The sequence below is a fragment of the Dermacentor albipictus genome, chromosome 1, assembly GCF_038994185.2.
Source record: "Dermacentor albipictus isolate Rhodes 1998 colony chromosome 1, USDA_Dalb.pri_finalv2, whole genome shotgun sequence".
Lineage (NCBI taxonomy): Eukaryota > Metazoa > Arthropoda > Arachnida > Ixodida > Ixodidae > Dermacentor > Dermacentor albipictus.
The window spans coordinates 185,255,514-185,399,692 of record NC_091821.1 but is presented as its reverse complement, the minus strand read 5'-3'; the positions used below and the strand labels follow the sequence as shown (position 1 = coordinate 185,399,692).

Below are 144,179 nucleotides of genomic sequence, written 5' to 3'. Positions count from 1 at the left end.
CCAGAAAACTCAAAATTCAGCGTCGCATGGACAAACTTGCATCGCAAAGATGGAAGTCATTCTGCGAGTCTTTGGATCCACGAAAACCTTTGTCACACATATGGAGAACTGATCGTGGTCTCCGTGGAACCCTTCAGCAGTGCTACCCTTTTAAGTCTTTGGCCCTTCACCAAAAATGCAACGAGATTGACGACGCTGAAGCTTTCTGCAGGAAGATCGCTGTCGAAACTAGTTCCGCTGGAACATCGACGCTCCACCACTCACCGATTTTACGCGACCACCTCATGAACAGTCCTTTCTCCATGGATGAACTCGAAGCTGTACTGGCCTTGTGCAAGCGTTCATTTTCAGCAGGACCCGACGGTATAACCTACCGTGCCCTATGTAATCTTGGCGAAGAGGCTCGGAAAGTGGTCCTGCTCTTGTACAACAACTCCTGGCAGACAGGTACGGTTCCCCATGAATGGAAGACCAGTCGCCTAATTCCACTGCTCAAGCCTGGCAAGTCGTTTGTAGACGTTGCATCATACCGACCAATTGCGCTTGCCAGTTGCATCGGAAAACTAATGGAGAGGATACCAATGGCGATCACTCCGAAAAAACGTGGCGGCTAATGTAGAACAAGGCAGGTACAAAGTGCTTGCATAAGTGCATATAAAGTGCTTGCCGATGCCTGATTAACCAAAACGTGCAACCAGGCACCCGGGTGTTTACAATATGGCCGACGAGCAGAGTGGCGGCGGCGCGGTGGTATGGGCGGCGGCCAGACGTTGCTGAGCTAGAAAGTAACAACATTTTGCGACAGCCTGCCGTAAAGATTTTCTCTTTAAAGTAACAAGTCCATTAAAACACTCAAAAGTTATTGTTTCTTTACGAGTACGGCTTTCAATTTGCAAACGCGCTGTCCTGTTTTGCTCTGTTTCAGGGGTTGAGAGTACACATTCTCTGAGAGTGCGAAGCCGCATGAGTTTCTCGAACTCATTCGATTGCGGAAGTCATTCAGTGCTAATGGCATTAAATATCGCTGTGTAGCAGCCGAATAATGTAATTCGATGATTAAAACGCCCAGTGTGACAGGGGTATTAGACACCGCGAAGTCAAAGTTCTTAATTGGCTACCTTGTCAGTGTGGCCGGTATACATCCTGATCCTGATAATACTCACACAATCAAGAATTTTCCTGTACCCTGCTCAGCAAACGATGCGCGCAGCTTCGTGGACTTATGCTCTTATTTTCGTCGGTTGGTTAAAAATTTTGCAGATATCGCCCGGCCACTGACTGACCTTCTCAAGAAGGACACTGCGTTCTTTCGGGGCCGTGAACAAGCCAACGCCTTCTACACCCTCATCCGCTTGTTGACAACGCCTTCGATATTAGGCCACTTTGGTCTATCTGCACCAACGCAAGTTCGCACAGACGCCAGCGGCCATGGAATAGGTGCTGTCCTCGCCCAATAGCAAAATGGAGTCGAGCGCGGCATTGCCCACGCCAGTGGCCTCTTGTTTCCTTCAGAGCGCAATTTTTCTATCACCGAGCGCGAGTGCCTCGCTCTGGTGTGGGTAGTGGCTAAATTTCGCCCTTACTTGTTTGGCCGCCCATTTTCTGTCGTCACGGACAACCATGCCCTGTGCAGGCCATAGTCACTGAAAGACCCGATTGGCCGCCTTGGTCGCTGGGCACTCAGACTTCAGGAATAGTCTTTCGTTGTGATGTACAAGTCCAGTCGCTTACATCTGGACACTGACTGCTTGTATCGTCATCCCGTCGATCCTCCTGACAACGAGGAACAGGATGCCGACACTTGCCTCATGGCCATTTCCGACTTTTTTACTGAGTAGCGAAATGACGACCCTCTCCGGTCGATCATTGAGCGCTTGACTTCTGGACAATCAGATCGCTCAACCAGAATGTTTGTGCTCCATGACATTCTTTATCGACGGAACATCAGTTCTGATGGACCATATTTACTACTAGTCGTCCGTGGTCATCTCCGTTCTACTGTTCCTGCTGAGCTCCACGACGCACCCAATGCCGGACACCTCAGGATAGGATAGGATAGGAATAAACTTTATTTGTCCAGCAGTTGATGTTGGTGCCCGGGGCTAGGCTGCCAGTGGACCATCGCCCGAGGAAGATCTTTCGAGATCCTCGGCAACGGCCCTGGCCCGCTGGACGGCCCACTCCTGGTCTTCGGGTGCCTCGCTGAGGAGGGCGGCTTGCCATCTCTTAGCGAGGCGCCCCGCTTCAGAGGGTTCCGCTGTTGTATTCCCCCTGCCTCTTTGTCCTTGTTCCACGTGGCGTTGGCATTCCCAAAGCACATGGGCCATATCAGCCCGTTCGTGCTCGCACCACGGGCAGCCGGGCGACGGGTGCAGCGCGGGCCACAGGCGGTGCAGGTGGTAGGGGTTGGTGAAAGTGCCCGTCTGCAACCGTCTCAGGTCGACCGCCTGGGACCTGTCTAGACGCCCGTGGGGTTCTGGATATTTTCTTCTTTCTTTCCGATAGTGACCAATCACCTCTCTGTACGTTGCCGGAAACTCCCTGACATCGCAGTCGGCGTCCGCGTGATCCCCAGCTCCGTCCGCCGCGATTTGTGTTGTATTGGTAACAACAGCGGCCGCGGCAGACGGGGTGGCAGCCGCCGTCGCCGTCACTCCTCCGCTGGGGTCCCGCACAACAACGGCAGCGGCTGCCCTCTGGGTGACCACGTCGCGGCGGGTAAGCTGCCTCGCGACGAGGTGGGCGCGCTCGTTGTGGTTGGGTGGAGTGTCGTTGCGTCTTCGGCCGTTAGCAATGTTGGTGTCATAGTTGCTGTTACTGCCAAGCTCCCCGACGTGCGCAGGGAACCACTTGAGGGACTTGTTTGTAATGGTGCCGGATCCGAAGTCCCCGGCCCGGGCGTTGAGCATACGCGCCACATCCGCGGACACCCAACCTTTGATGTAATTCCGAATCGCTGATTTGGAGTCGCTGATAATCAGGCTATCCTCTGCACCTCCGTGGAGTACCGCGAGGGCTATGGCCATCTCTTCCGCTGCTTCGGCCGACGGCAGCCTCGCTGATGCCGTGACTCGGATCGTTCCCTTTGTATCTATGACGGCCATGGAAAAGGCGGGCGCCGCCGCCGTCGGTCGGCCGTGTTGATGTTGCCGTTGTTGCTGCTGCCGTTGTTGTCGTAGTAAGAGTAAGGGTGGTGGTGCTGGTAACTGCGGCTCGCCTCGCACGTTCCCTTGTAGCGGCGGTGGTGGTCGACTTTCCTCGTCGCCATCAGAGTCACCGACTGGCCGCGGGTACCTCGCTGCATCGACGAAGAGGACGCCTTCTTGTCTTCCATGCTTCTCGAGGATTGCTACCGCCCTGCGTATACGTCTTTGCACGTCATGCACCGGGTGCATATTCTTCGGCATGTTTTCCGTCTGTATGGCGTCCCTGACTTCCGGTAGCAGTGATTCTTTCAGTCCACGCGCCTCGTGATATCCAATCCCGAGCAAGTCCAGGATTCGTCTTCCCGTTACGGTGCTCGACAGCCTCTCCAGCTGCGCGATTCTCTGCGCCTCGGCGATCTCCTCGAGCGTGTTGTGTACGCCCAACTCGAGGAGCCTGTGGGTTGGCGTGTACTGGGGTACTCCCAGGGCGGTCTTGAACGCCCTGCGGATCGCCACGTTCAGCTTGTCGGTTTCGCTCCTGTTCCAGTCGGCGTATGCGGCGACGTACGCTATGTGGCTTAGCGCGTACGCCTGTATCAGCCTCGTAACGTTTTGTTCCTTCATTCCTTTTTTCTTGTTCGCGACCCGCCGCACGAGGTGTGTGGCGGCGGCCATTTTCTTCTGCAGTCGGGCAACCAGCTCGCGGTTGGCACCGTTCTCTTCCAGCCACAGGCCGAGCACTCGCAACTTGGACACCGTCGGTATTTGGGTCCCCTCCCTCGTCGTGACGCGGACGCCCAAACGACGAGCGTCTAGCACGGCCTGTGGAAGGGGTCCTTTCTTGCGCGGCCTGTGGAGCAGGATCTCCGACTTGTCGGGTGAGCAGACGAGTCCCGTGTCTTCGAGGTGCCGCTCCACCTCCCGGACGGCCCGCTGCAGTCGGTCTTGCATTTCGCCGACGCTCGTGTTCTCCGTGGTCCACACCGTCACGTCATCTGCGTATATGGTATGATTGATGCCCTCGATCGCCTCAAGACGCTCCGGCAGGCCGATCATGACGAGGTTGAAAAGCATGGGGGAGAGTACGGAGCCCTGCGGCGTTCCCGCACCACCCATTCGGACCGTTCGTGGTGAAGCCCCGTCGATCTTGACTGTCGCCTCGCGCCCATTCAAGAAGCTGCTGACATATTGGTGGAACCTCGCCCCGAGATCGAGTCGGCTGATCTTGTCCAGTATGGCCATGTGCTTCACAGTGTCGAAGGCGCTCTTGAGGTCTAGCCCGAGTAGGGCGCGCACGTGCGTGCTCGGAGCGTTCACGACCTGTTCCTTGATCTGCAGCATGGCGTCCTGCGTTGAAAGGCCCTTCCGGAAACCGATGATGTGGGTGCCGAAGGCGTCCTGTTTCTCGAGCAGCGTCGTCACCCTGTTAAGGCAGGCATGCTCCATCACTTTCCCGACACAGGACGTGAGGGAGATCGGCCTCATGTTTCGGACCTCCAGCGGTTTGCCCGGCTTTGGTATCAGTATAACGTCCGCGGTCTTCCACTCTTGCGGAATTCGGCCCTCCTTCCAGCACGCGTTGATGTACTCGCAGAGCTTCTCGATGGCGTCGTCATTCAGGTTCCTCAGGATCTTGTTGGTGATCCTGTCAGGACCGAGCGCCGAGTTGGTCTTCAGAAGCTGGAGGACCGGGCGCCGAGTTGGTCTTCAGAAACTGGAGGACCTCAGTACCTTCCGCACTTACGACAGGGTTCGACCTCGCTTTTTCTGGCCAGGCCTTTACCACTCTGTGCGACGTTACGTTGCGGCTTGGTACCCCTGTCAGCGTTGAAAGAGGCCATGATCATGGCTCGAGCGCAACCTGCTGGCCACCTTCATCCAATCGATGTTCCCACGGAGCCTTTCTTCCGTTTCGGCATTGACCTTGTTGGCCTCTTCCCCACATCCATAAAATGGAGCAAATGAATAGCCGTTGCCACAGACTAATCGACGCGCTAGGCCATTGCATGTGCCCTGCCCACCAGCTGTGCTACAGATGTAGCAGACTTTTGACTTCAAGACGTGACTCTTCACCATGGCACGCAAAGGCAGCCGCTGACATATCGCGGCCACTATTTCCTGTCCCAAGTTGTCGAATACATACTTCGTTCCTTTTCAACCGAACACAAGCTCGCAACCGCATATCACCCACAAAAGAACGAACTGACTGAACGACTGAATCGCACCCTTACAGAGATGTTGTCTACGTACGTTTCAGCAGACCATCGCGATTGGACCAGCACTTTGCCCTACGTGACATTTGCGTACAATTCGTCACGTTATGATACCACCGGTTTGTCGCCTTTCTACCTTTTGTTTGGTCGCCATCCCACTCTGCCTTTTGACACCTTGCTACCTTCGGTGCTGCGACATACCACAAAATACGCCCATGACGCCGTGGTCGGGTTCGTATGACTCGCCAGATTGCCTGTGATCGACTTACAGCGGCTCAGGCGTCACAAAAGACTCGCTCCGACAGTCGCCACCGGAATCTTCAGTTCTCTTCCGGGAATCTCGTTCTTCTGTGGACTCCAAGTCGCCACGTCCGAAAAACTACTGTCACGCTATACCAGGCCCTACCGGACGATTAGGTCACTTAAGTTACGAAATCGCCCCTGTTGAAGACACGCCGTCCTCGGCCCAGCTACGAACTAACGTTGTCCGCGTGTCCCGTTTAAAACCGTACTACTCATCTAGTTCGCTATCAATCTAACAAGCGCCGGGACGGCGCTCCAGCCCCCGGAAGTTATGTTACGGTGCATTTGGACAGGACCGTGCGTGCAAAAAGGAGACGAAGAGGAAGCCGTATACTGTCTCCTGGAGATGTGGCCTTTGTACCAGCCTGCGCGATTACCACAAACTTTCCCCCATGTAAACAGTTGTACATATATTTGTGCATTGGGCTTCAGGCCTTTTCGTAACAATATCATGAAAAAAATTCCACTCGGAGGCAAATATTTTTTTTCTCATCAGCGGAATTTTTGATGACAAACCGACATAAGTCCTAAGCAAAGACCAAGCTAATGGTCTCAAATAGCTCTCGCCAGTAGTTACTGCATTTCTGGCTAGTCCCACGTTTCCAAGGCACACATCCTCACTGTCAGCTCATTCCAACGGCAGATGCTAAGCCACTACTGAAGGTCACAGGAAAAGGTAAAACGGCGAGGAGACATGCCCGCGCAAAGCACCACGAGAACCAAACATAAGCAGCAAATGCGCGAGGGCAACGACCGCTCTGTTTCTTTCTGCGTCCTCGTTCAGTCGCGCTTAGACATTCTATCAAGGACCGCTCAACCACATTGGCAATATAGTGTACGTGGGTTTATCTGTGGGACAGCAAGAGCAACAGTCAATGTTCACGACGGCATGGACAAATGTATGTGTCCCAGCTAACGTTATCCACGCTTTTCAACAAAAAAAAAATGCTTAAAGAAACACGGTTCAACATACGATCTTCGACCCTTCGGTGTTCGGTCGTCACACCTCTGACAACGGCACACCGTAGGTTTTATTATATCTAGCACCGTCATTTTAAACTTTTTTTCATTTGTCGGAGCAGCTTGGCTAACGTTAGCTGGGGCACACGGTAGACGAAACCAAGCGGGGAGGCTAACTAGATATTATGCCTTTATCCCCAGCTCTTCGGCAGAACTGCATGCCATCCCAGGCTTGCTAAACATAGCAGATCTGTTGCTCGCGAATTGGCAAGAGATAAAAATAACACCACTATAGAGTGTTCACAGACTCACAAGGCAGTTTTCATGCCTGTCAAGATATTTGCACAACTACCACTGTGGCAGTTAAAGAACACCAGCTCCACGTGCATCGCCTGCGTGGCCAAGGGCACCATCTTCGCTTACACTGGATTCCGGGTCACACGAGCGTACCAGGAAATGAACGGGCCCGTCACCGACGTAGCTCTTTTCTCACTAGCTCCAACCCCCGAATATCGCCCCCCCCACTTTGCTCCAAGGCTCCTACTCGCCGGCATCAGGCTTTACTCAAGAATGTGCAGCCTAGAACCCTTCTTACGCCCTTGTGCACGTGTTTTCAAAGAATGCAAGGCTCGCATGGTCTGTATCGCTCACATAGGGTTACTTCTGCAGCACACGGGTGGATCTGGAACACCGAATCATAGGCATGCCCACTATACTCTGGCCTCAGACGTCGGACCCTGGCTTGGTTTTCGATAGAACCGCAACCGACCTCCATTTAGACATTGGCCATATGCAGTGGCGTAGCCAGAACTTTCTTCTGGGGGGGGGGGGGGGCAAGTTGACCGTGGACGGAAAGGGTTAGGGAATTAGTAGGGGGGCTGTGCAGGCCCCATAGAAACACACAGAAATTTAGGGTGGGAGGTGGGGGAAGGGTGCGCCTGCCCGGTCTGCCACCCCCTGGCTACGCCACTGGCCATATGGGAATCTGCACAGCACTTCTGCGGCAGCCAACGAGCTATGGCTATGTCAGCGCGAATCGCCTTCGGGCTCCGACCACTGGCACCAAGCATATGCAGCTCTGGCGTACCTTCCCACGCATCGATTCCCACGATGAAATGGTCAACAGCTCTCCCACATTCCTATATTCTTCCTTTCCTTTTCATCTATCCTATCCAAAACCCATTCACCGCATCCCTTTAAGGCTGAAGAAGTTAATAAACGTTCCAACAGTAACAACCACCTCGTAATGGCACTGTTATACAGCTAGGCGGCAGTCGATGCGGTATACCGACAAGGCATTTGGTTTCGCACACGTTTGCAAGTTTCTGCATGTCGGCATCGGTGGCAATTCCGCACCTGTAAAGTGTAACACGGCATGGCGGTAAGAGAGAGCGAGATAAAACTTCATCTTGATCGGACATGGGAAGTGGTAGATCCCCGTGGTGGGTGGAGCCCTCGGTCCATGGCCTAAAGTTGGAGTCTTGATGCAAACGAAAATCATGGCGCCAATAATGGTTTCTCGAACGGCCGTACTGCTCACGAAAGTAACATAATAACGATCTCAGTTCTTGTGGTCGATGCCAACACACGTGGGGAGCCGTGCCAATATCTTGTTGAGTATTTCCGCTATAGATCGTTCGTTTGGGGGCAAGCGGTGGCTTTGCAGTGACGTACTATCGCGCCCACTCGTCTCCACGATGTCTTGCTTAGCTAAGCATGTGAAAAGTGGTTCAATCTCAGAACAGCATGCAAAGACAGGACGTGAAGAAAGAAAAGACAACGCAGCGCCGCTGTCCCGTCTTTTAGTGCAGTTCTGAGCATGAACCAAGACCAACTCGGCCAACTTTCAATACTGTGAAAACTGTCCTGCGGTCAGTTATGATTACTGCCGGAGCACCGTGCCGGAGCACGATGCCGTCGAAATAAAGGGCCAATTTCGCTAGCAGTACCTCGTTGAAGGACTTCAGTTTTGCAACAGTACGTGAAATAGTTGATGGTAACCACGATCCAGTGGTTGCGACTAAGAAATTATGGAAAGGCGAAAAAAAAAAAAAAACACGCCAATGCGTTCAAGCGGCGTACTTGTGTGGATCGAGAGCCACCGGAAACTATATTATAGTATAGGTTCTTGGTATAGGTGCTTGAATGTTTCGGCACGTTTTGACGTAATGCTTGATGCCTTACGTTAGCTTACGGGTTCTCCCGGATCCAGCATGATCGGGATTGAAGCGACTGGAAGAAGGCTCGTAGTTTACAGGCGGGTCGAACTTTGTCCATATCACTGAGAGTGCTACAAAATGGGACGGTCGCTCAAGGACAGAAGTTGTGTACACGGCGCTGTTTCGGAGGCACGCGAACGTCCGTGAGAGCACCAACTGTGACTTTCAAGATAGCCGTTAAATGGTCATAACTGGCATAAATAATTGATTTTGGATGTTATTGGGGCAAGAGCCAGGTGTGGCCAAAGAGCGCCAAGGCTATGGCAATGAGCTGTCAATGGCGCATGAACTGTGACTTCCGAAAGGTAGATGTAAAACGGCTGTATAGAGACTTAATGAGATGTAAAGTGCGTGAAATATATATGTATTAAATCTATGATAAAGACACGTGAGGTGTGAGATGTGCTATGGTCATAAAAGGTATGCGACGAGGGGATGGCGTAATTGATCGCACAAAGGAAAATGACAGTTGTGGTCGGGGTCATTTGATGCAATTGCATCTGGAGCGCGCGAAAGTCAAAAAGCATTTACGCTTGAGGCGTCACTTGTACACGATGGTTGCGCCGCGAGTGCTTATGGCGAGACGTTCTCAAAGGTCCTTTATTTTTAGCTAACAACAGAAGCTCGCTGAATACATTGCATTGCTCAAGCATGGTCCAGAAGAAAAGGCGATTTCATCCTTTGTTAAACGAATAACGGGCTCTGGTATCTTGGAAACGTTGATCGAAAGGCGCCTGTGCTATGTCCATAGTCCCAGAAATCGGCGTGCGCCACCTTTGTGGGTATGTCGTGTGTCCCAGCTAACGTTAGACAAGCTGTTTAAGGGAAAAAAATACATAAAAAAAAGACAGTGCAAGAAACAATTATAAGGCATACGGTGCTCGGCCGTTAGAGGTGCGAGTACCGAACCACTGTCGGCCTCAAATTCATATCTTTCACCGCATTCTTTAAATATATATATATATATATATTTTGCTGTTACCAGCTTGGCTAACGTTAACTGAGGCACCCTATAGACTGTGAATGCTTAAACACCGTGTGTGTGTGTGTGTAGGGGGGGGGGGTGCTGTCTGCATGGTATAAAAACTTCCGCTCGTGGTCTTGGTCACTAACCCGGCTTCCGACACAGACTTCTCCCTTTGCTCCTATCATCGATATAGCGCGCACGGTGCAAGGGCGAGATTTGCCCAATTACGAGATTAAACGCGATCGTGCTTCGAAATCAGGCGATAATAGGGGTAAAATAGATTTAAGTCACGCATCGCATTAATTAGTATTTCTGACAAATATTTGAAATATTCATTCATTCAAATAACTTTACTGATCGAGTGCCCTGCGATTTACTGGGGTAGACCTGGACCCTGCCTAGGTTTCGGACGACGGTTGTTGGTCCTTGGCGGCTTCCTTGGCTCGCTGGACGGCCCAGAGTTGTTGCTGCAGTTCCGAGCTGAGCAACGCAGAGTCCCAGCGCGCCGAGGCTGTCGCTGTTTGAGGCTGCATCACCGTTATTGTGCATTATACCCGTACATTCCCATAGGATATGCTCTAGGGTGGCTCTAGAGTCGCAACGTCTGTACTTGTCAGTCGTGTATAAATCTGGGTGCATTAGGTACATGATAGCTGGACTCGGATAGGATTTGGTTTGCAACTGCCGCCATTCGACAGACCGATTTCTGCTTAATTCTGGGGGCGGCGGCGGGAATGTACGCCTCTGCAATCTACAGTGTTGCGTAATTTCGTGAAATGTGGTCATTCGATCTTCCCACTCGACGGTTGAAATATATTGAGCTATCGTTGCTCTTTTATAGTACTCGCTGCTAAAATTCGTAACCGAAAGCTCAGTCACCTTTCTGTTCAGTTCAATAACACCTCAGATGACGTACGCTTGGCGGGGCAGACGTATCGACTTTGGCAGAGTGCTGACACGGTCTAAATGGAGAAAGAGCACAGCGGGGGGACAAACGGAAGGTACAGTCATTAGCGTTTCGTCTGTGCCTTCCGTGTGCCCCGTCCCCCGACGTTTCTCTGTATAGCTATAGCACCGATTCCGCTGCCTTCAGCAGCACCGACACTGCTATGATTGCGGTCGCTCCCCAGATTCGGGGCGGCAGTGCCCGAGTGATCGAAAAAACACCACGCCGTCTTGCGCGAATGGCTCCCTCTTAATTATAGCGGCAGGCTACCGGAAAATGTCACGGTCAGCTACAGAATATCGATGACAAACCCTATATACACATGAAAAGATCTTCACCACCAGGATGGCTTTCCGGGAGCACTAACTCGGGTAAAACTATGAAATTAGCGCACTATAGTACACCATATACTGAAGAGACTCATGAAGCATCAACCGGCCATCTATGCACACAAATAAAGTGTGCAGGCCTTCGTGTCATACCGTATATGAGCTGCAAACGACAGCGAAGTAAGACTGGTGGTGGATCGTCCAGTCGCCGCAACGTGATGACCAACTACTGCCCTAGCAAATGCCACGGTATCGCGACTTTCAGAAGCTCGGCTACCAGTTACGAACTATAGTAACACTATTGGTGCCGGTGCCCACGAAGACAGTGACCATGTAGAACATAGTTTCCTACAATAGTTACTACAGAGAACTCTGGCGCTGCGATCGTTCAGCCACCATGGCAATGAAGGTTAGGACAAGTGATTTTAGTGCTTGTGGCTTCAGACGTTTTTGTGCCTTTTTTTTTATTAAACTTCATACCTTCATTGATCGGCCTTTCAAAATAATCTATACTTCTCTAAATGCAGAAGGCAGCAAGTCTGTGAAAACGGATAATCGCTACTAATTCCAGCAGTTCGCCCTGTCAAGGTGGCCAAATACAACATGCCAAGCGTTTCAACCACCGGTTCGCCCGCGAGAAATATTTAAAGGCGTTCTACGACACTTACCGACGCATGCGTCCGTGGCGTATAGTGGTTTCAATGTCGTGCTTCTGTGCTAGAGGTTCTGTGTTCAAACCCTGCCGTCGAACAATTTTTTAATGTTTATTTATTATTTGAATCAATTCTGGCGTTTTCCGTGCCAAAACCACCATTTGATTATGAGGCACGCTGTCGTGGGGGACTATGGATTAATTTTGACCACTACAAACGAATACCTATCCGAATCCGTCGCTCTTACATAAAATCTATCCGGATACTTACACCAACGCTACCTGCCACGATTGTGGAGATATAGCCACGTTAGACCATATGCTCTGGCGGTGTGCCCGGTCACGCTCTATCATCGCTGACAGCTCGGCCAGATGGGAGGCGGTTCTCCGCAGCCCTCTTCTGGCTGACCAACTCTGCGCTGTCCAGCAGGCCCACGATGCGGCCGAGGGGCTCGGCCTTCCGGCTCCCACGTGGGAGCGGCCCGCTTTGTGAAGACTCACGATCTGCAGGACTTCACCATACCATACCATACCATACCATACCATACCATACCATACCATACCATACCATACCATACCATACCATACCATACCATACCATGGGATTGCAGAAGAGTACGCATTTGGGCTGGTTGGTTCATGATCACGAGCAGAAAACAGCGCTAAAGAGGACGAAGAGAGGGATATAGACCACAGCGCTGACTAACAACCAATTGTCATTTGATGCAATTGCATCAAATGACCCCGACTACAACTGTCATTTCCTTGCGCGATCAGTTACGCCGTCGCCTCGTTGCATACCTTTTATGACCGTAGCACAGCTCACACCTCACGTGTCTTTATCATAGTTTTAACACACATATATTTCACGCACTTTATTTCTCTTTAAGCCTCTATACAGCCGTGTTACATCTAACCTTCGGAAGTCACAGTTCATGCGCCATTGACATCTCATTGCCATAGCCTTGGCGCTCTTTAACAATGAGCTCTCAATGGCGCATGTCAGTCAGCATATATATTACTATACCGCTCTCTCAAAGCACAAAAGCAACAGAAAATTCAGAATGCGCAGGGGCAATAAATTGCTATCAATGAGATAGGAAGGCTAGCTCCTTCGGAAGGAGAGAAATGGAGGCTTACACATGCTTCGCCGCTATTATGAATGTGAAAGGCTCCGGAAATAAGACGTGCGCGGTCATCGCGGTATATTGACAAATAGGTCACATCTTTAGAAGACGGCTTGCAGCCACATTCATTGCAATGCTGCGATAATTGACTGCCTCTAGCTTGTTTTTGAACCTTGTTTGAGTGTTCGCGCATGCGGTCATTGATGCACCGCCCCGTTTGACCGGTACAGAAACGCTTGCATGAAAAGAGAAATCTTATAAACCACACATTCACAACAGTCCACAACAAACCTCGGCCTGTGCTGCTTTTTGCAACTTTTCTTGTCCTCGGTCACCCGATCGACTTGGTGGCACAGGCTACCGAACTTATTTCTGGCAGTGAACCTAACGCCTGCCCTGCTGATAACGTTTTTGAGATTATTCGCAACCTGGCGCACATATGGGATAACCGCAATGATTTCAGTGATTCTCAGATTGAGCGGCTGCCGATTGCTTTCTTTAAAGGCTTGTTGCGAGTCTTTCGGCGATGCTATAGTTAAAAGCAGTAACGAGAAACCTGCGAGCTTCAGCCTGGCTACTTGCAATTCGAAGCTTGCATCTACTTGGTAGTCGCAAGACCTGATGAGGGGCGCCTTCATGCAAGATCTTGCAATACCGCGCTTAACTATCTTTGAGTGCGCGGAGGAAAAGGGAAGAACATAACCCACACATACATGGTTGCTTGAGAACGAGAACTCCAAGTCAAGAAACGCAGCTTATTGTCTGACGGATTCTCCATGGTCAATTCAAAGGAACCTAAAACTGTGCGGAACACGTCATATATAGCAGCAGCATGGCTGCGCGTTAGTGTTAGTATTACAAACATCAAAAAGTCATCAACGTGTCGCATCACTTTTACAGTGCTCGTCTGGCTGAGCTTTGCTTTAAGATAACGGTCATAGCTGACCAACGAAATGTCACTTAGAACAAGGGCAATACATGAACCGATGCACACACACCTGTCTTGTATATCAAGCTCATCCCCCATGCTGGTAAAAGTGGAAAGCATGCAAAAATTTAAGAGCTCCAAAAACCTGTCGACATTGATACCACATGCATTCTAAAACTTGAGAACACCGTATTTGTCAATGCAATGGCCAACTTCGATGCATACATCTTCTTGAGGCAAAGAGTAATACAAGTCTTTGATGTCCACGGAAAAGGCTCGGACAGTCTTTGGAGATTCTTCGCAGAGAAAGGTGGAGACAGTACCTGGCGTCTTTAAGAGGAAGGGGTCATCGGTGTCGAGGAGGCACAAAAACTTTTGCAGGAACACTCCCACTTGTCGTTGACAGGTTCCGCGCTCAGAAACAATGGCGCGAAAAGGGCACAGTTCCTTGCGAGTCTTGGCGCTGAGAAACAGAAAAACTGGCTCCTTTGCAGGCCTTTATGGAGCAGGCTTGCTTGGAGAGTCCGGCCTTTTCGCAAAGCTGAACAGCCTTTGTTTTCACCTTCGCAGAAGCCACTCCTTGCACTTCCTTGAAGTTGCCTAGAATGGCCGAATCTGCCTTGCTCTTGTACAAACCACCAGGCATAACGACAAATCCACCTTCTCTGTCAGATAGGAGAAGCTTGAGCCTGGCTTCTCGAAGGACGGTCACTGCTGTGCGGAGCCGAACTGTGTTGCCTTTTTTGACCAGCTGGGGCAGGCAGCCAACACCTTCTCGATAAAACTACCAGCTTCATCTGTTCTTGCTCTACCAGCAGCTGTCCTGACGAGTCTGAGCAGTTCAGCGAAAACCATTGTGGCGCGCTACAGTGACGCCAAGGAATGACAGGCAGTGGCACAAGTACTTTGGCGTACCACTTTGAGTCTCTGGTTACTTGCTTCGGCCATTCAGAAGGCTTGTACACAGGTCACGGCAACATTAAACGAGACGGGGCCTCATGCTTCACCTTGGCATTTCGCATATCGTGATAGTCACCACGTGTGCATTGTCGAGGTCCCGCGTCACTGGTGGAAGTACGTCACTCACCATTTTTACTGCGGCATCTCTATCCATGGGACATATATACACATGATCAACAATGGGCAAGCAAGGGAAGCCTCGGACAAGCCCCGTTGCCTAAATGTTGACCGATCAGCGCCTTGCAGAGGATGGAAATAGCGAACGGCAAGGTCACCATTTCAAGCGTCATGCAAAATGAATTGTATTGCACTGCTGGTTGTTTTCGTGCCGGCTGTCCTATAATCTGTGTAGTGTTTCAATCGCTATTTAGTGTTACATTATAAAGAAAATTACAGTGTTACATACAGTATTAAAGAGTATCGAGTAATGGTGAATTGTACGCGTACTAAATGAGAAGCAATTGTGCGCAATAAGGCCATCCAAGGGATCCCCGAGCCTGTCCTCGCCGCGCGCTGTAGGCTGTGGTCAATGCCACACACTCTCGTCCCTCCCGACCCTGCGGCTTCTCCCATATTTTTCACGGCTCCATGTAGACGGCCAGGCATCTGCAAATGACAACCTGTCAGCCCCTAGGGCACCAGCCATCACTGAGTACTCGTATGCCATAGCGACTATATGGATAACTAGACCACGTTGCCGGGGCACGATACAGCTGTCCAGCTTGTCCTCGTTTTCTTCAGCGGGCGACTGGAATTGTAGGGCCTGCACATCCAACGGACCATCCTCACGCTCCCCCACCTTCGAGTCCTATAGGATCCAGTGCCGTCTGATCCCTCCCTTGAAAGTATAGTTCATGAGGCGGCAGTGAACATTCATCCAACAGACTCAAACAAGATGCTAACTCTTGCGCGACGCGATGCCATGCGCGGGGCCTGCTCCGGAGAGCGCATACTGTGCACGGCGCTCAACCTGTCGAACGGCCCTTTCCTGTTGCGTCCCCTCTCTCCTTCTATTCCTCGACACTCATCCTCCTGTAGGTCTACCTGCGTCCAGGGGGGGGGGGGGGGGGGCTCTACAGAGTGGCCAGCGGAGGCAGACGGCATTTTATCCTGCCCCCTCATCACCCCCCTCTAGCATCATGGAAATAATGAAGTGCCCTCCTGCACCCTCATCGAAAATGAAGAATCATGTTCTGCTTCCCAACACGAAAATCCTCGCGCCGTCTGTTAGGTATGGCCGGACGCCGAGGGCCCCGTGGGTCCTACGTCATCCCCTTCCCCTCTCATGGTCGGGGCCCGTGGGTGCTGCGTCAACCCCACGCTACCGAGGAGAGGTCACTCACCTGACGCTCTCCCCGGATTCGTGGAAGAGAGACGCACTCACCCGACGCACTCCCCGGATTCGTCGAAGAGAGGTCATTCACCCGACTCTCTCCCTGGATCCGTCGAAAAGAGGATCGACATCCCCTTCACCAGTCTCTTCGGGGCCCGTGGGTGCTGCGTCATCCCCACGCTACCGGAGAGGTCACTCACCCGACGCTCTCCCCGGATTCGTCGAAAAGAGGATCGACTTCTCCTTCCCGTGCCTGGTATTGCAGGAGGAGGGGCCTTCTCTCTGTGCCTGTCACGTGTCATCGACGAAAGCAAGATCCCGCCCACACGATTGTAGAGAGCCTGTTTAAGGAGCTCTGAACTGTATACAGTGAAAGCTCGTTAATTCGAACTTCAATAATTCGAATTTATGGATAATTCGAACTGTACGATTTGGTCCGGCCAAGCTCCATAGAAGTCTATGTATAAAAAAGTCCGTTAATTCGAACGCGAGAAGGTTCCCTCACGGATAATTCGAACTACGCTCGCCTGGCACACGGCCAGAGAAACGCGCCTACTGCTTACACACAAGGCTGTATTGCCTCCGAAACGGAGAGAACGGCGAGAGAAGGCAAAGTCGGACAAAAATCTAACCGACGCGGGGTCAGCCAGAAGGCAGCGGCGGCTGCCGCCTCTCCGTTCTACGTAACCTCCGAGACTTCTTGCCCGTTGCGAATCTCGGAGGCTTTGCAAATCTTGTACAGCTGCTAATGTGTGGAGATGGCACGGCAAGCTCCAAAACACAGCGAATCAAGTACGTCGCAGCTGCGCTTGCAATCAAGAACCAATGCATCAGGGCCTTCGCCACCTTCACATGTTCAGCGTCTTTGTCTCGGCAGTCTTCATCGGTTGTGCACTTCTGTTTTCAGCTTAAAAGGTATCGGCCGTCGCGATTCATTGTGATGGTGTTAAGACTCGGCTAACGTTCGTTTCGGTGGACATCGGTGGTGTGGCACAGTCGGACCCAGAGCTTCGACTTGAAGATGGCGTGTGCCCGCGGCACACGCCAAATTTCTGACATGCCCTACTGCTTCCAAATCACAGTGTACTGTTGCCCTCCTTCACTTTCGTTAGTTCGAACTTTCGTTAATTCGAACTGAAGCGGCTTCCCCTTGCGGTTCGAATTAACGAGCTTTTACTGTACTTCAGACTTGATACTTTATTCTCTTCTTATTTTTCTTTCAACTACCTTTGAATAAACAGTGCAAGTTTCGCACTAGCAAAACGTCGTCTCGCCCTTGCTCGGTCGTCATGGTCTACCGGAGGCCTGCAGCTCGCCGACAACGCCACGCTACCCAATAAGTAATGTCGGTGGAGCTTCGTGAGACAGGTCGCTAGCAGTGGGATCGCCTACAAATGCAACAAACTGGTTGCTAACGTAGGGATCGTCCTGAGGTGCAACAAACTGGTGGCAGCGGTGGGATTCGAACCCACGCCCCCGAAGAGACTGGTGAAGGGGATGTCGATCCTCTTTTCGACGGATCCAGGGAGAGTCGGGTGAATGACCTCTCTTCGACGAATCTGGGGAGAGAGTCGGGTGAGTGACCTCTCCTCGGTAGCGTGGGGATGACGCAGCACCCACGGGCCCCGACCATGAGAGGGAGGGGATGAGGGGAAGGGCTATATGGTGTTGTGATATTAAAAGCACGCAGTCGCGGGATGCAATACCGGCCGCGGCGGCCGCATTTCGATGGGGGCGAAATGCAAAATTGCCCGTGTCCCGTGCATTGGGGGCACGTTAAAGATGTCCCCTGGTGGCCAGAATTAATCCCGTGCCCCCCACTACGGCGTGCCTCATAATCAAATCGTGGTTTTGGCACGTAATATTTCAGACTTCAAGTACTCTGTGCTACTCGCCAAGTTTACTGAATTTCTTCTCGGGCACCGCTGGACAAGCCCCCAAAGTAAACCGTAACGCGCGATAGTAGAGTTTTAGAATAGGGGCCCCAAAGAAATAGCGTCGAAGCCACTGCGCATGCGCGAGGCGCCAACTGCGTTTGGGTTTCACGTTGGGAACGCTATTTCACCGATTTAGCCGGAACCCAAATAGCGGCCCCAAAAGATTTGCCTCAGCAAACATGGCGGCACCCATCGAAGCGACGGCTCTAACCTAGCACTAAACTGGGTTAGATTCGTGGTAACGCGCGAAGTTTGCAAGCTAGAAGTGACTGCGGTTATCGCTTCCTCGCGACTAGCGTGTGTTATGAAGATTAATTCATTAGACGCCGCAACTAATTGTTTGCTGCTTACAGAATAACCTCTAAATTGTAATTAAACGCGAATACACGCAAGTCAAAATTACTATTCCTATCATAAAATGGTATATTTTATTTAATTATTTCTAATAGCTTTTCTTTCACGCCGTAGTGGCGCTGTCAACGCAAGACGCTATCCGCAAACGTAAAACCGTATTCTAAATCTCTTCACTCCTGCGTGCCCCAACGCTAACACCAGCAAAGCTCTTTGGGGCCCCAACTATTGGGGCCCCCATTCCAAAACTCTCTATTGTCACTAAAGACCCACCCATGCACTGCCACCCGCGCCGGCTAGGCATCGACGAGCTCCGGCTTGCTCGCCACATGTTTGAGCGATCCCAACACGGATGTCGCTCGCAATTCACATCCATGATCGCCAACGGTGTGCACCAAAGCAGAAGGAGATCTTAAAATCAGTCTTAGCGAGCTGCCCACACTTCGTATCAGTTATGTGCTTCTAGCCTTTCTCGCGGGCCGATACGCGACTAGCGGAGGACGTAGAAAGACACACAGAGTTTAAAGCACTGTCTTTGTGTGTCTGCTTCTTTCTACGTCCTTGTTCAGTCGCGCTTACACATTCTATCATGGATTCAAACCAACTAGCCCGTCAACATGTTTTAACTAAATTAACCAGCACGGTGTCACGCGCGCACAGGTAAACATGAACACGTCTCGCTCGATGACAGCGGAAACTGTCTGTGAAAACGCTGAAGTTAGGAATCGCGGCAGCAGCCACGAGCCGATTGACCTACGTACATCTGTCGCTTCAACGCCAACGAAGCATTGAAAGCACAGCGCATATATACAAAGCTACCGGCACTATGCGCACTCTGCAAACATCGCAGATCGCTTTGAACACGGGGCCCGCACGGGCGCGCGCTTTGGCCACGTCGCAGATAGCTTTCAAGACACACGAGCGCCGGCAACGCGGCGTTCGCGCTTCGCGTGGCCAACGCCATAGTAGACGCTGCGGTTGTTCCCACACTACGCAGCGGCGGGCGACGACGTCGAGGCACCCTAGCAGCTAGGGGGCGCAAAGTACCAACGTGCTCTCTTCGCGCTCTGCATTTTCATGATTTTTCAGTGGTTTTTCGCTTGAAAACGCCCGGAAAGCTTTACCACCAGCTTCACGAAGTTCCTAGGAACACCTGAACGTCACCCAAGTGGGCCTATGACTTCTTGGAAGGACAGGGGGATTCCAGACAGCTCGCCACCACGTGAACGCTAACGCAACGCCGACGCGGTGAGCCGACGGCAGCTTTCCCGACGCCGGAGATTCCCGCGTCGGAGGTGTGGAGTGTCGAATGTCAGAGGCGTGAAAGCCGAGAGTCATGGCTCTCGACGCGGCAACCGAGCGAGAATACCGCCACCTACAACAGGATGGGATAGCGGACGACCACATGGACCAAGCTCAAGACTACTATGACTCGGTGAATCAAGACGCTAACTCTCACTCCCGTGAAGAAGAGAACGCTAACTGGCAGGCAGTGAAATCCGCCAGACAACGTAAACAAGACGCGACGACGCAGGGCCCCAAAACCAATTTCAGACGAGCACGTCAACCTATAAAAAATTGCCTAAATTACCGCCATTGCCGAGGGACGATTACAAAATCGTCATTCGCCCGAACCAGGGCTTTCCTCTAAGGAACATTCTCACTCCCACGCTTGCACAAGCAATCATAGAGGCATGCCAAGCAAGCTTCAAGGATGACCAATTCATCCTTAGAATTAATCCTGGATCAAACATAGCGATCCTATCGACCAAACACGAGGAAAATGCGGACAAAACACGCCTCGTACGCAAGCTCGTACTGAATGGCAGGGCCCACGCCGTGCGCGCCTACGCTGCACACGGAGACGTCACTCTTAAGAGGCGGCATTCACGGTGTACCGATTAACACCTCGACAGACACTCTCATGGCCCATCTCCGAGTGAGAACGCAAGGGGTAGAGATCATCACAGCCTGAATGATCAGCACAACCAAAAGCGCAGCCATCACCTTTTTCGGTCCCACGCTACCTCGAACAGTCTTATTATGGAGGGGAGCTCCGTTGCTACCCATTCAGGCCCACAATTCAAGTTTGCAAGGTCTGCCGAAAGAAAGGACACCGCACGGACGTCTGCCCAAATCCGGACCGCCCTATTTGCTGGCTGTGTGGACTGACAGATCCAACAGATGGACACCCACGTGCTGTTAGTTGCGCCTCGTGTGGGGAGGCCCATCCCACAGGGGGCCCAAAGAGACTTAAGCCACTGAAACCTCGACAGCCACAACAGGAGGCCAACCATGCCCATAAGACCCCCCGGGACAACAACCACCACCCACAGAGGACGAAGAACATGCGCTGGTTCTGCTCTGAAGAGAAAGAAGAAGCCTACAAGTCGGGCGACGACAAGCGCCGCTCCCGGTCGCGCTCGCGGTCCCCGCGCCGACGACCCCGAACGCCACCAAGGAACAAGGCACAAACACCCAACTCAGCAGAAGAACCACCCACAACAATTCGCCAGCAGCAGATGGCAAAAGCATCGGCGGGAGCCATGGACACACCCAACAGACACCATCAGTCACGGTAAGCTGGGCGGAGGTTGTGGCTCCCAAACCTGCATATACTACACCCATTACACAAAACGTAGACTATACGAAACGTAGAAAACAAACAACTTAAACGCCTAGACAGATATGGGAGAAAAATAGCCTACCTCAAAATGACAGCTGGCCCAGCTTATGGGAACCACAAGACCCATAGTACAGGCTAACCAACAGCAAACCCAAACGAAAAACCACCAGACAACGGGCACACGCAACCACAACCTACACCACCTGGAGATACTGTAGTTCACACAGGGACACAACAACCAGAAGCAAACCTCACGGTACAACAACTACAACAAATTCAACAACAAGTGCAGCAGTTCTTGGCGGAATTTCAGGAACTAAAGTGATACGTTCATGAAACCCGTAACAAAGAATCGGAGCGTAAACGCAAGCACATGAAACAGCGTTCCCAGGAGTCCTTTGACAAAAGCATGCTAACCTCGGACGCTGAAGGCACAACCACCACCTCTCATCATGGCAAATAGGCGGCCTCGAACAAAAGAGAATCTCACAATATGGTCCTGGAACTATCGTTCCTTGCACAACAAACACGCTTCACTCACACTATACATACAGGCGGCGCTGATTCTTCCAGACATAATCTGCCTGCAAGACGTGGGAGCTAGGCCCAAGGCGATTACGGGCTACAGATTACACATAGAGCCAAACCACCCGAAGGTAGCGACACTCGGCCAGAAGGAATTGGCAGCAACACTTACAACGGTACCACACGAACACACCACACCACATCGTCACGATCTGGCCAGCTAAAAAAATGGCTGTGGCTTAGGTAAGGTTAAGCCCAGGATGCGAAGCATACTAGCCTTTATTTTAGTTGTTGAACCACTGTTTAGCCTGGTGAACTGCTGCTGCTTGGCTATATTTGGCTCGGCTAGACGAAGAAACAACTCATGCATTACTGCTTCGCCTTCAAGAGTGGAACGCGACAGCGTTCCCGTCGACCCGCCACGTCCAACATCTGAACACCGTGCTTCAACCACGCGACCGCTTATCACAGGGGATTTCAACGCATGGCACACGACATGGGGATATGCAAGAAAGACCGAAAGGTACGAGACTCCTAGAGGCGATACAGCAATGCGACTACATACTCCTCACGACACCGGGCAGACCGACCCGTATGGGAAACAGCGTAAACAGGGATACCACACCCTACCTTACAATCACCAACAATGCCATAGCCATGCACTGGAATGTGTTAGACGACACCCTGGGAAGCGATCACAATATAGTGGAAATAACCTGCGAAACAGCTCAACTACGACGCCCGCTCGGAAAAGCCAAACTCACTAACTGGACTAAGTATCGAGAGCAACAGCAAGTAGGAAATGGGCCCAAACCAGAAACAATAACTGAATGGACTCACTATATCAAGGGAATCTATGAGGAAAACACTAAAATATATCAGACTACGCCAGACACCTCCGCCATTGACAACCACTTGACACACCTTTGGGAAGCTTGTCGGGGCCTCGCCAAGCGGTGGCGCCGACAGAAGCTAAACAGAAAACTAAGAATCCGAATAGCGGAAATCACAGAGGAAGCAAACGCATACGCCCAAGAAATCTACCACAATTGGCGTACATTCGGCGACTCCTTAAGAGGTACATTAAGCACGAAAAAGACATGGAACATCCTACGGAGTTTTTTGGACCCCTCTACCACAAGAACTTAAACGCTACCCTCCAACGATTAGCAGGGGAATTTAAAGGGCAACAGGATCAGTTAATACAAGAACTGAAACAACGGTACACGGGAGAAAGCAAGCGAGGCGCAAATCCGATACCAAGTCAAGAATACAAAGGAGCACCCAACCACGAGCTGGACGCACCCATCACCTTTGCGGAGGTGTATGCAGTGGCACAAAGCTTCAAAAGGAACACTGCACCCGGAGTGGACGGTATTACAAACGCCATGATACGGAACCTTGGCACTGACACATTACAAGCCATCACGGACCACTTCAATCAGGAAATCTGGACACCGGGTGGAAAACTACCCACAGAATGGACACTGGCGCAGATTGTACTCATACCCAAACCAGAAAAGCGGAGAAGCCTTGATCAGCTACGACAAATCTCACTGACATCATGCATGGGCAAAATCTTTTGAAAAAGTTATACTCGCCCGTCTCGAACAATACAAAGAGGTAGGGGGGCTCCTACCAACATCTATGTACGGATTCAGGCCAGGGATGTCTGCCCAGGACATATTATTGCTCAAAGAATAGGTGCTCAACCCACCTCCAGGTAGCCTCAACTTACTCCTTGCGCTCGACATCGAAAAAGCCTTCGACAACATCGCGCTTTCTACCATACTAGACGGTCTCACAGCCACGCGGGGAGCGCATATTCCACTATGTTTCTGCATTCCTTGACAATCGCAAGGCACAGATTGACATGACCGGCACAAACTCACCACCATACGACCTCTCACCGAAGGGCACGCCCCAGGGTTCCATCCTGTCCCCATTTCTCGTTAAAATCGGCCTCCGAAAACTAGTCCTACAACTAGAGGATATACCGAACCTAGGCTGTGCCTTTTACGCGGACGACATTACACTATGGGCAACCAAGGCCTCCTATGGAGAACGGCAAGATATACTGCAAACCGCTATAGACAAGATTCAAAGCTACCTTCAGGCAGCAGGTATGACCTGCGCCCCCAACAAATCAGAATACCTGCAAATAAGACCACTGCACACCCAGTCCAACCTTCACCTGACGATTGCCGGACAGCGCATCAACAGGACCCCGGCAGCGCGATTCCTGGGCATGCACGTACAAATAACGTAAAGACGGCAATAGACAAACTCAAACATACTGTCAAGAGGATTACAACCCTCATAGCTAGAGTAGCAAGAAGATGGAATGACAGAAGTCGAGACACTACGCTTGGGTTATACCTCAGATGCACACTTCCCAGGTGCGTCACTGATATCCTGGGCCCCGGATTGACTGAGGACCATGCCATCGCCTGATGCCCGGGGCACACGGGCCTGGGGGGGCAACGAGGAGGCGAACTGCGTAGCTCGAGGACTTGCTGGCCGAGCTGCAGAACCCTCCTCGGGTCCCCTTCAGATTACCATGAGGAAACCATCACTAGCAGGCAGATTTTGGAGTACCAACGCCTCACCAGACGGAAGTGCGCTCCTCCCCATCCTAACTTAAGCAGCCAACAAGCCAGGGACCGGCGCCGCCTTCAAACACATACCCGCACATATCGAGACTGCACGCAATCTTTTCAGAGGTATACACAACAGGGATATGTCCCTGGTGTAACGACCACACACGCACACATTACTTACGAGTGTATGGAGCGCCCAGCCCAGGCAGTATCCAGGCTGGTGAGCTCATCACTAACGCTCACGACGTGGTCTCGGGAGGCATGGTTTTCCAAGCTGGCACTGGGAAGCCAACTGACGACCCTGGGCCAGGCCCGGCGAGCCGCTACGGCCAGTGGGGCTCTACAAGAAGGCTCCACCCGAGATTAACCCCACGGAGTTCCTTCGTACAATAAAATGTATTATCTCTCGCTCGCGCACGCGAAATTGAACCGCGTTCGCTGGCTCACCCTCACACGGAACCTCACGGCGTCGCCGATGGCAGAAAGGCGCCTGGAGTGTCCATGTAATTGATATTGCAATAAATGTTAAGCGGTGAGGCGCTCCTCCTATACCACTCACGCGAGAGGTGACATGATAAAGAGTGCTGTGCGCCGAGACTCTGCCCCATTGTCAACCCCAACTCACACGGGCATACACATTGTTTGATCGACCGTCAACTAAGTTCGAAATCACCTGTACACTTTTTGGCTTCTAGCGCGAAGTGAAACACGGACACAGAAAGGAGCAGACAGGACGAGCGCTAGACTAAAAGAACACAAACATTCACTAAACAACCCTAACGCATCACATTTAGCCGCACATTGTTTCGATTGTGGATGCAAGCCTTTCTTTAAAGACACAAAAATTCTTTCTAGACACAGATGCCAAACCACGAGGGAAATTATCGAGGCTTTCCACATAAAAAGATTAGGAGACACTTGTGTCAGTCATGCTTCGTTGTCTCTGTTAGATTGCGAATTCCAGTACCTTCGCAATACGTGTACTAATCTGAAATAATTTTTTTTTGTTCTTTGACTTCCTTACCCACTGACATGTTTAACTGATGCTTTTACATTGTCATGTTCTGATGCTACGGTTTTTGCAATCACCTATATATATGTTCTTCGTTTCAATAAAAATTTAGTTGAGAGTTAGCGCTCGTCCTGTCTGCTCCTTTCTGTGTCCGTGTTTCACTTCGCGCTAGAAGCCAATATCATGTTACCGTACCAACTCGCCCAGCTGTCTATCCTTTTGTACACTTTTTCACCAGTGATAGCCCAACAATAGGGCGCGTCTGTCATCTGTTCATACCAGCCACAATGCACCAATGCAGCCCGCCTGGCGGATTAAAGACACACACAAAAGGCGCAAGGGGAATCTTAAGATACTGTTTATTTGTTTCATTTGTACAAAAACAACAAAGCAAATTTTTTACAGGTCTGGGAAGCTGACAGCAAGTAAAGATCGGTCACTTTGAAGCACATTTCTCTCGAGTCGCCTACCACACGACACGCGGTCGCGGCACCGAGTATAAATAGTGGACGAGTTACACGTGGCTATAAATAGCGAGACGCACACATACACACACACACACACATAGACGTAAAAAAAAAAAAAGTTCGAACGTCGCGAATACCAGAGAAGCAAAGCAGAATTCTTTGGCCACCTGAAACAAGTCTCTTTCTCAACACATATTTACTATATTTATAATTTGTATATATATATAGTATGTGCAAATCGAAGAAAAAGCCGCGGGTGTACAGGTCGCGGCGCTCTGTCACGTTTGCCGCTGCCTCGAAGCAGGGCTCGGGCGGCGGATTGGAAGAGCGCCGCTCTCCTGCGGAAGGGAATGTTGTGTGGCTGTTCCTCCGACAGGTGCGAACACACCGCAAGCCTATGGCACACGCTCTCTCCCCTCCCTGGCAGTTTCCGCGTCCGGCGGGGAAAAAGAAACGCAGCCGATTAAAAACAGGCGCCGACACAAAAGCGCGCAACGACACACAAGCTTGAGCTGATTTCGGCCACCGCCTCCCCCTCGATACACCTCCTCCTCCTGTGACCGTTGTTCACTATCATTCTACACCCATCTTGGGGATGTCACTTTCTCCACGCAATAATAATCACAATTTTTATGGGCTCGACACGGCAAACCACACCAGGTCTTTTCAACAGCTCACGCTGCGCGGTGACCACGTTGCGATCGCAGGCCACTGCGCATTTTCATCGGTAACGGCGTGGTTCACATTACAGCCGGGAAAACAACGCTACCATTGGACATTCAGCCCTCTCGCCCCATCAGAAAAATCGGGCATGCGTAGCCCGCGGTTACCCCTTTAGATACCATTAGCATTGCTGGTAAGTACCAAGCACACATCGTTGGAATATAGGAAGTGCACCCCGAAAAGTGCACACATTTATGAGCATCGAGTGAAGTACGTGTACAGTGTGCGAGGGCGGCGCCGCGCTGCGACGAACTGGCGCAACGGCCCGAAAGTCGCACGGCTGTCCGGAGACAGCACGCAGCAGCAACACCGCCTGTGCCAGATAAGGTCACAACCGTCTGGAGGAAGTCTGTCATACAGCGTCGAGCATCGACGCTCTCCCTACCTACACAGCGTCCGAACTGTAAACCACGCGCACTCGCAGAAAAGGCGCACTGCACGTCCGTCGTGCGTCAAGTTGAACGGGCCGCGACGAACGTCAACGTAGAACTACGTAAAGCAGACGAGCTAGAAAACAGACAGCGCATCCTGAGGTGAAGAGCAAATCTGAGGCGCGCTTGAGCGAGAACAGCGTCCAGCAGTGGGGCGCTGCCTGAGCAGCGAGGCGCGTCGCGTGCTCGGCTCGCCACCTTTGAACCGCACATGGCCTAGGAGATCTGAACACAGCAGCGTGCGAACCCGGCTCTTGTTTTATATGGAGGAAGGAGCATAAACCGGCGAACGGCGTTGGCACACAATGACGTCGTTGAATTCTGCGCTGAAGAAACTCGCGCAAGCAAATGCACCCCCCTAACCCCCACCCCCCTGCTTGCCACACACGTACCGACCTCCACGTGTAGAAACAAAAAAAGCGAAGGCTTTTCTTGTTTTCAGTTACAGTTACAGAAACAATTCCATGTGCTGCACAGTTCATTTGCTTTACCAATGCCCACATGCACGACCTTTCGCCGAAAGCTGTGCGCATGTTCTCACATTTGAACTGACGGCGAATGATCGCACAAAGCAGCTTATCTGGCGTGCGTTAGGACTGCTATCCACTAATTCCTCCCGACGCCTTTGCCATTTGAGAGTGCACCATTCACGCAAGCGTGCGCATACGGTGGAGATAGACAGAAATATTAAATAAAAATAAAGATCCCGCCGCCTTGGTCAAGCGCTTCCCAGGGCTGAAGGAACCCGGTGTGCAGACAGAAAAAAAAAAAGAGAAAAGCTGATGCAATGGAAACGTTGGGTCCCTTTCGGCTGGCGGTTCCTTCCCACGGTCGAGCAGGCTCCCTCCAGGCGTCTAAAAGAGGCCTTTCTTTTTTTCCTTACGCTTCTCCTTCCCGTCGAGTTGTCTGCGAAAACACAAGCAGGGAGGGAAGGGAAACAGGGGTGCTTCAAGTCAGTAACACTTCAGAGGCCCATCTTTGTCGTCGCGAGCCACCTACGCAGCGACCAGGAAACAAGCTGCCTTTTCTCACTTTCAATCTTACAGCAACTAACAATTTTGCACTAGCTCAATTCTAGCATTCCACTATGATTTTTTGTGCTTGACAGCATCCTTAACAAATTTCCAATCCTACAGCACAAGCCAATTAACTCGCCCTTCAACCTTCACCTGCTGGCTCACCATGTTTTTTAAAATAAGACTGACAATCACACACAATGCACTACAGTCTTTCTGGGAATGCCACGAGCTGAATGCAATATTTGTCAAATAAAAGAAAACAGGGCTGCCTAATAGTACTGAAATAAACAACGAAAACTGCCTAACATTTTAAACTTTGGAACTTGCAAACTTGAGTCTGTAGCGTTTTCCACATGGCCTGGCACCGCCAACACAATTGTGGCTACTCTCGCAGTAAGCAAGTTCAGGCTCACAGGTTATTACTTCAAGCAAGAATGGTAAAGTGGCACATGTCCAAGCTCTCCCTGCTTATACCGGGTGTTTCAGAGAACACTTTCGAAAATTCTTAAAAATTGCCTGTGGCAAATAGCGCAATTCTAGTACTTGAGCTGGTCTACTTGAAGAGGCAGACATTATTTGCACGATAAATGGAAATGCATAATAGACTAATTAACAAATATGCATGAATTAGGTTTTTAACTAGTTACCTTATGGCACATATTGCAATTTACAAATTCTATCTGTGGAGTTCACAAGGCGGATCCAATTTAAATTTCAACCAATTTCAATATATTAATTCCCAAACTTTGTGATGAAATACATTGGCAGTAGTTACTTTTGCGCTTCAATGCATAAAATGACATTCTGTTAAGAAGTTAGTGGAACAACGTGCACCTTTACCGCAAGTTAGATGGTGCATATCTTGAAGATAGCGTCATCCACACAGTTCTTTTCAAGTGGATATGCCCTGCAGTTTCACTGGCTACAATTTCTGAATTGAAATATGTGCCATAAGGCAATTAGATAAAAACTTAATTAGTGCATTTTCGTTAATTAGGCATTAATGCATTTCAATTTATCGTGCAAGTAATGTTTGCCTTATTGAGTAGACCAGCTCAAGGACTGCAATTGTACTATCTGTCACAGGCAATTTTTATGAATTTTTGGAAGTGTTCGCTGAAACACCCGGTATGTACTTGCAGTGCGAGTGTCATTGTCTTATTCATGCACTCACAGCCATGTTAAGCTTGCCTGCAGGTTTTCACAAAGGGCCTTCCGTGGCAGTGGGATATCTCGGCAGAAGCATTAAGATATATTGTTTCTTACCATGGCTTTCGAAAGCCACAAAATGTTGGGAGCTATGATGCATTTGATTTAATGTTACCACAATTCTCTTTAAATATATGTACGTGAAGTACACAAAAAATAAATTGCAACTTTTGGTATCATTCCAGAGAAAACTGAAAGCCTTAATCAAAACTCAGACCATCAGTACCAAGAATTGAAATTCAGCTGTGGCAATAACCATAATAGTGGCTGCCAAATAAAAGCAGAGTTCAAAAGGAAGTTCTGGTTTCCATCACTAAAGACGCACATAATATACAGCAAGGTTATTATGCGAAGGTTGTACAAAAACTGATCAACCTTCCTCCTGCACCAGGATGTTCTAGTGACTAATTGGAACAGACTAATATTTCTGCTAGCGTCCCAAATTTATTAAAGGAAAAACAAAATTCACATTTGAAATTTCTGCTTTACATTACCAAATCAATTTATTTTTCAAGGCATATACATTTTGGCAATGGGTACCTGGGTAAAAAGCTCGTCATCTTACTTTAAATAAAGCAAGGCAAACTGAAACAAAATGTTTCCAACAGCATTCAAATGAGCAAAACTTAATATTTCAATGTGATCTTTCAATGACTATATGCAATGGTGAAATGCAAGAGCAAAATATAAATATGTTTATTTTTAAGACTTCCAGTGGCAACTTCAATGCCTAGACTAAACCAGTCACTTAACTTTCATTCCCTCCTTTTAATTGCAATACATGATTGCTCACCACTGCTTATGCATGCATTGGATAGCAAAACAATGCCCGAGGCATACTCACAAAATAGTCATTACAATATGAAAAAAATCTGCATGATAATGATGCAACAAGCCCAACATGACAGCTGGCTATTATTTTAGACCACGAACAAGAACCATAGGATCTATGACAAATTAATTTGTTGCTTTTTGCCTCTAAGGCATGAGCCATGTGTGACCTTTGCCAAGTTTATGTTGAGAGATGTGAAATTCAGGCCCAGGGAGCTACAATTTATTCATGACAACATGATATAACACTACTTAAGACACGAGTTTCTACCCAGGTCTGACATGAAAATAACAGTGCCTATGGTAATGTTATTTAACAGTGTTGTGAATAAATAAGCCCCTGAGGCATGAGCCAAGTGTGACCTTCACCAGGGTTTTATCATTAGTGGTGAATTTCAGGCCAGGGCAGCTACAATTTATTCACCAAATCATGAAATAACAGCACCCTTGAATGATGCAGGTATGAAGTAGTTGAGGATACAGGTTTCCTTTGGCCACACTCCTCATTTATGGATTTAAGCAAAACCTTTAATTTGCTCATGCCAGTAGATATTCAGAAAGCTGGTCATACTTGAGAACACTTCAAGATTGGCTGGTACTTTCATAGCTGGCTATCATCACTGATTGGCGAATTAATGCTGAGTGATTGTGAGCCTGTTTCACATCAAAATTGTTTTGTTAGCCCTTTCTATACCACTAATGAGTATAGTCATGAGGCCAAGCTCTTGGAAATCGCTGAAAAATTGGGTATACTTTGGTCTTTTCCTCTGGTATAGAAAGGGTGATGTGGCCCACAATGCGAATGGGTGACAGATTGCAGAATATAATCAGATTTGAAACCATAAGGACACATGTGCATACACAAGTGCAACTGATTGAAATGCGTGGCTATTCTTTCTCTATGCTTTCTCATCTTTTAACAGAATAGAAAACTATCAAACTGAGAATGTGCGCATTTTTTGGTAGGATTACTTAGTTTTCTTTTCTTACACCCTTAAATGGCCCAAACAATTTCGTGAATACTCATTCATTAGTTTTTTAACCTCAAGTTTTTCCTTCCTGAGAAACTTCAAACTTCTGATTATCAATCACAGGCTCTGTGTGCTCTCCATAAAGATATGAACTCCCAGACTTTGCTAGTCCTGATTAAAAATTCAGTACTGTCCTTCAACTTCAGCTAATGGAAAGGCGACACACACACACACACACGCACACGCACACACTTAGTGAAAGCAACTGCAACCCTGTATGCTATGCAAATGATTTCAACGGGTTATTGGTAACTTAAAATAATTAGGTGGTTCAAGCTGAAAAGCATAGCAATTCATGATGCTACAGCACTAATGAAGCCAACAGTAAGTGCTTTTCTTAATATGACACCAAGAACTAGGCAGAGAGGATATAGAAACTGTATCACTCACACAATCATTTATTCGACAATACCCCCAGAGTGCCAAACTTAGTGCTATAAATAAAATTTGATTACCTCCCTGTTATCTAAACTTAGTGGATGTGTATGTCACATAAAATTTATCATAGCTCTGTGTAGCTTTATCTTGACAACAATTGGAAATGGAAAGGTAGGAGCACAGCACGCTTCAAGTGAAACTTTCTATCTGAGCCTCTAGCTAAACACGTAGTCAATTATCTATACTGACAGTATTAACTAGGCCGTGGAAGAAAATAAATGTGCAGACTATTTGTGGAGTGGTCAAGGTCTCTGAAAACAGGTTTATGCCATGAACTACTGACATGAAGGCAGTGTCCATTACGAAGTAAACAGAAGAGGAGCTGTAGGTAAACCTTGATGCAAGTCAAAATAATGGCTGCCTAGGGGCTAGAATTAGAATATAATGCAAATAGTCAAAATGGAAACAAATGCACATTTGTAATTTTTGGGAGCACAGGATATACAGCCAAGAATATGAGCATCAAAACTGAAGGAGAGCATGCACAGAGGAAGCATCACTTGCTGCCTAGTAAGAATACCATGAGAAAAGATGCAAACATGCAGCCGATATTTCAAGCTGTAGCATGCTGAACTTCCCTCGTAATGAACCACAGGACCCCACATTACTCGAGCTTGAGCACTTTGGTGCATGTATTTAAATTCAGTGGTGACACACATTACAATTTCTTCTAACACAAGACCCTGTCATTACATTTTAAGATTGTTTTTGTTCTGACAGAACATAAACTATAAAACGAAACATAACATAATCAACAAAATAAAAATATAACTTTTTGGTATTTGAAAGCCCACCAAAAGGTTGTAATGGCAATGCAAAGAATGATGAAACACATTATCAGGAACATATTACACTTCATACCAATATGTGCGCAAGGCTGAAGCAATGGGTGACATCTGCAAAAAAGGTAACGCCCCCTTTCTTTGTTAGAAAATAAAACTTCACACAACACACTGATATCAATGTGCTAGTTTGTTTTGCTAAACACAACTTATTGTCAAGGTGAAGCTTGAAGTTCTTACTCCTACAGACTGCAGTCAAGATTATTGGCGACAGCATACTAGCAGTCACCACTTCAAACTATTAAAACGACCAAGCGAAAGGCCACCAGTGTAAGGCCACTTAATGAGATCAGGCACTTGCTTCAACTGTACATTAGTTTGCAGAAGCAAATATGTGTGCGTAATCTTAGGCATGTTTGTTGATGACCACTGGCGTATATAAGTTGTGCTGGTGGTTGTGCTGAATCTCACTTCGTGGATGAGAGAATTCAGATTATGTGGTAGACTGAAAGTGTTACATGGTGCAATCTAAAGGCACATGTGCAAGATGAGAAGGTATTGGCTTTCCCGACATCTTCAATCTCTAGTGTGTATTCTGCTGCTCACAAATCCGTTCTAATGTAACAGTACAAAATGTCAAGTTCAAGGAACAGCTCATTCTCTAGAGTGAGCTGCTATCTTTCAGTGGAATGCACAGACTATACTCTAGTTCCCCATATCACATACTACTTGTCACAGCTATAACAAACAGCCCATACAGTTCTTGTGCTTATTACTTAGTTAAGAAAGTAGACTTTGGAAATATACAGATAATCATCAGGTCACACATTACCTATCTCATTTCTCTTTTCCAACACTGACAAAACAAACTAACTTGTAACTGAAATGCTGGTTCAGAACTAATAGGTGTTGGACTAGGAAGAAACAATTTGCTACTTGGTTATCACAAGATCATGCCCCAATTATTGTTATGTACAATAAAGGTATAAATATGTTAAGCTACAACAAAAGCAGAGAAAAGGAGTGAAAGTTACTAGCATTTCTTCTGGAGGAAAGGAAATAAGTTCAAGCTGCAACACAGTACCCAAGGCATAAAGTGCTTGAGAACAAGGAAGTCACTAACATGCACATATACTGGGCTGATAAACAAGATACACAAAACTTGAACATACTATATAAACAACAGTAATGGCAATAAAATATGTAACAATGCAACAAAGGATGAAAACAAAAATAAAAGTAACAACAATGTGTGAAGCATATGTGCACTTAAAAACAGTTGTGACCAGATCATTTAGCTCAAAATGACAAGGATGTGCTGCTACTGAAATAAGGGCTACAGTGTTATTTACAATGCAGACTTAAATAACTAGAGCTCAACTGTAACACGTAATGAAGACTCCAACATGGGGGAAATGTCCAACCTTGACATAATGCCACCGAAAGTGCAAAGAAAATAAAACATGCAAGAAGTTCTTGTCATAAATATCATGTGCATGATGCTCAGTGGAATAGCACTGCAAGTTATGCAGGCATGTTTTTTCCCCCTTATCTTTTGGCTGGCATGGAGGGCTGTGGCACAGAACAGGCAAGAAAATGCAGAATTGTGAAAAGTGTCACGAGTTTCATGATGAAATGACGAAAGTACAATCAAAGAAGTGCCTTTCAAGAGATGCAAGAGATGTAAAAAATAGAAATTAATATTGTGGACAAGAGTGAGTGAACCTGCATGCCTGGGAGAGTCTGCAAACAGTGGTTCTATAGGGTGTCTGAAGGAAAACCAAAAGGGGCCAACACAATCAGAAGCAGTAATCTTGCACATGTCATTAGGCATTCACACACCTTTGAAAAATCATCACAGAAGTGAAGAACTCAAGTAAAACATGTAACACTGACAGAAAAATGATAACTTGATAGTGTGCTGCATACACAGAAAAATAAGCGCAGATAGACAGAGAAAGAAAAAAAAGAAAAAAAAAAGAAGGGGATGTGCCGGTCCATTGAACTCTGGGTGAGACGCAAGAAACTATAGTCGGCCCAAGGCAAGGTGGGTGCCGAGGTGACGGCAGAGGGGTGGTAGTAGGGGTGTGCATCGCTCTCTACATCTGCTTGCAGTTCTTTCGGACGGGCGCAGCATACTGCATGCATTTGCGGCTACTGAAGTGGTCCTCAGAGACAGAACGGCGCAATCTGAAAGAGCCCAACAACATCGACAAGGGCCACTGTACAAGCAGGCACTGTCACAAGCTGCTTCCTCTGCACTTGCACTCTGTGTTCATAAGAGTGCACAATTTCAGATGCAAGTGCAAATCCCCTCCTGTCAATGATTAGTGTTTGGGCATCAAATGCCACAAACTGAGCTTGGTAGCAATGACCTGCATTTCAGCAAGTGACTAGTCCATTATCTACAAAGTATGCAATGAGTATGGACCCTTGTTTGGGCGCTGTGGCAGCAGTGTGTTTGTGATACCCGAGCCTTCGTGGTCGCATGTTTTCGGCATCCAAATTTGTAGAGAAAACAAGTGTTTTGACCTTTGGTTGACTATAGGTATGTGTTCCTGATGTGTTAAAATATTATAAACGTGCTTCCTGCGTCGAGATCACATATGTAACTGTCTTGTGCATTTCCGAGTTAAATTACATTATCAATGTATGCTTTAACTGCACAGAAAAAGTGGTGCCAGCAACACCCATTTGGAGGCTATTGCCACTTGCGATTATCTTCGTTACCCATTAAATTTAGTGGGCTGTTCCAGAGGGTTCCAGAGGCTGTACCAGAAGTCTTTTGGCAGTTCTGTGTGTACACATTAAAAGGGTTCTCTGCAGTGATCCCAAAATATTATTTGGACCAAGGTGCACAATTACCTTTTTTGTGCTGCTCTTTTGTCAAAATGTCAGTTATAAAAGAAACTGACAACATTCAGAAGTGCACGTAGCCAAGAGAAGGAAAAAAGCAGTGTCTATTTGTAGATGTACATTTCAGTTAAACAAGATGACACTGAACGAACCACAATAAGGGCTTCGACTACGTGCTCAACTATGTGAAAATGCTGACAATGTTTTGATAGATGGTGTTTAATTTGCTTGAAGTATTGAGTGTACATTGCCAAGCACTACAATGTGAGCATCAAAGATCAATATGAACTTTTTGTGTGCTCATAAAAGTTGAAAATTTGGATAATGAATACAAGGAAACCATAAAAAGGACTGCAAGCATTAGGCGAGAGCCATAAGGTGTACAACACTCTGTAAAATCAACCTAAATGTATGCTGCCGCAATATCCAGCACCACTTATGCTAACAGTTTGAAGAGCTTCAAAGAATGGCAAAGTGTACTGCCTAGAGGCAAAAATGAATGTGGCTGAGCTATTCATGATTTGAAAGGTGAGGCGTAAAAGACATGGGGAGGAATGAAAAGGACCACACTAACTTCTCTTGCATCCGTGTCTCGTATGGCTAACCTTGCAAATGATTACTGTGTACCCATTATCCTGTTTAACCAAGTCTTTTCTTGCAACCCAGTGCAGCTTGCCATCACAACAATAGCTCATTTTCCTGATCAAATTGACTGAATCATCTGGAGTACGGAGAGCATTTCTGTGCTAAAAAAAAATCTTGAAAGTAGCCAAGTGTAGTGAAGAGGCCAGTGTTACTTCAGACAAGGGCACCAAAATGTACAGTCTTTGAGTAAATCCAGAAAAATAAAGTTAGGAATTTAACAGAAACTGTTATGTTCCCATGAAACCTGCTACAGTACTAAATTCCTTCTACAACTAAGATATTCAAAATAGCTTTCCTGAGCACAAGATCCTAAAGATTGGACAGAACCTTGTGCAAGTGCACCTAATGTGTTGCTCATTCATGAGCAGTTTTATGCAGGCCTTGTGGGCATCTTTGGTAGTATGTAACGAATTTTGTCCATGCTTTCTTTTTTTTTTCTTGCTGTGCAGTTGGCTGCATTTGTAGTTATGGTTTGGTGGCAGCTTGAAGTCAAAGACCAGTACAAAGCCAGCCTTCAGTGTTACTGCAAAAACGCATAGTACATTCCAGCAGCCACCTCCTCCACCAAGTGGTCCATGACAGTTCTGAGCATGCTGATGTAACTTCAGCATTCAGTTTCATTCCATTTTTCTTTTTCACTTGACAAATGATATACACACTTGGTTTGTGTTTGGCTTGTTTTTAATGCCATGTCCTGTTAGTGGCAATAATTCCTAGGTGCTTAGCTTTCCAGTGCTTCTGCGAAACAAACTATGCTCATGTAGTCTCATCAATCTAAAGCTATTTTGAGCTTATTTCTTATGCAAGGAAGAATTGAGTATCATTGCTATATTTCCAGCTAACTGTTGAAAAGTTCACAACAATTGCCAGAAGAAACATGACAGGTTATCATGGTGTATTATATCAGCAAGGTGCAATATTTTTCACGGATATCACAATAAATTAGCGGCTTTACGACCTTGCTAACAAGAGACTAATTGTGCCATTCCTAAGCCAACCAGAAAGAACTTAAAAAGTGTAGGACTTCTACGGAGGGTGATCCCTGGCTGCAATGTGTAACATAGCAGCAGCAAACATTTGTAAATAGCGATACATTTTTTATGCACGTCAACAAAACTGGAGGGCAAAAATGCGAGTGCCTCTACTATCGTGAGCATAAGTGTCCGGACTAAGGCTGTTGAAAAACAAACTTCTCAGCAGCCTAAGCATGCGCAAATAATTGAGTGAACTGTGTCCTCATAGCCCATTCTTCTGCATTTGGCTTCGAGGCTCTAGTTAGGTGACCAAGCAATTAAGCTTTTCCATGGAACCAGTGTCCACATACCTTTGCTTTGGAGTATACAGTGTACTGTAGGTACCAATCCTCCATCCCCTGAGAAGAACTGACCTTTCATCCTTACAAATTTTTTCTCAGTTAAATGCTCGCACTCTGTTTGAACAGAACGAAATCATTGGCTATAAAACTGTCTAACTATACTATCTAGTTTGCTAGTTTTCCTGCACATAAGTACTACAAACACTGACAAAAATTGTACATCCGTTCAATCACAAAACCTGAACGTAGTATAAGGTTGCTGACTTGACCCCTGCTAATTAGTGCCGATCACACAGACTTGCTGTCCAATCTCAGCAAGTGTGTCACTCTGTGACACAAAAATTGACAGGCTTGTGCAACCTTTGAGAACCACAACTCAATATCCAACCCAAAGCTATCACTGCAACTAGTACCCCCACCCTATTTTCTCCTCTGCAAAACCCCTTGAATATAGGGCAATCTCCAGAAAACACCGAGCTCATGCACCCTCAGTATGCCAGTGGCTCCTGCAGTAGTGGTGACCTTGGAAGTACATCATCTTGGAAAAAACATTGTTAAACTAGCATTTCCAAACTCCAAAAAATTTTTGATATATGCTTGAATGCCTAGAGTGTCTGAAACATTCGTACGCAAAGTTTCATTATGAATAAATGCTTACACAAACAATTTTCAAATTGTCTACTTTAAAACATGCTTTTGTGATTTACACAGTGCTTTGCTGATATATCATGACTGCAACAATTGCTCAACATTTTTGAAATCATACTGGTGCCTTTATGGTGCACACTATCCCTACAAATTGTCAAGCCAATACATCTAGTACAGTGGTGCCTTGCTGGGTGAATGAGGTACATTGTTCAGGAAACATTTTGCAGATGGAAGCAGGCTCACTCACAATATTTAACTCGCATAGCAAACTCAGTCCCTCTGAATAAACCAGGACGTGTCTACACATTGGCGTGCCTGAGCATTGCCTGGCCTCCATTCTCTACTGCCTAGCCTCATTCTCACGGCACTCTCATCTCTCATTCAAAAATGTCTAAAGAAAAGGGTAATCAAAGTCCGGGAATAAATTAGTAGGCTTTCCATAGGAAGCAACGAGAAAACATGTCCTGCAGAATGAACGTCTCTCAGAATGAGCCTGCCCAAGAAACAAATCAAGTTCATGTGAGGCACCACTGCAGTAATTTTAAAGCAGGCTCTGAACTTCCAACAAGCCTTAATGTGCACCATAATTAGCACAATTTTTATCTTATCTCGTGTCTCCCTCGTATGTCCTGAAACATTGCCAGCATGTCCTCAAGGGTACATACACTTCTTGTACATTGCATCCCCCAGAGACACCAAATAATTCTCTCACAGCACTTCTATACAGCCTTGAAATGGGTTAATGCAAGCAATACCAAAAGGTAGGATTTCCCACAATGCCCCCACCCTATTCGCATTAACACTTTTGCCAAAGGGTGCGCTTGTGCTATCGTACCTTTGTACACGTTAATGTTTTCGAGTGCTTTTAGTTACAGTAAGAGCTTCACCACAAAACCTCACTAGTTTTGGCCACATAATGGGTTTAGCCACATAACGGCTTATTTGGACAAGCCTCAAAGAGCAGTTAAGTGTGAAGCACCTCATAAGATAATGCTTTAAGACTATGTATAGGTGTACCTCTTGATCATGCATAGGTCACTATGCATGTGGCATGCATGTGGCATACACGTAGGATGGAACACATGCCACGCAGTTCTTTTATTTTCATTCAGTGGTAGGCCGGCTGCGTTAAAAATGCTGCAGAAACCATCAGCTAGGAGAATTAAATGTACTACGAGATACGAGTGTAAACAGAGAGCAAGCCGACTACATCACAATGGAGGACATTGCTGGCTGGATAACTGATGATGAAATAAATGGGCCATGTGTTCAAGTGCAAGAAGCATGCTTTGGATGTAGACACGTCTATCATGCTACAAGCACTGGAGGAAGTCACAAGGCCTTTGCCTTCCTGAAGGAGCTCTATATGGGTGCTCCTTATTTCCCATGCACTGCACCTAGTGCACAAGTTAAGAAATATTGTTTCACTGTGGCTTTTGTGTAAAACACAAATAAGATCATCTGAAAAAAAATTCCTTACTAAGGGCAGTTTGGATACTTTATTCAAACCAGTACTCTGAAATTTCGTGATGGTAATACATTTCCCTCAAATAAGCCTGGCTCTTCACACTGTATCCACAGTGACGTCCATTGGACCAATCAGCCAAACCGAGTACATGTGTAATGTATAAGTCCCCTAAGAAAATAAAAAAAATTTTACAGACGTAAGGTGCGAGTTTATACAGTAAATTTCCTGGGTCTATATTTTGTAAAATGTGAATTTTAATGGAGGATCAAATGCAACCTTACAATGCTTGGTAGTGTGTGTGTGTTCTCCCTAAGGTTGGAGTGCCTAAGTTGCTCGGTGGCATAGTTCACAGGCATACGCATTGTTTCATTAATATAGATTGAAAATTCGGAATGTAATGTTCCTAAACTGCACGTTGGGTAATGTGGGAAATTGTAATGGAAGGCTCGGCATTAACTTCGAGGTTCTTTATTGTTCACCTAAATCCAAGTACTATGAGTATTTTCGCAATTTCACTCCCATCAGAATGCAACTGCTACAGCTGGGAACCGAGCCAGCCACCTCGTGTTTAGCAACAGAATGCCACAGCCACTGAGCCACTATGGTGGGCCATTTATATAGCTTAATTAAAGGGACACTAAAGGCAAATACTAAGTCGACGTGGACTGTTTAAATACCAATCCAGGAAACTCACAATGCTTGTTTCGTGCCACAAAAAAGATGTAGTTTACGAGAAAATCGCATCTGAAGGGTCTGAATGCCTTTTTTGAAATTCAGATGTCCTGCCACCCAACCAGGGGAGGGGCGACGTTGCATAAGCCATCACCACCCTTTGCTGCCGTCGGCGAGTAAAACGGCACCCGACAGACGGTGGTACCAAGCCAAGAGGAGCGGTGGATTCGCTGCTGCAGCTGCTTTTTTAGTAAAGTGCTGTAGACCGTTCAGGCATCCCGTGATATCACATAGAGGTTGAATTCTCTGCTACTTGCTGTTTGTGTGAATTTTGCAAGACAACACAACCAGCGCAGCACTATGCAATAACGAAACTAGTGAAATGCGAATCGTGGGAAGTGCGGAGTTGAGCGAAAATGAAACCTTTCGACCGCCTGCATTGTTGTCAAGGGCAATTTCAACGAGTTCTTTTTTCTAAAAAAATGAAACAGAACTGGACAAGCAGCATTTGATTTCATCTTATAAAACAAGGATGTTTTTTTTGCAATGAATGGTTGAGTATTAGTGATAGAATTTAACTGAGGAGTGATTTCATTATAGGGCAAGAACTTGAATGTCCCGGGGGAGTTTCTCACAATAGGTAGTTTTAGTTTCACGCATGCAGAAGTTTTGCGCACGTAAACATGCGAGTTCTAGATGCGCTATGCGCCGCATCCGCGGGATGCTTATAGTTTCCCGTACACAAGAGTCTGCTAGTGTAGGCCTGCCAAACATTTAGATCGTTACTTCCACGTGGTCTATTGGCACCTGCCGGCATATGGGAATGCTACTCCCGCCAAGTTCGTTCAAGACGGTTCAATCGGAGCCATCGTGCGTTTCTCGCACTTCGCGAACTGCGCGTCAGTGTTACGTTGTGCTGCATTCTCTGCCTGGTAGCTCGCAAAGCCCATCATGTATATGTGGGATGCACGACGCAAGGGCACAGATTTCACATGTGAACGTCAGACATGACGGGCCTCCCTGCATTCAGCGCATGTGCATTTAGATCCCGCAAAATCTTCACGCATGTAGCGCTTCTCTTACGTGAAATTAAAGCTGTCTAATGTCCTGCATTTAGCTCAATTTCTCCATTATTAAGGCTCTGTTCGCAATAATACTGACGCCTTAGAGATTCTTGAGCACTAATCAATCACTTTAGCTTCACTTAGTATTTGCCTTTAGTGTGTCTCTTTAACAACATGCTGCTGGGCTACTAGGTGCACTGCTGATACACCCAGTATACCTCGGCAGTATTTCATTAGTGAGCCAGGCTGGTCCTGATTTCGGCAAAACCGCATCAACTAAGCTATAACCAATTTGTGATAGAGAGCGAGTGAAGTTTGGTTAATTTTGCCAACCCATATCCACCAGATAAGCACTGTACATCACACAAGATCCACTCTTACACTGACAATGGTGCATTGGCTAGCCTGCAGTGTAGGAACTAAATGTGGGCATGAGTATTTTTCTATGCCGTCACGCTTCCGGCAAAATTTTATTTTTCATGTGATGTGGTTCTCCTTATCACTGCCACTCAAAACCTTATCACCTTTGGAAGCATTATGATAACTGGAAGGAACAGAAACTTACTATAGTGAAACTTCACCTCAAACGAACTTCAAAGGACATCAGGAAAATGTTTGTAAAGTGAAAGTTAACCCAACTGAAATAAGTTTGTTATCACAAGCAGGGGTGGGATTGCCCAAAGTCATTTTGGAGCAATTTTTTGGAGGAAGTAAAATTACGTTTTAGAGCAGTTCGGCGCAAACAAAATTGCATTTTGAAGCAGCTTGCAGCAAACTAAACTCCATCTTGGGGCAATTTGGAGCAGATAAAATTTCATTTTGAAGCAGTTTGGAGCAGGCCAATCTGAACTTTGGTGCAATAATGGAATATGGAATAAGGCAGGGCACTTCAAAATCACGGTGAAACACAGAATAAACCAACACAAAGGGAGTAGTAGAAGCCTGCTTTCTAGCTATAGTGTACTAGAATATGGAAGAGGGTGTCGAGAGGTGGCATGGTGCATGCTTTCCTATAAAGCCATGAACATCAGTGGCACTACATTCGAAGTATATATTCCCATGCCGATGCTCATGATGATAACAGAAAATGTTCTCAAACTATGTAGTCCAATCGATGCGGTAACAATTTCTGGGTCACCATATGCGATTGCAGACCCAATCGCATGGACACTCCAGGCACATTTCTGCCATCGGCATCACCGTGATGTTCCTTCCATGTAAAGTCTAGGGGCGATCGCTGTACGCTGTACAGCATGTGTGAGTGAAAGCTTCCAAGGGAGCAAATTGGGAAGGAAGTGCACCATCTTCCATCGCGCACAAGGCACCGGGGGGGGGGGGTTCACTTGAAAGCGATCTGTGATGGGGACAGAGGGCGAGTGCTGAGAGCTTCATGTGTGCCGTGTTTTCGCCACTTAGTCTGGTTCTTTATTGTATGGGGGGGGGGGGGGGTCACGGCCACACAGGCCCTATCTTGAAAGCGATCTGTGATGGGGACAGAGGGCGAGTGCTGAGAGCTTCATGTGTGCCGTTTTCGCCACTTAGTCTGGTTCTTTATTGTATGGTTTAGTTCATGTTGAAGCTGAGAGGAGAGGCAGCACGAAGGTCAATTCGCTCCCTCACTCCAGCGTTTTGACACCGAGTTTCCGTTGTCATGGAGTGAGACGTGCTAATGTCTGTCTGCTTGTGACACCATGCTTGTTAATTAATTACTAAGCAAATGTTAACAAGTTTATATGGCCGATAAAGCTACTATCTTAACTTCGTATGGTTGTCTACTAATTCGCTATCATAATTGATGCTTGACCTTTAGGACAGAACTGCGGCTTTTTATTCCAAATCCACCACTAGGTGAAAATGGCTCGGGTCTCGCCCACATGAGCCTAAAAACAGATTGGAATAGTTTTACGGTATACTGGCCCTGGGCACAGAGACGCCAGCCTGCTGAATGCGCTGCAGTGCATGCTTCCATCATATCTAGTTGGCTCACAACGTGGTCAGCCTACTTTATTTTTGTTTTGTGCCTCAACTATAGGGAGCGCCGCCTCGCTTGGCTCACTCAACTGTACTCTAGTAGACTCTAAATACAGCTGCCCAAGTGGCCGTGCACACGCCGGCAACTTACCGCAAGCGCTGAAAAGTCCAGTGCTATCAGCACGAAAATTCTGTGCAAGAGGCGCCATCACGCGGTGTGCAGCATGTGAATGGCGGCACTATTCGTCGGAGAACGAATCCGCTCACTGTTTGCAGTTTTGAGCACATGTGCCGAAGCCGTTCTGGTGCAGAATGGTGCAATTTCCATAAATTTTCTGTGTTTGGCACAGGAATTTGCGTTTGTATCAAAATGGTGCAACTGACGCAGGAGTCCCACCCCTGCACAAGGTAAAGCAAACACTGGGCATTTAAATGATATTTCAACCCGTTTATTTGTCACTCTGCTCATTTCCAAGTGGATTTCCTCTACTCGCACCTTGTGTAAAATGCAGTAATCTTTTGCTACACTTGTGCACTTATGACTGCAGTGGTCATGAATTGAGTCGCTGTATCCAAATTCTTGTGAACCTTCTCCAGCACAAGAGTCAGCTGGGCAGCAGAACTTCAGTTCCTCCAAGCTCAGCAGTGCTTCTTAAGCTTAAATTTTTGGTGCTCCCTCTTCAAGGCTTGATTCTTATTCTTTCTGAGGTAGTACGCTCTCTACAACCTCTTCTGTATTCAGTGTGGCGCATGTCTCAGCCTGAGAGTCACTGGTGGCACAGTCCTCAAAAGGCAAACGGCTGTCTGTACCAAGTATTTTTGACAATTCCTTCCAGCCACCGGGCTCAGTTCTCTCATCAGTGTCATGTTCCTCCTTTTTGACATTGGCGTACATAGCGGTCCAGTTTGCAGCGTGCAGACTGACTTTCTGCCAGCAATTCACTATAGTTGATGGATGGAGTCGACAGGCAGCATTTCAGCTGCCTGTCGCACGTTAATTAGGTCAGGCTTCTGCAGTCTCAGATTTATCAAGATGCGCTACGCAAGCTGCTGCCTGTAGTGCAACTTTACGCTTTTGATGATACTGAGATCAAGAGGCAGTAAGATTGACGTGCAGTTGGGCGCGAGAAATTCAGCTCTTATGTTGCTGAGACATGTGTCAACCAAGTGGGCCGAGCAATTGTCCAAAATTAACAAAACCTTGCGATTCTTTCTTGCCATGTCATTGTTCATGCCTAAGCTCCACTTGTTCACGCCACATCCGGGTCTTTAAATTATGGGTGTAATCAAATGGGAGCAATGTAAGCCCTTTCAAGCACCTTCGGTGGGTGTAGCAACCGATCATTAAAGGTTTCATGTTATGTATACTCAATGTGTTGCAGCAAAATTCAAATGCTGCAATTCTGACCTTGGAGTGCTTTCCACCTTTACACGTGTCGTCTTTGTAGCATATGGTTTTGTTTGGGAGAAGTCGATAAAATACACTTGTACACTGACGGTCTGATCGCATAAATCTTTTGAGTTGTAGTCGCCGATGACGTCGCGAAATTTTTCTTCTTGCCACGGGCTTGCAGCAGCAATGTCTATGCTGCTTGCTTTACTGCAGATCTGTTTCCATGCAATTCCGTAGCGTGCCGAAAAGCGATGCAATCATCCTCTGCTTGAGTGAAAACCGGTGACATAGAAAAACACTGCGAATTCCACGGCCTTCTTCTAAAGCATGGGTCCTGAAACCGGAATGTTCCTAGATCATAAATCCTTTAGAAATATTTCAACAGCATCGTCGACTTTTCTGAAATACCCAGTGCACAGTCTACTGCGTGCAGAGCCAAGCTATGCACTTTCCGACGCGGCTGCGATTACTTGATGCTGGCTCTTAATTGTAGACAATAACGACGCTGGGATCCCCAAGGCCTGCGCAACATCGACTTGATGCTGCCCGGAGTCCAGCCCATGCAAACCATCCTGCTTTTTCGTCTACAGACAGGTGCTTTCGTTTGGTGCTCATGATTAACCAGCATGCGAATGCCTCTTCTTTTTGGTTGTAGGGCTAAAGCTGTAGCTGTGGCTATGGCTTCAGCTGGCTACGAGCTTATTTAGGCAGCCAATCCAAGGTACCTTGGCTGATCCAATTCAAAGCTAAATAAGGCCCATTATTCATCGCACGATTATGAATTGTGGTTCTCAATGTAAAAATATGCTACAAAAGGGGGGCTGTACTTGAAGCGATCAGTAGGACCCAGGAGACATAGGATGATGCCGTGGAGTATGTTCATAGAACTGAAATGCGCACTGCACTGAATTTCATTAAACTGAAGGGCGTTTGCATTGGGTTCAATAGTGCTTCGGTGGGAGATTTAAATAAGTTCATACAACTGAATAGTTCATTTAAATGATGTTCGTTCAAGTGGTATTTTATTGTACTGAATGATGTGCCATGCTGCATTGATCTCAAGGGGATGTTCCTACTCCCAATAACCTTAGAATACAAGGCATGTTGAAATATCATTTGCGAGTTTCGTTTTTGATTGATGTCGGCCTTGTGAATTTCCTCTTGCTTTCCTGTCTGTGCCCGTTCAGAAACTCATTTTGATGCATTTGAATATTGGCTTTGGAATAAATTACTGAGGGCTGAAAACTAACCCCTGCTGAGGATAGCATAGAGATTCTGAATGCAAGTTCGATACTCTGAACCTTCTGCTAGGTTGTGTTTGCCAGTCCCAATTAACTATATATAATACTTGTCATAATATCCAGTCTTAGCTTTTGTAAAAATGACAAAAGTTGTTAATTCCATAAGCAGCTTACATCAACTATGGAACATGAAAGAACTGAACAATATGATGTTATGTCCCATTAGAAGTGTCATTAACAGCCAGGGAAAAACATGAGGACACGTTATCAAGGGAATGCCACAGTAGTTGGCCACATTACACTCTGCAGGAAATCACTTTCACCGGTGAATAGCTGAATCAAAAGGTAAGGCAACAAATAGGGGTCCTTCACAAGTGAAAATTTAGTCACTATGGCTAACTTTAGTGGTGGATCTGCAGTTTAATGTGCATCTAGCATCTACGGGCACTTTTCTGTGTACCAATTAAACGAGAAAAGCTACATCCAACTGATGTGAAGTAGTGAAATGAAGCATGCTTCACCACTGCAGCTACTGCATGGACTTTGTAATAACTCCATAACACTGTAATAAATAAAACTATTGTGAAAGAAGGTAAGGCGTGCAGACAAGGACACAAGAAAAGAGAACCAGACAACACAACAGTTAAAAAAAAATTATGGGGTTTTATGTGCCAAAACCACTTTGATTATGAGGCACTCCGTAGTGGGGGACTCCAAAAATTTGGACCATCTGGGGTTCTTTAACAGGCACCTAAATCTAAGTACCCAGGTGTTTTCTCATTTCCCCCTATTGAAATGCAGTCGCCTTTGCCGGAATTCGATCCCGCAACCTCATGCTTAGCAGCCGAACATCATAGCCACTAAGCAACCAGGGCGGGTAACAGAAGTTGTCTGTTTTTTTTTTCTCTTGTGTTCCTGTCTGCACACCTTACCTTCTTTCACTTCTTTCACAATGAATCCTTACCAACTAGCTCAACTTTCAGGGATTATAAACCGAAACTACAGATGGATCTTGATATAAAGAACATTGACATAAATTATCAGCTACAACAAAGTCAATTTAAAACTTCACCGACATGCTTTACATCAACGGTTTTTCTATGACTAAGACTGAAAACACAAGATGCAGCATAATATCAGCTACAGTGATGCAAATGTTTGTTCACTTGCAGGTCAAAATATGTATTCTGACACCAAAAAAGTTGAATTCTCAGCAAGAGCAACTTGAAACAATAGTTTTTATAGATACGAAGGATACGACCCACAAAGAAGTACTATGCTTATGGAAAGAAACCCGATGGGGAAACTGAAGTAGAACAGCCCATATGCGCAATTGCTCAAGTGTACGATGTGGACTTTGATCTAAGTGTACGAGTCAAAATTACACCGATGCCATACAAACTAGAGATGGTGTAAATGAAAGTATGGGCATTAGTTAGCCCTAAATTGATATGTTTCATTTTGTGAGCACCGTACATTCTGGATGTGCTTGCATTTTAGTTATGCAGCATGGTACACACAAAAAAATATTTATGGTTCCCTCAGATTCCCTGAAAATCAGACAGATTTTGGCTCACTTGGATTCACAAGAAACCAGACTGTGCGGGACCACTCGGACACATTCCCAGGGATGGCTCTAAAGGGGGCGAGTGGGTTGGCCTATACCCCAATATATTTTCTCCTGCTTATGGATAACAAAGATGCTGCACAGACCGCTTTTCTCATATCGCAAGTATACAAAATATACAAAGGGGTGTTCAGATGAGGAGTAAGGAGAGTCAAAGGGGTGTCCCAACCATATCTCTATAATTTTGTTCAGAGTACAAGAGAAAGCGATGACTAGTTATGTACAAGCTGCTGTTTTCGGCCCCTTGCAGCCCTGGAAACTAAGCGCAGTTCTGATGGAGTAATTCTGTTTTGTTATATTAACATTTTATTCAAATAAATAAATGAAAAAATTGCTGGACATCCCTATGACTGCCCTTATATATGAGCACACCCATAAGTTATTCTGTGACAGACATCCACAGCTGCATCAGCAGACATCAGTGCCAATCTGAACATTAGAATAACAATACTATGTGTACATGTTTTTTTGAAACTGTACAATGACAAAAATCAGCAGCCAAATGATAGCCCAGCCTCCAAGCCCCCGGTTTGAGTGTAGCTCCCCAGTCATGTTCACTTGCCTCCATGACGGCTTTGCATTGTGGTTACCGAGCTGCTGATGCAAAGTGGAGCAGCAGTGCACAGCATGTATTGACAGTGGTTGCACAAAGCAGCGACGCATAACATGCATAATTTTCTGTAAATGATGTGTGCTGTGCGGGTGACACAAGTTCCCATGCATATAGCAGTATGACAGTGCTGGATTCACGTGGCGCTTCTGCAGTGACTGCATGCCATTGCTCGGTAAAGAGGGCAACCATGGGAGGTATTCTGCACGTGTTCACCTGGTGGACTCTCCATTTTGCGGGCTGCTGACTATCTGGATCTGTATGAGTGAGAAGCACGTAGGCTGGGAGCACCTGCCTCATTCCCGCTAATGCCCGAGCCCAGCCAATCAGCACTTGTATTGTATTGTATTGTATTGTATTGTATTGGGTTTTATGGCGCATAAGCAGCAGCTGAAATGGACAGTTCACTAGGTGTACACTTATAAAATATCATCATCATCAGGCAGGACAATGACTAGTTTTGTCGATAGTCTGCCTCAGCCTAATGCAACCTTATGGCACTTGATCACTTGCACTGTGTTAGCCTCGATAACCTGTTGGAATGGTACCTATAACAGAAGTCTCAATTCATGAAAAGTGGTTGCAGTCAATTGAACCAGTGCAAGCGAGTGGAAGTACAGTGGATACAGGAAGCGAGTGGATATGACAGGGGTTCACTGCTTTGTTTCATTTGGCACATCAAATATCCTGGCAGATAAAATTCGATAATGGTGCACAATGTTTGTGTGCAGTTACACTGGATTGGTAAGGGAATATTACCACAGTCCAAAACAGACATTATTCCAAAATATAGGCTTGACTGCAGAACATCTGTCACTGCTAGGAATCCCGTGATCTTCCATTATCCCTAATGTCTGCCTCTTAAAAATTTCTGGACAAAACTACCGACTACCTGAACCAAAGGTCTTCACTTGAAAAAACTGCAGCCCATAGCTGTGAGCTCCTGCATATTACCCTTGCCCACAGAAAACAATGTGATATGGAAGGCCGCACTTTATGGATATTAATGAAGTGGCTATTTCACCACACTGTTTAGAACACAGCCACAGGTATCACAGTCAATCAGTACAGCATTCACACTCATGACAATAAGAGATTAATGTACTTGTGCCACACATGTGCAACCAACAGGTAACTAAAATGGCACATGGGAATCTGTCTCGACAAATACATGATCACTCCAATCACAATTACCACAAAAATATCAGAACAATCTTAGAACCTCAAATCACCATGCAAATTTCCCACATTTGCACTAGCTGCTTCCTAGACTCCTACTTTAACATCAGTGTGCCAAGACATGTGAAACACGTCAATAGTAAACAAAAAGTAACAGCCGACAAAAACTGTGTATCTGGATAAGATATACCCATCTTCCATTGCAGTGCATTCTGAATTAACAAACTACACCATAAAAACAAGAGCACTGAAAATTTGATGCCCATGTGCACATTGTTTCTTAGAAACACAGAACCTTTCATGGCTTGTTTCTGTGACAAAATATCTATATATACAGTGGAATCTTGATAAACAGAAATTGCTTAAACGGAACTTCCTCTTAAATGAAACACCATCCTCATGGTTGGTTGGTTTTGTACTCGTGAAATTGTAATCAGCTTTGTCTCTAAGTAAATGGAATTCCTGATAAATGGTACCAATTTCCCTAGATCCCTTGAGGTTCCGTTTAAAGAGAGTCCACTGTAGTAGAATCTCAATGATATTGATTTCTCCAGACCACTCAAAATACTTTTTTCTGAAATTCATATGATTCATAACAAATGACAGCCACAGCACCAATGAGAAAGTCAGACATTTTGCCTATTCATTGCGATTCCTTTAGGTTGAATAAATCATTAATGGCTTTCTGGACGATTCTTCGGTCAATGTTGTAGAGGGGATTATTTTGAAATGTTTAGCACTGCTCTTGTTTCTTGTGTTGTCAGTGCTCACTAGATGCCGCAGCGAGTATCTTTAAAGTGCACGAGTCTTCACCACAATCATAGAACAGCCATATTGCAACCTCCGATTTCGCAAATGCAAGCCGAAGCTACACTCCCCTGAGGATGAGAGACCTTGCAGGCACCTCAGAAATTAGCATCACCCACCCACTATGGCCCAGCATTCGCGAGTGCTCAAGTCATCTCTAAAGAGAATGCAAAGCCCAAGTCATCCCTAAAAAGCATGCAAAGCATTTAATTCCTTCTGGCCGGGAGTTTTACAAAATTTATATCACCCCAAAATTTGGAAAGCAGAATGCACGAAATGCGCACCTTTAAAAAAACAGGCAAGCAAGCAACGATCATGCAAGAAATCTGAGCTTACAAGCGTTGCGACAGCCTATGGATGCAACAAGTGGACGAATGCAAACAATAGTTATTACTGCGGCACAGATAAGGAAATCGATAAAGAAGGAAAGAAAAATGGCAGTTAATAAAGGGTTCCTGCAGGAAAGAAGGGACAGGGAACAAAAACAACTGTTAGCAAAGGTCCACTTGGTCTCTTGCACTTGCACTGTCTAGTTGTCACGTTTCAATGACCACTGTTTGGACAGGGGAGCACACATTAATTTCCATACAATAAACACAATCTGCTTGGATGCCTTTCTGCTGTTGGTTACACCCCCACCACACTTTACTTGGCACTGCTCTACTCCAAGCCCCAAATACTGCAAGAAGAGTATGGTCTCTATATATATATATATAAAAAAAACACTCACTCTTTAGAGCTGCTGTCCACAGCCATTTTGCGGAAGACATCCTCCATATCCCTGTGGGCTATTTCAAAAGAACTCTTTTCCTTGTCGAAGTTGCGCCGCTTCTCTTCTAGCTCAAGCTTCTGCTGCTCCAGCCCCTTCTTCATCTGCTCGTGCCTTCTCTGCAACTGCATACATACCGTCCCAATATCAGTCCCACAAGCAGGATGTGCTTCCTTTAAGTGTCAAGTGAAAATATTTTTTTTTTGTCCAGTTTTCTGTTTCATAAAGCAGGTTCTGGGGGTAACAAAGAACACAGGATATGATTTCAGAAAACATAAATGCAGAAGATGAAGATAATGATGAGTAGCCGGGCAAGGGAACAAGAGTTCAGGATTGCCAGTCAGTCTCTAGAGTCTGTGAAGGAGTATGTTTACCTAGGTCAAGTACTCACAGGGAACCCTGATCATGAGAAGGAAATTCAAAGAATAAAAATGGTTTGGAGCTCATACGGCAGACAATGTCAGCTCCTGACTGGAAGCTTACTATTACCATTGAAAAGGAAGGTATATAATCAGTGCCATTTTACTGGTGCTGACATATGGGGCAGAAAGTTGGAGAGCGACAAAGAAGCTGTGCAAGTTAAGGACCGCGCAAAGAACGATGGAACGAAGAATGCTAGGCGTAACGTTAAAGGAGTACTGACACAAAAATTTTCTATCTTCTTTTTTTCTGCTGCAATAATTAGCCGACCCAGTAATCACGGCACGAAACATCATTAGCTTCAGAGTGTGACAGGTAATTATTTGGAGCCGCGTTTGTAGCGACCAGTCCAAGTTTCAGTTTGAGAGAGCAACGAGATGGGCCAAAGAAGCAATGTAAACAGAGCTTGACATGTGATCGCACAAAACTGTGACGTGCGCATGCCGGCGCGCAAGCCATCGTGAGCTTCGTGTTGCTAGTTCGTTTGCTATGCCTGCACGTGCTTTGCCATGCCCATGTCCTCGTCATCATCATCATCCTCGTTTTCGTCCTCCAGCAGCGACCATTTCCTGCAGGCGGTAGACGACGTCGATGTGGCCAACCACATTTGATTTGATCCACTACAAAGCAGCGACTCAGAAAGTGTGGCTAGCGACAGCTATCAATATGCGTACACATCGGTACAAGCAATACAAGCCATTTATCGAGGGCGCTTTGGGAATGAAGCATATTCCGGAGCAGGTCGTAAGGTGAGGTAAAAGTCGACACAGCATCAGGCTTTAGGGGTACGTAGTCTTGGTGGAAGATCATCGGACTGCTCTAAGCTCGGCAGGTTTTGTTTATACTAGGCATGCTCGAAATGAAACGAGCAAACCTGGCTGCTCTTCAGTGGGGTCCATTCTAAGCGTCCAGCAGCGCGCACGTGCTTGGACCACTTCTGCCACTTATCCACGCTGACGGTATAGCCAATGAGTGAGCCAAGTGATCTGACGATCGCTGGGAAACGGTATAAGGCCTAGCTCGCAGGCTGTTCGATCCGAGGCCGACGGCTCTTGCGACTTATTTGAAGCTAGTAATAAAGCATCTATATTCGTAAACACAGTCAACGTCTGCACATTTATGCCGCTCATCAGTGACAATACAATTAGTCTTCCCGACAGCGTTGGTAGTGATGAGAAAACATGTTAGCTAGGCGAGCCACTTCACAGAGACGATTGCAGCGGCGGCTGCGCTGAGTGCTTGCCAGTCAAAATCACGCCAACGATTTACTATATCGCACCACGTTTTATAACATGCCCACTTTTGAGGTCACTTTATGAGTTATTTCGTGTCAGAAACAAATTTTAGCAGCTTTTTGTGCCGCCGTCAGCGGCAGAAGAGGTCAGCGCATCACGACCGGACGGGGGGGGGAGGATAGATTAGATAGATTAGATAGAGAGACAGATAGATAGAGAGAGGGGGGGGGGAAAGAGACGACGACGATTGAAGCGGCGAGAAACTTGCTTGCAGGAACCACCCTGACATCAGTGAAAACTCGTGACGTGGCATTTTCTCAGTTGTTTACATTCCTTTCTTGACGTCGATGTCGCGAGGTGCTGTGTTTTGTGGTTGGCTGTGCACACATACTCTAAAATTGATTATAAATATGTTCTAAGCTGTATTCGCTGTTGATATTTTGCAGACGGTGTTGTGTGTGCCCACATAAATTGATCTCGCACATTAACTCGACTTTGAAATTTTGTGTCAGTACTCCTTTAAGAGACAAAGAGAGCAGTCTGGATTAGAGAGCAGACTGGGACAGCCGATATTCTAATAGTCATTAGGAGAAAAAATGGAGCTGGGCAGGTCATGTAATGCATAGGTTAGATAACCGGTGGGCCATTAGGGTTACAGAGTGGGTGCTAAGAGAAGGGAAACGCAGTGGAGGACGGCAGAAGACTAGGTGGGGCAATGAAATTAGGAGATTTGCGGGCGCTAGTAGGAATCGGTTGGCGCAGAACAGGGGTAATTGGAGATAGCAGGGAGAGGCATTCGTCCTGCAGTGGACATAAAATAGGCTGCTGCTGATGATGAGATAGCTTATTACAACAAGAAACATTCATTAACAACCACACACATAACCACAGCAGATATTGTTTAATATATGCACTCTTCTCCCGGAATGCCAAACAACAAAGTACACTAAGCCAATTCATTTTGGGTACTTGAATCTAACGTGTACATAAGTGCTTGTTAGAATTGGATAAACAGGGCATATAAAATGTAATAATGGCTCAACACTGCAAACTATTTGACTACAATGTTTTTTACCCCCTCAATAAGCATGACATTTACTAATAGGTTCCATACTGCACAGTATTACATTGTTAAACAGGTTGTAATTTAGGTGAATTAGAGCAGATACTTGTTGCACTACTGTCTGGTATAGAGAAAAACTGGGGAAAGAAAAGCAGAGTAAGGCCCTTCTCGCAACCCTGAATGATTTAGTGAGATAGCGCTCATCCCGTGTTCCTGCTTCGTCCTTGTGTCGTTCTTGCGCTATGTATCCCAGTTTGTATAAATCCCACCAACGCGCCCAAACTTCTTCCCTGCTTGAGAAAAGCAGTTAACAGCACAATGGCAACGGCACGGCTAACACAAGGACGATAGCACGACGACAACGGTGATGACAAGAGTGGTACAAGAGTGGTACAAGGCCTACGACAGTTTGTTGACTGACACCTAAGACAGTGGAGAGCTACCTTTGTGAGAGCAATGCTGAGAATACTGCACTGAAAATTGTGCAGTGAATGACCATGCTTCACATGGCCAAAAATGTAAAGACTTGCCTTTTTAGCAATTTGACTACAGATGAAAATCGATTTAACGAAGTGATGACCACGTTAGAATTATTTCATTAAATCGGGAAGTTCGGATGATCGAGTAAGGCATTTTTTAGTCCTGCGAAATCTAAAATTGTAATGTAGCAACACCCAAAAGGTAACATGGCATTGTATTTGCTGCTAACCCACGCCTACAAGTGTAAAAAGTCCGTGAAGGCGGCCCAATTACTGCCGCCCCTAGCGTCATCTGGTACATAGGAATGCTAGCGACTGCAGAGTCCGTTGTTCCGAGCATGGGCGTGACGTGCAGCCTCGTAAAAATGAAGCTATGGCCGTGACTAGGGTGCCTAGATGTTTTAATGCGATAGTGTTAGAGTGATAGTGTGAGTGCAAAGCTAAAAAAAACCTGTCGGCGTCAAAATCAAAAAGAAATCGCAGCTCTTTTTACTAATTTATTTCTGGAAAAGCTTCGTTAAATAGAGTTTAATGCAAGCTAGTTTCGTTAATTCAGGTTGATGACAACACTGAACCTTATGGGTAATTGCCAGGGAATGGAAATTTCTTCGTTAGATCGGGAACTTCGTAAAATCGGGTTTCGTTAGACTGAGTTTTAACTGTATCTAAATTACTGTAAGACCCTAAAATGTTGCACATCTCATCTTCAGCTCATTGATGCTATCTGTGCCATATATTATCTCAGTATCTTCTTTAGCTTGCCAATGAGAATGATTTGAAGTGTGTGCTGAAGCAGGACATTACATTTCTTTGTTTTTTAAAAAACATTACTGCTTTGTGAAGTAAAATTTAAACACGAAAATCCATAACTGAAGAATAAGCTTCTCTAAAGTATTACAAAGAGTGCCTGACATTAAGTAAGCAACCCATTTGTCTTTTTCAAAATTAGCAAATTAGCCAGCGGCAGGCAAGTGTCATTGAAGCACAGTGAATGGGAATCGCACTACCATAAATCAAGGCAGCACCTTGAGTGGAGGAATGTTTAACCTTTCAGCATCACTGACGTACCAATATATTTCCACATTTACATCCTGTCATGTTCCTTTTGACATTCATTTTGTAAGACAGGAAGGCAAGGACCATATTAGGAGAGCATTTGCCATTATCTGTGTCATTTTATTTCTGCACAGCCAAAAATAAACCGTTGTGTTCGTTTTATATTATCTGAGGGGGAAAAAAAAAAGCTGGGGGTTGCGTCACTTTGGAGAAAACCTGACATTGAAAGGGTTAAGGACACTACACTCTGTTTCACTGTACTTTGGCAAATGGCAAAGGCTGCGGGACCTCCACACTCCATGCTGAAAAGAGCCATCCACTTCTTAACATAGTTGGTGGTTTCTTTTTTTGTAAATGTGAATCTTTGTTCAAAACAATTTTTGTCGTCATCATTAGGCATTTTTTTTAGAAATATAAATACATTTGAATTTTTTTTTTTCCTGACACATACATGTGGTGCTACCTGGCTTTCCAGTTTGGAAGCACGAAAGTTGGGCCAACAGACAAGGGGGTGGAGGTGACAAATGCCCACGCACACATGGAGCATACGTCATTTGGACACACGTCACGGGAATGTCTGCACTATGGCTTTTAGTTTTCTTTTTGAGCATACGACAGCTCTCACTTAGGCCTGCTGCAGTGGTGGGCGGAGTGATACACCGGGAGAAGTCATGTGGAGTTCTACCATGATACTGTTGGCCTACTGCGCCCGCAGCCTTCCCCATTTTCCAAGTTACGGTGGAACAGTATAGCTGAGGCTGGTAAAATTTGCCATAAGCTTCCTGCAGTAGTGTTTTCATGCAAACAGAAATGCTTGGTAGGGAAAGAGTAATAATAATAAGAAATGCAGGGGTGACTTACGTCCGCTTCAGACTCCTTAAGCTTCTGCATCTTCTCGCGAACCTTCATCTCAAACACCTGCTCCATCTCTTTCTCCATGCGTTGCATCTTAGCTTCATGGTCTTTCTTTTCCTCTTCCATTTGTGCCAGTGGATTCCTGCAGGGCAACCATAGCCCCGAAATGGCCAAGTGGGTGACAAGAGAGTGCCCTTTTAGTATTTACAAACGCGACATACAAGGTCACATGCTGCATGCACATTTATCTCCACTCATTGTAGTAACTGAAGACTGCACCTTCTATATGAAGGAAATGGACAAAACCATTAATCTCACAGATTAGATATGTACCGGTTAGTTCAGTGATGACTGTCTCTAATGGTTACAAATGCATGCAAGATGAAATTACAATTTTTGCTGTACAATGAGCATAGCAGTGGCACACATGAGAAAATGTGTGATAATTGCACATGCAATTGCAGCTGTGGTCTTAGCTAAGGTTCACTAATTGAGTCTGAAATCATTAACTTAATGCACATGTCACGACTGTGGAATTCAAGCTGACCAATGCTCAACATATGTCCCCTTGGTAGAAATCCAGGAACTAGCACAAGTTGCAATATATGCACCCCAAACTTGTGGCTTCCAATGTACAATTGCAACAGGTGCTCTCAAGTAACTTAAAAGCTAATTAGTGAAATTAAGTTAAAGGGCCCCTCACTAGGTCTCGGCATTGCAAACAAAGTGTGTAGATCTTGTCGTGATGATTGTGTCAGATAAATATTAGTTAGGTATGTCATGAAAACATCTAAAAATTTAAATGAGAGCCTGTGCCCCTTTATTTTTTTATCTTTCTAACCAACAAAGACAACGTTGAAGGTTTAGCCTAAAGATCGCACTTTTTGCCTGCAACATCAGGTCACGACAAGATGGATGCTGCATAGAAATATCCAGCTGTAACGTGAAAAACATGGCGATTCCGGTGAAAGAGTATGCAATAGCGCCATCGGAAATGCACCGTGCAGCAAGACAGGGAAAGAGAAATAACGGCTTGTGGTGTAAACCTGACACTGCCTCTTGCCTTTGATATGGGAGAAGGTGTAGGAGGAATGTCACTAGTGGACACCAGTTTAGGCAATGGGAGAGAGCTGCTGCTGTGGAGAGGGTACCTTGCCTATTGCATTATTTACTCCTACGTCTGATATTGCTAAACCTTAGTGAAAGATTGACGTGACAGCTCCCTCGACAGCGCTTTAGAACTCAGTGAATAATAGAAATTTTCTATGGGTCTAGCCTTACAACGTTAAGCTGTGCTTATTGCACAGTTTCCGGAGTCTTATTTAAAAATTAGAACTTAAATCCCCTATTTTTAATACTTGTAGACAGTGATCACAGAAGCACATCATATGTAGCAGAAGTGAAGATAATCTGCCAGAATCATTACATGAAGATGGTTTACAGAATCAAAGTATAAGGTTGCTTGCTGCAATTTTCAGGGTCTAGAAAGGTCTCTCACAAAGGAATTCAAGGATATTTACGGAAGGCCTTGTGCTGCTAAATTCGATGACATTGAGGGTTGCAACGTGTAGCAGCATGTGCACAAAGCTAAACTGATGTTATTTATGCACAACATTTAATACACTGTGTGAAAAGAATACACTGTCTTGTAACCAGGCTCACATTAAGTTCAAGAGAAATCTTGCACATTTCCTTCTACTCCTTGTCGTTTTGCTTTTCACTGTGTTCCATATGCCTCTGGCCTTTAAATGTATGTGATGTTAGATCAAACTTTTCCAATCCATGGTGCACAGCTCATACCTAATGCAGCACCATTTTTTGTTTGCGTTAAATCCAGAAGTTACCGCTTTTTCTTTTGGGTATGCAGTCCTAGAGAATTCTAGACCACATGGCAGATGAACCACATGCAATACAATGCGAGATGAATGAGGTATCCTCGATATTGTAAACAATGATTAGACAGTTCGGGCTGCAACTCTTACCTACGGTTGCATAGGTGTGGATAAGGAGCAGCGTCTATACCATATTCCAGTGCTTTGTATTAGATAATCTAACTCAATGATGGCATGAAAAACAGATTTATTTTAGATGCTTTAAAATTTTTCACTTTAGACCGATCTGAGCATCTAGCTTCACGAAGGGAAAAGAAATTATGAAAAGCGTTCAAGCTCCTATAAAAAATTTGAAGCTTGTTTTCAATTGAAAAGCAAAAAACAAAACAGTGAGATGTAACCACTAAAGGAATGTGCCAATGCACCAGCTACCCTGCATGCAATATCCAGCACAGATAAATATCTGATATCTGCGCTAAATGACAGGATGATGTTTTCTGCTCATAATCATGAACCAACCAGCCCAAATGCATACCCATCCGAAATCTAATGCTACAAGGGCCACGCTCAAGTGAGCACACCTCTTTTCAGTCAAAAAGATAGCACACTGATGCAAGTGATATGCTTGTTTTTATCTGAAAGGCCCAAGTATTCCCCTGGCCTTCTCAGACTCCCCTCACAGAAAATATGGCATTGCATTAAGCAGGGCACACATAAGAGAACACCCTTGCATGCACCATTTTAGTCAATGTGGTTGCACACTCCCTTAACTGTAGTTGACATTTTTTGGCAGCGTAATACACAAAAGATAACAGAAATACTACTCCAAGCCTCTCAGTCAAAGAAGTATAATGACATGTGTATCAGTGTGCATTACCGACTCCGGCCGAAAAAGAGTATGCTTATTTGAATAGTGGCTTATATATAACAGTGACTATCAGACATTTGTTTGCGCAACATGTGGTGTTAAAGTAACTACTGCAGTGGCATATACACACTTTCGAACTTCTGGAGTTTTTCAAGGTCCCATAGGGAGACCGAACATTGTTTTCAAATAGTAATTATGCATCACTCTACATGAACTTGCTCATTGCAGGAAACAAATTTACCTACATTGAACATATGGTGCACAATATACAGTAACAAGAGTATTAGTAAGCAGGTGTCATAAAAAAGATGTTAAATGCTAAACAGTGCAGGAGCCAATTTTTGCGTTTTTAAATAACAAAACTTAAAACAGTATAAAATATCTTTGAAGTGGAAATAAACGGCTACCTTCAAAATCGTTCCAAAATGCTGTGGTCAATTATTTATCAATATTCTAGAATAGCATTGCTGACCAATGGAATAACAGATTGCCCTAAGAACCATATACATTGTAATCTACCTCCTTAAGCATCCATTTTTGTGTCGGAGTATGGCAATACCTGATACAGCAGCTACTAAGAGAACTATAAAGACAGCTAGTGAACACTAATTACAACCTCTAAAATTTTTTTAGCAAAATGTTTGTATGCTAATCTTTTATCAAATACGCATAATAGCCCATATTGCAGCAGTTAGGGCACACACCTTTCTATGTTTCACTGTTTTTTATGGAATAGTTTCAAGTGGACACTTATTTAAAAATTAGGCTAAAATATCGTGAAATTAAGTGTGAAACCTTGTCAAGGTGCCATTTCATCCGAGTTGTGTTAACAGTATAAACCTGAAACTCTTGCAGAGAAGGTGAAATTGGACAGATGCTATTAACACAGCAGCAAGACTACTAAGCTGAGAAAGAGAAACAAGCTTTAATGAGATACTGAAGATTTTAGCCTAGTTTTGCCTGACATGCCACTGCAGATGCTGGGCAAGTACAAAGCTGAGCCTCAAGTAAGCCAAATACTAAAACCTGATATACTTACTAAAGCTGGAACTACATAATGGTACCACAATCTCTGCTAATCACCATACATTAAAGATGCCACTGCATTAACCACTGTGCCCCAGTATTTTGTACCCTGTTTCTCCTGCCACAGGGACAAATGGCAACAGGCTTCGAATTATACAGTGTAATCATTAAAATAAACATGGCAGCTTCTTTTCGTCTTTCTCATTATCATTTAAGAGTGGTTTTATGAAGTCTGAAGACTACAGATATAACATTCCTCCAATGCCTTGCCATGGCACAAGGTGCAATGAAGGTCACACCCCATTATTCAGTTTCACGCCGACCATACAAACATTGCGATGCATGTACAGCCATTAAGTACAGTCTCAATGCTTCTGACACACCCACACACAAAAAACTTGCAGAGGAGAAAAAATATAGATTTTAGGTGATAGGTATGCTATCTTGCAGCTATGCAACATTGCATTACTTGGCCAAATTTGTTAAGGAGGGCACACGCAGGAGTCAATCCTGCATCATCTTGTGCAATCAGATTAGGAAATTTTACTAGTGAGCACTACTTTTTATGCATGCCTTAGGCCCTTTGCCCTAAACGATGTGCTTGAATTACTTTTCCAATACAGTTGAACCTCGTCATAATGAAGTCGCATCCGCTATGAAAATACCATCAGTATCTGCTATACATTCACACTAAGCATACACATTGGCATTAGGGGTCAGGACCAGGTCCACGTGAAAGAACCTGCAATTTTTATGTTCTGTTGACGGCTTGCTGCACTGATACATGGTGCGAGAGCAATAAGAAATTACCTGCACTTTGCACCATTGCAAATACACAACTGTGTGATCAGCACGGCAACACGAGATCAGCACATTGAATCACCAAGGTTGCAGTCCAACCAACCCAATATTCGAGCATGCGTGTCCAGAATGTCGAATTTCAAGTTGCTCTTGCCGAGTACAGCTGCTGACAAATTTTTGGGCATAGAGAAGGATGCACATGGACCTGGACATTAGTACTTAATAAAAGGAAATGAGACATCCACCCAAACGTGGCAAACTGCTACAAAGGAAACCCATATGGGTTCCTCAAAGAAAAGCGTCGCAGTTGAAGAAAAATTCTTCCTCGTCCGAGACTCAAACCCGGGACCACTGCCTTTACGGGCAGCCAATCTACCATTCGAGCTAACCAGGCGGCTAGCAGAGTGCAGGGCGAAGTCGAATTTGTCAACAACTCAAAGCAAAGGCTAGAATTTGACATAATAGTTCTGTGGGAGCCCGCCAGGTGAAGAAAAGTAATTAATAAAGGGAAATGAGACACCCACACAAATGTAGCAAAATGCTGCAAAGGAAACCCATACGGGTTTCTCAAAAGAAAAGCCTTGCAGTTGAAGAAAAATTCGTCCTAGTCCAGGACTCGAACCCGGGGCCAGCTCTCTGAGCTAACCAGGTGGCTAGCAGATGCCAGGGCGAAGTCAAATTTTTCAATTCGAAGCAAAGGCAAAAATTTGACGTACTAATTCAGCGGAAGCCTGCAAGGTGGTGAGAAGTAATTAATAAACGGAAATGAGATGGTACTAAAGGCAGCCGCTCAGATGGTAGAGTGGCTGCCCCGGAAAGCCGGTGGTCCCAGGTTCGAGTCCCGGACCAGAACAAATTTTTCTTCTTCAACTGCGAGGCGTTTTTTTCGAGGAACCTGTATGGGTTTCCTTTGTAGCAATTTGCTACGTTTGGGTGGATGTCTCATTTCCCTTTATTAATTACTTCTCTCCACCTTGAGGTCTTCCGCAGAACTATTACGTCAAGACCTTAATACTATGGCGGTATGTGTGATTTCATGTTTTACTGCCGATGAAGTCCGCAGTTTAGAGTGAGCTTCCTGCAACATATTGTTGCCAGCAACTCCCCACCGGCCTTTGGCAAATTTTCGTCACAGTTGTACTGCCGACAGGCCTAACCAACACTGCTTCGTTGGAAGTCCATAACAAAAGTTGGAGTTTGCTGCAGAGTTGACATGGTGGCAACCTTAAATTGTTTACATTCGCTCTAAGGATAGGTGGTGATGCCACAAGAAATTGCAAATAAGTGCACATGTATGAAAAAACATGCGTGTGAAAAACAAGCGACGATTGTTTTTGACACTTTTGCTACCGCAAAGATACTTTTAGCCATGTGCAAATAAAAATATGCTTTGCTATAATTTACACCAAATTCAAACCCGCATTTTATTTCATTGCAGCAGGATAATACTCCACTAAAATAAAGCATGACCAACCAAATTTAATATGTTTCTTGTTACATCAAATTATTCATTATATTGAGGTTCGACTGTGTTCAACGATACTAAAGTTGGCATGAAAAGCTGCCTCACTGTCATAACCTTGCAAGTGATACCATTTTAATTTGCAGCGAGCCACTCCTGGCTTCCTTTTGTAGCTTCAATAGCACAGAATACATGCCACCTGCTGCAGTGTTGATAAATAAATAGAGAAATGACTAACTTTTGCACAATCACAGGGGTTTTGACATGCCAATGATGAATGGTTAAAAACAAAACACGAACAGTACTTTTAAGAACTGCCTCAATATTATATGGCATCTACATCCTTAGTTGCAGCACAAAAGTATTTTTTTTTTTTTTTATATACATGGTGGGGTAAGACAAAGTCAGAGGCTTTGAGCAACACAGCATGTTACGAGATGGGAATTGCACGAGGAAACATCTAAATGCAGAAAATGAGCATGCCACAAGTGAAAAGAATATGAAATAATTTTGGTGCCTGCATCTTTTTTCCCACACAAAACCGAATGCTTCAAAACAAAGGGATTATTTTCATAGGAGCCTTTTCTCTTTTTCCGTGTACATCAGTTAATCTCACTGAGGTCTGCACAATCTATTGGTAATTTACTTTTTACTTTTATGTACCACACATTCATTAAGGCAACCTTTAATAAGGAGCAACCCTTCTTTATACTTCTACATTAAAACCAGCTTGAACCTAGTTTGAATAAAAGCCCCTCTTTTATTTGGAAGCACCTAAGACAATACTAACAAAGTAACACTGCATTTTAGCACAGTCCTGTGAACACAAGATGCTACAACCAGGGTGTCAGAAGGAAGTTCTTTTCGTTCTGGTTTTAGTTTCATTCCACTGAAACAAGTTTAAGTTTATGACCTCACTCGAGGTCATAAATGTGCCAAAAGTGCTCGAAAACATGGCCACGCAAAAAGTTTTATTGTACGGAAATAAACCCATGCTCTCTGGCCGGTCGGAGTAGCCAGTGCCTGAGTGATCGGCGACAGCCCTTTTCAATCCCTTTCGGAATGGGGCAGTCTCCGGCAATTCAGAGAGAGAGAGAGAGAGAGAGAGAGAGAAAAAAAAAAAGTTTCATTCGGCGTAACAATGCGTCTAACATGTACATGTCACTTTGACCCGGTGAGTTTTTGCGGTTTTGTGACATTGCATGATAGGCAGGTGAAGTGGGTGCAGCCCAAAAACTTTTGACCAATAGTCGAGGGCTTATGGCGAAAAGGCATCAAATCAGAAATAAGTTTTCTTTTTTTTTTCAGTTCAATCATGCATAATCAGAGTACATGTCATATCAGATGGGGAGCTATCGCGGAGTGCGTGATATCGCGTGACTGACAGGCGAAGTGGGGATGGCCCAAAAATGTTTTTGACCAATCGCGGAGGATTGACTGCAGAAGTGGAATAGAAAAGTTTGGAATAGCTTTACATTATAGCGCCCCTAATGAACATTCATTTTTTTTAGTAAGAAATAAAATATGTTGCAGTTTCACCTGAAAGGTGAAGCATCAATTGCAATAGTAAATTATTAGACAACTAGATGAAGCAAGGATCGCTGGCGTGAGAGAGAGTGGCAGCAGCAGCAGCGACCGAAATGCCCTTTGTGCTGCCTCTTGCTTCAATGCGAGCGTGGCGAGAACACAGCACACATGAAGCCATCAGTTCTCAGCGCACCTAGACTCTGTACCCACCCCACGCAGTGTTTGGATGTTTTTTTCTGTCTTTTAATTTGATCAGTTGGTTAATTAAAACTATTATGTCGCTCCTGTCAAAGTATAATTTACAGAAGTTAACTGCATAATGGTAGTGCGAGGTTAATGTATTAAATAAAAAAATTAAATTATGGAGTTCTACGTGCCAAAACCACGTTCCGATTATGAGGCACGCTGTAGTGGGGGACTCGAATAATTTGGACCACCTGGGGTTCTTTAATGTGAACCTAAACCTAAGTAAACGGGTGATTTCACATTTTGTTCCCATCGAAATGCGGCCGCTGTGGCTGGGATTTGATCCTGCGAGAGGTTAATCTATAAGTGTAATTCCCACAGTACATTTCTCAAGATGCCAGTACTTTCCCTGCACATAATTTTCAATATATTGGTCCCTCTTATGCAAGAAAACTGCCTGTGCCAGGCTAGCACATTATTTATGCATAATTTATAACCTCCATTGACACCAAACTGCCAAAGGGAAGACCACTTTAGATCATAAGGAATAGCCTGAAACACTGCACTTCACTGTAGATAATTATCCCGGCAGTGATTCACTCCCAAAACATGTGAAACACAAAGTGCCATGTATAGTTAGCAAACACTACAGACATCATAACAATAAAAAATTGCCCAGCTTTTACTTATCCCCTGCTTATCTAGCCTGGTAGATAAATATAATTTTTAATGAGTGATGCTGAGTGAGAAGTGGAGGATACACAAAATGGAAGATAGTTCCATGAAAAACAATGTCCCAGGTTGCCATTGTAGTAAAATGGAAATTGAAGCACTGTCAGCGTGGTCAGGCTACCAAAGTTTGCAGCTTATGGCTCTACTGAATGCTTGATAACATGTTGGAAAGATCATTTAACGAGATGTCACCGTGTTTATTCTATTATAAGGTGAGGGTGCCGTAGAGGGACTCAAGAAAAAATAAAAATAAAATATACATACTAACATAAGGCGATATAAAGTACACTCTTAAGCAAAATTACACCCTTTTGCCACACAACAATAATTGTCATCTGTCTTGTCCGCATTTCCTTTCTATAACGCGGCATGCCCGTTATCAGCATGACAGAGCATTCTTGACAGGAAAGCAGCGGGCGCAGGGTTTTCAAGGAAGGAAACGCAAGCAAGACAGATGACGATTATTGTTGTGTGGCAAATATACACCCCAAAGGGTGTACATTTGTTTAAGAGTGTAGCTGACAAAGTTTTCAGATTGGGCAGGGATTGACGGGAAGACCGAATGATCAGTAGTTCGAAAAACTGATTCACCAAGGCAAAAAATTATTTCGCATGTGGCCAATCTTGTGAATGTGGTGCTGAACTTACACAAGTTTACATGCGAACATGTCAGTCTGTATTTCGGCCATTTTCATGCTGTTGATATAGGCCGAGAAAAGTATGGAGAGGGCTGGCACCAAATTTGCATCTCCTGGCAATTCGAGCAAAGGTTGTCTGGTTTTTGTTAACAGGATAATCACAGTTTCACAACCTTCATTGTGCAGCCCTTCTTTTGCTTCATCGTGGCCAACATTGGCACAGACAGCGAGGGTGGAGCTGATGGATGATTCTGAATGACAAAAATTCCTAGCAGAAGACGACAAAGCCGCCTGACACCATGACACTGTTTTAAGGTAAGCAAGAAATGTTGGACACGTGAGACAGGCACAGTGTGCGCAGGCTTACTAGCTCTGGCTTGGCTTGTTTGAATTTTCAATGTCCGAAATTCGTCGTAGATTGGAACTGACACGGAAAGTTCAGTTCATTCCCAATACTATAACATAGAAAAAGGTCTAATAAAATGAGTGTATTCTGGAAAACATTTCCTGGCATGTTTCACAACACCTCTCTACCAGCTGTCGAGACCAGGCTTTATTATCTCGATGGCTCATTGATGAGAACAGTGATCAAAGGCATTCCCTTTGTACTGGTGTGATAGCCAATACTGCCTTTCCTGCCAAAGTTGTCAGAATCAGTACTGCCATCTAATAGTGGTGTCATACGTGCACTTTCAATTACGAACGAGCCTAAGCAGGATTGACTTCCTCAATCATTATTGGCACAATTTTGCGAGCTTGCACAAACGAGTCAATTGAGATAGAAAACTTCGATTCCGATCAAAAGCGCCTGTGTGACACAAGCACAAAAAGTGGATCGGCGAAAATTTGCCACTACTGCTGCCATATTGAAACAGTAATGAAACTATCATTATCGTATATAAGGCAGGGGATGACTCCAAGGCTAAAGGTCTTGAGAAAATGACCTCGCCTTATTTTCGAATAAATGTGGCATTTGAATAACCTCATATGCAGCTATTGCACATAAAATTGTAATATTGTGACGAACTATGTGTTAGTGCTACACTGATGAAAGTAACATTATGCAAAGGATATGCAAGTATTGAAACCTGTAAGCCCTGTTTTACTATGGACTCCATTCAAGTTGCCTAAACGGCTTCGTTCACTGCATGATTGTAAAGAAATTTGTTACAGCTGTAAGACTACAAGCACTGCAAAGAAATGCAATCTTTCTGCATAAGCAGGCTGAACAAATAGCACACAAACTCATTTACTCATAGCTTTCAATAGTGGTATTACATTGTACAGACTCTGGTCCTCAAGATAAATAGCTGTAATGTAACCAAATCCTAAACATGGATTCCAGCAAAATTAAGCACTTACTACATTTGTTCATCTTGTTAGAATCATTTAAATAGATGGAATATAGTATTGCAGCATAATATATGAACTTTCTATTCATTATGAAGTTACTATCTCTGCATCCTTGATTCCATAACAATTCTGAAGCAGTTTTTGTCTGCCGAGCGTACAGAAAGCCCCACTAATACTAAAAACTCTAAAAGCTCTTCTATGCTATTCCTACAACTGATCTGGCTTAGGGCAGGCATTTCTAATTCATGCACATCATTTGGAAGAAAAAAAAAGTGTAATGATGGTACTTTCCCCAGAAAAAAAAAATGCAAGGACAAGGTCAACCATGCCCACAAAGATAAACAGACGACGGTGCTACAATGCAAACTTTACACTAACCAAGACATCACAGGGGACTAACATGCAAAGTTTTTTGCACATGCTTGTGATGCCTCCAAGCACTAGAGCAAAAGAGCAGCAAATATGCAAAGAACAGAAAGACAAAGCATAATGCAAGGTTCAAGTACAAAAGAGTTTCCAGTACACCAAGACAGAGGAGAAAGAAACAAAGACAAAGACAGCGTTCCTTAGAGCATTTAATAATTCTTTTTTTTTTAAATCTCAAACACAAGCTCAAAAGATGGCACTTACCAGAACACCATGTAAGTGTTCAGTATCCTTTGTGGGCAAGAACTAGCAAACAATCAGCGTGTCAATTCCACTGCCTCTTTTGTCTTTACTGAGGAACACGCAACATGACAAGGTAACAGAATGAAGGGTTAGACTACAAGCGAAGAGAGGAAAGACAAGCAAACTTGTCGAGAAAGAGAAAGAGGAAAGGAGAAGGAAGCATCTTTCACTCTACGCACACAGATCCAAGCTGTGCTCATAAGCAGAGTGCGACTTGAGTAAACACAAGCAAAACTAAAGGAATACAAGCCAGCATAAAGAAGGAATAGAATGCAACAAGCCTTCAGCACAATGATGCAACTAGTTCAAGATCTTGTTATGTCCTGCACTTCCAGGATTCATTTTTCCATAAAATGCTGTCCATATGCAAACAAAAACCCTTGCTTTGCTAGCATAGGTAATTCCTATGCAGGAGAACAAGACTGAGAAAGCCATTTGAGTGGCAAAGCCTTGCATTACACAGCAACGTGCAATTTTGCTGTTTGCTAAATACTGCACTGTACAAATGACCAGGAACATGACTACATAGCTGTTCTGTGATAGTTTACCATGGTTTTTCTGAAGTGTGACAAGTTCCTACATGAACACCAGAAGTAGATCGCAGCAACTAGGAACATTTCATGCTGTTAACAGGGTATGATCTAGGTAACTCCTCCTTTCAAAGTGCAATGAAAATAAAATTGGGAAAGGCTGGCAGCTTTCATATTCATTAGGAAATTATTAAAACAAAAGTTTCATGATAGAAAAAGCAGACAGGCACCAAATGATACCTGAACAGTAATAGAATGACCACTAATCTACACTAATTAGCATGTAAAGCAATAAAGTGGAAACTGATGGGTGCAATTAAGTAGTGCAATTCATGCAGCACCAACCAAAGGTTAAAAAAAAAAAGCACACTTCTCTCGAACATAAGGCCACGAAGCCAAGACAGAAGCTAAACAGCACCATTGTAACATTTTATATATTCATTTTTTTAACCACAACTGTGTGCATTATTATAAGGTGCTTGAAACAGTTGTATGAAAAAAAAAAAAAGAGAGAGAGATAGAGGAATGTTTGGCCTTAATTATCTATTGACAATTATCAACTAGCTGAAAGGTCACAATCAAAAATATGCAAAACATTTTTTTCCTATTCTTTTTTCCAAGTTATTCAAGAGTACCAATACTCAGAGGTGAATTCAATAAATTTAGAAGAAGCACTATTTACCTTTCACATACTAGAGAGTTCTTGACTGTCCGTACAGCTATTACTATTTATGGAGTACCAAACACTACAGGCAAAGATAGCAGCAGCACTGGTAGCAACATCTTGCGAAACTTAGCTCAGTCACAACGAATTAAAAATGTTTTTGATGCATCATGAGGGTGATTATTGAAGCAATAAATAAAAAAAGTATCAAGGACTCCAGCAAGTCTTTTAACTCGACAATTGCAAACAGCAGCAATGAGCCTCCAAAAATATAAATGATTAGACACGCACAAATTGGTCCCAACAACAACATGGTAGCCCTGGAAAACATCCAAGAGAACTTGTGTGACACCTAAATAAGTGTAAATGAGGCAGAAGTTAATAAAAAGATGAAGGTTTTAAGAAATGAACACCGGTAGAACAAGCAATGCCACTTGGGTCAACTTCCTGACAAGGGGACTTGCTGCTACCCTGATGAAACAAGTACCCTTGTTGAAACTTTGGCTTCAGATCACTTCAACAACTGGAAACTCGTGGACAATGCTAAGTGTCTACACTACAAACTGAACAAGTATGCAGCTTGCATGCAGCAGCAGACACACGGGAACACTTCTTGTTCCCTCCACATCTGCTTCAAGAACCTGTGAATCTCGGAGAGCACGGGCAGCGCATTGTGAACACCAGTAGACAGAGTGAAGAGTACACCGAGTACGAGTAACGAGTAACTAGTACATGCACCGATTTCACAGGTACCATACATCAATAAATGCTGTATAGCATGGTGCTCGAGATGTACCTGACAGAAAACCGTTGTTATCTGTCAGCGCCAAATGTATCCAATTCCTTTCTTGTTAGTATTTGTCTGCGACATGCTATGCTTATGGCTCTTATGGATTGCCAACATGCTCAAATAGCAACATTAGCCTGAACCAAAGCGTGGCAAAAATGAATGAACAAAGAGAATCTGTTTCCTAGCTCATAACTGCTATTCACAGTGTAAAAGCTACTATCTGGTAATGATTATGTTGCTGCCAATGCCTGTGACGCCAGCTGTTAACTAGGACATAGTCATTACATAATAGTCTGTGTGTAATATGGTTAAACTCAACGTCGCAAGGTGGCACCACCAGTGCTGCTGTTCGCATACAAGTCTCCAGCATTTAGTACATTTTGCACAAAGCAAAACATTACAGACAGGCCAAGGTGCTTGTAATAAAGAATATTAAACTTCACAATTTAACCAGAGGAGAACGACTTGCTTACCAAAGAAGAAAAACATCTTTTTAATTGCCGCTTGATAGGAAACTTCAGTATCTTTGTAACAGTTGCATAAACTGCGTCTCAGAAACAACAATAAAGAGCTACGAATGTCCCAAAAAAGCTCAGACACACATTAAAACCACCACCAGATAAACATGAATGACAAAATATGTGGTCACAATAAATTTTTAACTGCGCATGACTTCAGACATTTCTAAGTGCTTATACAAGTTACCTGGAAAAAGATAAAACATCTACACCTGCTTATCATATTTTATTACAGTGATTTTAAGCTTCTTCAGAGCAGCAACCCAGTCAACTTCATTTGAGGGCACTTTCTGCGAGAAAAGCTCAAGGGCCTGATTCTGTAATAGAAGTGCTATACTGTTTTTCCATTCTTTTCCCTCTGCATTGCTGCTCCATAAGCGCTCATTATTACAGGAACCTGCCCCTCAATGTGACAAAAAAACACAGAATCAACAAAAACCTACAAAATGCCACTAAGATCTTAGGTTGGAGTTTGTGTGGGTAATGTTCTGACACAGGCTAGAAATATATACTGTATTTACTCGCATAATGATCGCACTTGCCAGAAAAATTGACGCAAAATCAAGGGCGTGATCATTACGCGGGTTAAATTTCCCACGAAAAGAAACAAAATTTTTTTCAGCCCACGTTTGCTGCGGGACACCAAAACAAATATGTCGGTCGGCAGAGCAAGCTGAACGAGATTTTTTCTTCTTCTCCCGAGTACATTACATGCATTGAAACAGTTCCTTCCGTATCAGTAATGAATAATATCATTAATATCGGAAAGTTTGCGGCAATAACATCGCCATGGTCCACTTAGTGAGGACAGAAACAGGTGGGTGCGCTTAGCTGCCATTGACATAGAAACACATGGCCGGCATGCTGCGGAAACTGCGGCATCTGTCTTCACTACTATACTAATACGGCACGTTTCTGCTAAGGGTGGGTGAATATCTTAGCTGTGTTACAGGCGTCGGAGTATGAATAGGGTACACTTTTAACGTATCAGTGTAAACGTGGCTACTATTGTTGCCGCTCACGATTTGTTCCGTACCCATGAGTGCAGATGGAATTGAAAGGAGTCTTTCTTGTTGTTGACCACAACCATTATAGAGCCTAACCATAATAAAGGCAAGTTTCGTTGCCGCTTTTTTTTGGTCATGGAAGTGCGGAAAGTGATGAAAGTAATGAAATGAGGCATCTACTTAAGAATGTTTGGGGCGTGCAGACCACTTGGTTTGTCTTGAAGAGTTGTTCGTGTAGCATTCAACAGATGGTAAGCGCGATCAATATTAGCTAGACTTGGCACACGACATATTGCTGCGGCAAGTTCGGGGTGCAATCATTACACGGGAAATTTTTAAAAAATCTAATTCTGACGACAAAATTCAGGGGTGCGATCATTACGCGAGTGCGATCATTATGCGCGCAAATACGGTATCTGACTCAAGCACCCAAGACCATATTTAGCAAATGTACACATCTGACAATAATTACCTCAGAGGACTTGAAGCGTTATATTTCTGTGGAACAAAACACTGGCAAGTATACACATGTATTCTTGCTATAAATGGTTAGCAATTTTTTGAACAATTTGTAACTTTGAACACATGGTATGTATGCCAATAAAACATAGACCTGGGGGTAATCTTGCAACGGGGACCACTACTGTAAATACTAACAGCCTGCATGATGAGAGCTCTGGTACCACGGTATGCAAACAAGTACCAAAATGAGTTTTTTCAGTTAACTCCCGTTTTTCATGAATTCAAGCACGAATAGCTACAAGAAATTGCCAAGCTTAGCTGTAGCACAGCTACTTCATGGCCGCCTGCCCTCATTCATTCTGGCAAACACTTAGCTGAAGCACTGCAGGTACCTCACTTAAAAGTTTGATGCTACAAAACTAGACCTAAAACCTCAACAAAATATCTGCACTTCATGCTGTCATTTCGATGGCGCATCAAAATGCTTAGGGCTGTAAACTGTACAGTGTGTATCAAGTACACCACCTGTATAATTATAATGCTCTCCACACTTCCTATAGCTCTCCTTTCAAGCAATTTTTTTTTTTTAAGTGTGACCTTAAATCTTTTACACATCCAAAATCCCTTCTACATAATCAATATTAAATGTGCCTGGAAGTGATTATGATGGGAAATATTCACTATTGTAACAAGTCTTATTACTGCTTAGAGTGCAAATATCAACTGTATCTTATTATCAATTTTCTACTCCTTACGAACTGCTAAAACATAGTACTAAAAAAAAAAAAAAAAACCCCTCTCTAAAATGCTTCCAAAAGAAACACAAAAGCACCTTTCCTCAATCTTTTAACACAGCATTGATGACAAAACATGTTACTGCGCACTCGTGATTTTCAGAATCGACTACGTAGGACTCACTTGTTGGATCTGCCATGACCTGGCTCCCCAGCACCTCCAACACCAGCAAGCTTTCGGCAACGGTAGTTTTCATAATGGACACTGTTTGTGATGTCCTTCAGGTCCTGCATGTGAGTCCTAGGGGGAACAATAATTTGATCTCGCAAACCTGCCCAGGGTTTGTACAGGTGGTTTGAAGCCCATGTTGCACATGCTTAGTCTTTTCACACCTTCTCAGCATAGCAAGACTAATATTTTGCTGCTGCATGGTTTCTAGATGGATAAGTAAAACATCACTTGAATGAAGCTACTTAGTTGACTAGGTCCTGTAAAGCATTAAAAACGAGGAGGGAGGGTATCGTTTTTCGTCCGGAAGCCTGCGCAGTGGCTTCCGTCGATTACTGCGCGATTACGCAACAAAATAGTAGCAACCAGTCTGCCCGAATTCTGAATTTGCACTTGAACTTGCGCTCTGCTGTGACTGTAAAAGCATTCCATTTCACCTAACGCTGAGAACAAAGTATTGGTGCTGTCTTGTCATTAATATTGAGAATGGATGCTTGTTTTGACGCTGTTAGGCCTGAGAAGTTTTGCTCACCAGATGGAGCTATGGCAGTTCATGCTGGCAGCATGGAACAGATTTCCACTGGCGATGACAGCATATTAAAGTGAGATCTATCTAACACACTGAGATTAAAAACATTGACCTTGTGCTACGTTTGAGATTTCTTTATGAGCACATGATAGCATGTATTCGAAAAATGTAAATTTGTGGCTACGTTTTTAACGACGTCGTGTCCATGTGGTTGCTCCACGCCGCGACACAACAGCATGACCGGGTGCGTTTGTTGCTGTTGCTTGAATGTAGTGTGCATGCGGTTGCTGCTTCAATTTCCAGGCTTTCATAAAAACACAGTTTTTGTATTACCATGAGGCCTTGACTCAACATAAGGTGTGTCACTTCAAGCAGAATGTTATGTTTTCGTAGTGGAGGTTTCATAGCAGTCTTAATGTTTCCATGAGTCAGGTAGGTCGTAATGAAACTAGGCGTTAGCAGCGGTTACAGCAAACACTAAATAGTATGTATTAAAGGTTAAATTGGTGTTAGGCTGCTGAGCACGAGGTCGCGGGATCGAATCCCGGCCGTGGCAGCCGCATTTCGATGGGGGCGAAATGCGAAAACACCCGTGTACTTAGATTTAGGTGCACGTTAAAGAACCCCAGGTGGTCGAAATTTCCGGAGTCCCCCACTACGGCGTGCCTCATAATCAGAAAGTGGTTTTGGCACGTAAACCCCCATAATTTAAATTTTTTAATTAAAGGTTAAATTATTTGCAAAATTACAGGACCTCTTGGATGAGTATGCTGTCAGAAATGGATTAGCCGCCAAAGAAAGCAACCTCACCAATCACTTACAGTTCTGAATTTGAGACTCTGAAAGTTACAAACGAGCAATCACAAATATGTTAACAGTTTATCACAGCAGAGGCATCCACGGCGAGTTGAATGACAGCTTCATCAATAATGCAGGGCTTTGGACTACACACAGCAACGAATGAATGGATGACAGGGAGAAAATAATCGTACCGACCAAGTTCGAGTTAATAAAAACAAATAGACATATAATCGGAGTGTCAATTCATAGTAGTCATGACCAGCAAGGCATCTCACACAGTACATAAAATACTTTATTAATTAATCCTCAATTTCCCATGTGAAAAAGCACAGAACCAATGAACAATGCACCTATTCATTTTACAGTAGTTCCATTGTGTACAGAAATTACTCAACTGAAATCAAATAACAGAAACAGATATGCAAGTTATTTCATACCTAACGAGCATATTCCTCAAGGCAATGTAGTCACAGTGGTCCATGTTCTCAACTGAAATAAGAAAGATAGAGCAGAAGTTGAGTCTCTGATGACCAGAAATGCAGGAGTTGCCATTATTGCAAAAGACTGGAAAACTGGGAAAGTTCAAATGTGTTGACAGCACTACAGGGCAAGGGTGACAATAAGAAATAAGTACTCATGTCTTATACATGTTTTTGTGAAGCATTTTCTTAGCTTGGAACCTAAAAAAATGAACAGAGCAAGTAATATGCCATACATGTTTTCTTTCTTGGTTCCAATTAGTCTGAGTAATCCTGTCAGTAAGCCCTGTCTGTACTTCACCCTAATCAAGACAATGGGATACATGCGTACCACCAACTACGACAACTTTTTCTTAAACTTGTAGTTTGAAGGATTTTAAAATACGCAGAAGTTACAAGGCACAAAAGTATGCAGGGAGATTAATGGATTTGACGGTCATGGGAAATGTCACCGAGCAAGTAAGCCCCTGTAAGTACCCCTGAAAGATTAGGAAAAGCTAACTGCAGCCAAATAATTCAGACAGTGGCCTCGACTACGGGATAATGCTTAGTCATGTACCCACATTCAGATGCAGTCAAAAACTGTAGCTACATAGAAACACAGCTAGGGCAAAGTGATTACTATCCTGTACAAGGTATACAGAGTTATGATTTGAAGCTTGTTTTTATGCTTGCTGCTTGGGAGATTGATGCCAAGCTCTTGAAAAGCCCAAAGCATGGTTATGATGAGTGAGCACCCATGTCAAACACAACTACTGAAGTGATAGTGTCTGTAATCCACAATCCAGAAGTCTCACCTTCTGCAACTCCCCAGGGATACTTGCGACCCCTGACTCTCCGACCATTTACTTCAACCACAGTATTGCTGCCTACAACAGCAAAGGGTACACGTTCCTGTAAAGAGAAAGGGAACTGCTCGAACAAAGATATGGTTCCATTCATCCCCACTACCTAATGCCGTAGTACAACCTACAACAGTTATGCTCTCCATTAAGCACAGTTCCATGGTAACTGCATATAAAAAATGCAGCTAAAGCTGCAATGCTTTTAGAAAGCCATTCAACAATATTTGTCCTGTTCTTAATTTCTTGTACTTACTTGCACTATCTCGTTCTTTATAAATAAACGAATATTTTTGCTCTTAAGCAGAACAGAAGCCGGAATTTGCGAGTTCAAATGGAGAAGCTAAGAGTCGGATGAACTAGGATGAATAGCACATAACTATAGAAAGTGAATTTCTTAAAATGTTTTCTAGCCCTTTCTATGGTTGTTTATTCCGAGTGTGGCAACAGTTGTCTCACCTAGTATAAATACGTATAAGCATGCCAAAAGATACATAGTACCACAGGCCGCAACTGCATCATACCTTATAGCTTAACAACAGTTAGCATGCCAAGGTGTACAATGCGCAGAATTATTTACGAAACTTGGATAGAGGTGCGTAAATACTGCAAATTTAACCCAAGTATTTTTGTGGAAAGGGGCATCATGTACAGAATAGAGAACAATAATCATAATAATGACTGATAATAGGTGGAACAGACTGAACAAGAACTGCATTAATTCAGAAATAGAACCTCCACAAACAGTAGCATTCTTGATAGTGCTGCGCTATACAACATGCGATCACTGTTTCAGCACAAGAGATGGACACAAATTAAACTGAGTGCTGATGCCTTTTACAGAAACAGTGGATCCCAAATGAAGCACAAACCCTAAAATGAAGATGCCAATAATGGAAGAGTAGTGCCTTTAAGTTTACTTGGTTTCTAGTCATAGGGCAGGATGTTAACAAAATTCAATTAAATGGAGCCCTATTTTGTCAAACTTGGTTAATGTAGCTGAAGTTGTCATGGCTCCTGCAATCAGTTACACAGCATATTGAATAGAAGCATTCAGACAATCCATGCTAAAATTTTAAACTACTAAATAGCCAAGCACAGCTAATTTATCAGATAAGTGCCCAAATATGATGTCAATGACTACTCATTAGTGTTCACTTTAGCCAACTTACTAATTCTGAATTTTGTATCATTGTTGCCATAGTACCGAGTACTAATAAAAAGACAACACAAGACACTCCTCACTCTGATAATTGGCAATATCAAAACAATTATCTGTGATGAAGTGAAAAAAAGTGAGACTGCAAAAACAGGCCATAAGTCTAGGAACACAACACAGACAATAGTGATCCTGTGCACAATGGCTATGAAGAATACTGGGGCAACCTTTTGTGCTAGCACACATACCTCGAGTAATTATAGACCAAGAAAATCGCAGTACAGTACAATTAGCCCTCTACCTCTCATGGGCGAGATGGGCTTCTCAACTCACACAACTTAGACCACTTATGACGTAACCGCTTATAGTGGAGAACTGGATGAAATGCAGTTCATTCTGACCCCCATTTACTTTTCTACAGAACTCCATGTATACGCATACAGCTCACAGTGGAGTCACACGATACAATACACTGGTTATAATGCGGCTTCCGCAGGCACAGTTTTGAAGGAGGTGCACCAGCAGACGGGAGGGGAGAGTGATGCGGAGGAGAAGATGTGGAGCGAACAAATAAAAAAGGCAAAAATAGAGAAAAAGAAAAAGGAAGAACCACGGCATCCGCAATATGGGTTCGTGGGGGTTACCTAGGCGAGATAGAAACCTTTGCTTGGCTGCACGTGAGCAGTGCACCCTCCGCATTGAATGCACGCGCATTGTCACTTTTAGGTGGCTTTTGGCACTTTGGCTCTTGAGTTCGTGTGAACCCGTCGCAGTGTGCATCATCATGAAGTGTGGATATAGCATCTGTGATAGTGATTGCTGTCAATTTGAGTGGTGGTCTGCAAATTTAGTTTGAAGCTTTTAGGCTTTATGCCCACATGCAAGCTTCCACCATTCCTCCCAGTATGCACACATACAAACTTGGGCGTTCGCTTGCAGCGCCCCCTTATCGCCCGAAAAACCAAACTCCGGTTCACACACGCTGCTGTCAGTTCAGCCCGTGCGCGTGATTGCTTGCCCAATCTTCTACGGGTATGAATGTATCAAGAATGAGCTTCCCACGAGGGCATGCTGCCTGACACCACCGCTGGCGAGAGCACACCTCGTCGGGAGTAGCCGATTTAAGTTGCTGTTTGGTGCTGAGGCAATGAAACGCGTCGCAGTGCCTGTACGACACTTGGAAAGTGAAGGAACTTGACAACGAAAGTGAGGGCACAGATGGCATGGGCAGCACTTGAATGGTGGCAACTTGGTTCGCGGTAACCATGTTTTCAACATGCTGACCAGACAGAGAAATCGAACAAGACACTATACGTTATCCGAAATTTCAGTCGCTGTTCTACACTAGTTTTGTAGAGTTGGTGGCGGTGCCATGGGAAATTTTGAATAAACAAGCGGGCCTGGAAATGTAGTCTGCAATTTATTTCCTCTATGAAGATTTCTTTTTTTTGTTGTTTTGTTACTTTGCTTCATGCGAAGGTCATGGGTTCTCGGACATTAACCTTTCAACAATTGTAAATTTAAATGGATGCACATATCCTGTCGTATGCTTCGATTCTCAGATGCACACGGCTGCTTGGTCTACATGCTTTGCATGTGTGCAGCCAGTGAAAAATGTTTTGGTTATAGTGCACATATTCGCAACTCCGATGACTTGCACTATAAGCGGTCTATGCTCTTACCAGCTAGAAAAGATGAATGTAGCTCATTTGTAGGGGTGTGTGAATAACGATTTTTGAGATTTTTTAGAATAGTTTTTGAATAATGAATAGCCGTTATCGCAATAATTATAGAATGATGTTCACATCTCAGTACTCTTAAAGTCAGTAAGTTCTTGTCATTACATCATACATTATGAAGTGTTTATTAAAAGTGCAAATGGAGCATTAGGAGCAAACAAGTAGTTTCTTTGCATGCACAGGGCTCTTCAGAGAGTGCTAATGATTGCTTTACAGCCTGCAAAGTATGGCTACCTAAGTGACGTAGCCTGCTCCACTTCGTATGTTCTCATGTTTTATGTCTATACTATGCCCGCGGGAGTGATAACTTGCCATACTTTTGCCCTAAATTTATGCTTGCTTGGGTACAGTTGACGTTTTTTTAATATGAAAAAGTATTAAAAAATATTTGCATTTACAAATAGTGATTATTCAATTCAAAGATAGAATCAGAACACGATTGATTATTCGTAAGTTTTGAATATTCACACACCCCTAAAATTAAGTAAAGTAATAATAAAATAAGTAAAGCAGACATCTGTGTTAAATAATTTGTTAATGCTGGCGACAAGAAAAATACTGTTGTTCTTGAAAGGTGTTTTGCGAGCTGGGAATTGCGAGCTGGGAAGTTTTCTCAACGAGTTGGACAACCTACCAGTGTCGTTTGATGCTTGTTATTTCCCAAGGTACATCCCTGCCCCATCTTAATACCAACTCTCACAAGATGCTGCTTGGTTTTATCCAGAAATATTAGAAAAAGACATATGAAAGCAGAAAAAGAAGAAGGGATGAATTCTGGTGCCAAGACTGCAGTGAACCTGCTCTGGATTATACCTTGTTTTGAAATATACTGCATGAAGTTGAGTCTTCCAGCATAAGTGTATCATGGATGAGAGTCCAGAGCTCTGCCTCAAATTCAGGATGCGAATATTTGCTTGCAATCTTTTTTGTGGCTCCTTTCCTTCAACATTCCAAATGCTGATGAGGCCAACTCTCTTTTTGTACGAGAATGAATTGGTCTTTGCCCAGATTTTTTTTTTATATAGCCAAATTACGGCTGTAAATGTGGATTCAATATATCCATTCCCAGCAGTGGAGCTTTCTCAGACCAGCCCGGCCTTATTTGCCTGTAGCTCCGCGGCACGGCGCTCCTGTTAGTTGTTGAAGATGTTGGTTATGCTTCACACGTCCACGGTGGATGAGGAATGAAGTGAGATTCATTTTCTATGGAGAAAGGGACGAACGCCCATCGAAATGAAACCCATCAAAATGAACGGCCATCGAAAACATATTTTTTTAAAACAATGCGGTAGATAATGAGTTTAATTCTTTTTTCACTTACCAGCAGTATCAAATGTTGACACTTCTAAGACAAAGCAACATTTAAAGTTTTTCGTTGCTGAAATGAAACTTCAGATGAAGGGATATTTACAAATGAACTGAGACAAACGCTACCATAAATGATGCTACAATGTGTCCCAGTGCTTTCTTTTTTTCAGGTTAGCTCATGCAAAAGGCCACTTTGCTTCACAGCATGCTGCTACAGTTGAATAAATACATTTGTTCAACATGTTCAACATGTTCAACATGTTTTAAAGAGCATGTGTTTACTATGAGTGTAATAAACTCCTAATTTAGTTGAGCATGCAGAACAACAAACAAATAATGCAAAGCAATAATGTTGCTTTGTTTTGCTTAAGGCAAGTGATGAATAATACTTTGACCACACTAGAAGTTTATATATATATATATATATATATATATATATATATATAAGGTTCTTATAACTTACTCAATGCAGTAGATAGGTGATTACCATGCACTTGTCAGTTTTTGCTTTAATTATCACTCGTAGATACACTTTGGAGTGCAGGTATCAGCTGAATATTACGGAAGGATTGTCACCTTAAGTGGCTTTTGTAGTTTGCTCTCCTCTTCATCTTCTGGATCAGGAAATTCATATAGACGAATTTTGTTTTGCGTGATCTCATTCAAAATCTGTTCGCAAAACCAAAAGGTAAACATATTAGAACCACATATGCACAACAAACATGCATGTACATGGGCAGCAGTGAACATAGAATTTGCATTTGTCTTGTGCAGTTAAAGATAATGATATATGTGCACATGGATTGTGCACAAACCTTGCTAGTTATAAGAGCCACTTGGTGCCAACTGTGACACATATTGCTTGCCCAGCAAAATGGCTGCTTAATGATCTGCTGTTAAATTTCTATGTCGTTTGCATAAACCATGGTGGTGGGTTAAAGTAATCCACAATACCAATTTTTAAGGTGTGAATTATTGAACTTTTCCTGATTAAATATATCAATATACACTGGAGCGAAAGAAACTTGTATGTATGTAGGAATGTATAGCCATTGTTAAGAGAACTAAAGCAATCTAAGCAACAAGTGTCTAAGGGTCTTAGCTAAGTGGTGTCGTGCTTGTGGAGCAAACTGTTGGCAATAGGAAGCTATTGAAGATGGGCATAAGAATTCATCTCCCTCCCCAGTGTTTACAAGTAAGAAGATGCTCACAAGGTGTTAGCTGCAGACACTCAGTTACAGTTAAACATTAATTCAAACTCCTCATCTGGTCCTGGCAAATGTATGCAGAATGCAATGTCAAATGTCAATTTGGAGGTTTTGGCCATGCATCAATTAATTTGGTCAAATCTTTTGACCACAGCATGTGCGAAACACCAGAAATGCAGGATGCAAGTGGTCCAAGCATCAAAGCAAGTGAAACAGCAAGGCATGCACTGGCAGAATCCTTTGGGAAATAACCACTCATCTTTTTGGGTCTGTGTGTAAACTGCAGGAAGCATCTGGCAACAGTGTTCTTGCTTACCTTACTCAATGAAGATTACATTCTTTGGTTTTACGCGCCAAAAACCACAATCTGACAATTAGACGCCGCATCAGAGACCCCGGATTAATTTCGACTAACTGAGGTTCCTTAATGTGCACCCAATACATGGTACACGGCCACCACGGCCAGGATTTGATCCCGCGACCATGTGCTTAGCAGTGCAATGCCAAAGCCACTACCATATTTACTGGATTCTAATGCGCCCTTCATTGTAATGCACACCAGTTTTCTGCGAAAGAAAAAAGGAAGAAACAAAAAAAAGGGGAAAAAAAAAACACCAGCCTCAATTGTAATGTGCACCCGTCTGCCATGACTTAAAAAAAAAAAAATTACAACCTTTACAGTACTGCGCACCTCATTCTTTCATGCAGAAATACAACTTTCTCTCATTCTCTCTCTTCATACACTGAAGTTGCAAATGCTTTTAATAGAATATATCCAATGTTTCCAAGGTTTTATATACCCAAATAAAGAGAAAAAGTTGCAGTTTCGCCCAAAAGGTGAAGCATCGATTGCGATATCAAATTAGCAGACAGCTATATGAAAAGTAAGGAAAATAGTTTTATCGGCCGTATGACGTTTTAAACATTCCCTTACCAACTAAATTAACAAGCAAACATGAACACGTCTCACTCAGTGACTATGGAAACTTATCAAAACACTGGAGTGAGGAAGTGCTGTAGCAGGAGCGAGCGAATTGACCTTTGTGTGAACTCTCGCTTCAATGCGAACTAAGCGACGAGAACACAGCATGGTGCGCCTAGATGCATAGACTGTCTCGAACGTAGATCGCTTTCAAGATAAGGGCCATGCAGCCATGCCATATGCAGCAGCTACTGGAGTAGAACACCTCTTCTGTTTGTGCCAGTCCCGCATGCAAGTTTCGGGAACTCCGAACGCCTGTGATGCGGCCCGATTTCCATCTGTCTCTGCACACATGATCACTTTCCTTTTAATTGCAGCATCACATGTCTTCGCAGTCGGCACTTTCATGCTTCGTTATATCAAGGGTTAACTGTATTTAGAATCTCAATATAACCAAGTGCATTTATACACCATTTCAATATAACGAAATTTCCCTGCTGTCTCAAAGCAATACCGAGACAATAAATGGAAACTTCATGTGCAGGTGATCAAATGGATGAATTAAAAGTGGCTGCTTGCGGGCGCACCTCTCAAATTGCGTGCTGGGTGACGAAGAGCGACTGTCAAAGCGGAGCAGTGTCATGTCCCGTAAAAAGTTTAAGTGCGATAAAACACCACCACTTTGATAGCACGCCTTCACACTGTTTAACGACGTCATGATACTTGACCCAAAATTTATACTGCTTAACGCAGTGTGATGAAAGCAGCGATGCAATAATCAGCGCAGCCGCATTTTGAGCATGCCCATTTGAATCTATGTGAGCCGGGCCACTTAGCATGACATCACTCAACCGATTCTGAAGGCCTTATACTGTCTAGGTGGAGGTGGTTAATATCCTATCACGCCCTGCACCAAGTGAAAGCTTGCAAGGGTGAGCCGAGAAGGATGGTGGCTCGATAAGTGCCACCTTCCAGTGCAAGCAAGGGGAAAGGGGGAGTGGAGCAAGCTTGTGGTAAGGGGCAGTCTTCTTCTAGCCCAGCTGTCAGCGTGGCTCAGCACATTCGCAGCCTGCGCGCCCTGTTTTAGAGGTAAACTGCTGTGTGTGTGTAAAGAGTGGGCATGCAGAGACTGTGTGGCATCATTTGCAGTCTTCCCGCGCATTTAGTACTGGAGGATGTGTAATCTCAAGTTTCAGGGAGCAGTTGAAGTAAGAGGCAAGAAGATTGAAGCGTCATCCCACTGCAGTCGACATTATTAGCCATAGGGGCAGAGTGGGTGCGAAAGCGTGGCTGGCTTCGCTTCGTACCGCTGATGTGAAGATGTCGCCGACACTGCATGAAACCGTATCTTTTGTCGTCGACTCTCAAATTCAACAAAATCATTTTTTTTTTCCTCATTGAAGTTTGCTGTTCCGATTGCCTGTTAATTCAGAAAATCTTGTGGCCTTTTTCATGTAAAACAGCTATTGGCGATTGTACTCATTTGCACAAAAGGTTGATTTTAATATAGCAAAATTTTCATGCAGCGAAGCAAATTGCTTAGTTGCCCTGACACAAAAGTACTACTAGTATCACACCACAAGTCTCCTGAGTATAGGACATGCAAGAAAGTTCAAGTTCTGTAAAGCTTAGACACACAGCCTCCGTTTCAAGAGTGGTCTGGCCAGCATACTCGCATACTCTTTCACAAGGCACATGACCTAACTGCTCATAAATTGAGCTATTTTGCGAAACCAATGCCCACAAACTTTTACGGCAACAGTACACAACCTTTCTATACTATTCACAGTATGCAAAAAAAAAAGAAAAAAACCATCAGTGCATAACATTGGTCTCACTGAGGTCCTCCAAGTACTAGCCAGCACATTCGAGCAAGAAACTACATTATTAGAGCAGGGCAGCATTCCAAGATGGGAAAGCATTTTAGTGACTAGCCAAATGCAGCCGTAGGCTTCAGCTAATTCTCACCGTTCGCTTGAATAGACTGCACTCCTCTGGTGTCATAGTGTCTGCTTTGGCAATCACAGGGATAATGTTGACTTTGTCATGGAGCCGCTTCATGAATTCAATATCCAGCGGTTTTAACCTGCAATAGGAAGACATCTAGAGATTGTACTATAGGAATGAGTTGCACATGCTATAAATGTAATTGCAGCGTGACAGTAGTTACCCTTATATTAAGATACTATCCATTAAAAGCCAATAGGCAATACCTATTCAAAGGCAAGCAGAAAGAATAACACTGGCTGCACTAAGAGGAGCTCCTAAATGCGTTCTCTGTGTGCAGCACAAACTATTAAATTAAGCTTCTTGCACGGTAGTGCAACCTAAGTGAACAGCAAAACTACAGTACTAACCCATGTCCTGAAGGTGCAATGAAGTACAGACAACAGTGAACTCTGTTATCAGGCAATGTTGTCCGATGTACTCGTGATTCTGCATCAAGGTACTCTGCATACTTCGCTTCAATGTAGTCAATTATAGGCTGCCAGCTGCAAAATAGAAAAAGATTGTTATAAATGTGACATAAGTCGAGATTGTGTAAAAAAACAAGCTTACATTCTTGCATTACAGCTCTGAAGAAACAGTTTGCTGTTTGAACCACACATTAAAGATAACTAGCATAATATTAGACAGCAAGCGATCAGTTATTTGCATTATCTCTTTCATAGTCTGCACTCTCCAGAGATGAACACTAAGTTAGAAATTAGCAAAGGAATTCTGGCAAAGTATCAACAGTTTTCTGAATTTGCAGCACTGTTATACCTTATTCTGAACATGGCACCAATTATTTTTTTTTATTGATACAAGGTTTTACCACAAAAAGCAAGATGACCAAAGTCTGTATATATTTTAAATGCAAGCAATTGATATGGGATACACCAATCCTTCAGGGTGTACTAACACTTAATTTACTTTACAAATGCATTAAAACTTCATTTTAAGCATTTCATTGATTACAAGATGTTTCTCTATTTCTTCAATACAGTAGAAGAAAACAGAGTCATGAAGGGTCAGAAATATAAACAGTTATTATAGGTGGTTCCTAATACCATACATACTCGTCTAAGGGCCGCAGTTTTTTTCCGCGATTTTGATGGGGTGAGGCCCTTCCGCGGAAGTGTGAAATTCTTGTTCAATTTTCGATCCAAGTATGGAAAAAGCTGTTTAATCGTGCCATATATGCCTAACGATGGGATATCTGGCATTTAGCTGCGGACATCCTCGCTAGATGTCTTCATCGGTATCGCTGCTCGGGCTCGGCTCGTCGCCGCTTCTCGGGTCATCTGCACGTTCATGTATCCAATCGTCCTCAGCGCTGTCCATGGCACTAGAAATCCAGGGACCTTAAAACGCTTTACAATAATGCCCGTGGACACCGCACGGCACGCGTTTAAAATCCAAGAGCAGACCAGCTAAAGTGACGCCCTCCTTAGTCGTCTGGTTGGCGTTTTCTCATGGTAGCCCGCTGCCATCCATTCAGAGTACTGGCGTCTGAATTCTGCCTTAAACGGCCTATTAATAGACACATCCAGTGGTTACAGCATGCTTGTTAAACTGCCGAGGATGACCGCCAGATGCGTACGAGCTTCTGCAAGACGAGCCTTCGCGCGCTCTGTGGGGTGGCCACGAAAGCTGTCCAATATGAGCACGACCTTCCGTCGCAGCAGCCCTCCCGGCCAATTAGCCCACACCGTTTTCACCCAGTCCACCACTAGTTCATCGGACATCCAGACCTTTTCTTGCACTCTGACAACGATCCCATTCGGTAAGCTCTCCTTGAGTACCGTCTTTCGTGTAAACACTACGTATGGGGGGAGCTTCCTTCTGTCTGCTGTGACAGATAGCATTACAGTGCAATGCTGACGCTCGGCACCGGTCGTGCGCACAAGGACGCTCTTCGCACCTGTTTGGTTGACCGTGATGTACTCAGGAGCATCGAACCAAACAGGCGTTTGGTCCGCGTTTTCTATCTGGTGTAGATGGTACTCGTGCTCCGCTCGCAGCACATTAATGAAGCAGTGAAACTTCATCACTTTGTCATCGTACTCGCGTGGAAGTCTTTGGCAGAGTGTTGTCCGGTGGCAGATGCCGAGTTGTTGTCGCTTTATAAATCTCCGAAGCCATCCCTCACTTTCCTTGAAATATGCACGTGAAATGCTTATGTGGCGTGCGATTGCAAGAGCCTTGATGCGGAGCATCTCAGTTGACAACGCATAGCCGTCTTTCCTAATGTCCGTGACGTATTTCACGAGTTCTTTCTCGAGTGTTGGAAATTCGCAAGGCTTGCCGCGGAATGCGTTCCTAGTCTTGTTTGTTGTGGCCAACTCTTCCTTTTGGTCGCAACAGCGACGCACGCACTTGTCAACGTGGAAATTCCGGCCGGCTGCACGTTTTCCGTTCTGTTTGGCGCATGCGACAACTTGAAGTTTGAATGCAGCATTGTACATAGTTAAGCGTTTTTTCTTTTCCATCGCAAGCGGTTATGCTATAGGCATTTGTCAAAATTAACGGTGGCACAAAAGGTCAATAGCGCCGGCGAGAGAAGCGACAAGATCTCCCAGATAGCGCCGTGTGACGAAGCCGCAGGACAGCTATTGCCATCTGGTGGCTGTCGCGAAATGCGCCGTACGCAAGACGCGACGACGCTGCCGTTTGCTGGCAAGATTTTTCTTTTTTTTTTATTTGGACTTCCATGTTGGCGGGAGCGGCCCTTACACGAACACGACTTTTAGTCGAGTGTACACGGTACATGCAATGTCTCTCTCACAGTTTCAATTTTTTAGACCATTATCATAAGAATAAAATTAAGGAACACGACAGGACCAGATGCACATAATACAAGGTTTGGATGGTTACATAGGATGGCTCACCTGAAATGAAGCAAGTTTTAAAGAAACTGAAGTCATCTATGCAGATAGATTAAATTAAATGTGTTGTTAGAAGCTGTCTGAAGAAGCCTGCAGGGTTTTCCGCAGCCCGCCTAAATAAAAGCTGGCCACAGAAAAATTGATTATACATCAATATTAATTTTATCCTTTGATTGTCAATACTAAAGCTATTTTGGTAACATACGATTCCAGCACTTCCTGCATGCTACGGCTTTCTTAAATGTATGTGCAGCTAAAAGAAAGCACACAATTTTTTATTCTTTTAATCGAGCAACAGCCCGCTTGAGTGGCTCAGGAGTGCTGCTCTTGAAAAGAACACAATTTAACTTTAAGAGTGACATGAACAGGCTGCCCAGTAAATGTAACATGCTGTTTTTCTTGACAATTACCATGATGTTCATTTCAGCAATTACCTTTGCCTAATTGGGTGAGCAGTGCATATTGCAATTCTCACTGAGAATTCAGCAGCTTCTGCCATCTGCTTGCTGCTATCAAAACATGCAGTGAGTATTCAATTTTGGGCAGGACATGAAGTCAGGTGCTGGCACAAATTTAATGGTCATACAAATATGAATACCAAGTCAAGAACCAATACAAGAATACCTGTGCAACTTCAGGCTCATGCATGGAGGCTGCTTCAGTTAGTTCACATTTGTTTGCCAACTTTTCAAAACATGGCCACACCCACTTCTAAAGGACACTCAATTCTGTTTGCCAGGACACATGTACAAAGGACGCTGCTGAAGTCTTTTATACACACACACACACACACACACACACACACACACACACACACACACACACACACACACACACACACACACACACACACACACACACACACACACACACACACACACACTAGCCTTTAAGCTGTCCATTTTTTTTTGCACTTGACTGCTGTGACAGCTTACCTTGGTAACACAATAAGCATTTTTGTTGCAATAAATTTTAGCCTTTTACAAATTGTGATTTTGCTCGGTAGCGCTTTTTGTCGTCTTGGGTCACTTGAATGTTTGCTGTAATTTTGTTGCTCCTTATAAAGGTGTCATTTGACGCTAATCTCTAATGTTCTTTTTCCCGTTCCTTTATGGCCTTTCACTAAGAATCTACACTGAGGGGGCAATTTTCTACTTTATTAAATCTTACTATTTTTTAAAGTGTTCTTAAGTTTTTCTCGTAACACTTAAACTTAACATTAATGTCCAAGGATAGCTGATAAAATCGTGATTATTTAGGATATTAGGCCAAACACAAAATACATACTGTCAGTATTTCCTGAAGGAAGCCAACGACCTGCAGTTGGTTTTAATGCGAAGAGCATTATACAGGTGTCACACGGTGCACTTTCGATCGCGATCAAGCCTGATCTGGATTGAATTTCTCGGTTGCGATTGGTGTCTGAGCAAGCTGTGTGAGGGAGCCAATCGCAGTCGAGAATTTTGATCCAGATTGGGCTTGATCGCGATCGAAAGTGGTCCTGTGACACCAGTATTAGCCTACTTCGGCCACTTTGCGTCGACATCTGTCTATCTAGCCTCTTTATGCCACTCTTCAGTAGAAAAGAAAAAAACCTTTAAAATTTCTCCAGTGTTGGGTTGATTTCAGCCCCCGTCATGTGGGCTCCCCAAGCATAGTAGCGTGCATGACGCTTTCATGCACTGCGCCACGTATGCCCGCACTGAGCGAGGGACTAATCATCAGCATTAGTACATTAGTACACACCAGTGCACCCCCTGTGCAATCTTGGAGGCCATGCAAGAGGAGGGGGACTTAATGTGGGACTTCGCACTCTCGCCAGTACACCACTACATGGCACAGTGTGTTCAGCAGAGCTGCCCGACACTTAAGCACTTAGGGGCCACCAAAAGCGGGAGTTCAGGCGTGTACTGTTAGATGACGCAGCATGTTCAGAGTGAAGCACGAGAGAGGAGCCTGGCTGCAGTACACAGCTCACACAAGATGTGTTTCAGCGGTGGCAATATGGTGTCGCTAAATGACTTGAATGCTAATCGCCATCAACAGTCACAGTAAGATAAGTTCTGCCAGAATTTTTTTAAGTGCACAAAAACTTTTTAGCTGCACTTTGCAGGCATCTGGCTGTGAGCAAGCTGGCTTTACAAAACTGGATTATGCAAGTGGCTTGCTTCTTCGTGGAGATCCAGATTGCGACTCAGCATGGTAGCATATGACACAAGGCGAGCTCTGGTGAGGGCACTCGTTGTGCCTGTGTGAATCTACAGCCACTCCGAGAATTTGCCACAAGGTTCCCTTTAAAAGAACCCCTAAACACAATACCACACAAGTTTGGATTAACTGTGCATTCAAGTTTAGAAGCAGCTTAGGTAAAAGAACAGAAATAGATATTTCATAAACTACCGTATAGACTCGTGTAAGGGCAGCACTTTTCCCCCCCAATTTTGACGAGGTGCAGCCCTCACATGGGACCGAACCTTTTGGTCAAAATGACGTCGGCGCAGCCTTCACTTCTGCACACCCAGGACCACTGCATCAGAGGTCAACGTGCAGCTCTCACCATCTAGGAGCGGCATGCGAAAGCACGCAGTAAGTGAAGATTCGCCAATGCACGCACATGGCATCGGGGCGCCACACGTGATTGCTTTTGCATTGGAAAATTTTTTTTCTACACATTTTGGGCTGCCAAAATGGAGGTGCAGCCCTTGCACGGGTCTGTATGGTATTCCTTCATGTGGCTCTCTGCATTTCGCACCACACATATCCAACACATTCATGAGTGTTTCAGAAAGCATGCAGTACAAATGGCAAAGAAGCGACAGAACTGAGCCTCACCACTGAGTGTTGTCGACAGCGTCGCCAAAGCCTGGTGTGTCCACAATGGTCAGCGTTAAGTTTACGCTGCCTTCCTTTAGAAGCACTCGAGTGGTTTCAACCTCTACAGTTTTCTTTACACGGTGAGATGGCCCCGGATATTCATTTGAGTATATGTCCGTCAGGAACATAGAATTGATGAGCGTTGATTTTCCAAGCCCAGCTTCACCTGCATAAAGACCCCCCGAAATTTGGTTACACAAATAAAATTAGGTAACTAGTTGCTGGTCAATTTAGTCAGCCAGACCAAGTGGACTAAGGTCTGCTTGTGACTGGCCACTGAACACGTTGATACAAGGTCAAGCTTCATTGATTGGCTCAACAACCATGGTTTATGCATTGCCAATGGTGCTACCGCAGGTACAAACACGAGTGCAGGCAAACCTTGTTACTAAGTTGACGGGATTATAGTGCAAGCTAGCACCTGCAGCAGCTACTACCTCTCGTAGGCCATTATGAACATTTTACTAGCTAATTTAATGATGGAAGGAATTCACATGTGCATTTCAGTTAAGTAGAAAAGGTGCTACCTTGTCTTGCCTGTAGTATATTACACTGCATAATCAATCTTGGTGCAACATACAGATATATTGTACCTTCTTTCATAATGTTGGATTAACAGCTGATAGGTTAACAGCCACCTCAAGGTAGACAGACGTGCAGAAAGTATTTTATAAAAAATGTGGTCCAAAGCTTTCAGTTTATCCAAATATACAGGTGCTTACCAGTGCAAACTGCACTCCCAAAAGTACTATGTTGTTGTTTATGTTGTGACATGCTGTTCCTCTTTATCGTTTCTCCCTGTTTGTTAATTTATGTGCAGTAGAGTGACTTGTAGATCAGCTTTAATATATAATGAATATGACCCAAAATGTGAAAACTATTTTGTTACATTTTTTAATAGATATGCTTTTAGAATAAAAACAGCTTAATTATGGCCATGTAAGTGGCACTTATACGCTACTAACCATGACAATGCAGCTGGAATAGTAATTGTTACTGTGCATTGGAGTTAGTAAATGAGCTCCATTGGTAATGGTTACAAAACACAGAAAGCAGTAACGATTACTAATGTTACCATTAAAATAACGGTTTCTGACATGTTGGGAACATATGCGACAAGCTGTTCCTAACATATAGTAACTAATTTCTACTACAATGGCAAAGTGTAGGCCAGGTTGGCTAAAGTGGTTGGACCTTTATTGGTGGCCAAATGTTGGCCAACATTAGCCTAACGTCAATCTCCGAACTTGAGCTCCTTATGATTTCTGACCAACCTCGAAGAGGTTGGCCAGGGCAGGTGTCACACAAAGCATTGTTCCACTGGGCTCCCCACTATGAAGTCGCACTGTTCAAGAAAATATGTTTGTTATATAATTCATGCGTTATATGCATACATGCAAATATTGACGAAAAAAGTTGTGATCAGGTCTATGCAAAGACGAGCATAAAGACGGCATAGACGAGCCAGCAAAAAGTTGCCTCCAGATTTCGATGGCCAATTGGCATCTTGTTGTGCCGATACGAGAAAAGGGAACAGTATTTAATAACATGGGTACATGCTCTGCACCACCGCAAACACGCAACCACACAAATGGTGTTATCACACGGGATCGGTGTGATGGCTTGCTTGCTGTGTTCCGACATGCCAAGCCACAACCACCAGACTTTTCACACATGGAGGGGATTGCAAGTGGCTCCATAGTCCTCCACTACGGCTGTTGGTCTAGACCACGCATCTGAGCTCCCACTCGATTGACAATAAGGTCTAGAGTGTACATAATGACCGAGAGCTTCCCGCGACAGCTTGCCACCAGCAACTCTGCCGGCCACACTGCTTAGGCCCCCAAGGCCTAACCAGCGCTGTTTTAGGAGTTGGCAACCAAACTTTCGGTTTCGTGCCAAGTCCAAATGGCAGAAACCTTGTTCATGACAGTTGTGTTTGCGACATCATGAGCACTGTTCATGCCTGAGACACCGTACGGTGTCTGAAATTTATGTTATTGCAGCTATACATTGGTGCTAGGGGTAGGTGGCGGTGCCGCACAGAAGAATCGCGCAGGTATGAAAAATCAGGTGTCTGGAAAGTTTGTCAACAAATGTATTTTGCATTTTTTGCAATAGCAATTACTACTGCAGAAATTACAGACCATCACGTTTCAAGAATGTTTAAACTAACAGTAACTAAATAGTCCCTTATTTCATGTTATTTTTTGTTGTTTCTTGTTTGCTTGTGCTTACCTGTATCATCTTGTCATTTTACATTGTTTTGTAGTTAGGTGATTTGTATTGATTTGATTTGTTAATTAGAGTATTGCATGTGTGTTGGTACATCATATAACTCCATGTATAAGTGTATCTTTTCAGACAAATGTTTTTTGCCACTCCCCTCTGTAATGCTTCAGCCCTGAGGGTAGAATAAATAAATAATAAATGAATATGGACACTCCAGGCGTACTTCTGCAGTCAGCATTGCCATCGCGTTGCTGTCTGGCTCTGTATAAAGTCCACAGCCGATAAAATCGTCGCCGCACGCCGTAAGCGGTATGTGCGAGTGAAAGCATGCGAGGGTGAGCCAGCAAACGAAGGGCGCTATTCTGGGGCCGAATCTTATAAAGGTTCGGTTGGGGGAACCGTTCATTTGGTCTCACCTGATTGGCGAAAATTTTGGTTACATCGCAGGTTGACAGAGGCAGCGGGGCGGTATCGCAATTTATGAATACGTCACACATCTGTCAATCATCTTCAAAGCAAACCGGTCGTAGGAACCGGCCAAGGGGTAGTCTGCTTTGGGTTCTGTTGCTGTGGCTTGGCTGTTGGCTTGCGACCCTGGCCGCATGCACCGGTCGTGCAACCCCGGAGTCACGCGGGCATCGCACGCACGCGCGTTGGTTGCTTCGGAGGCTATTACTTGCCTTCGTCGTCTGCTTGACAGTGCTCTTTCGGTGTTGACCACGGCTGGAAGTGCGACACACGTTCGAAGAAGTGACGGATAAGGAGTTGCACCGCCCTTGCTGGCTTTCAAAGTAGACCTTTTGCAGGCTACGCTATCAAATGGAGGAGACTCAGGTGCAAGCGTACTAGTGATCATTCCACGCGGAGGACGAAATATTGCACACTGCGGTTCATCGCCACCGGCCTACAGCTCCGAGAGGTCGATCGGACGCGAAGCATTAATCAGAATGGCCTAGATCTCTGCTGCCGACACTGTCCACAAAGTTGCTCTCGCAATTACTGTGTTGGCTGGTAGAAGGGCTGGGTCAGTTTTCCCGTGACCTCCGCTTCAAAGCCAATGCCAAGGAGATATTTGCACGTCGAGATCGAATTCCCAGTGCTATCGCCAGCATGAATAGCTCGCAGATCGCCGTTCAGCAATCAGAAGGGTTCAACCTAGACTGGTTCAGCGCTTCCTTTGTTATGCTGATAAAACTATACAGTCACGATGGGAAGATATTGTGGAGATATCTTATTTGGCTGCCCTTCTTTTTCAAGTTCGGGAGTGCCACATCTCGTTCCTCAATTTCATGGCATAGCGCGCACCGTCAGCACCACACTTCGATTTTACTTCGCGCAGGCAATGCAGGGCCCATATATTGTAATGTTCGACTTCAAGTTCCATTGCTTCTATCACGCGATGCGCAGTGGAGCAGATCGCAGGGATAGCGGCAGCGCGGTGGCGAGCGAGTCATGTCCGAGCCAATGACAAAGGGCGAGAAAAGAAGGAAAATTGATATAGTCGGCTAGTAAAGGCATCCCTAAGAACCAGTTCACGGTGTTGTCGCGCTCACTACTTCAGAAGTGCTGGCAGTACATTCCTGTTGCGTGCATTGTGCGAGCTCCTGGTAGCAGACGACATAGCGCTGCGCTCTGCCAACTCTTAGGTTTGCGATACCACCTGTCGGCTGAGAATGAAAAAGAATGACATAAATTACTTCTGCATTGCGTAAACGCCCGGCACCACACATTTATACTTCAGAACTTGGCGTATCATATTTAATTAATATTTTACATTTATTTAGCAAGCTGAAACATTCTGCAATTCCTCAATTAGCTTGTCATATAATGATGTACACTTCAGAGGTGGCACCCTCTGATCTATTGGTCGCGTTCTCCCCTTTTTCCACCACCGGCTTGGGAGTGGCAAATCTAGTGACGTAAGCGGCGAAGCGAACAGTTCGTATTCCAAACCGTTATAAGATTTGGCCCCTGAACATTCCGCCATTTTCTTCGATGTGCGACGTAGACGCGACACGAATAAAATGGCACTGATGGCCCCATTTTGCTTTCGTAACATGACACCAACTTGACGTTTCGCCTAAGAAACTGAAATGAAGCCACTAAATGTAAGGTTCTCGGTAAAGCAAAACAGTTTTCCTCCACAGTAAAAATAAAGCAGCTAGATCAAAGCGCATGATTCTTCGGTCGAAAACGCTTCTCGCTTCTGTCGCCGTACAAGCCGTCGTCTGCTTCATTAGCTAGGATGCGTGTCACCGGGAAATGGAATGAGTCATCGCACGTTGGCGCAAACGTGCTTGTTTTCTGCCTTGGTACAACATACGCGGCCTACCAGTGGTGATGCGCACATTCTAGGCCACGTTATCGCTATCTCGTGAAACGCAAGTGACTCAGCCCAACTCGGCTGGCTGAGTAAGGCCGAATAACACCGATAGCCACGGAGGAAGGAAATTCAGGAGAGGCCCTGACGTCACTCTTCATGAAGCTAAAGTGAAGCCGAAAGTTAGCGTTGTTCATGGCGTTGCTCAGCCTATCGGGCCAGCTCTCCTCTCTTGTTTACATTTCTCGCGAAACCACGCCGTGCTGCTCGGACCCGCACGCTCCGCAGCAATACTAAACAATCGTTAGCACGTTAGCATGATTCCGCCAAAGAGGGCAAAATTTTCCGCGGATATTCCTTCGTCCGTTGTCATTGCCATGGTGCGGTACATTGCGTACAGCGTTGCATGCGCGTTCATTTCACGAACTTTAGTTCCTCCTGTCCCACCTGGCCACAGCAACATTCGGGAGAGCATGGTCCAGATAACGCAGCGCAACAAAACTCGGAGACCAACACAAACCTGCCCGCACGGCGCCTTTGCCACGGTACGAAACCTACGGAGCAACACGTGTGAGCGCACAGAACCCTAACAGAGCTGCCATTGTGGCCCGAAAGGCGTGGCCACTATGGCAAAGAAATAAAAAAATCAACGAAAAAGAGGAGAACCTACTACGTCACTTCCTTCACACTTTTCTCCTAGTGCGATGCAAGCGCCAAGCGCCGGCACTGCCATCTCTTGTTTACTTCGCTGGTTGCTTACACCGTGGGAAGAAACTTCAAGGCGCCGCCTTACGAACATTTCTTTTTTTTATAAATTAAAAACACGCCGTTGTCATAACTCTTGATTGTGTAAAAAGGCATTAATCTTGATTATAATACAAACGCAGCAATGAAAAGTGGACAACACTGCAGAAAGTTTGCTATGCTCAACCAATATTATTTAATATAAACGCGTTCTTTAAAAAAAATGATGGCTCAAAACACAAATGCCAACACCTCCCAAGAGCGATGCAAATACTATGAACATGCGTTATGAACAAAAGATTTTCATGGCGCCAAACGACGGGGAAAATGTGGCGATACGCATTCCTCTCGGCAGCCATTGCATATGGCTGCTCATTAGCATAATTCGCGCGGCTCGTCGCACCACAAATTATGGCGGAAAATCTCTGCAATGGCGGCCCAGAGCAATGTCATGCAACGTCAAATTGACGTTTACGAAACGTCCCTTCCTGTGACGCTCCCCACAGCATATTCCTTCAGCCAATCAGCAAGCTGGCATGGCACAGATCTTGGAACGCCACCACATATTCGCAGATGCATCGCACTCGCTTCTGTACGCTACCGCTCATTTTCTTTTGAAGCGCTAACGTCGTAATATAGCTGCCAAGGACCGAAGAAATGCATTAGTCGATAAAATTTGCAGCTCCACGCCACGTTTCATCATCTTGATGAAAACGCAAAATTGCATTTTGCAAAACTTCCGTTTCCCGGCACAAATTTCAAGGCACGCCAGCTCTCCACAACCAATCAGAGTCAACATGGCGGATAATTGCGGCCGTGCAGCCGCCATGCGTGTCGAGAATAGCGCCCCGCGGCTCAATCTCCCACGTGCGAGCGAGGAAGGCGGGCCGGAAGCGCGCCCTCTCCTGTCGCGCGCGAGGCACGGGGGTGAGGCGAGGGGGGGGGGGGGGGTCTCCTCCGGAGGCTGCTGCTTATGGCGCTGAGAAAGGCCGAATATCAAAGAAATTCAACAGGCACGCTTGGCGAAAAGCGGCAGCAGGAAATACGTCAAGCTAGTATCAGTGTCGACCGTTTGCTGCCGCGAGCATCGAAAAACAGAAAGTGAAATAAAATTAACAATGTTTTATTTTTTAATTCTTTCCCGGCAAAACTAAACATATCAACGCCTTAGTTAAGTTACACTTTGCGACTTACTTGCGTTACCTAGCGATAGGCCAATGACGCGCCAAATGCACGCGACATGCCGCCGAAGCGAGCGAGGCCAGCTGCGCACGTGAACGTTGGCCTGCTCGGCACCCGTCTGCCTGTTTTTTTTTTTTTTTAAATTTAGCCTGGTTTTTTGGGGCTCCCGGCGTGTTCTCGCGTTCCTTCTGCAGTTCGACACGGCACCACTGCACTCTTGCACTACACCAGGGTGAGAAATTTTGTTTGACAGTCTGCACCGCACTTCAAGCAAATTAGGCTTTTACGGCACGGAACGACGGAACCGAGACTTGTGACGCTGTGAGTGAAAAACAGCCCGGCCGTCATGGCGGCGAGTTCATTTGAGTTAATGAGTCGTACTGGGAGATGTTTGCGACACTTTGTGTAAGTCCCACATTATTGTAAGTAATTTCGGTAGTTTTTGGGCGCTCTCACCGCGCCTGGTGTTGTGACGTAGAGAAAAGCAGCTCGGTCGTGTGACGTAGTTAGTTTCGCGTGTACAGAATGTCACTGCGACAAGTTCTCGACATTTTCTCTGACCCCCAACATGAATATAAATTTCGTTACATTTTGGAATGATACTAAGGCACACTCGCCGCGCCTGTCGTGACGCAGCGAGAAGCAGCTCGGCCGTGGTGACGAAGTTTGGCGTGTACTGAATCTTATGCCATCTTCGACTGGTCGTTTCTGAGCGCTCTGGAGCGCTCTCGCGAGCGGCGTTGTCTTCGGCTGGTTGAAAGAGGGTGCCCGCCCTGCGTTCGGCTGGTTCTTCTCGATTGCTCTCCTCCACCTTCGAGCGCTCTGAGGCGCTCCGAGCCCTGTCGTCGGAGCAGTCGTCGAAATTGAAACGTCATCGCAGAGCCGCGTCGCTGCTGTTGGCGACGGCCCACCGTAACCTAGGCAACCTAGGCCACTGCGACGAACGCTCGTCCCGCCGGCGCGTCCGCCGGTTTTCCAGGCAGCGCCGGGAGCTTTCGATAAGCGAAACATCGGACGTTGGTAGTAGTCACGTGGTTTAGCATCTGCCATTGCCTCCTCCGAGAGCGAGTCGCACGTTTGGCTTGCGCGCTCGTCCTCTACATCTGAGCTCGGGTAACGCCGGATCTGCCCGACTCTGCTTCGGGGGTGGAAGCGACCGGCCGAAGATAGCATTAGTGAGGGACAAGCGTGTGACGCTTTTTATTGTCCCGCAACCACATATAGCTTCTTTCGGTATTCACGCTTGTCGAAAACGCGACGAGCGATTGCCAAGAGTGAGAACATGGGAGAGTGTTGCTTGCGCCGGCAGAACGCGCGAAAGATAACTTCAAGGAGCTAAAACACCAAGAACTTGTAACTCGCAAATTCTGTCTTCTGAATGACTGAAAACAGGCTTTGCACTCAAGCATTTGTCTTGAGTGCGAGTAGAAGTAATTCTGCGAGCGTCTAGCGTGGTCTGGTTGAGAGCCTGTGTTGTGGCCGCCTCTGTGCATACGTAGCGCGTACTATCGCGTCGGTTAAGCCAAACTGTTTGGAAAAGTGCAGTTGCCCGTGTATTTGTGCTCTTAAAGTGCAGGAAACAAGGTGCGGGAATGGGGGAATGCTTGTAAATCGGACGTTTTCATGATATGCACGGTGTGATTTGGGATGAGTCGGGTATTTTCTACGCCATGAATGTAAACGCGAATTTCTTTTGTTTGTAATGCCGCCGATTCCCCGAAAAAATTTTCAAATCGCGCGAGATAGAAATATTTCAGTGCCGCGAACCCATGATTTCAGCAGGCGAGCTCCACTGCCACGCAAGACGCTCTCTCCACAGGGTATCTCCACCAACCGGGAAAACCGGGAATTTTCAGAGATTTTGAATAGCCTGGAAATACTCAGGGAAAACTAAGGAAATATGTGCTTAATCAGGGAAAATTAGCTTTAATTCTACAGAAAGGGAACGAAAATCGCGGTAATGCAGGCTCGCGTAACAGAGAGGGATCGTAACGAATAGGTCTTTTGACGCCATGTCGTCGGCTGGAGGAGTTGCCCGTGTACAGTCAACGACCGACTTTCCAGACGCCCGATAATTCGGACGGCTTCGCGGCACCACCGCGTACGTACCCCATAGAGTCAATAGCGTACGCAAGAACTAGAGGCGACGTTACTGCGCAGACCGCTACGTCTAGTTGCGTCCTTGGGGCGGCCAAAAACATCGCTGCCCCTAAGCGGTCACGTTACCTACGTGACTCTCGAGGTGTACGAGGACTTACGGAGTAGCTAGCGGGTAGATAATCTGTTAAATCTTTCACCGAGTGTCGACAGACGTCGTTCTTAGACATATGAGAGAGGTTTAGCGTGTCCGGTATTCGGGTAAACGCAGGCGGCGGTTGGAGCGCGGGAGTAAACGGGAGCGACCTGCATGGTGCATTCGCCTGGTGGCGCAAAGCTGAGACGGACAAAAACAGCTAATATTGCTGTAACCAAGTCTATTCTACTTCGCTGCTGGTGTAAATTTTCGGCACTGGCGTAATCGTGTTGCTGCCAAAAATTTACACCCGCAGCAAAGTAAAATACACTTGGCTACTGCAATACTAGCTGTTTGTCTGTTTGAGCTTTGCGCCACCAGGTGGCTGCACCATGCAGACCGCTCCCAATTACGACTGCCCTAACGCCCCGTCCACCTGCGTTTACCCGAATACCGGACACGCTAAACCTCTCTATTAACTGCTTTTAATAAGAATAGAATAGCCTTATGTGCTTTACTTCTGCTTTACTTCATATACTTGATTTCATGTTTTAAAGGAATGATAACGCAGCAAAGATCAGACCTGCGTGGCGCTGCGAGCGCATGCGACCGCACTGCGGTTTGCGTTTGGGGCCGCTAACCTATAACGTGTTTCTGCTTGCGTACGCAAACGCACCCAAGCGCTAGGGGCCCCAACGCCTTGCGTACGCAAGAACTAGGGGGCAACGGTACTGCGCATGCGCAGACACCTACGTCTAGGTCTGGCGCATGCGCACTGCAGTCGCCCCTAGTTCTTCCGTACGCAAGCGGTTTGCGTCCCCTAAACTAAAACTCTCTAATGTATAAGAATGTCTGAAATTTCGGACGCAAGAACCCTTCACCGTCCGATTTTCGGGACTTCTTGCTGTGACCGCAGGTCCGAAACGACATTAATCGAAGCCACCACTGCCACCGTGTTTAATTACCTCGCCGCCGCGGTAAACGCCATGCCTAGCTGCTTCAACGTTCGCTATTAAGCTTCTTGCCATTCGGCGCCGTGTTTTTCATTGAGAGAAATTCGCCGATATAACCAATGGCACCGACTCTGCCTTTGTGGTCCTCGCAATTGGCTTCGAAGCTCGGAAAGCACGGCGCGTTACATAATGCTCGTTTCCGAAAGTCAGCTTCGCCTCAATACGGAAATGTTACGCGGTGAAACATACGCAAAAGTATTGCAGTAAAGTATAACAAGCATGGGAAGGGGCAATTGTCACGGGTCAAGGTATTCCTTAATTACACACGCGTCCACCCGCCATCTCCTGTCACAGTACGAGAACCGATATGCCTAATAAGTGTACTGGTAGGCCTTTTCGGATGTGCCTGTGGCGATCTGAGCCCTTAACGGCAGTAAAAGACATGAATTCATTTTTTCGAACTGCCCGATTTTACGGACGTTTTCGCGGCCCCCACGGCGTTAAAAAAATTGTACGTTGATTGTGCAACTGACGAAGAGGATGCTTCTAATAGTCCGTGGGGCGAACGCGCGGTGGAAGGAGGAAGAGAACAGAAAAAAAAAACTACGCATTGAGAAATGTATGGGAAAGGAAGCGTGTCGCCGCTTCTTTCAAGGAGCTTGAGCTCAAAAAACGAAGTGTGGGCTGACGCCAAGATGCAGGTGTCCTTCATCCAAACCAAAATAAACTATTAAAGGCAGTGAAACGCAACACTGAGGCGTTGAGCGCGGGCTGAGAGTATGGCAGGACAGTTGAGGTTGACTTACGAGCTGTTGATAGAGAATCTCACTTGTGACAAAGTTCGGGCCTCATACCAATGAGCATGCTATCAAATAAAAAAAATATCTCATATTCGAAAACATTTGTTTCTGTATGCATCTCCTTTTTCTTCGTATTTGAGAATGTTCGACTCGATTTGGAATGAGTTTTACCATGTTTAAATATATTTTATTCGCTGTGCATATTACTAACCCTCCATTCTGATTTCTTTTTGAATAAAATAAATGCGACTCCTTACTATTTTAACCGGATTAATTTGTTCTTGTTTTTTAGCATGCTTACTAGAGAGTGACAGCATCGGGCGACATGGTGTCAGCCTGTCTTGATGTAACACAAAGTTCTGTATCACTCATGGAACTTTGCAAAGGCACTCAGGGAAAACCTGGAAAACTCAGTGAATTTGGAGATGTCAACTTGGTAGACACCCCATAGTTGAAATTTCTTTCTCTATGGACACCCTGTCTCCACTCGCCCCGTCTAGTCTACGCAAGCGAAATTCCTTCCCTGCGTTCTCTCGTACCGGATCTCGAGGATCGCGTGACGTAGCCTCCATTTTTTTTTTGCTCCTTACTTGTTTTTTTTTCTTCGGCGCTACGCATTTTCGTCGACGGCGTCGCGCGCGAGCTATTGTCTCGTTCGCGCAGCGCACAATTTTGCGCGCTGTGCACAAGGAAACATGACTAGCGGTATAATTCGGTGCTACACGAATACTGAGGCAGAACAAGCGGATCGCAGAGCGTGATCACGCGCTGGAACAGGGTAGAAAATGGGATAGTTTCGGTACGTGACCGCACGACTGCGGGAACAGGCAGAGCTGAAATATACCTCTCTTGCTTCATGGCGAAGTAAAACAAAGAACACGCAGACATTCCGTTTGTGTGTTTTATTATTTCTCTATAAAATTCAAAAGCTGTAGTTATAGGTAATTATTCAGATATACCAGTACTTTCAATAATTTATTTTAACTTCAATCGGTCAATTCAAGCAACAGATCACAAAAATAACAAATCGTGCCTTGAATAATTCTCGAAGTCACGTGTCACCACGAGCGACGTCACACTCAGCACACGATTACGTAGGCGCAGGAGCCCGACTACGTCACCGTCCCTCTCCGGGCGGATTCGCCGCGGGTGAAGAGGGAATCGGCGTTCGGATTGAAATTTCAGGCCATTCCGCGGCGCGTAACGATGCAATACTTTGCGGACACAATTGTTATCGCGAAATGTATGCTCTGCGCTTGTCAACTCAAGATGGCCAGACCTGCCCTTTAACACCAACATGACACATGTTAGTCATTTACTTTTTTCAGGTGACGTCGTCCGGTGGAGCGTCGTACGGGAACTACTGCTGCTTACTCGGTTTCCCCAACGTTCGATGAATGCACCAAAAAGCCCGGAACGAGCATTCATATAGAGCAAAATAAACATTCCCTCATTTCACAAGGCGTTTTGCGTCTACTTTCTGAAATTACACGTGGCATAGATTCGATGGAGGCTTGTACATATATTTTCCAATCATTTTAATTAAATAAACAATTCCGCATTAAGACCGCGCGCGATTACGGAGCAGAAAAAAAGAATGTGCCGATCAGCGCAGCTGGCATAATGTGCTCCAGCTAGAGTTCGAAACTCGCGTGCGCAAAACCGAAACCGGAAGTGTTGTTCAGGTACTAATGCCGGCGGCTTGGTGCGCTGCAGTCAACTCGCTAAACGTGCATTTGAGGGACCGCCAGCCGTTTGTGCGCAGGCGCAAGGACAAGTGGGTGCGAGATAGAAAATCTGGGGGCTTTTGCGCTTTGAATATCCCACTTTGCCTAGGTGCCACGGAGAAGTTTCTTTGCTCGCGTTGTACGCATTTGTCCCCTAGGCGTGCCGGCATTGCGGAGTGAGGTCGAGTTTACGCTCCGATGCTGGCTGCCCGCCCGCGCAGTGGGCCCGGACGCCCCATTTGATGATCGCTGTGTATGAGGGTACGCCAGACAGACTTTCTCGTTTCTCGCTCCTGCGGCGCTGGTACTGAGTCGGTCATGCCGCATTAAACCTTTCTTGTCCCTTACGACACTCTACCTTGAAGAACCTGATTTTTCCGGAAGTACAGTATATGGGTAGTAGAGGCCTGGCCTGCTCTCCTGGTGCAGTATCTTCGCTCTTGGCAGGCTTTTCGTATGCTGCTGTCCGCGACTTTTCAGGAGCATTTTTGAGTGGTCCCCTTTGAGTGAAATGAACGCACAGCGCCTCAGCAACCGCAGTTCAACGCCACTGCCTGGTATCACGTCGTGAGGATTATTGGCTTTGTGTCTCGGCCACGTTGGGAGGCCAAGCTAACCCTCGGGGACCTGGAAGACCAGCGACAACTCGTCGCCAGGGCCAAGAGGGCAGTCGAAGCCAGAGGGTTCCTGGACTAAGGAGCCCTCCCACCTTAGGGTGATACCCGGCCTCGCTCGGGACACTGTTTCGTTTAATAAACGTTTCTCTCTCTCTCTCTTCTCGGCCACGTTAGCTTAGGCTAACGTTAGGTTATGTTAGCGTGAAAGGCGTTAGGGTGGCGCGGCGTATTCTCACAGCGGTTGCAGGGGCGTCGAGCGCCACGTTTGCAGAGTGCGCGTAGTGTTGGTAGCTTCGTATGCGCTGAGCTTTCGACATTTCGTTCGCGTTGAAACGAGAGATGCACGACGGCCAATTCGATCGCTGCTGCTGCCGCGATTCCTCACTCCATCATTTTGATAGCGAGTTTCCGCGCTCATCGAGCGAGATGTGTTCATGTTTACCTGTGCCAGCGTGACACCGTGCTTGTTAATTTAGTTGAAACACGTTGGCGGGCTAGTTGGTTTGAATCAACGATAGAATGTGTAAGCGCGACTAAACGAGGACGTAGAAACAGAGACAGCGCTGTCTGTTCCTACGTCTTCATTGAATCGCGCTTACACATTATAACTGTTCGTTTAGTTGGCGAATGCTTACAAGTTTTTACAGCCAATAAAACTACTATGCTTACTTTGTATAGTTGTCTACCAATTTGCCATCGCAATCTGTGCTTCGCGTTTCGGGCGAAAGTGCGACATTTTTTGCTACCAGAATACTTATTTTCACAGGCACGCAAACAAATATTTGCTTCGCTACAGCCGATACTGTGTTGGATCCCATATATTTATTTCGTTAAACAGTATAGCACTGAATTAGAGCTTGACCAACGAAATATTTTATTTACTTCTATATATCTGATAATTCGCTAAACCCGTGTTCGTTATATCGAGGTTTGACTATAATTTTTTTACAATACTTTTCGTGCAAAGGTTGCGTGGGAATATTACTATACATTAGGAAGTTGCCCTTATGTGCACAAACACATAGTATAATTAAATAAATCTTTATGTACAGCTTTACTTCAGTAATATTATAAGCAGGGACAACTCTTTTCAGAGAGCATGAGAGAGAGTATGTGCATGAGTGTGCAGTCAAAAACAAAAATGATAAAGCAAACCTGGCCCACAAATGCACATAAATGACATATCAAAGGAGCAGAAAATGCCTCTTTAGATCAATATTTTGCAATAAAGAAGAAAAAGTTAACTCCCAAACAAAAGTTGCGCACAATAAATCAAGACACTTTCAAGCACACTGACATATGTCCCTAAGAGGGAATACAAATGCATAAACCACACAAGACCAGCTGAAGTCGTAACATGCCTAGCCTACTAGGGAATGAGCGTGAGGAAACGCTACCACTCCTCTTGGGACTATTTGCTCCGCTGCCAACTAACAGCGCCATGTGCGCAACAGACGCAGGGCGAGACGTACGAAACTCGAGGGACGACGGCAGCTGTAAACAGGCGCCGACCCCGACCCGTCAGCCCTCGAGCAGAAAATCAGATGTATAAGAAAAAGAAAAAAAGCGTAGCGGGCAGTCCCTCCCCACTCGCGTCCAGCACGGCGGGCCCGGGCGATGTGCAGAAAAGGCAACGAGAGTACAACGGCCACCGTTATTTCCGAGCGATGCCGTTGAACAAGAGAACGCGGACAACAACGGCGCCATGTCGTCTCAAGATGCCGGGAGAGGAGAGGCGCGAGAACATCTGCGCATTCATGGAAGGGCACGTGTGGACAACGGCAGCGAGTGTTAGCACTATTTACCAGGGAGACTGAAACGAAGCTCGCTAATAAAACAGAGGCCAAACAGCGCGAATGCACACGGAAAATGCGCGCGTGCCTGTGAGCGCGCAGCGATTGTGCACGTGTAAAATAACCGGCACAGCTGCACATTTTGGGTGTCGGGGCGATAATATTTAGAGCAGATAGACGCAAGTCAAAGAGTGCTACTGGTCGCCCCATGAACAGGTGACGCACTCTGTCGACAGGGCGTTGACGCGCACTCACCGACCACCATGAGGGTGAACTCGAAGCCCTTCTTGACCGCCTTGCGGTAGACCTGGTTGGGAAGGTTGGCGAAGCCCACGTAGCCCTCCGCAAGCTCGCGGTTCCCGGTGGCCGACGTGTACGACGGCGGCGCCGACCCGCCGCCGCCTCCGGACGAAGTCAGGCTGCCGGCAGAGTCCTTGCTCAGGCCCAGCAGGCCGCCGGCGCTGGGCGCCGCCGGGGGCACAGGGCCGTCGCGGAAGAACAGCTCCCGCTTGGTAGACAGCTGCGCCGGGTGGGAAACGGGAAGAAGAAAGGCATTCAAGCAGCGGCTGACAGACGCGCATGACGACGCTATACTCGAAGGTCTGGCAGAACTAGCACGGATTTCCCGAAGGGCCCGCGAGCATGCAATCTGCAGACTCTAACCGACGGAGGCACGGCAGTTGCTCTGCTGCCGCGCCGAACAGCACGACTGCTCACTTCGGGTGGCTGTGGTGTTCTCGGCTGCGGCAAGGCATCACCGTAATCCTTACGGCATGCAAGCAGAAAAACGAAAGTTGACTCACTATCTACGTGCGCGGCAAAGTAGCTGCCTTGCACAAACTTATGCCAAAACGTAACTGCCAAGTTAAAACGAATAGCGGCAGTGCTGGAGTCTGCGTTACAGCCGACTGTCCTACCGACTTCCCCAACCACAGAGCACGCAGAAGGATCTAGAACTTTCCCAGATGGAGATTTGAGCGAATCGCTTAAACAGCTTGAGTATACAGTGCTGAAAGACAATGCCGCAGGAATGAGACGAATGACACGCGAATCGTTTGATTGCTTTCACCACTATACCTTAACGTGTCATATGCAATATATTCAATTGCTACCTTTAAACCCTCCCTTTCTTTAGCCCCAGAGGGCCATTTATTTGGTTTTCCACGACAAAAAGAACAAATTCAAAAGATTATAAGTAGTTGCAAGAATCGGAAAAGAAAAGCCCGCCGTGAAGGATCCGCTCACGCATCATGCAGAATACTTTATAGCAGGTATAATACAATATCACAAGGGACAACAAAACACGAGCCGGTGCATGGAAAACTGGCGAAAGCTGACAAGTAACGCATGCAAAAAATTGTGCAGAAGTCATCGACGATGACTGTCAATGCAAGCGAATAGCCCCAGCGAGCGAACGTTTTCCTTGCCGAGTCCGACAACCGACCGACTCCGAAAACGGGCGAAAGAAGCAAAAATAAAAGCTATAGTAGAGTCTAACTAAAGCGCTGTGATCACATTGCTGCTCGCGATCGCTTTGGACGTCTTGTTGTCAACAGCCAAGGCACGGCGATTAAGCGCGGAAGCGCAGCTGATTTCCAATTGCATCCACTTTGAATGCAATGAAAGCGGGTTTGCATCCCCTTTGAAGCGGGTGGCGACAACTAGACTTCCAGCCCGCGGAGGAGGCAAGAACTAGGAGAGAGCATCAGGTAAGTGGTAAAAAAATGAAGCCAGAAAATGCCCGCTAAGCACGTGATCATGGGCGCAGTAATCTTTCACCGCCTCGCTCCACATCTCTTCCAAAAAAGACAACAGGCGCGGTAGCAACGTGGGCAGTTAAACTCTAGGGTTCTACGTACAATTTCGTTATGATTGCAGGGGACTTCGGATTTATTTTGACTTCCTGGGGTACTTTATTGTGCTCCTAAATCTAACTACACGGGCGGTTTTGATGCACAGATATTAACAGCTATTTCTATCTGCCCATTTCTTCCATGTCCCAAAACACTCATCTTGTTCTGCAGTTCTGCGACTTCAAAAGAGACCCAATCCATATCACCTTGCAGTGCCTCATTTGTCGTTTTACCGTGGGTCTGCGATACCAATCGGCCTACCACCCTTTGGTTAACATGCAACCCCGACAAGATCACAAACTTTAAGCACAGAATGGCGTTTGTAAATGTTAACGCCTGGCACCAGTACTCCTTCCCAAATTCCTCGTAGCACTTCATATTTATTATAGCCGGCTCCGTGTGTTCATTACAGCCACGTTCCATTCCTCCTGACACTTTGGCTTTTTCTTTTCTTTTTTTTTTGTGAGTTTGTTATTTCTTCGTTCATGTACACTCATAAATTTCTATTGTTTGACTATAGGTATGGAACTTGCTGTTGAATTGATACTACGTCTTTACATGTTTCTTCATTAAAGACCACCATTCCCAATTTATATGTGCTAAAATTAAGGCTGATATGTAGCCTCATTGCCACATCTGTTTGCAATAAAGGTGGACGAATGACAACTTTTTCGAATACGAAACGAAAAAAATGTAACTATCAAACAGTGAAACGCAGCCGCATGTCTCTACAACAGCAATTTCGATTTAATTAGGTACCACACCTCGAATAGTGTAAAAAATACAGCTAACTATCAGGGACGAAAGATCAGTTTTAAACACAAGATCACTAACTGTCATTACAAAACCTGCACTAACAGCCTCTAAACCACTGTTGAGCCTGGTTGCAAACAATCTCTCCAAGAAAGAATGGCTGCTGTATGACTAGCTTTCCGAAAAGCACTAAATAAATGGTTGCCGAAAAAATGTTGTGGAGGAGGAGGGGGAAAAAAAGCTGCTGCGAAACTTGTGTTAAAAGGTCCATTGCGAGGAAAACATCACACATAGTTGCGTATGCAACCTTCAGGCCCAAAAGGACTTGGTCAAGAGGGCCAGGCTGGCGGCTTCGACCAATGGGGTCCCGGACTAGGGACTCCACCTAGTATGTAGGGCTCCTGCGCGAGTTCACACCTCTCTTTCTAAATAAATGCTTTCCACACTACCCCCGCCGTGGTTGCTTAGTGGCTATGATGTTGGGCTGCTAAGCACGAGGTCGCGGAATCGAATCCCGGCCACGGCGGCCGCATTTCGATGGGGGGCGAAGTGCGAAAGCACCTGCGCACTTAGATGTAGGTGCGCGTTAAAGAACCCCAAGTGGTCCAAATTATTCCGGAGTCCCCCACTACGGCGTGCCTCGTAATCAGATTGTGGTTTTGGCAAGTAAAAACAGCAAATGACAGACTAAAGCGAGAATCACAGGTTATGTAGGCCGCACAGTTTATGTAGGTCGTCAATTTTTTATAAAAATTTGGCAAAAATCGCAAATTGTCAGAAAACGAAACTATCAAGTTTACAACTCTGTAACTCAGCAAGAAAAAATGATATCGCAATTCTGTGAATTGTACCTGATAGCAGATCTAAAGCGGACAAAATTGATATGTTACACATGAACCTCAAAAAATGGGGAAATGTGTAATTACAACTTTTGCAGAACCTTCGTAAACAACGTAACAAATTCACGTAAGATGTAAACTGACATAACAAATTTGTCCGCTTTGAATGGTCTAATGGATGCCGTTTACAGAATCGCGATATCTTTTCTTGATGCAGAGCTATTAGTTTGTAAACTTCGTGCTTCTATTTTTTTCAAACGTCTGAATTTTTGAAAATCCTTTTAACAAAATTCAAGCCCTAAATCAAAATTCCACTTCCAACAGTCACTAGAATTTAACTTTTTCTCTCAAATGCAACAAATTTCATTGAAATCAGTCCAGGGGTTATCTCAGAAAAACGTTTGCGTTTTTACACGTATTTGAATAGGCCGCGTCGGAGTTGGGCCCGAGCTAAAGCTTCCTCTTAAGCGAAATTTTTTTGCATTGAGTCTATGGAAACCAAAGGTTCCCATGTTTGTTATATGCGAGAATTCGGCTTAAGCGAGTTCATCTTAACGAAAGTTCACCACACACACAAATGCCCAAGAAAGTGCACGGATGGGAAAACGACGCCGCGGTAGCTCAATTGGTAGAGCATCGCACGCGAAATGCGAAGGTTGTGGGTTCGGTTCCCACCTGCGGCAAGTTGTTTTTTCATTCACTTTAATTTCCATTACTTTATCGTTTCTTTATTTCATTTATTAAGCACAAGTAATTTCCCCTATGTTGTCCTTGGTGTCAGTGTTTGTTGGCTTCTAATGATATATATATATATATACACGGATACTTTTCACTTTTGGAAAATACCGAATAGTTCCTTGTCGAGTACAAATACGATTGGTTAGTCTGTTGTGTTCCATTTGTATTCGAAACTTCGAATATTCGTCCACCCCTTGCAAGCCCATATCCCCTACATGGTACCCTAGTGGTACTAAAGTCAACTGCATTCATTAGCCCAGGGACCCTCTGTTGCTGTTTTCCTGTTTGTCCTTTCTTCTTTCCCCTGTTACCTTACCGTAAAGTGGGAACAAGAACGGGGTAGAGCGAATCCTTGCTTGTCATCGGTGAACTAGTTCTCTGCATGTTCAGCCTTCCCAGGAGGCGATCTGGGCCGCGATTTTGTATCGATGATTTCCACTCGATTCTATGCTACTCTTGTCCACTGTCCACGGCCGGCTTATCCAATTAATGGCGCGGACCGAACGTCCATTTGGTCACTGACGAAGCGCGAAATGGAGTAGTATCGGAAAAGGCATCGCTACAAAATCGCGGCCTTGTTCTCGGTTGTCCCTACACAGGGTGTCCCAGCTATCATGCACCAGTTAAGTCTCCTAAAAAGGTACTACATGCAGATGAAATAAATTGTATGTCGTTAGCAGCCGCCTGAAGCAGCTGTGGGATATTCTTTAAGAAAGAAAAAGGAAAAACACCGGCCGCAACTCTTGTCTACGCTGGCGTAAGCTCTCTCGATATCTAGATCCGTCATCCATAACGGCTTTGATGAATTGAAATCGCTATGCACTCAGTATACAATATTTTCAAAGCGTCGGCCTGGCCTAAGCCCATTCTGCAAGTCACCCTATGTCCCATTTTTCTCTACACACTTTAGCAGGTTGATTTTGATGACTTAAGACTAACTAGTCTGTATGAATCCGTCTGATTTTCTTTGGCTTTGTAACTGGACACAACCAACTTTCACGCTGCTCAATTATAATTTTAATTGCTTTATTCACTTGCTCAAAGACGCAAGTTAGCTGTGTCTTCCTCTTTGGACCCAGCTGTTTGATTAGCAACTAATCCCAATACAGCAAGCTGTATTGGGATTTCTTCGGGTACTACACTGCCATATATTTTGAGAAAATTTCTTTCCCCCTTTCCAGTATAAACATTGAGCGTTTTTTTTTTAAAGCTTTCCGGCTCATCGGTTGCTGGATAAGTCCGAGCTTGGACTACCATTCATTTTTTTTTCGGAATAATATGTAACTAACAACCCCTTTGATGAGGGTCCGCACAATTTTGGTAGTTCTAGAGCCCTAACATGATTCCAGAATCTTTTCGACCCGTCTGTTATCTCTCGAGCGAATGTTATGCGCCCAACGTTCAGCTGTTTTTTTTTGTTTTTTTTTGCACTAATTTACTCCCTACCGGTTGCTTTTCTCGGCACTGGTTTCATCTGAAGAGCACTTCTTATTCGCGTAATCCCAACTTTTTGTCTTCTCTGCGATTTCTAGACGGCTGTTTACGCTTTTCTACAGCTTGTTTAATTTCTGTAATCCCAGTTTTTTTTTTTTTCTTCTCTGTGATCCCTGGACGCCTGTTTGCGCTCTTCCATAGCTACTTCCTTGTTCCACAGCCTTCATGGTTCAAGCGCTTTCTGATAACATTAAAAGACGAACAGGAAGGAGCGACCGGAGGGAGGAGCGTGGGCGCTTCTGCAAGAGGAACATGCGGCGCCGCGAACCCGCAAACGCGAGCAATCGCAAGGACTGCGAACAAAAGAGGAAATCGAAAATGAGGAAACCACAGAACTCGGCACAACGAGGAAACGACCACGGGTCGATCCGTCTTCGAGAGTACCCCTCCCTCTCCCCCCCCCCCTCTCTCTCTCTTCTCGAGAGCCACACACCGATGACAGGACGCGGTGGGTATCCTCCGCGACTGCTCGAACCATGGCTGGAGAATCTCCACGCGTGCATCGTGGGACGTAGAATGATGCTCGGAACTGTGCACCTAACTGATCTGTCTATAGATGGGACCGATAAACTAAGCGAGAAAGCCGCTAAATTTTGCGAGTCTTTAGTGACCATTTTGCCTTCTTGAATTCGCAGCGACTTCTTGCTGGCCAGATTTAGCATTTCCGGCAGCATTGTGAGAGTAACTGCAACTCGGATCATCGAAAATGCCAACTGTAGACGCAGCTGAAATGAAGTGGTCTTACGGACATGTTAAGTGAAATAAATTGACTTAATGTTTTATTGTTAAGTGAGTCGCGTCAATCACATAGAATTAAGCACTATACAAATAGCGAGTGAATTGACCTGGTAATATTTCTCGACGGACTGCGGCTATGTTCATTGCCTCGGCCCTATTTTATTCGGAAGATGGTATATGCGCCTTCATTTGTCGCCACTTCTAAGGTCATACTGAAGAACTAATTAGTGAACCATCTGGGTGCCTCAAAGCTGCTTTTTTTTTTTTAGGCAAAGCAAAATATTGAAATCATTTACACTGTTTTAGCAAATCGGGGTTTATTTTGCCTTGTTGCATTCGACCGTTTAGTCATCGCAACAGGAGGTAATTTAAAGGTATCGTTTAGTAAAGCAATGAACGGGGCTGGTTGGTGGATGTTCCCGATTATATTGCGCTTAGTGTTACACTGACAACCTTAAGGGACAAGACGCGGACGTACACCCGTGAGCAAAAGTATACGGACCAGGGATCGCGCGATAAAACAAATTTTCTCCTTTGTCTGTGAATGCAACTTGAAAGTAAAGATTGCAACCGAAACTTGGCATAGCCAATTTTCCAGTGCACCCTTAAGTTTCCGTTTATGCGTGTTAATTACGAAGAAATTCCGTTTTATCGGTGACCCTGTGGTCCGTATACTTTTGCTCACGAGTGTACGTGGCGCAAGTACGTCCGCGTCTTGTTCCTTACGTTCGTCAGTGTAACACTAAGCGTAATATAATCATAAAGGTACCGTAATAACGAAGACGTCTAGGATCTCTAGGATCGCTAAAAATTAAAACACATAAAGACAAAATTACGAGCAAGTCATCTTCACCATCACTTAGCGTACGCCAACGAATTGTACTGGCCACCAGCGAGCTATATAAGATTACGGATGCCTTGTTGGTACGGCTGCGCCGAACACTGCATAGTTGGAGATAGTTTGTTGCTCGCGTAGACGTGCTTCTGGGTCCATTCGATTAGCGTGCACATTCGCTGTTCGTTTCACCATTGCAACACGGCGTAATCTGCCCGTCTGCGCCTCGCGCAGGCTTCGTGCTGAACGCGTTAACAGCATCTTGTGGGAGAGGCAGTGCAGGGCTCGCACAGGGAGAGGAGCACGGCGAATACACGTGAACACACGCTAAATTGCCTCGAGCGGCCAGTCGCGCGGCAATTCTGAGTGTCTTCGCGGGCTTCTTCCACGCTCGGAAAAACACTATGTGGCACGTATTGAGCAACAGAAAGCTGCTGCGGGAGTTTTTCATGTTGCTCTACTATTTTCCAAATGACACTTTTCGTCGAATTATAGTATTTGAGAAGTTGATTAAATGATTAAGACTAATTAGGTAATTAGGCGGAATGCGAAATATAGTCTTGAGTATCTCCAAGCGACGACAAACAACGTTACTTTGATTTGTCCAGCTAAGTGGCATTTCCATATCTTTAAGGTTTGGCTAAAGTTACGAGGGACACCCTGTATATAGCTGTCTAATGGCAGCCAAAATTCGAAACGCATTATAAGGAGAAAAGCACAGGTTTTAACATTGTAATAGTAGCGCAAAAAAAAAACAACGAAACAATGCATGACGGACGACACAGGCACTTTGCATGTGTTGGTGGGCTAGTTGGTTAAGCATGATTACAAAGACGGCGCCGAATAAAACAACACACGAAGAAGGGGGACACGAGACAGCACGTAGGCGCAGTAACAACTGAGTGTTTTATTTCTTGACATAGTAATATATAGCTGCTGTCAAGGATCAAAACAACAAGAATAAACAGGGCAGTCATCTGTATCGCACAAGGAAGCCAAAATACAGAATAACTTTTAAGTGTCACTCTCAAGATACGCCAGTTCCTTTGTCGAAAGCGAAACTGAGGCTTTACTGATACAATCAACACCACGCTTTTTTTTATCTCAAACGCTTCCAATATCTCCCTTGTCAGTTGATGGTCAGCTCTGTACAGAACACTGGTTCTATCGAAATCTGGGTGGTGGTGGGAGCTGGTGTTCGTGTTATATTTTCCGCTCCGAAACGTCTTGGTTTGATGTGTGCCAAAGTGAACGCAGGAAATCGGGAAAACAAACAGGTGTGCGCAAAAAAAAACATGGGCAGAAACATGTCGGATGTGTACAGAAAGTAGTTTACTCGGTTCCCTTGTCGTGCGGTTCATCATATGTAGGCCAAACGGGCAGATGTCTGAATGGCAGATTACATGGGCATAGATATAAGATGGAAAACCAGCTCTCCGGTCATATAAGTGCGCATTGTAAGGCTCGCAAGTGCATCCCAGATTTCGATAGAACCAGCGTTCTGTACAGAGCTGACCATCAACTGACAAGGGAGATATTGGAAGCGTTTGAGATCAAAAAGCGTGGTGTTGATTGTATCAGTGAAGCCTCAGTTTCGCTTTCGACAAAGGAACTGGCGTATCTTGAGAGTGACACTTAAAAGTTATTCTGTATCTTGGCTTCCTTGTGCGATGCAGATGACTGCCCTGTTTATTCTTGTTGTTTTGATCCTTGACAGCAGCTATATATTACTATGTCAAGAAATAAAACACTCAGTTGTCAGTGCGCCTACGTGCTGGCTCGTGTCCCCCTTCATGTGTTGTTTTATTCGGCGCCGTCTTTGTAAACAGGCACTTTGTCGTCCCCCTTACTTTGAGCCGTCAGTTGCGCTGTTATTGCAATGTTGAAGTTGAACCAAATAGCACACCTTCGTAAACTTCGGCAGGCGTTTTCACCGTCTGGTCCCTCAACCTGACTTGAGGCAGAACAGTTGATACACACCCTGTCAGCCTCGCAGCAAATTACTGACCATGTAGCAGCTCGCCCAGCAAATATTTTGTATTCAAACATGCTTACACGCACTGAAGCGCAACAAAGCCACAGGGAAACAACCGGCCGAATTGGTTTCCTTCCGGCGCTTCTTCAGCGATCCTAATGGCCTACGTTATCACCAGAATCGACCGGCCGTGAGCGGCAGACGATGAAAAATGAGTGGAATAGAAGCGAAAGGAATCACTTCGCTACATTATACGGGTCCAACACAAACCACTGCAATGCTTACTCGACACAAATCTCGCTCCCGCCCTCATTTGATGCATATTATCGTACTTACTGGAATCCAACCACATCTTTATTTTGACGCTCACGAGTAAAGCGCAGAGAGGATAAACGTTCCTAAGACTTGCGAGATCCGGGCCTCCTGCAATGCAGGGGAGGATGCTAATACACGAGGAAGATAAAACGGTGCCTAGCTTTATTACTGCGATAGCAACTGCATGGACATTCCAGGCGCATTTTTGCCGTCGGAGTCGCCGTCGCCGTGAGGTTCCGTTTAAAGCCCAAGGTCGATAAAATCGTCGCCGCGCGCCGCTCAATCTCGTGTGTGCGAGCGAGGTAGGCCAACACCACCTAGATAGCACAAGACACCCTTCTTTCCGCCGGCTACACCCGGGGGGGGGGGGGGGGGTACAGAAGACCTATGGGCCCCGGGTGCCAGACGACCTAGCTACGCCACTGACTCCGATCCATGATGTCATGCTACCTGGCCCGACTGCCATAGAATCAAATGGGGACGCTGCCGACTAGGCAAGTGATTTTGACGTCACCGCTTTCAGCACGCCAGCCTTGTCAATGGAAATTTGGGGCCAGGTAGCGTGACGTCATGGATCGGAGTAAACAGGCCTTGTGTTATCTAGGTGGTGTTGGGTAGGCGGGCCCGGAAGCGCGCCCTCTCCTGTCGCGCGCGAGGCACGGGCGTGAGGCGACGGAGGGGGTGCGCTCTACTCCGGCGGCCGCTGCTGATGGTGCGGTCGTGCGGACGCCGTATCTTGAAAGCGATCTAGCGACGTGGCCAAAGAGCGCGCCTGCGGGTACCTTATCTTCAAAGCGATCTGCGATGTTTGCAGAGTGCGCGTAGTGCCGGCAGCTTCGTATGCGCTGTGCTTTCGACGTTTCGTTCGCGTTGAAGCGAGATGCACGAAGGTCAATTCGATCGCTGCTGCTGCCGCGATTCCTCACTCCATCATTTTGATAGCGAGTTTCCGCGCTCATCGAGCGAGATGTGTTGATGTTTACCTGCGCGAGCGTGACACCGTGTTAATTTGGGTTAGACACGTTGGCAGGCTAGTTGGTTTGAATCCATGATAGAATGTGTAAGCGCGACTGAACAAGGACGTAGAAACACACACATAGACAGCGCTGTCTTTGTTTCTACGTCCTCGTTCAGTTGCGCTTACACATATTGTTAATTCAGTTAGTAAGCGAGTGTTTACAAGTTTATGCGGCCAATAAATCTACCATCCTAACTTCGTAAAGCTATTTACTAATTTGCTATCGCAATCAGAGCTTCGCTTTTGGGGCGAAACAGTGACTATCTTTTTGTTATTAATCTTAACACTGCGGAAAAAAAATAGAACGGAAGGAAGAAAGGAAAGAGTGCTTAAAGGCACAGTAAACGAAAATATTAACTCCAGCTGTCTCGATAAATTCTTCCTCTAAAGTCTATCATCGTTTTCTGCGTACCAATATGCAAGCGTTCCGTAGAAAGTTGCCGCCGAAGGCCCCTCTTGGCTGCTCAATTTGAACCGCCCCCGCCGAAACGGACGAGTTGACGTAATCTCCACGCGACATTCCCTACTACGTCCTTCGCGAATCAGCCAGTGCTGACGTCACAGAAAAGCTACCATAGTCTACAACAGGTAGTGTCACTCGCGATTTTCCAGTCTGCAATGGACTCCACAGGGTCTGTGCCTAAGTTCATCTGTTTATGGGCATATATTGCATCGGCTAGGACGCTGCACAGCAGTTCGCCAGTTTCAAAGGGTAGAGCTACACATGATCATAGTTTTCTCGCTCACAAAAGCTCTGTCCTCGCTACGAATGACGATTTCATCATTACAGAAGCCTAATCTTTCAATCTAGCTCGATTTAATGTTCTCCTTTAGTGTCCCTTTAAAAGTGGAAGATTAGTTTAAAAAGAAAGAAAGAGACTATATATAAGCGCAGACAACAGCAGTACAGGCCACGTGGATGCGGCCGGTTGAGCGGGTTGGTATAATTGCATGGTGACAGCGAGAAGGACATGGACTAGAGAAGAAACAGCGCCTGTTGGGTCTATTTAATCTTGAAATTAGCGTCCTTCGCGCTTTCTTTATCCGCCACCATACAGGCCACGCAACAATTTGTGACAGCGACAAGCGACGCGATGGAGATGGCTGTCGCGTTCGCTCGTCGCCTACAAGTTGCACCCCATGCGAGCGATGACTTCCAGCTACGTCTCCCCAGTGTTGCCGGTATGAGGGCAGCAATATAGGCGCCGAAACTAGCGTGACGCGTGCTTTATTAACTTAAGTTGATGTATATTACTGTAAAAGCAGCATAAAATATTTCTGAAAGTCTTGCAGTAGGTTCTTATCCTTGCACGTATAAAAATTCAATCGTTTGCTCGTTCCGTGCGACAATCGGAAGTGCTGGAGTTATGTACATCCAGTTCCGGCTTTGCGCTATTGGCTAGTCGCTCATAGTACTTCCGGGCGATGAGCGACGAATTCTAGATTTGAAGAACCGAGCGATCGCGCGACAAGACCAAGCGATCTGTTCACGCGACGGCCCGATCCGTCGCTCGTCGCTGTCGCGCACAAAATCGCGCTCATGGGGTTTAGCCTTAAGTGACGTACTACGAGTTTGCGCACGTGCGCGCTTCTCGGTATACAAACGGAACGAGCAAACTACCAGATTTTTATATGTAAACAAAATAAACCTATTGCAAGGCCTTCAGAAGACATTATGTTGCTCTGTACAGCCAAACAAATTACCTTAAACAATTGTAGCAAGTGCCACGCCAGGTTTGGCGCTAACTCGATCCCCTAATACCGGCAACACTGGAGAGCTGTCGCGCGAAGCGGTCGCTCGCTTGGAGTTTGACTTCTGGACGACGAGCGAACGCGACAGCCATCTCCATCGCGTCGCTTGTCGCGCAAGAAATCGCTTGCATGGGGTTTATACATTACATCGAGCGCGACAGCACAGGAAGCTTTTTCGTTCGTGGAGTGATGTGCGATAGCGCGCATGATTTGGACAAGGCAGCTCACGAAGGGCACAGGGGAAATGACGATCGGCGGCTGATGTTCGCACCTGCACGACTTGGACGCGCACAAACAAAAACCAGTGTCCGAAGAACGTTGCACTTCAGTGGCATCCTGCGAAATTTCAGCGAAACGTTTCTTATCGAGACAAGAGGCTCACCGCGGCAACTTGAGCAGCAGCCGGCGGGCCCACGGTTCAAAGACCCGTATCGCGAAGGAAAAAAAAAAAGGTAAAATAGAAAATACACAACGCGACATTCGACCTCGGCTGAAGGAGATGCAAGGCAGCCCCAACAGACAAGAGGAGCTCGGGGGGAACGAGCGCAGGGGCACGGCGCTTCCCACGCAGTTTCAGCACGGAGAAACATGAATGGGGCGACACGAAGCCGACGTGCAGCCGTTTGCTTAACATGGAGCATTTAGTTATAACGCTACTTTTTTACAAGAACACTCTCATTAAATTTATGGTTAGCTCGGCAAAGCTGTACGTGGTTCACGCGATTAAAGCTAAAAGGGTAGAGGCTTGGGCGAGTTGGTAATTCACGGCAAAACGAACACAGCGCAGAAGACGGGGACACAGAAACACACACACCCGCGACGTGGACCTCATTGGAAGCCAGCGTCGCGTGTGCCTTTCTGTAGCCCGCGCTGTGTTCGTTTTTGCCACGTGCATAAAACCCTTAAAATCGACTAACGAACGACTAACATTCACCGGCTTTAAAGCAGGCCGATCAGAAAAGTTCAGCCTGCCGAAATTAGTATATATGCCGAGCGGTCCAACCTTTGCTGAACAAATCGCTCTTTAAATTGCCGCCGCGAACGATGCTTATGCAAGCACGCACGGCACCAGTGTGCGCATGCTAATGTTGAATTGACAGCCGGTAGAGACGCATATACTCCAGAATCGCGTTTCTCAGACTAGAGATTGGGAGGCGGTGCATGCACAATAATGTGCGCCACGGCGGAGAGCGACGCGTACGTACTGCCGTTTCCTTGTCCGCACTGGAAGGCACCCGCTCACCAAGCGAGCGACGTGACGTGCCGCCGTTTGGACAGAATGATGCCCCGCGGGAAGGCGCGCACACACACACACACTCATACACACTCACGGAGCTGGTCAAGGTCAGGGCCGCAAAGGATGGCAGCTGGGACGACGGAGGCAGCGGCGGCGGCTGCTTGTCGGGCAGCGGCGGTGGTGACGAGGAGCGCGACGACGACGGACTCTCGTAGACGCGCGGTCGACCGGAGAAGCGCTCGAGGCCCGCGTAGCGGTAGCCCAACCGCGCGTTGGGCACGTCGGCTGCGCCCGAGGACGCCGACCGGCGAGGAAGCGCCGGCATCGGTGCCACCACGAGAGACTCGGGCGAGGTGTATCAGAGGAATCGGCAGGCCCAGACGCGGGCGCGCTCAACGTACACTACGATGGGCGATGGACGGGAACGAAGGACGGTCCGACACTACCCGGCGGTGCTTCAGGGGGAAATGATTTGTCAGAGTGCACGGAGAGAGAGGACGCCGCCGCCTGCAGCAGCAGCGCCGAGTGCAGTGCGGCTGGCAGAGCTGGCGAGAGCCGCGCTAAGCCAAACACAGAGAAAAGAAGCGAAGGAGGGGCCGAGAAAAACTGAAACCATGCGGGGAAATGGGCGAGGAGAGACAACGGCGGGAAGGGGGGGAGGGGGAGCAGAAAGAGAGCAGCATCCATGCCACCCGGCCCCCACCACACGCCACCCGGCCGAAAATACGACCCCGGCCATGCGGCGAGCACGAAGAGCGCGCCCCCGCCCCTCCGCCCCCCCCCCCCCCTCCACCATCAGGACCAGACTTCCGACAGTGCTCGACAGCGAAAGCTTCCACACACAGCAAGCGGCCCAGACGTCTAGGAGCGTTTCGCCGCTTCCCGGCCTCAGAGTGCGGGGGCTAGGTCACACCTCGGAGGCACGGTTCTGAGACAGCCGACACCGGGTGAGTTCGTTCGCCTTCGACGTCGGCACAAGAGTCGCCCACGCGTTGGTATCCCACCAGCGCAACACCTTCCAAGCAAAATTCGCCCGCACAGTACGCGCAGGAGGCCAGGGTCAATGGTGGCAATAAATAGGGCGGACACGAGCTTCGCCTCAAAAATGGTCGAGTACGAAGACCCCGCGCGCAAGGAGCGGAGGATACAGGACAAACATCACGCACTGCAACGAAAATTACAGCAAGAGGCACGTGCCACGGAGCACGCACATCGGACCCGCTCCCATCTGGGCGCAGCCGCTAGTCGGGCGAGCGCCTCCCCCTCTGCCCTGGCAGACGCGAAAAGACAAAGCGCACACACCTACGGCCGCCCAGCGTGCAGAAGCCGCCGCCGCCCCGGCGAGAAAAGTCTTCCCAGAACCTCCTCGCACCGACAACGAACGCTCTCTTCCATCGTAGACGTCGTCATCATCATGCAGATGGGGCAGGCAACGGCGCCTGCGCAGGTCGCAGCCGAACGACGCCCCGCAAAAGGACGGGGTATAGTGTTCGTAAAGACAAACAAGGACTACGGGGGAGAAGGTGAAGTGACACTCGGTGCCTGCCGTTAGACTACGGAAACGAGCAAAAAGAAAGCTCACCGGCACCAAGCCATTATGCGCCATTGTGCAAACGAGCTTTGGAAACTGCAGACGGGAGCCGAATTTCGCCGAAAGCCGATAGGCCTACGTTTAGTCGCACTCGGAACGCGTGGTGGCATGGGTATCGCATGACAAAGTGACAGGTATTGCGTTCGACTGTGACGACGACGGCATGGCGAGGGAGGGGTGCGAAGTTACTGATGATGGCGGAACGACCACCACGGCATAACAACGACGTATGGCAGGAAATTAATGGCTGTATAACGACGACGACGGCACCGATGGCGTGAAAAGGAGTGCATGACTACGACTGTATAGCAACGCCGGCACGACGGGAATCGGACGACGATGGGACGATCCCGACGACAGTCGGAGTGCGAAGCTGGAATGACGTAGACGTAACGAGCACGACGGCATCGCGGCAGTAAATAGATACCTATAGTGGCCCAAGCTAACAGACAACTTTGGCCACTGGGTCGGCGTAAGAGGCATGACAACGACGGCACGATCACGACGGCATCACGAGCACATACCCGGCGAGCCACGCCGACGGACAACTTGGGCCAGTGGCTTGGCGCAAGAAGATTAGATGGATAGATGTTTGAAGCAGGCAAAGAATGCTAATGTCATGAAAAAAAAATAATGCCTCGGTTGATGTCTTATTTGTTCCGCCTGGTAATGACTTCGCGCGAGGAATATTCTGCAAACGCCATCAAAGCATTTTTCTTTTTTTAAGCACGAGCTAAATTCTCGCGAGGTAACTGCACGATGAGTCTCGGCGTCCGCCGCACAACAGCATTCTGTTCGCGTCGCTTACGACAGCCCTTTGGAATGCCATCGCGGCGACGCGCTTGGCCAAGCGCACCAGCGTGTCGAAATGGGGCCCCGGCTCTATTTGCGCGCCGGGGCGTGCTATACCCGGCGTCTCGATGTGGCTGGCAGTGCACCTATAGAGGTGAGGGGACCTGCCGAAGTCGTTCCGCCGCAGAATGCTATTTTAGATCGTTTTGGCACAATGCTATATGAGCTTACCGCCCTAACCTGGTGCCAGCTGTTACACAGCGTCGCACGGGGGCAGATGGCACATCGCAGGGGCGATAAGCTAAAATCGTCTAATCTAACCTGATGCCGACTTCCCAGGAAAAGCGAAAAGCATTGAAGGGATTTCTTCCAGGCTAATTATGTAAGAGAAGTGGTTGTTGCGGCCGATCACTCTACGCCTCCTGTCATGTCTTGGTTGTCTTGATCTGTCATGAAACCGGACCAGGGCAGTCTAAAGAACCACTTAACGTGACGTCAAGCGGTGCCACTGTGATACGCATGAACCGGGAACAGGAGCGCTAATCATGGCAACCCAGCATGAGACAAAACGTTCAACTACCAATTTTTAAACGTATTCGTGCCACACAACTCGTCATGGCAAGAAAAATACGAAACTACTGAAGAATTTACGCAACCAGATATCAGACAACCGCTCCCTGCAATTTAAAAACTTGTTCCTAGGATTTTTTCCGACCCGTTAAGGTCGTGACATCAGCAAGAACAAGGCGGCCAGCGATATCAACCGTTTGAGAACAATTCCGGAGCGCGCTTGGCAATCTTTAATACGAATATAAGGAGATAAACAGTATACTCGTCCCGTTGACCAAAGTGCCCTGGCGAATGCATGACAAAAAATCTCGTCGAGATACTGGATCGAAAAAAAACAAAAAACAGTGCGAGGTTGCCCTTCAACGCGCGACCGCTCCACGTCATGTCAGGGCCCTTCACAGTACCACGTGGCGAGGCCGTGACGATTGTGTGTGGGGGAGGGGTTGAAACGCGAAATGCACTTGAGCGTGTAATAATAAAAATGATCGCCTACTTCGATCGCCTACTATGATCGCCTACTACTAAATGATCGCCACTGAAGTAGGTGTAAGCATGAAAATGATGCTAGGCACACCGCCACCGCAATTATTTATGCAACTATTTATTTATCCGCGATGGGCACAGGACAGCGAGTTTATGGAAAAAGCAGTGGCCAACGCAGCTGCGCGCGAACCGCAGTGTTTGGGAGGCTATCGAGAGCGTATCGCGGCAGATTTCAAGCTGAATACTTTCAAAATGACGTCAAGATGAAGCTTTTCCTCGCTGGCCACTCGCGGCTGACCTTTTTGACACGTTTTTCACGCTGTATCGTGCGCGTCGACATGGGCCGGGTGAAGTTCAACCAAGCTGGACTCTCGAACCAAGCTTAGTATCGTTCCGTTTCATTTTCCATTATTATCGCCCTTCGTCATTGCAGGGATGGGAACGGCCAAGGGAGTTTGGGAGCAGCAAATTTGGCACATTGGAGCAGGTTTGGAGCAGGAATTTTTAGTTTTGGAGTAGAAGATACGAGTTTTGGAGCAGGCTGTGTAAAGCTCAGCATGAGTGAAATACAGACAAATCAAGAAAAGCTATTCTCTAGTTGACTTCGCAGAACACTGTCAGGCTACGGTGAATCAGTTCTGCGGAAGCCCGCAAGGTGAAGGAAAGTTCACTAAAGGAAAAAAAAAAATTTATACACCCGACAAAGGAAACCCATATGCGTTCCTCAGAAACCCCAATTAAGTTAAATACCGGACGTGCCAACGAAATTCAGAAAAAAGATACAAAGGAACTTACGCGAACAGCACCCATTGTACGTTGATAGGCTTTTGTTAATACTAGTAAATAGGTTCTTTTTCATTGTGTACGAGCAATTAATATTTATTTAGCTAAGAATATTTAAATCACTTATTAATAATAATATTTGGGGTTTTACGTGCCAAAACCACTTTCTGATTATGAGGCACGCCGTAGTGGAGGACTCCGGAAATTTTGACCACCTGGGGTTCTTTAACGTGCACCTAAATCTAAGTACACGGGTGTTTTCGCATTTCGCCCCCATCGAAATGCGGCCGCCGTGGCCGGGATTCGATCCCGCGACCTCGTGCTCAGCAGCCCAACACCATAGCCACTGAGCAACCACGGCGGGTAAATCACTTATTGGATAAGGATATTGGATAATGCAAATCCTAAGCTGCTTTAAATGCAGTTATCGCACATGTTTCATCATTCTCCACACCTTTTTCATTGATATCTCGTCGATTAGGTGAGTATTATAAAGTTCACTAATTAGACCTATTCGTGCACAATGAACAAGGATACTGTGACCACCATGAACAATACCCATCAACAAGTGAACGCCGTTCGCGTGATGACCTCAGTTATTTCTTCAATTCTTGGTGACATCCACTTGGCATAGCAGAATAAATGCGTAGTTACTTTGTTGGTCCATTGTAAGGTTCGTTACAGCGCAGCACAAGACACTGTAGGGGTTGGGGTACGGACTTCGGGATGAAAACCCAAAACTTGGGAGATTTATTCTACATTATTTACAAGAGGTGAGCGTCAAGTAACAGTCGTACAGACATTACGGGCCAGCAGCAACTCGGACGCTGCGGCACGTGGCAAGAAGTTCGAGAGAGGTGAATCAGGGAATCAGGGAAAGCTCTGGTCTCTCTGGAACGCTTCTTATAAACCCTTCGAGCACTGTAAGTCACGTCATGTTTGACCAATGGGAGAGTCCGCTCCGATGACGCCACTTTCAGCCAATGGTAGGCGCCCGTGTCGCGGTGTCACACCTGGCGGCTCTCTGCGGTCTTGCCTCGCAGACTGGCAATGCACTTCTAACGAGGAGAAGGGGAGGGCTGCTCATGCTCCATTGTCCGAGGCCCACCTGCTAATCCCGGCGGCGCACGAACTTGTTGGCACGTGAACTTGTTGCCTTAAACTTGTTTGCTCGGCCGCTCCTCTGGAATGTGCTTTCCTGCTTCGGCATTCCTCAATTAGCTGTGCTGCGATTCGAAGTGGTTTGGGGAACTCGAAGTAATCGCAGGAAACAGCTCCATATCTAACAGCTCGTCCTCGCCCCGGTTGTTCTGAATGGCCGGTGAACTCAATTCGCTGGCCATGAGGAACGCTGAAAGAAGCTGCAGGGTACTGGGGTCGAGCCTCGTTTGACAACCCTCGGGATCCTGGGCCCTGGAGAACATACGTCAAACAAACCAAACAACACAGCGCTGCACCACGCGTAAGCGCAGGCTCTTCACCCCTGACTCGCCAGGCTATTACTGAGTCAAAATGAACTCTTATCTTTTATTTCCCCCAATTTTGACCAAACAGTTCCAACCACCCTTCCAAACAGCTATCCATTTCTCCTCGATCGCCGACAAGACCAGAGTACTATTGTTGTTGCAAAACAAAGGGACGTTGACGATGCAAACAACAAATGAAAACAGCCGAACATAACTTAAGTGGCCTAACTACACGAACAGCATGTTTCCAATCTATCGCAGTGGCGTACTTATCGCACGTATTGGTGCCACTGAACAATCTGGTCAACCTCACAAGTACGTAATCACAAGCGCACTAGCCTTGTGGTCACTAAAAAAACGCGTACTTGCGTTGTAGGCAAACTTTTCATTTACGTTTACTCACGTTTCTTCCCTGAAAGTCCAACAGGACACGTGACGTAAACGAACAATTAAACTTGCGGGACTTACACACTCCACAGAACCCTTAAACTAATGCGTCTTTTAATAACTCGTTCCACGCGTACTTATAATAGAAGTCAGAATACGGCTGCCCTCAACACACACTAGCAACCCAGTCATAAAGTCTGCTTCCTTCCGTCCACACAGGACACGCGCTAATGGAACTAAGAACGCTTCTCCGTGCAAATCATGCACTCACTGAAAATCTACGCGCTTAACCTTACAAAATTCAAACACGCTTAAAAAGAAAGAAGGTTAAATAACACGCGCTTTACCATAGGCCTTTCGACGATAACCTTGACCTTCAGGTTACTCACATACACACACGCAAAAAAAGCCTATCTACTTATTAATGAGCATCTCGCGAGACTACATGTTTACATAAACCTCATCTTTCAAATCACGGAGCTTCTCAAACGAAAACACAAACAAAGCTCAAACCTTACACATTGAAAGAAATCCTAGTCTCAAATCGCGAAAAACTTTCCGATGCTCAAAATAAAAAAACAAGACACTCCATTTCTACGGAAGGGCTCTTCGCCTCCCTTTCCAAACGCTTATGTCTGACTCATACTCTGAGCCGTCCTCGCGGTGGTCGCGGCTTGAAAGCTACTCTGGCTGCCGAGAGACAACAGAAGGGCTGACTAACTATCAGCTCCCCCAAGACGTTACGGTCTCCTGCCAATTTGCGTCCTCGCGCCCCGCTTTCAACACAAACTCGATTGACCGCGTCGCTACTCCCCACCTGGTCTCGTCCTGCCACCTTGCGTTTCTTCGAACTGCACGCTGAGCTATGAAAAGAACTACGGAACGACGAGGAGTTTAACAGCCTCGTGCCCTTTGTCCGCGTCCGTGCAGAACATTCTTCGCGGTCCCCTTTTGACCGGTGGCTCGAACGTTTTCGATGCGTCAACATCGTCAGTGACGACCGCACCTTCTTCCTCGCGCCCTGCCCTTTCGGGTTTCTCGCCAACTTTGGCGGCGCTACAAAAGTTGCCGTCTTTCGGTCTTTACCGCGCTTCTTTTTATGGCGCTTTCTCTTTGCACTCGCCTTCATGTCGCCTTCTCGTGCCTCGTGCTGGCCGGTACACATTTCGTCGGCCCGGATCGGTCTCTTACCCGCACAGTCTGAGTGATTTACATTTAAATCAACACTCTCTCTGCCTCGACTGGCGGACAGCTCAACCGACTCTGGCACAAGGCAGCAGGCTTTACTCGAGTTAGACAACTCGCACTCTTGCGAACTGCCCTCTGCTACATTGCCCAGCGCACGCTGTGCATCGGCACACAGCCCGTCGGTATCGATCGCTGTCTCACGCGCACAGTCCGAATGATTAACAACGGAATCATCCCTATCTAGGCTATCTAGACTGGCGGAGAGCCGCACTGATCCCTGAACAATGCAGTTGTTCTCTCGTGAACTACGGAGCTCGCCGTCCCGAGAACTACTCTCAACTGCATCGTCCAGTTCGCACTTCACTTCTGCACGCACATCTGGCTCTACATGGCTGCTCGTGTCTATCGGGTCAGCAGTACCTTTCCTTCGCTAGCAACCTCGCTAACATTACCAGCGACGCACACGCTCGGTAACTGTGCCAATTTGTTCGCAGCTGGCCTAGCTGTCTCCACAGTCATCTGTTGGCACAGCACCTCGTCGCTCTCACTACGGCCTTTAACGGCCTCTGTTGCCACTAAGGCATCGTTAGCAGCTAGCCTTTTCCCTTTTCCTATGAATCTGGAGCCAATCTCCCAGGCACTACTCTTTTCCTCGGCTTTTGGCGAAAATCTAGACACTTCCTCATTCTTTCGCTCTGTACTACTTACAGAATTCTCAGACAGCCGTTGTCTCTGTGCCAATAACTGATCACAATGCTGTATCTCTTTGATCAGTGCTGCCTTCTCTCTCTCATACTTTTCCTCACGCTCAAGCTCGCGTTGATTCTCACGTCCGTGACGCTCACACCTAAGAGTAAGTTCTTGAAGCTCATGCTTCCATTCATTCTCGCGTTCTTCACGCTGACGCTCACTCCTAAGTTCACGACGCTCTCGCACACGTACACGACGCGCACGCTCCCGTGGCTCCTGTATTACCTCCCAAGCAACCTCAATGCTTTTCTCATCATTGCCACTATCTTGAATCGCCTTTATGATAGCTGGCGTTTTCATCCGTTCGTCCACCTCAACTCCCAAATCGTCGCACACCAACAACAAGTCTAACCTCGTCAACCTTCTAAGATCCATGGCAGCTGCCCCGACAGGTGGTTAAAACTGTTTTCCTTAATTAATTTGTGCAAACACACAATGCAACAAACTCCCGATTCCCAGAACTATCAAAATGAACACACAACATTTGAGTCTGGCGAATCATAAGGAAAAAAACCACGCGCTCACTTACGGTTGCAGCACCCTGCCATCCGGTCCATTCGTCCGCTGTTCCCGGTTCCTCCGGACTCCCTGGGTCGAAGGCTCGCTCCTTCTTCGCTACTCTCAGTTTCTTCGGACCTCTTTCGACGAAGGCTCTCTCTTCTTCGCTCTTCCTGGTTCCTTAGGATCTCTCTCGACGAAGGTTTATCTGTAGCGCTGCCACCAGCTGATGCATTCGGAGGCGATCCTACCGCTGCCAACCAGATGTAGGGGTTGAGGGACGGGACTTCGGGATGAAAACCCAAACTTGGGAGGATTTATTCTACATTATTTACAAGAGGTGAGAGACAAGTAACAGTTGTACGTCATTACGGGCCGGCAGCAACTCGGACGCTGCGGCCCGCGGCAAGAAGTTCGAGAGAGGTGAATCAGGGAATCAGGGAAAGCTCTGGTCTCTCTGGAACGCTTCTTATAAACCCTTCGAGCACTGTAAGTCACGTCATGTTTGACCAATGGGAGAGTCCGCTCCGATGACGCCACTTTCAGCCAATGGTAGGCGCCCGTGTCGCGGTGTCACACCTGGCGGCTCTCTGCGGTCTTGCCTCGCAGACTGGCAATGCACTTCTAACGAGGAGAAGGGGAGGGCTGCTCATGCTCCATTGTCCGAGGCCCACCTGCTAATCCCGGCGGCGCACGAACTTGTTGGCATGTGAACTTGTTGCCTTAAACTTGTTTGCTCGGCCGCTCCTCTGGAATGTGCTTTCCTGCTTCGGCATTCCTCAATTAGCTGTGCTGCGATTCGAAGTGGTTTGGGGAACTCGAAGTAATCGCAGGAAACAGCTCCATATCTAACAACACGGACAAAGGGAAGGTATCGAACGACGACACGGCGCTGTGTCCTTTTGTCAGCTGTGTTTCTTTTGCCCGTGTCTTGTGTTGCGCTGTAACGAACCTTACAATGAATCCTAACCAACTGGCTCAACTTGCCGCCTTGATAATTAGTTGGTCATTGCATGTTTGCCAGTATTCCATAAATCTTGGCATGAGAAAAAAACAAAAACAAAAAAACAACAACAACTGACATTTATTAAGAAAAAAACTGAAGAAAAAGTGTGCAGTGGCCTTCCGATCAGGGTCACCCACCAATCTTTCGCATAAGCTCCATTACTAGGGCTGCCCCATTGAGTCAATGTAAAACTGCGACCAATATTTTGAATGCCAAACAATGGTTTCTTAAAAATGTCGGGCTTGATCTGCACAAGTCGCGTCGTGAACATGATTGCTGCGAACGCAATTTCTGTTGATCGCACATTATCCGACCCTTTAAAACAGCCCCGCGGCTGCTACTGTAGACTAAAACCGAAACTTAATCGTCGGTTTGCGTTTTGCGGCCGCAAAAGTCTGATTTGTAGGGTGTGGTTGTGCAGAATATAGAGTACCCGAAGTGCAAATTTGGGTTACGATTACGGTTGCTATGAGATATTTCTTGTCAAGAAGTTTCACGAAAGCAAGCAGCTCGTTTGTCAGCGTGCCACTCTACCATCCCGGTAACCAAGCGCGAGCACGTGGGAAATATAGTTTAACGTTACACGCATGTTGTTCTGCCATTAATCATCATCATCACCATTTTCTCTTAAGGACCCCAGTCGGGGTATTACATAAGGGGGGGGGGGGTTACAGAAGATAAGAATAGAAACAAAGATATGGTTAAAATTTCCTACAAAATTCAGCCTGCGGATTCGTATGAGAACAGAAAATAAAACAAAGAAAAAGGCCAAGAGGCACACTGAACACAACGCAAAAGCAAATCAGCAGAACAGTCACAATGTGAAACGGCAATCTTCGGCAATCGACGAAGATTTACGATTAGGGCGTACAAGCGAGCCTTAATTGTATGACGACAGATCATACGACTAATGTATTCGGCTGAGAGCGCGGCTTTATTTCCGACTGCCCTATAAGATGAGCGCCAGTTCAAATTATCTTTAGCTGGTCCGCATAATACGCAAACGCGCAAGGCTTATATAAAACATGCGTAATGCATTGTATAGCACAAAGGATTTTCATTTTCCTGAGGCCAAGTTTCAACGCGCCGCCAGGCACACCCACACTGCGAAGACACCGACACTCAAACGGATTGTTTTAGCTTGGCTTTTTCGGCTATATGCTAGCTAACACACGGCTGTCTGGTTGTCACTGAACAAGAACATCTCGCTAAATTTGGCGACTTCATTCGAAGTTGGTGTTTTGGCGCAAGATGGCGCAGCACTTCCATCCCAGCCATTGGTTCGGACATGCCTCGCTCGCTGGGATCGGCCACTAGGCGCGCCGCGTGCGAAGAAAAGAAAGGAAAACGAAATGGAACGTTGCCAAACACGGGCCCAGCGCGCGAAATAATGTACCACATGAGTGTAGATTTCACAGAGACAACTTAATCGGGTGTTTCTGAACATGCCTTTAACTCTTCCATATACAGCTTACGCTCTGAAAGCAACATTTAAAATTTACGTAACTGAACTTTACCATAGAATTAGTGCAATTTGGGCGTCACTGTCATTGTTTATGTTGTTGTTTATGACGTAGTCAAAAGAAGGGTCAAAGTGCCTGAGAACCGCCGGGCACAGCATGGTGTTTGTAAAGAGCCTAAGGAGAATTCGTTCGCCAGCTTTACCCAGTCCCTTCATAGGAACCGGGTAACGGCGATGTTCGGCACGATAGTGCTCAGTAATGTCTTTAAAAGAAAGAAGAGGGCTGTGATCTGGGTCAAGGTCCTCCCAAGTGATGCCTGGTGCCCGGTGAGTCCGCGGGCTGCCTCATGGGCGGCTTCGTTACCTGGCATGCCTTGGTGGCCGGGGACCCATATTATTGAGCGATGAGTTGGATCGCAGTCGCCAATACAGCGGCGAAGAATTTTGTCAGCGAGAGGAGTGATCCATCCCAATTGAAAGTTACGACAGGCTCCACGGGAATCTGTGAGGATGAATTTAGAGTCGGGATGGGAGGCTGCGAGGGCGATCGCCACCTCCTCCGCATGCGTTGAGCTGGGTGCTTTGAACGAGAGGCCGTCCACTTGTCTTTCCTCGCGTGTGATTGCAGCCGTGTACCATCCTCCCCTGGAGTGGTTGGGGCCTGCAATATCGACGTAGAAGACGTGTTTCTTAGAGCCATAGTGGCTGTGCAGGGCATCCGCCCGCGCCTGGCGCCGGTCATTATGGTCCTCCTTGTTCATCTTAGTTGGAAGGGGTCGAACGTAGAGGGCGCGTCTCCACAGTTCGTGCACTCGAACCCTTTCCATCGTATGGTGGTCGTGTTTAATATGTAACCGGTCTAAGAGGCGGCGACCGCTCGCGCCTCCGGGCGAGTGTTCGTCGCTTGCTGTCCCGCCCATCAACTGCCCCGTGTAGCTACTGACGCAGCAAAAAGCCGTCGAAGCTCACAAGTGTTCGCAGCGTCTACGTGGAAAACCAAGCGAACCCATTTGGAAATCGTCGGCTCTACCGACGCCGCCGGTGCGTCGAAGTTCCAACCGACGCCGAGGTCAAATGGCCGGGGCTCCGAAGCAGGCTGTGCTGCTCGCTGTTTGAAACTCGGTGCATATCGGAAGCGTATAAACACTTGATTCACGCCGAGTTAATTGCCTCTGCCTTCACTAAAGAAGTTGCGCGACGTCGGAGAAACCGAAACCGGTGCAGACCTCGCCCGGACTACACTGCGTACGAATACAGTCGCGTGCAGAAGCTCCGTCCCCGTAGCTTTCTTCAATAGGGCCGCGCTCGATACACATTGTTACCGAACACTCAAAATGTGAAAAATCAAAAGGCATTCGATTCGCTAGTCGCTCATCTAAAGGCATGCATTGTAATGAGGTTTTATAGTAACAGGACTGTACTCTTGAGTTGCCTATAAGATTACTATAACCATACAAGCATGCTGTCGAAATTTATTGTTTAATTACGTAGAACACAGATGCATCCACTGGCACTACATTGTAGGTCGGAACATCATGGCTTTATAATTTGGTTGAAACGTCTTGCGAGTATGGTAGCGTTAGCAGTCTCTGTATGTCAATGTGTAGTGCGTATCTGTTCTGTGTATGGGTTGCTCTGTTGTTCGTGTACGTACGATGTGCTCATATGTAAAAGTGCCATTGTGAACTGGGGCGGGCTCATAATCAAAGAGAGAGCGAGAAAGAAAAAAAAAAAACCGCTGCCGAGTTTTGGAAAATTACCGTAGGAAAAGGACTCTAAGTAAGGTCGAACATACGGAAAATCGCCGTTTCTCCATAAATCTCTTTTTGATTAGAGTGAAGCTAGCCTACAAACTTTTGATCTATTAAGAGGAGTTCAAATGACGCACAGAAATAAATTTTCAATTAGAACATGGTGGCCAATCTGTTTATGAAACTCAGTAAGAAAATTCCATAAAAATTCAATTTACACATCATACAGTCTTGGGAGAAAAAATTAAGCTGAATAAAAAACTGTTTCTGCGCGGGCTGCCGTGGAGCGCATATTACTTTCTGTCCTGTAAATTGACAAACTGTGATGGAGAAGTTGCAGATACGACGGCACTGAATTATGGGGCACCCGCTAAACAGCCGGCATAGGTGGTGGCCCTGTCGACTGCTGCGCAAAGGGGGGGCGTCCGAGAGCAGCAGAAGGGGCCGCTGACAGAGAACAGAAAACTGCTGTCAGCGACCGCAGCCGCTGTTTATCCAGAGATCCCTGGGACGCAGCGAGTACGAACCGCGTCTGAGAAACACGCATCCAGGGGCCAAGGTCTGGACGCCGCCCTAGGAGGCGCGCCACGAGCACACGACGGTCCCAACACCGCCAGAATATACCCAAGTAGGCCTAAGTACGCGTAGCTATCAGTGTTTCAGGATTGGTGTCGTGTCGCTATTAGGAGCTGATGAAGAGTGCTTAATGATCTTACTCTACGGTATAACATTTACATTTAGCAGCCTTTAGTTCATCTTGTCTCCGACTCTTAGAGGCCTCTTTAAGCCGACTTGCTAGCTTTCTGACGTTTTAAGGAACGCCGATTAAAGCCTAGCGACAACACTCCACCACCCACAAGCAGTGTTTCTAAATAAAATAAATAAAAAAGCTAATTTTTTTCTTGGCGGAGGGGGGAGGGAGGAAGGGGAATTCCGCTTTAGCTAGAAACATCAGCGAAAACAAATTATCAAACAGCTAAGACAGCAATTATTACGCAGCTGCGAGACTACATAGGCTCCGATTCAAGGAGCCTGCGAGGCCAAGGCCACGCGCCTGAGCGTGCGTGCCGCCCAAGAAATATTAATTTATACTTTTTTTCCTGAATAGCGTACGTTTTGCCTGCCTATGCGACGAAAACAAACGAGAAGGAGGTGGGGATACGCAGATGACTCGGGAAAGCCCAGGCCCGAGCCCGACATTTTCAGACTCCGCGCTGCAGCCACTGAGGTGAGTTAACTGGGAAAGTTACCGGTGATAACCACCGCAGGGTCGTATCTACCCAATATTTTTTTTTCTGTGTTCTTCATTGGAGCTATATACCCTTATAATGTTACAAGTGAAGCCTCATCCTATTGGTGTTCGAATATTAAATGCACTGCATAGTCATATCGATGTAGTTTCGTGCGCTTGCAGACCGTTTCCCGAAAACTGTTGATCTGTGAATAATGATAAAACTACAGCGACGAAAAGAGACCTGCACTCATACAGCATGTTTCAGTCAACCAAATCACTTAACTAGATATGCACAAATAGTAGAGAGAGAGAAAAAAAAAGACTAAGCCTTACGCGACAAACTATCTACAGAAAAGATCCGATGAGTTCATGTGGTAAAACATATTCTCTGGAAGAAAAAAAAAGAATTTATTTCCTGGTAGAAATAAATACCGGGAAAGTACGCCTGAATTCTGGGGACACAAGAACTAATAACGTTGAAAAAGGCAACCGAAGCCTCTCTTGCGGACTGCAGGCCATTTGAACTCGCTCGACGCTGCATGCACCTGAAACCGTGGGAACTGGCCGCTCCACAAGGCGCATTCCTTCGTCGGTCCACCGCTAGGAGGACGTCGCTGGAGGCTTCGTTGCGAGCGTGTGGTGCGGACAAGGAATCGGGAGAGTGCGAGCACGAAGGCGCCGCTTCGGCGAGGGCCGTAAACCATCGCTGAAGCTCCACCTCTGGCTCACGTAGCATGGGTAACGTGAAAAGCTGTTTCCACAGCGGCGATCCCATTTCGCTCATCCATCCGGTTGTAGTTGCAACCACCGTTCCCAAATGTTGTTATTTCAGGATCGTTTGTAACCAGTATGCTAACTCGACGCTGCGCGGCGCGCGAGCGGAGACAAGGAAAAGCGGCGACAAAGCAACGGCACAAACGATTCGTTTTCAAGACAGTAAAACGTCTCGTTGACTTTGCGAACGCTGAACAAGTCCGTAAAACAAAGGCACTATTTACTTGTTCACTTGCCAAATGAGGCAAGTTTTGCAGTAATTCAATGCAGCCTCTTTAATTCTTACACATGAAACATGATAAAAGCCAGCGTCGCTGAGACGCGGGCCAGGTTCCAAACATTCCATGTGGTGGACGAAGCAGCTGGGGATGCGAGGAACAACATGGTATAGAGGCACATCACGCCACGCGCTTCCAATGCTCAGTTCTCGATTCCACGGGACTCGCGAACCATCGAGCAGGATGCACGCGGAACGCAGAAACGAACACCCGGACAGCCTCTCCTGCGCACCAGAAAACGTCGTCGCGTCGCAAGAACTAATCCCCCGCAAAGGCTGGCGAATCGAGAGCCGCAGCTGAATGAATCACGCTGTAACGTCACAGATATCGTTGCGCAGCTGCATCGGGCGCTGCGCACCCGTTGGGTCGAACGCATCGGGCATTTGCGTGCAGAGACAGGCGGCGCGACCGCGTTCCACGTCGAAACCACGGCCAACCGGAGGGAACAATGGGAGTTTATTTGCGCATACAATACGATGTGGCACGCATGTGTAGTGAAAATGCCTCTCGTCACGAACAAAGCCCCTCAAAGGTCGCCACACTCCTAGCACCACTAGCCCCTCTCCCCCGCCTCTGAAGACGATGTCGTCGCGGGAACACTCAACGCTCGCCAGTCTTTGACACGCAGTGGAAATGCATGCGAAATGGGGCGGAACGGCGCACAGTGTGCCTTCCCGGCGGGACACTACAGCACACTCAGTTCCAGGATTAAGCGCTAACGAAAAGCAGCGCTCCGCCGAGGACGATAAAACGGCCCGTCCCAGGACGCAACCTGGCCATTCCCCCCGCAAAGAGCGCGCACGGCTCTTTCTCGGCTTGCCGACGCATTCCCATTTGCCGCGCGCGAATGCATTCGTCAAAGTTGGGCCCGCATAGGGGCACAAGTGACGAAGTCCAGGCGACCGACAAGGATCAGCTCACCACGCGGAGCGGGCCTGCTGCGAGCTGCTCTTGAGCTGGTGTGTTTGCCCGATGCACACAACACTATGCTGCGCGCGGTTGGGAGACGTTGCCCGGCTGCCAACAGTACTCTACCACAGGTCGCCCACAGTGCGCGCTTATCACCCGGTGGCGCCGTCGCGGCTCGACATAGGCAAGCGGCAGGTACGAAAACGAAGCCGCACGCGAACGCGGCGCGCGTATCGCGAGGTTCCAGGCACCAAGAGCGGCACCAGCGCGCCGCCGACATCCCGGGAAATATCGCAGGCACCACTAGCGTGTCGACGGACGTCCCGGATATGGCGCCCCTACTCCCAAGCCGTGTTGTGCGACGAAGGTCACTGTGTCGCCGCAGCAATGCGCAGACAGGAAAGATTGCGAGCCGCAAGACGGAATAATCAGTTGCCAGAGCTTTCAAGCCGGGAGGCCATTACGAGCTCTAGGTGACAAGTCAGGGCCTGTATGGGCTCAGCGATCTGCTCGACAGCTGACATTCAATTAGCCTAATGGCTGCCGCGGGAGAAACACGCTCGGAGCGGGGCATAACAGCAGCGAGATGCCAACAAGGAACGAAAGCTTCGCTTGCGCGACGAGGGCGACCACACGGCTGATGAGGCAAGAAGAAAACAAAGCGCGACCGAAGCAGGCGACCGAGAGCCGAAGGGGGTCAAAAAAAGACAGAACGACGATTAAGACGCACAAGCAAACGGGGAGCACAGCGGCAGGAGAGGGAGCTCGAGCGCGACCATGTGGAGTGGGCGGCCATCTGGCGCCACAGAACGGCGGCAGCAGGGCGGCTGCCGCTGTGCGCACCCTGCTAGTCGCGGATGGGGCGCTGGCGACGCTCTTCGCTACAGTGTACTAGAACAGGGTTTACCAAATAGTAATTATAGAGTTTTACGTGCCAAAACCGTGCCCTCAATTCAGGCAACACCAACGCTGCCCCAGGCCTTCACGGACTGACTCTTCCCATGCTCAAAACACATTTTTTCCCCGTCACCCACCCGACCTTTTCCCTCTTTATTTTTAATCAATGTCTAAATCTATCTTATTTCCCTGCTCATTGGCGTAAAAGACGTGTCATTTTTATTGCAAAACCCAACCGCCCTCCCGACTCTCTCTCATCCTACCTACCTATTGTTATGAACTCATTATTTAGCAGAATTCTCGAACGTCTTCTAAATTTCCGACTCTACTTTTTTCTTCATTCCAATAACCTACTTCATCCACGTCAATTTGGTTTTACGCATGGGAAGAGAGCGTCCACCGCTTTATACCGCACTCGAAAAACTTTAAACACCTATAAGGACTTGAAACTGCACGCCATTCTCATCTGCCTAGATTTCAAAGGGGCTTTCGACAGTGTTTGGCACCCGGCCGTTCTCCACTTTTTACGCTCCCGTAATTGTCCTTCTAACCTGTACTATCTCCTAAAATCCTTCTTAGAGAATCGCGCGGTCACTTCCCGATGACAGGCTGGTGAGGCGTCTGCCACGCCTACATTGGGCAGCCCTCAAGGGTCACCCCTCAGTCCGCTGCTGTGGAATATTGTTATTTACGGATTACTTGACCTCCCCTTTCGCCCGGACGTGTTTGCGCAGGCCTAGGCCGATGACACTGTTATCGTGCTCTCTGCAGCCAATCGTCGCGCCTAAGAATCTAAGGCATCTCTAACTCCCAATCTCATTTCGACCTGGGCAAAGAGCACTAAACTCACTATCAGTGTTGACAAATCATATTTCCTTTACTTCCCCAAGAGCCACTCCTCTTCGCGCACCCGTCTTCCCATTGTTCGCCTTAACGAAATCGCTCTCAAAGTCCAGTACTAAAATTCTTGGTGTCATCTTTGACACACATTTTACCTTTAATCGCATTTAACATATCTTCGTACCAAAGCAGACCTTCTTTCTTTCAGTCTTCTCCCGTTCCTTAGAATGCACTATTCGATGCCTTACTCTGCTCTCCCCGCCTCCTCTATAATCAGGTTCTGCTTCCTTCCATAACATATGTTCTCCTGTCTGGTGGCCGAATTTTCACACGTCACAGTTTAAACTAAAAATTACCTCTATACAACGTATTCTTCTTCCTACAATCAACGGCGCTTTTCGTACGACGCGTACCTCGTCTCTCCAGGTTTTGACTAATGCTCTACCGCTCCCCATTGACTTCGACCGTTTAAATGCACACTTTTCTTTATTCGCGCTTAAGGCTCTTACTTTTTACGGCTCTGCCACCTACCATCCGTCGCTTGTCAAATACCCCCTGAACCCTTGGGACTGTTATCCCCGCCTCAAACAGTTTTTTTCATCATCGCCTTCAACTCCAAGAGGTACCCTCCGTAACCGCTCTGCCGGTATACCACCTGTATACTGATGGCTCCTATACTTCTCACTCTGCTGGCGCTGCTTTCCTACCTTTTCATTTATATGGCCATATCACTAAGGTCGGCAAGTTTAAACTCATCGGTGCCACTTCTTACGCCATTGAAACTGTCGCGCTATTAGAGGCACTAGCCTACACACGGGCTCTGCCTCATACCACTTCTCTGCATATTTACTCGGATTGTTTGTCATTGCTTACTGCACTGAACACTTTCACAATTACCAATACATATGTCCGGGACATCAAACAACTCCTTCTTTCCATTTCTACCTGGCGACGGGTGTATCTTTTTCACGTGCCGGCACATCAGGGCATCGATGGCAATGAGATGCCGGACCTCTTTGCTAATTCCGCCGCCTCCCATGGACTTTCTAGGTTTTTCCTTGCCACCCCTTCTTCCATAAAGTCTAAGGTGCGCGCCTTTTCCTTCGCCCAGTGGAATGTTCATTGGACGCGTGAAAACAGTGACACTGCACTTTTTCAATGGATTAAAAACGTTACTCGCATTCCTCCATTTTTCCCGCCGAAAAGACCCATCGTTCACCTCATCACCGCTCATGGCCGCTTGCCTTTTTACTATTTCCGCTTTCATCTTTTATCTCACAGTAACTGCGCAAGTGGCCCCCCTTGCTCGGACTTGCTACACTATTTCAACGACTGTCCTCTCACTTCTCATATTGCTCATCTCCTCGAAGACAATCGCCAGCCTACCGTGACACCTGCCCTTTATCACTCTCTTCTTACCGACCAGCGCAAACGGGCACTCCTCACTCGCCTTTATCGCGTCGTCTCTTTGTTCACTTTTCCTGACCCCTCCTAATATGATCTTGCCTTTAGCCATCCATATTTCGTCATCGGGTTTTTTTCTTCTTCTTTTTCCATTTTCCCTTTTCTCTTCCTCCCACCTTGCTCTTCGCCTTTAGCTCTATAGTGTCCTTAGCTATGCCAACTAAGGTGGAGCTCGTCTCCTGGGCACTATAGACAGAATGCCTGGCCTCCCGACTCGGACCCTTTTTTGCTTTCCGTCCATCTCCTGTCTGTCTCCTTTGATGAATGTTCATAATACCATAATACACTTACCGAAACTGCTTTGATACCGCTTTCAAGCCTCTCGCAGTTATGCAGTCGCGCTGCAGTCAAGTGGACCCTGCGCTCTGCTTCTGATGCCCGGCGCACTGTCGGACCAACCTGAGACCTCCGATAACATGCACAAGATGCGCGCCGCACCACGAGCCTTCGGCGCATTTACCACTGCGTTAGTCAACGGGAGGCCACCTACCAAGTGTCAGTCCCCGTCTCCAGCCTCTTGCAGTCCGGTTCACCCGAAGATCTGCTCCTGCGGTCCGGCATCCTGCTGGACCTGCCTACGCCTCCTCTGGTCCTGCCCTCTCCTGTCTACCAGATTTTTTCTTCTTTCCCTTTTTCTGCTGTCTCTTTTAGAGCGCAGCTCTTTGGCGTCCGTTCCTGGGTTTCGCGTCGTCGTCGGCGTTGTCGTCGGCCTCGTAACCAGCTCCGCCCCCCTTTCATCCCCCCAGCGCTAGCAGCGACCGACTGATACCGCTGGATGCCGCTGACGCCGCTAGAGAGTCAAGATAACGTGACTGCATAGAACACCGTCGCCGCCATGCAGAAAGAGGAGGAAAGGGTCCCCCCCCCCCTGTTCTTGTGTGGCGGATAGGGTGCTCTTCAGTTGCCGACGCATACGGCATCGGCGGCGTTGTCCCTGAAACCAACTCCGCAGCTGGGGTTGACTCACTATCGGCGTCAGCGGCATCAGTCAGTCGCTGCTATCTCTTCCCTCCTCCCTTTATCGTGTTGTCCGCTTGCTGCGCGCGCTTCTGCCCCCATCGTTTGCCGCTGGGTGTACACGCCGCCCCCCTCCCCCCTCTTCCTGCGAGTCTCCGGTTGTCAAAGCGCCGGCTCGAACTTAATTCCTTTCTTCGCTCCTCCTCCAATGCAACCCCTGTGCGGTGGCAATCAGAGAGCCAGATCGGTGGCGGCGGATCTGTATATGTGCACCGCCCGAGCCGAAATTGCCGCTGCCGTTCGCCACTGCGAAATTATCTGCCAGTTCTTTATGAGCCATGAGCGAGACGACCGATGGAAGTCCTCCGTCTGCTGCTGCTGCTGCTAAACGAGCTGCCAGAGCAGAGGCCCAGCGCCGTCGCCGTCAGAATCCAGAGGTGCGTGCCGCCGAAGCAGAAGCTTACGGTCGCCGCCGTCGAGATGATCCAGGAGTACGCGTCGCCGAAGCAGAGGCTAAGCGCCGCCGCCGAGAAGACCCTGCCGTTCGCGCCGCCGAAGCGGAGGCTCATCGCCGCCGTCGAGAGCAACCAGCAGTAAGCGAGGCTGAAGCACAACATTCAATCAGATGTCTTTGTTAAAGGAATACGTGTGAAAAATAAAAAAAAAATTCTGTGATAGCGCATACATGTGTTGCTCGATTTCTTTGCCTCAATCTATCGAAAAGGTGAAACAGCTTATTTGCTGCGCTCAAATTTCGCATTAGGAAGTAACGTAATCGTCGGTAATTTTTTTCTACCTCTATTTCCCTCTTTCTGCCTTTCTTCTGCTCTGTGCCTTAATAAAATGCTGGTCGGAATCTCGAGACGACACATGCCGTGCCAATGCAGACTTCTACTTTGACGGTAATACCTGCTCCCTACTTTTGATATGTATTCATTTTATGTCGGCTTACCTCGTTTGTTTTTTTTTTCTTTCTGCAATTCGCTTTTTCTCAAATTACACTTTGGGTTTTTACCCCTCTTCATTCATTTTCGATTGGCTTAAACCTGTTATAGCTTGGTGGTGCGTGGTTCCCTCATTTTTATTTAGGTTGTTTTTGTAACTTGAGGGACTCAAGAATACGCCGTGGTGGGGGACTCCGGAATAATTTGGACCACTTGGGGTTCTTTAACGTGCACCTAAATCTAAGTACACCGCGGGTGTTTTCGCATTTCGCCCCTATCGAAATGCGGCCGCCGTGGCCGGGATTCCAGCCCGCGACCTCGTGCTTAGGAGCCGAACACCATAGCCACTAAGCAACCACGGCGGGTTACAACAGGGTACTAGCAATAATATAGTGTACTAGTATTCTAGAACACTGTAGCTGCGCCTTTATGACGTCAAAAGTAACCACGTCACCAAGTCAGCGCTGCAAGTACGTTTCTTTATTCGTTAATGATCAAGAAATCGGGCGACGACAACTGTCTATAGAAGCTTTGGGCACCGAGTTGATTTTGTTGTTACATTGCAACGACACAACTGTCCTATTCCTGCTCCGACACGGCTGCAACTGATTTGATATGCGTCCTGCTTGCTATTAGGTGTGTTACCGCTTCCCAAGAAAGCGTTTCTCGCACTCGCTATCAGATGGCTTAGAGAACTGTTTTCCGCACTTGCATATACATGTCGATTTACAGAGCAGATAATTTCACCAAAAAGCGCCGATGTCAGTACAAAGCCGTGCAAATTTGTTACATCGGCACGCGTACTGCGACCGCTCATAGTTTGCTTGAAATATCCTGTCTGTAGGTGACATCCAATGTGAAAACCTGGCAAAGCCCACTGGATTGCCCATGTAAGCTGCTCCGTGGTATCACGCTACGTCGCGCTGGTATGAGCGAGCGGACAACAACGAAAACGGCGACCGGGAGACATACGTATAGTCGGAGCTGTTACTATCATTATTCTTCAGTTATGATTACGAGTGTTGGTTATACGCCGATGAATATCTTCACTAGTTCGGAGTTCTGTACGTACCCAAGATCGACACATCATTTCCACCTTGACAAGCCATGTTAACACGATCATCATGTTTTATTGTTCCACCTGCTTTGATTGTTCACCTAATTGATGTAGTTTTACTTACTGCTGGTACTAGTGACGTTGCATTTGATGTTGCAACCTGAGGCAATAAAAATAAATAGATAAATACTCTTTTATGCATACAATTCATGTTTTCGATGAATTAGACTTCGATTAAGACTTTGCGTGTATGATCGCTCATTTAGAGAACGCGTAGTTTTATCGAGGGAACGGCGATGCTAATACTGACACCGTTGGCAGCTGAACCAGGCCTTCGCTTATGCTGCTGCATAGAAGGGGCCACCACTTGCTACCCGTTTGAGAGATGAGGAAAACAGTGCATCTCGAAAATTTAATGTGCCAGCATAACAATATGTACGGACATAACCATGCGCACGCAGTGACATTTCATTTCGGGAAGCGCCGGCGAGTGCGACTGGCAGAGCGGCAACGTACCGATGTTTTATTAGTGCGCCATGTCGCCGCTTCTCGCTTTTTGTGTGCGTACTCCACGAAGTGAAGAATTGATTTCAAATACCCATAGACAAACCTGAACTATAAAAGCAGTTTTCTCCGTCCCTAACGGATGGAAAGCCGCCGCCCAGTTGAACGACGAGCGGCTGTCATTCAAGGCCGCGAAGTTGGTGACAGATAGGGCACGGCCCAAGGTGGACGCAGGCGAAAAAAAAAAGAAAAAAAAAGCAGACCAGAGGGAAAAAGAAGGAGCACGGCTCCGGGACTAAAAAATGGCGCCTGAGAAAAAAAGTTGCCCGACCTGCGACGCCCTTGTCCAGTTTTGCTTAGTCCTCCCAGAAGCACTTCTTTTCATCTGTGCTATAAACGGGATTGAAGGCGTTCTGGAGTTTATACGCAATACGGACAGAGAAATTACGGCTTATTTACCACCCGATAGATAATGCGACATGCCGCGACGACGTGGAGTTGGGGTGCCTCTAAGTCCGGATTGTATAGCACATGAAACCGCATGAAAGTAGCCCAGACTTTCGCATGAAATAGCTGCAAACCTTAGAATATGTAACATAGCCCAGTCAAAAAAAAAAAAAAACCCCTAAAAACTAAAATGTGGTGAAATATACTAGAAAATTGTTCGATTACTCAACAGTGATTGTTCATTAAGGATTCGCAAACTTTATATAAACCGGCAATCTCATTTATACTTGTAGCACGAATTATCTTTGTCATACACAAATCGAAATGCTTATGAAGCATCAATCAAATATTCACGTAATGGCACGGAAATTTTGGTTCTCGATATACACAAGTATACGTCGCTGCGGCGGGTAGGTTTGAATAACCGAAAGGCCCGAGAGATCTGTCCGTGAAAAATCGAGTCACCGACTGTATTCGTAGGTACCTTGAAGTCAACTTTGCTCTCAACTAGACGCATATAAATGTCGGAAAATGTTGGTGCGAATACAAAGATCGCAAACAAGCACTAAATGTTCAGATTTTTACGATAAAATCGTAAAGGTTGGCAGGTAGAACTGCATACTACTTGGAGAAGTATGGTACCACGAATTGGCAATTGTTGCTTTTTTATTTATTTATTAGGCCTCACAGATGCAAAAAAAAAATGAATAAGCACGTGTTCTTTATACAAGCAATGAAAAACGATTGCGCTACCTTTCAGCGTGGTCAACAAAAATGTGACGCTATCAATCAACAAACATCAGTGCAACTGGCTCCTAGATCGCCACACTTCACGCTAACGCCGAAGTCGCCAGCCCAGTGTCCTCTTTCTGCGTTTTATATAATTAGAAAGCCAGACCCCCACACAGAACGGCGAATTAGCGGCCAGTACGGCGTACTCAACAACGTACACCCGTGAGCAAAAGTATACAGACCGCAGGGTCGCCGAAGAAACTGAATTTCTTCGTAATTAACAAACATAAACTGGAATTAACGAGCGCACTGAAAAGTTCGCAATGCCAAGTTTGGACTGCAGTCTCCAATTTCAAGTTGCGTTCACAGGCTGAGGAAAAAAAGCGGCTTTATCGCGCCCCATCCCTGGTCCGTATACTTTTGCTCACGGGTGTACATTTCGTAAAGAAAATCACGTACCCCTGGAAAAAAAAAAGAAAAAAAAAACCAAGTGCTCTTCCACTGTCTTCGGAATCGGCCCACGTATGAAAAATTGTTGGTCTACGCGCGGACGCGATCCGCCAGATCCTAGCCATAGCCAGCTTCGCTGTGAAAGGAAATTCCGGGGTTTTACGTGCCCAAACTACGACATGATTACGAGGCACGCCGTGGTGGGGGACACCGGATTAATTTTGACCCCCCCCCCCCCCGGGCTCATTTTAGGCGCACCCAATGCACAGTACGCAAGCATCTTCGCATTTTGCCCCCACAGAAATGCGGCCGCCGCGGCGGGATTCAATCCCGCGCCCCTGGGCTCAGCATCGCAACGCCAAAGCCTCTAACGCCACCACGGCAGGTGTGTCGCCCCTAAGGAATTTGCTCGCAGAATCCGATAGGGTTTAGGCGCCACTGTGCCACAGGCACGCCTCTCCCGAATTAAAAGCGGCCAGACTGGCTTCGATGAAGAGGGCCAGTGGCATCGCGGTGCCCGCCGTGCTCGCTTGGGCACCCGCACATCCACATCATCGCGTTAAGGCTGCTGTCGAGAATAGTTTTAATAAACTAGTATGTACGCTAGCCCGACGACACATCTGGTTAAGCTTGAGCAGCCTCACAATAGGAGAACGAGGGAACCAGCGGAGCGGCTTCGATAGCATACGGACGCGCTTTCCCTCCGCAAGAAGAGCAGGCACCAAGCATTTAGCCCTTACCAATGCAGTGATACAACAGTCGCAAACGAATCACGGCCATCCGACGAACATATCGAGCGTGAACGTACGAGTTGTACATTGAATAGAAAAAAGAAAGCATAAAATCCTGAGATAAGGCTCCATGCAGGCCGAACATGCGAGCGTGCTTCAGAAGTACCTGTTATGCTACGCCAAATTGGAATTTCGGAACTGATTACAGCTAAACATTGACGCGGAGGTCTCGGTAGTAATTTTTTACCACTACAGGGCCACCTAACGAATCACATTAAGCATTTCTCTTTTTATGCGAAGCATATTACGAGGGCTCAACCCAGCTCCTCAGGCGCGGCGGTGACCATGAAATCACGTGACACCGTGACGTCACGACAGAGAAGTGGCTTTGGCTCAACTCTTGCAAGACGGGCTGGGTGGGAATCGAACCAGGGTCTCCGGAGTGTGGGACGGAGACGCTACCACTGAGCCACGAGTACAACGCTTCAAAGCGGTACAAAAGCGCCTCTAGTGAATGCGGTGTTGCCTTAGAAACGCGCTGTTTCTAAGGCGTGCGTCTCTTGCTCAGGCGCACATTTCGTTGCCGCGCCGAACGCTGCTTTGCTCGACGCTCACCGCGTCCAATGCGGGGCGCGTAGTCGCTGCCCTGTAGCCCATTGTCTTACACCCCTTGGCGGGTCGACGGGAACGCTGTCGCGTTCCACTCTTGAAGGCGAAGAAGTAATGCATGAGTTGTTTCTTCGTCTAGCCGAACCAAATATAGCCAAGCAACAGCAGTTCACCAGGCTAAACAGTGGTTCAACAACTAAAATAAAGGCTAGTATGCTTCGCATCCTGGGCTTAACCTTACCTAAGCCACAGCCATTTTTTTTTTCTCTCAAGCTGACCATACATACATTGCCTGTTGGTTTGAATGTCTTAAGATGATTCCTGAGGTTTAACGTTCGAAAGGAACACTGGAGCTTTCTCAGTGCCGTAGTGCAGGGCTCCGCATCCATGTTGGCCACCTGTGTTTCTCTAACATGCACGTAAATCTAAATACACGAGCGTTTAAATGGGGCAGCCGCGACCGGCAATCGAACCAGCCCAGTGAGCCACAGCGGCGGGTGAATATGCATTCGGCAGGAACCGCTGAATACATCGGCCACTTTATATATATATATATATATATATATTCAACGTCCGTAGGTGGTACCACTTCAATCACCATATTTATGAACTCTTGCTTAAAGAAATTCGCGCCAAGCGGCAGCCACGGCTATCCCAAACCGCGGTGAATAGTTTCGACGCCATTATGCCGTCACAACGAAGGTGGCCATTCAGTAACGCAAGCCTATGGATCGTATAGTGGTAACAGAACGCGCGCGTGCGTGTATCGTCAGCCTACCTTTCCGCATGCTTATGACGCTGTCTCCTTTTACGAATGAAGCAATTACAGACTTAGACTAATCAAATAAATAAATACAAAACGTACACTGCACAAAATGAAAAAAGAAAAGGGCTCGTTTAAGCTCACTGAGCTCATTGTTCCTCCTACGCTAAAAAAATTTGGCCAGCAAAGACAACATACAGGCACCTATAAAGTTCGACTATGGGTCAGGCGTGTTCAACGATAAGCCTTTATGCGCGGTATAAAAATATGGGTGCGGGTCGGGAAAAAAAGGGGGCTGGCGCGTGCTTTAAGGAGGCCGACTTTGTACGCATGGCTTCAGCTCGTGTCCCTAGCGATTCAAGGGCGCGTAAAGGGGTGGGGGGTGGGGGGGTGCCGGCGTCAGAGCAGCGGCCATTGTCGCAGCGAGCGAGATGCCACCGACGGCCCATTTACACAGGCAAGCGCGAGAATAAAGAGACTGCGTGTACTCACGACTGTTGGCGAGAGCAGCATCGCGGTCCCGAGGCACCGCAGAATTCACCGCCAGGCAGCAGCAACACAGGCGACGACGATCAAGGGGTCAGCCGTGCAGAATGGCGGCATCAACAGCCGGGGAGAGAGGAAAAAAAGAATGGGAGAAACGTGACGGGAGAGAGTGTCAATTAAGAGCGCTTTCCAAAGCAATGCTGCGCGCGCGCGCGCGCGTACTGCGTGCCGCTGCATATCAGCGGCGCAAGGCATGCATACCCGCAGGGGTCGTGTGGAAGCCAGAGGCGTGCTCGCGACGTCAGCCAGCTTCCAACACACCTGCGACACATTTACCTCGCGGGTGTCTGACTCGTATTTGGCCGCTATACATAACGGCAGCCACGCGCGAATGGCTGCGCAGCTGCAATAGCTAGCTCGGCACGCGCGGTTGGCAAACTCGTCGCGCCAGCGAGAGGCTCTTCTGCGCCGCTTTGTTGCCAAAGTTTTCCCACTACCGGACACGGCCCGCAGTGAACGCTGCTGCGGCCTTTGTGCTACGGAAGCGCAGCCGCCACGGCCGCGGTGTCCCATGCACATGTCGAAAGCGTGCACATGCATATACAAGCTGCGACATCCTCCCTGCGGGCTGCACACGGCTAACGCGCACGGATATCAGACGCATCCAGCGGCACAGCTACACGCTTCAGTAGGAGCACAGACTATAGAGGTTTAGAATTTCGTCCCCAGGGTGATTGGGGCCCCAAGGAACTAGCGGGTCACAAATGAGCATGCGCAGAACGCAAGGCAGCCTTGGGTCTTTGCGTTGCGTCAACCCAAAGGGCTCGAGAAGCAGCGGGTGTTACCAAGCCGCCTGGGTAGCTCGCGCAGTCTCGTGATGGCCAAGCGAGACATACGAGCCGCAGTCACCCCCACATCTAGTATCGCTCAGTCAAGTTGGTTGCAGAGCACACTTCCGATGTTCCGGGTGATTTCCGGCGTTTTTCGAGGCAACAGACTCGGGGCAACGCAAGAAGACGCTAGCTGAGCT

At 46.5% G+C, this 144,179-nt stretch overlaps 1 protein-coding gene and 1 non-coding gene across 5 annotated transcripts; one reads left to right on the top strand and one right to left on the bottom strand.

Annotated features, from left to right (window-relative positions):
* Positions 1–25,470: 25,470 nt before the first annotated feature.
* Positions 25,471–143,304, bottom strand: LOC135921945 (septin-7-like). 4 transcript variants are annotated; one of them, XM_065456370.2, is made up of 12 exons: positions 116,441–116,834; positions 103,055–103,319; positions 88,157–88,364; positions 82,811–82,945; positions 82,422–82,539; positions 78,900–78,992; positions 74,073–74,169; positions 73,234–73,285; positions 71,422–71,538; positions 55,445–55,580; positions 50,292–50,455; positions 25,471–27,661 (listed from the first exon to the last, which is right to left on the bottom strand). In XM_065456370.2, exons 1-12 carry the CDS (start codon positions 116,669–116,671, stop codon positions 27,610–27,612), a joined length of 1,668 nt encoding a protein of 555 aa, XP_065312442.1. In that variant the 5' UTR covers positions 116,672–116,834; the 3' UTR covers positions 25,471–27,609. The 4 variants fall into 4 exon arrangements, with proteins under 4 accessions (XP_065312442.1, XP_065312443.1, XP_065312441.1 ...); XM_065456371.2 differs by lacking the exons at positions 25,471–27,661; positions 116,441–116,834 and adding exons at positions 31,892–34,255; positions 143,156–143,304; XM_065456369.2 differs by lacking the exon at positions 25,471–27,661 and adding an exon at positions 31,892–34,255 and having other exon boundaries at positions 116,441–116,840.
* On the top strand, positions 106,855–106,927 carry TRNAS-CGA (transfer RNA serine (anticodon CGA)). The gene has a single exon. It is a non-coding gene; the product is annotated as a tRNA-Ser (tRNA).
* Positions 143,305–144,179: the final 875 nt, after the last annotated feature.

Bases quoted from the DNA above. Each gene is read 5' to 3' on its own strand.
- LOC135921945 (XM_065456369.2), bottom strand. From the start codon at position 116,671: ATGCCGGCGCTTCCTCGCCGGTCGGCGTCCTCGGGCGCAGCCGACGTG. The intron at 73,286-74,072 runs GTGAGACTTCTG...TTCTTATTTCAG, and splicing joins TCCCTGGGGAGTTGCAGAAG to TTGAGAACATGGACCACTGT. The intron at 71,539-73,233 runs GTATGAAATAAC...TGTTCCCCCTAG, and splicing joins TTGAGGAATATGCTCGTTAG to GACTCACATGCAGGACCTGA.